Source organism: Ochlerotatus camptorhynchus, unplaced genomic scaffold (assembly GCF_037179485.1).
Source record: "Ochlerotatus camptorhynchus isolate MF236.1 unplaced genomic scaffold, CSIRO-AGI_Acam_v1.1 ptg000135l, whole genome shotgun sequence".
Classification (NCBI taxonomy): Eukaryota; Metazoa; Arthropoda; class Insecta; order Diptera; family Culicidae; genus Ochlerotatus; species Ochlerotatus camptorhynchus.
This window is the reverse complement of record NW_027040625.1, coordinates 791,086-935,264: the sequence shown is the minus strand read 5'-3', so window position 1 is coordinate 935,264 and position 144,179 is coordinate 791,086. Positions and strand designations below refer to the sequence as shown.

At 41.5% G+C, this 144,179-nt stretch overlaps 5 protein-coding genes and 1 non-coding gene across 6 annotated transcripts; 2 read left to right on the top strand and 4 right to left on the bottom strand.

Moving 5' to 3' along the window:
• Nucleotides 1-14,564: 14,564 nt before the first annotated feature.
• LOC135700392 (uncharacterized) lies at nucleotides 14,565-15,297 on the bottom strand. The gene is made up of 2 exons (XM_065220885.1): nucleotides 15,103-15,297; nucleotides 14,565-15,047 (listed from the first exon to the last, which is right to left on the bottom strand). Exons 1-2 carry the CDS (start codon nucleotides 15,295-15,297, stop codon nucleotides 14,565-14,567), a joined length of 678 nt encoding a protein of 225 aa, XP_065076957.1.
• Nucleotides 15,298-42,454: 27,157 nt separating this feature from the next.
• Nucleotides 42,455-43,688, bottom strand: Prosalpha6 (Proteasome alpha6 subunit). Its single transcript, XM_065220848.1, has 3 exons — nucleotides 43,579-43,688; nucleotides 42,806-43,426; nucleotides 42,455-42,747 (listed from the first exon to the last, which is right to left on the bottom strand). The coding sequence occupies exons 1-3, from the start codon at nucleotides 43,579-43,581 to the stop codon at nucleotides 42,544-42,546; spliced, it is 828 nt and encodes a 275-aa protein (XP_065076920.1). The 5' UTR covers nucleotides 43,582-43,688; the 3' UTR covers nucleotides 42,455-42,543.
• A 3,282-nt stretch (nucleotides 43,689-46,970) lies between these two features.
• On the top strand, nucleotides 46,971-49,109 carry LOC135700357 (mitochondrial-processing peptidase subunit alpha). Its single transcript, XM_065220847.1, has 4 exons — nucleotides 46,971-47,147; nucleotides 47,215-47,727; nucleotides 47,801-48,693; nucleotides 48,758-49,109. Exons 1-4 carry the CDS (start codon nucleotides 47,092-47,094, stop codon nucleotides 48,928-48,930), a joined length of 1,635 nt encoding a protein of 544 aa, XP_065076919.1. The 5' UTR covers nucleotides 46,971-47,091; the 3' UTR covers nucleotides 48,931-49,109.
• Nucleotides 49,110-49,275: 166 nt separating this feature from the next.
• TRNAP-CGG (transfer RNA proline (anticodon CGG)) lies at nucleotides 49,276-49,347 on the bottom strand. Its single transcript has one exon. It is a non-coding gene; the product is annotated as a tRNA-Pro (tRNA).
• A 1,911-nt stretch (nucleotides 49,348-51,258) lies between these two features.
• On the bottom strand, nucleotides 51,259-52,415 carry Trf (TBP-related factor). Its single transcript, XM_065220846.1, has 2 exons — nucleotides 52,166-52,415; nucleotides 51,259-52,105 (listed from the first exon to the last, which is right to left on the bottom strand). Exons 1-2 carry the CDS (start codon nucleotides 52,247-52,249, stop codon nucleotides 51,506-51,508), a joined length of 684 nt encoding a protein of 227 aa, XP_065076918.1. The 5' UTR covers nucleotides 52,250-52,415; the 3' UTR covers nucleotides 51,259-51,505.
• Nucleotides 52,416-60,747: 8,332 nt separating this feature from the next.
• Nucleotides 60,748-94,212, top strand: LOC135700371 (endoplasmic reticulum transmembrane helix translocase). Its single transcript, XM_065220859.1, has 6 exons — nucleotides 60,748-61,375; nucleotides 77,274-77,952; nucleotides 78,012-79,859; nucleotides 92,624-92,963; nucleotides 93,037-93,313; nucleotides 93,370-94,212. The coding sequence occupies exons 1-6, from the start codon at nucleotides 61,100-61,102 to the stop codon at nucleotides 93,484-93,486; spliced, it is 3,537 nt and encodes a 1,178-aa protein (XP_065076931.1). The 5' UTR covers nucleotides 60,748-61,099; the 3' UTR covers nucleotides 93,487-94,212.
• The last annotated feature ends 49,967 nt before the right edge of the window (nucleotides 94,213-144,179 follow it).

Genomic DNA, 144,179 nt, shown 5'->3' with positions numbered 1-144,179 from the left:
GTTTTTTTTATTTCGGCCTGGTTTGAATCCCGGTCTTTCCAAGAGTCTTCCTGGATGAAAATTTTCGCGTTTTCCCATGAGTTTTTCTTCAGGTATTCTTGCCTGTCATTGGTTTCAATTGGTATGGACATAGATAGGGTTTCAATTGGTATGGACTTTATAGGGATGTCCAAACAAGTCCCAGTACTGCTAAAGGATGTCGATACGTATTAACCGTAAGTATCCCATCGGATCTGCGTCGATGTACGATTGCCTTAGCGAAACAATTTAAGATTTATAGGAACAAATCAATGCAATCAGAAATGCAATTACATTCTATTCCGTGAGTACACCCCATCATCAACGATCCAATCTGTGCTCTTCTGTTGCAATAGTTTATCTCAAAAGGACCAGGTGTAATGGGTGGCCTACCAATCAGTCAATTATAAGGCCTTGCTCAATCTCAAAAGTTTTAATCGCGGCAGAGGAGGTTTCGCTGGGGTCAGTAGGTGCCGCATGACGACACAAAGTAATTTTTCTATTCAGCAAAATCTCATGGGCATGCAGATGAACAACAACAACTACAGGGTACTGTGTAACTGCAGGTGCGAAGCTTATCTGGATCGCGCATCATTTCCGAAGTATGATAGATATGAAGTGGAGGGACATCTTATGGTTTTCACTGGTGGTACGTTGGCCATTGATTTTGAATAGGGGTACATTGTGGAAGGTATCACAACTGCAAAGGATCGTGAACTTGGTAGGCTTGAACGTATGTAATTGGGTGGTGGTAGGAGACATCGGCCCTTATCACCGATGTCTCTTCGCGGTGAAGTGACAACTTATCAACTCACGGTGAAGTGATTCTCATTTGATTTACACGGCAATCACTTCACCGTGAGTGACAAGTGGTCGTCACTTCATTTCGTTTTCACCGTGAGGTGACACTCGTTGTAAGTGCCATCATTATCAGTGATACGATAGGCTTGGGTGATTTCTTCGAGGTCACGTACTTCTGAGTCGATCAGAACTGTTTTGAGGGGGAGATTGATTTTGTCTGGGAGCATTTTACTGGCAGCTGCTGAAAATTTCGTCCACCGATTAGGCTACACCTTAGTTTCTGCACACGTTTCTTGTGGACGGGTTGGATTGCTTCCCGTTCTTCTTCCATTGCCCACTCCGCTCTCGTTTCTAATGAGAATGAAGCTTACTGTTTGTCATGAACCATGGTCATGAATTAGAGAAATTAAAAATGTAAACACAATCACAAAAGTCTAACTCCAGGGTTGCCAAACAGATGAGATATTGACACCTTGATTGATACACTTCGGCCTACTTCGGAACGATCGGCACAACGCCAAATCTCTTGGCACAGATTAAGGTGTGCAGAGTTGAATCCCCTTGATTCAACCACATGTCATCTTCGTTGACCATTTCTGCTGGTATCGTCTGGCCGATTAACTGATTGGCCACACAGAATTTTTGGTTCGCTTGTATTCATCACTGGACGTAATCACCGAAACTAAGAATAGGCAAACCTATAATCGTGCTCAGTCAACCAATCCTTAATTATGGAGATCACAATGATGAGGATCGATTTGGTGAATGTGTTTCATTTTATTTATTTTTTTAATTATTTTCCTTATATGATAATCCTTATAATAATCGTCGGAGCCTCCGACGACCGGAGGTCTTAGTAATTCGATCTCTTTTGTGATGTTGAAAGATGTCTTAATCCCGAGAGTTCTGAGGCTGCATTCCTTCGTGAAATCACAGATTGATCTATTAGGACGATCCGCGCGTCACGGCGAGTTTTGCACTGATAGTGGTTTTTCATCAAATCACATAAAACACAACTTAATTTTTTTTTGTGTATCTCATGTTAAATACTTAGTGAATTTGCAAGAAATGTTCAGTGGCCTCTCGTTAAGTAAGTACTACATCAACATGTCCTTCCTTATCCCTAGTTACGGTTCAGTCAAGACAATTGTTCCAGGTGTCAGAATCCTAAAATGTTATTTTAGTTTTGTTTAATCTAAGATCATGAAAATAACGCCAAATAAAAAAAAGCTTACAAGAATGTAAAATAGTGGCCTATCTTCAAATTTTCCCAAGATATCTTCAGAAAATTCCTTGTAACAATCTATCACTTTATAACCCAGTAGCGTTCGGCCTAAGTGCCTTTCGAAAAATTTACATATAACTAAATTTCGAGCTGTAACTAAATTTCGGAAAAATTATTTAAATTATGAAACATAATTTGAAAATCTGCTGCTTTCTAAGAGTCTTACATGTTTTCAAAATTCAGATTGTTTTCAATTGAAGTGATTTTCCGGAATTTGGCCTCATAAATAAAAACCTGTAACAGTCTTTTAGCGACATCTATTGCTGAAATCAGTCATGCCGGTATTTATTTATTTTTTGTCATATTTTGCTGTTTATATAAAACCCCGGTAAAATTTGTTGGACACCCGGGAAAAACAGGAAAAAAACGGTAATTTAATTTCTTAATTCCAGTGGCCACCCTGTAAAATATATGAGGTCAGAAAACTTACATGTTTGATCTTTTCAAGTAATTTTCAAAATATACCAACATTTTACATCGATGCGATTTGGTGTAATAGAACAATTTTAAAAACAGGCAATGTTTAAAACTAAAAAAAATGTTTTTTTTTTCTTCTTGTGTAATTATTATGTAAAAGCATCGTAAAAACTTTGGCAACATAAAAAGTTTAAAAACGGGGGTATTTTAAAACATTTGCATTGATAACTTTCAAATGAAAAAAAAATCGCAATGTTGGCAATACTGTAGACAAATTAAAGGGTGTTCACGGTGAAATTGCCACACACAAAATTGATTCGCAAAATTCGAGTTTTCATCCGATTGCCATCAAATTTTCAGGGATTGAGAAATAACTATTAAACTTCATTTTACCATTTTACTCGTATTTTATTTACAGTCCATACGCAAATGCCCGCACCTTGGCCTTAACCCCGGCCATAAGATTCTGCACAACCTGTGAATCAACCGTTTTTTGCATGTAAACCCATACTTTCTTCAGTTCCTCGACTGTCTTCACTACCTTAGGTCGTTTAAGAAGGTGCTGCTTCATAATCGCCCAGTACTTCTCGATGGGGCGGAGCTCCGGAGTGTTGGGAGGGTTGAACATTTTCGGTACGAAATTGACCTTATTGTCCGCATACCACTTCAGCACGTCCTTGGAGTAGTGGCATGAGGCCAAATCCGGCCAGAAGATTGTTGGGACGTTGTGGGTCTTCAGGAGAGGAAGCAGCCGCTTCTGGAGGCACTCTTTTATGTACACCTGTCCGTTCATCGTGTCCTGGGTCACGAAAGGTGCACTCCGCTTCCCGCACGTGCAGATGGCTTGCCAAACCAGGAATTTCTTCGCAAATTTGGACATCTTCTGAGTGCGGACATGCTCCGGAACGCTGAACTTATCCTTGGCCGTGAAAAACAGGTTGCCGGGGATCTGTTTGAAGTCGGCCTTCACATATGTTTCGTCGTCCATGATGCAGCATTCAACTTTCGTCAGCATGTTGAGGTACAACTTCCTGGCACGGGTTTTGGCGGACTTGTTCTGCTTCTCGTCGCGATTAGGGGCCTTTTGTACCTTGAACGTTCGAAGCCCAGCCTTAGTTTTGGCCTTCTGGACAAAACTTTGGCTTAGGTGCAGCTTCTTAGCCACATCCCTAACGGAGGCGTTCGGATTTCGGTTGAAGGCCCCAACTACGCGGTTGTGATTTTTGGTGTTGTACGGAATACTTTTTCCTTCACTTCTGGGCTTCCGATCGGTGGTCAACCGTTCCTCGAACCGCTTAATCACTCGCGACACCGTGGAATTCGCGATTCCCAACGTTTTAGCGATGGAACGATGCGAGAGATCCTTGTTCTCGTGATGAATGCGCAAGATTTTATCACGTACGAGCTGTTCTTTCGACTCCATTTCCGCGAGTTTTGATCACAGGACTTTAAAACTTGCAGGATGTAAATAATGCAATATGAACTAAATCCACCCAAATTTTCATTAAATTCTACCCAACGGTTAAAAAGTTAGAGCAATTTCATAGTGTGGCAATTTCATCGTGGCACCCTTAACTATCACAAAATTTGATTGTACTTTCAAAATCATACAAAAATTGTAATCAATCTCGTTTTTAATTGTATTGGTTCCAGAGACATGTCAAAACTACAATTTATGTTGTTTTTTTTCAGATCCAGGGTAGAACGATTTGCTCAAATTTGATGATTTTTGAGTATTTGTCACCTTTTTATTTTTGAATCACTAAATGCTGGGTTCTGCCAACTCCTTGCCTTTAACATTTCGTGGATAGAGGGTGGGCTCTTCTCCCCATTTATTGGGGTTCCTCCTGTAGGATGACCTGGCTTTTGACCGGATGTATGATCCTGTTGTTGGAAGGAGATTCTCATTTATTCGGTGGATCCTCGTGAGCCGACGGATTCACTCAAATCTTTTTTGACCCTTCATACAATTGATCATTTTGTCAAGCTTCTGCATTCATGTTCCATCAGATGTCACAGCTGTTGTTTGCGGTGACATCTATCGGAAACTATACACAATTTGTTTTCCTACAATTGTTCACAGAGGACACTGCAGTGCAAAACATGTCTGGTACCTCTATATATGCATTTAGATTATTATTCGAAGTCCCTCCTTTTTTACACATTCTGCACACAAAATAGCTCACCCCTCACAGAATTTCCCGACGAATTTTATGTATGAGGCGGGGCATAAAGTATCTTTTGCGCAGAATATGTAAAAAAGGAGGGACTTCAAATGTTAAAGCAAATGCATATATAGTGGTACCAGATATGTTTTGTAATGTCAGGTACTCTATTTTGTAATCTGTGAAAGGGAAATTACAAATCGAGTGTCAACAAAATACATGGCATGTTGAGAGATTGAGCTCGTGAGAGAGAATTTCTCTCTCAAATTTGATTTTTTTTTTTGTTCTCTGGGGACTGGTAGTAAAGCAGGTAAAATTGTATGGAGAAAAATCATGTTTATTTAATAGCTTGTTAAGCATTAAGTTCCGGGAAAAACTGAACGACAAAGCCCCTGACTAATTTCTTTAGGTTGTCGTTCACTTTTTTTGACCTGAATATGCACCGAAAGCGAATTATTCCCACTTCTCTCAATTTCTATATGGGGATTTTTATCCCTTCTACCAGCGGAACAGCGCCATTTTTGTGGAAAATAGTCGAAAAAAATGATTAATTGCAGCTTGATATTTTTTTTGCTGCGTCGTTTTCGTGCTTGTGAAAATGTTAAAAATTGCCTTTTTCTATAAAAAAAAGTGTTAATGTAAAAGTACAGAAGTGGTGTTGAAAAGTGCATTAAGTAAAAATCAAATTCCTCACCGTTGTATGCGGTGCTGTCTGTTCCAACTAACGCGTAGCAATGCTCAACTAAGCAGTTTGTGCCAGGTGTTGTAGCGAAAACGGGAAAGGATAATTAATTAGCGAGGTGTCCCAGGCAGAGATGCAGCCCGAACAGAAGTTTCCTCCTCCACCAGCAACCGGCAAATTTGTGTGAATCACGATCATAATCATCATCATGCCCATGGATTGGAGGATTCAATAAACATGGTGAGACCTGTGCAAATACTTTTTAAAATAAAAAAAATAAATAAATTAATAAACTAAATTCGTACCAGGATTGAAAAGAACGTTTTGAAAGTGGAAGTGTGTGTGTAATACTTATATCTAATTGATGGAGGTAATACAAATATGCGGGCCTTATTGTAAGTGTTGGTAAGGTTGCTAGATCTGCAATAGAGCTATCACCTTTCAATTCCCGGACAGCTGTCTACAATGACCATAATTGTGGTATAGTAGAGAGAGTTCTTCCATAATAACACTGCCGGCCAGTTGAGGTTAGAGGGAATACACACACATACAATTGCAGCTTGAGTACAATTAGAGGTTTTTAAAGTTGATCAAGTCGAACAGCAAGGATAGCCCACAATCTTCCGAAAGTTGTCTTGCTACAGTGAGTGGTACACAGCAAAAAAATAATTTTGATATCACATCAAAGTGGATGCACTACAATCATGTCGAAAATTTCATGTATTTTTTATGACCATATAAATAAGCAAATGCAGTAAAAGCAGCGTAATGTCAGTTCATGCATTGTATTAATGATAATTTTGTCCGTTTTAGCAAGTAATATTACACCATATTTTCGACATGATTGTAGTGCATCCACTTTGACGTGATATCAAAATTATTTTTTTGCTGTGTAGTTCTATATCATCATCATCATTATCATCATCATCATCATCATCATCATCATCATCAAAATCAGTAATCGTACCAATATTGATTCTAACGGTCGATGCATTACATCACCGGTACTTGAGATGGAATGACCCATATTTGAATCTGATTAATCATCCATTAAATTCTCTATTTTAACATGTTGTCGATTTCAATCTTTATTCCTCTCTAACAAATATAAAGTTACAGAAAACCACTACTACAAAGGCTTGTCGGAGCGCGATGTAGAAACCCCTGATATAGTTAGCCATAGCTACAAAAAAAAATCAAATTTAAACCTATTGGAAATACACCACTCTAAAAAAATGCACCAGACATACTCAACATCCAATATCTGCAACATAAATTTGAAATCAAAGCTCTGCATATACGCGTTTTGCTCTCGATCTAACCACACTAAATCTATGCCCCATTTTCCTTCTCTCCATGCGCGTCTGTGTGGCAGCTTTGCCTTTTCTTAACCATAACCTGTAGCAAATTCACAGAATACCTAGGTCAGTTTCTCCGAAACATGCTATCAATTGCATCAGAGAGGCGAACATTCATTTCACGCATTTTATCATCAATTCCAATGTTTTTGCCCACATACATGTTGATGCTGCGCGCCGGCCTGGCTCCGTTCAAATATACGATCAGTTTCATAATTGCTTTCAGTACTCCTTCAGCCGATCAGGTGTCCTAAAATCTCACCCCCTTCGGGCTGTTCGGTAAAGCTATACCGACCTAACCTCGGCTATGACGTAAAGATCAACTCAATCGCAATAAACGGCCATTTGGCTAAACTAAATAAAAAAAAATGTGAGATCTTGCGATTGAGCATAAAATTGGCGCTAAATGACACGCTTTTCGTGCGGGACACATAGCCGCGCCACCCGATCCCGCATCGGATAAACCCGCGGCCACTAAAAGTAGTCCACAACCAAGTAATCCCGCAGGCATTACAGAGATCTTCGCCGGAGCTACCGGGCGGGTGTTACAAAAATAAAAAAAACTTTCACTGAGCACTTGAAAGTAAAGAAACATCTCGTTTGCTTCACATTCCCCTAAGGGGGAAGCAGCCGATTATCGCATACTTGCCCCATTCGACAGACCTGGCCCCCGCACAACGGCATTTCGTTCGTGTGCAGTGCATTGCCGGTAATATCGAATGTTAACGGTGCGCAGCGCGGTATGTGCTCATGACTTTGACTTCGGAGTCGATCTGGTTAATGACATAAAAGTCGATTGTTTTTCTTCTGTTCGACGTCCACCAACCAATCCTAGCAGCATCCGTTTCAACGACATTGTATTGCTTGGTGGGGTGCCTCGTCGTTCAGTGAGTGACTTCAATGTTGCTGCCGCGAGAGCACGAACCTGTCAGGTGCGGCAGAGTTCATCGGGTGTTGGTGGGTTGGGGCGGATTATTTGGCACACAAATACGCGAGGAATGTTTTGATTTTGGCGTGCAGATTGTTTGCTAAACCTAGTTGACGGAGCTGTCTTGCGAGTGTTGCATGTGCTTAGGAACAATTTTGAGATAATGGCCAGATTGGAATTCATTGGGATTTTCTGTAGCGTGATTATGTAAGTTGTGTAAATGCTGCTTGATTGAGTTCAGCCGATTGGAATTCTGTTTTTTTTTCGACTGCGTTTAATGAAAGCTGTTTAAATACACGCACATGGCCAAACATTAATCCTCGTGTCTAAGAAATGTGGAATTACAGGTCGGCCTATATTGTCATACAGTATAATACTCAGTCAATCAAATCTCTGATTGATTTAGGATGATTTTTTATAGTTGATTCTCTTGTCGCAATTTTTAAAGTAGGTATTTGCATTGTGTTTATGGAAAATTAACACACCTAAAACAGATCAGAAATATCGAGCTTGCATGTTTATCCTGAGCACACATAACTTTCATGTTAACCTCGAAGTAATGTCTAGGAACTCAGCTATCAACGAAAATAAAAGTAGAAGAGTCTGTGCCTAGGGCACGAACGGAAGGTTGGCGTAGGACCACGATTGGTCGGTACAATTGTTTTGCCCTTAGTTCTTTTATTTGATTAAAATCCATAAACTTAATGGACATGAACGCTCAGGTAGGACGGGAGGCAATGTATAGACCGGCAATCGGGCCAAACAGCCTGCATGCCGTATCGAACGACAACGACCAACGATGCGTGAACTTTGCAGCCTTTCGGGGTATGGTAGTTCGAAGTATGTACCTTTTTCTCCCGCAAGGATATCCACAAAGCCACCTGAAGATCACCGAATAAATGACTGTGCAAACTGTTGGTAGAAGAGAAGAATGCAGCACGGGCAAGAGGAGAAAAATGCAACACCGCACGAGATTGAATGTGGCGCGATACAGACAAGCGCGGAACAGACAAAACTCGGTTTTCAGAAGGAAGAAGCGTCAGCAGGAAGACCGAGATCGCGAGGCGATGGAAAATCTGTACTGCGTCAACGACTCACGGAAGCTCTACGAGAAGCTAAATAGTTCGCGCAAAGGCTACGTGCCGCAAGCCGATATGTGCAAGGGCTTGGACGGTAACCTTCTCACGAACGAGTGTGAGGTGATTGAGAGGTGGAAGCAGTACTATGACGAGCAAATCAACGGTGATGCAGCAGAAAACGAAGGTGGCACGACAACAGACCTTGGAGCACGCGCAGAAGACGACAGGCTACCGGCCCCTGATCTTTAAGAAGTTGAGGAAGAGATCGGTTGGCTAAAGAACAACAAAGCAACTGGTGTAGATCAACTACCAAGTGAGCTATTAAAATACGGTGGTGAAGCACTGGCTAGCGCGCTGCTCTGGGTAATTTCCTAGATTTGGCAGGAGGAGATATTACCGGAGGAGTGGATGGAAGGTGTCGTATGCCCAATATATAAAAAGGGCGACAAGTTGGATTGCTGCAACTACCGCGCGATCACACTACTGAGCGCCGCCTACAAGGTACTCTCCCAAATTCTATGCCGCCGTCTATCACTATATGCAAGAGAGTTCGTCGGGCAATACCACACACTTAGATTTGTTTGCTGAGATTGGCACCACCGAGCAGGCTCGGCATTTATTTTTACTGAGATCTCAGCAAAATTTATGTTTGTTAGCCAAGACATCAGCAAAATTCCCGTTTGTTTACTGAATCTCGGGAATTTTTTCACTGAGATCCAGCAAAATAGATTGCCAGCTGTTCGGTGGTGCCCATCTCGGCAAAAAAAAATCTAAGTGTGCCGGCGGGATTCATGGGTGCCCGCGCTACCACGGACCAAATTTTCGCGATTCAGCAGGTTCTGCAGAAATGCCGCGAATACAATGTGCCCACACATCATTTGTTCATCGATTTCAAATCCGCATACGACACAATCGATCGAGATCAGCTATGGCAGATTATGCAAGAGTACGGATTTCCGGATAAACTGACGCGATTGGTCAAGGCGACGATGGATCGAGTGATGTGCGTTGTTCGAGTATAGAGGAAATAGAAAGGTGACACAGTAGCAAGAAGTGTTAGTTTGTTTACTAAAATGAACGATGCCCATTTTGTTATGGCAAGTTTTGCTATAAGAAATGCTCTTCGTTTTTATTAGCGAAATTCACATCAAAAGTTGATTAATTACATAGGAAATCAGTTTGACACGGCATTTGTGACCAGCATACACCTTCCGATCGTATGAAACAGGTCAAAAACTGTCCAAATCCACCTATACATTTTTGACGTAGGACTACGTCTGTTATTTCTATATGGGGGTACACTTTATGAAAACCGAAAATGGAACATGTATCAAAATTATGAAAGATTTTGAACGTTAATAACTCTGCTGCCCATGGACCAAATTCAATAATTTTAACACCAATCAATCAGAAATATTTCAACGCATCTTAAATTTAAGACTTTATCATTTTTCAAAATTTCACTATTGAAATTTGCACGAATGTGCAACTGTTGCTATGATAATTAAAATCGCCAATTACCTGCGAAAAGCGATTTCCCTAACACAGATTTCAGAGTTGAATTCCATCCGGTCACACCATACGGTGTTTATTCAATCACCGCGTGGTGAGTGGTGGTTCCAATCACCGTGTGTGGTGTTGTCCGGTCATCGGCATCAGCAGCAGCAGTGCTTTCGGCACGTGGCGTTGACATTGTTCTCCAGTACACAACGAAAGGCTGCCTGCTAGCCGCATTGCTATTGATTGGAATCAGTAGCTCTTCGTGAATCGCTGTGGGCCATCTATGCGCATCATACAAAAGAGTATAAACAGATAGAACACCGCTCAAATTTCTATTTCTACACAGAACACAAGCTCCTGCTGCAGTTAACAAATGATATTTATTATACAAGGCCACGTAGTCCTACGTCGCCATTGCGTACAACCGCATATGGCTATCCCTTGTAGTTTTTTGTTTTGAATTTCTGTATGGCAAAATAGTGAAGTTTTCGTGAACATTAACGGCAAAAAACTCACCAACACTGGGAGACCGTGAGTTTCTGCCCACCTGTCATATTTCCATCTTGATCGGGGACACTTTCGAGCTGTTCGCAAAACAGTCAGGTTCTTTGAGTCATTTTGATATGAATATGAACTGCCATCTGCATCTGCCTCATCATACACTGCCTTGTGAGAGTCTGAATGATTGAGAGGTAAACGAGTCACTGACAGCCAAGCACTCAGTCAACACGTTTATTCTGCCGTGATGGTACCCAATCTTTGTTTTGAATGACTGAGCGTACATTTTCTATGGAAAAATGACTCAATTACATGCTGTGTGAGCGAAGGAAAGCGGTGTGCGTCGCCTGCTCGTGAGTGACTGAATGTTTTTGTTGGCTCTTTCATTGCATCGTCCTTTACCGTTTGGTACAAACGGTCTGCACAGAGCAATGGATTGAATTGTGCAGTGCTTTCACACTTAAGCAAACCCCACACGTTTCAATGTATTGACGCGAAGGAGAATTATTGGCAATAATATTGATGATGTGAATTCAGAAATATTGTCAATCTCGATGTATTGACGTCAATAAATAATGTATTGACAATACGATTATTGTCAATAAAAGCAATCGTGTAGGGTCCACTTTAGCCTAGGCAGTCAATAACAGGGATCCAACTTTTCGTTTTCGCGAAAAGAAAATAAGCTTTTTTCACTTGTCATGAGAAATGAGAATCGCTGAGAAGCACGAGTGGTGAATTTCATACCAACCCGGAAAAAAATAACCATACAATTACCATAAAATAAAATACAGTTACAAGTAAACCTATTGCCAACAATCGATCTTATTGTGTGTATATAGTACACGATGTTTTAGCATATTGTTATTACAATAGATGTACAATACGTCCCATATAGTAAGAGTTTTCAACAATAGAACAACAATACAATTAATGGTAAATGGTTCAAGTTTGTTCGGGAAAAAGTGATTTTTCGTATGGTTAAGATACATAACGACCCCCTTAATCTATTGTATATTCCCCAATTTACCATAGATTCTATTGTAGAAACAATACATTCTATTGTTAATTTATCGTTGTGGAGAATACGATTTATTGTAAATACCATAAACTCTATTGTATGGTTACAATACATTTCATTGTACCTCTACGGTTCTTTTTTTTTTACGGGAACCTTTTCTCACAATCGTTTTCGTTCTCGTTTCTCACTTTTCTTCATTCTGGAGAGGGCATTCATTCTCACTTGTATGACTGCTTGTGAGAGCACAGAGCTTTTCAGTGGGCTACGAGCACTATCGCACAGACTTGGTACAGCAGACACAATTTTCGGTCTCTTTCACTCTGCAGATGTTCAAATGTAACAAGGAGCGTGACGTCGTTCCTTGTTATCTGTGAGGAATGACAGAGTGAAAGAGACGGGTTATTCTATCTGTTGGACCTGGTATATAGGACATTAAGCAATAAACAAGTCCTCGAAATACCTAGCATACTTTTTATAGAAGTCCGATGTTCAGTTCATCAATTAAATTTCAAGTAAATCAAGTATCATACGTTAGCAAAATTGTAAAGTTCCAATCGCTATATAAACAATCGGTTCAATAATAAATCAAAGCTAATTGAATTTGGTTCTTTGATAATTGATTTGATTGTGAAATACGGTTCAAGATTTTCACATGAGACTTTTTGAAAAAATTGTCTATTCTTCTTCCGCAGCAACGGTTTGATGTTTGGTTTCGATTCACTAATAGAGATTGCTAAAGTACAACTATGTTAGTGATTTCGGGAAAATTTTCTGCAACGAAAGAAAAATTCCAACGAAAACATTTACGTATACGTATACCTGACGTAGTGTGCGTACGATAAACGTCAGCAATCTCTATCTCGCTTTCGTTTTTAAAACGGTTCTGCACCGATGAAGCGGCGCCAACAAATGCGATCTATTGTCAACTCAACATAAATGGTTTGTAAACAAACGTAAAGCTGATTGCTGGACTGTCGTTATATTCGGAGTACGGTGAGGTATTTAGTGCTGCTGCAGCTATACCGGCAAATGTCAAAAACGATATAAGACAGCAATCACAGCAATCCATACTATTCTGTTTACTTTTGTGTTTTGGAAGTAGTGTATCAAAAATTTATTCTGTGGCGAATATTTACAACGTAGTTAATAAGGTATAATACAAATAATTTACTCTATTGAATACTTGCTCCCACTATAACATACACACCAAATTTTGAGTTCAAGTTCTAGCAAAATGAATTACTGAAGTGTATCCAGCAAAAGCAAGTTTTGCTGTAAAACCAGTAATCGATATTATTTCGCTGATTGTTCCAGCTAACAGAATTAAATGTCAAAATCAAGATCGGTTCTATCGTTGGCTGCTGCAAGCTATGAGATAATTTTTCAGTCGGTTGAAAAATTAAAAAGTGCACATCATAAATTTATCACTAGAAAATCAATAATGCTGCGCAAGTCATGAAATAAGCGTAAAATTCAAACTTTAAGCAATTTTGTACCAAGGCTCCTTTTTATTTTTACAGTCAGGCGAAATTTCATCGGTAACCCATCAAGAGTGCATACAGCTGCATCGATTTTCGGTATAAATTTGCGCAACCGAAATCCAGCACATAATGTGATGTATTATACACGAACGTATTATCATATAATAAACTGTATTCTGATAAAAATGTGATTTCTTTAAAACAAAACAAACGAAAATTACTGTTCTTCCAGCAAAACGATTGCCAATTCATTTTACTGGATAATCGGTACATTTTGCTGGTTTTTCAGTTAAGTGCTGTCAAATTAGCTCTGGATCAATTTGCTGGCCGTTCAGCAAAAGCATGTTGTTGGAAGGATTGCTGGATTTCCAGCTCGGCAAAATCCAGCAAAATGTTGCTGGTTTCCAGCGAATAAAAATGGGTGTGTAGACTTCATTTTAGCGATTACCAACGTATCGTGTGTATAACGCCGAAAGTAATCCTGGCTCATGAGCTTATACGCTGAGAAAATACGGTGCACAAACGATAAATCGACGGCTTCGGCTAGCTTAAATGTCCTCTATATATACATGGACCCCTCAAGACCGATTCGGATACATCATCGTGAAAACGGAGTTTTGATGGTTGCTGTAAGGACTGCTGCCAATGTGGACAATTTGACAACAATAGTTGGATGCCTAGCTCCATAAGTTAATGTGATGCAATTGTGCAACTTCCAAGATGAGTCTGTTTTTGACTGAAGAATTTAAGCAGCACCCGTAAAAATCGTGCCATTACTCGATAAACTTGTTAATTTCTTCGGAAAAAGTCATCGGAGCTGTTGACGTGCAATATATAACAGTACACGATCTGTCAATGCTCACGAATGAATTGTATTTGTATGAAGAGCTTTGAGTGGGTTGGTTTATTTCCTTTTAATTCCGTTATAATTGCTTATCTTTTGACAGATACGCGTATTTCGTCTACTACTTGCAGACTTCATCAGTGCCAAGTACTCAACACCACTTGGCACTGATGAAGTCTGCAAGCAGTAGACGAAATACGCGTATCTGTCAAAAGATAAGCAATTATAACGGAATTAAAAGGAAATAAACCAACCCACTCAAAGCTCTTCATAAAGGGATTCCGTTAAGAGGTTCGACAAATTTAAAGGATGTATTTGTATATTGAATCATACTAAATGAAGCATTTTTTTTCCATAGCAATTAAAACAATCTCTTGATGTAATAAAATAGTCACATCATTTTTGAACGGTTCATATTTATTATTTCAATTAAACATTTTAAGAGAATCAAATTCCAACTACAAGGAATTCAAGCAACCGATAACAATCATTCTTGCAAAGCTGCACAGAGAGCTTCCTGAATCATACCTTTGTTGGCTCTAATCTTAAGGACGTTCTCGAGATTTTGATCCTTAAGACGGTTTCTTGGTTTTGTCAGTACAATGTTGAATTGGCTGAAATCACGTTCTACAGTACATTGCGTCGCTGCTGCACCGAATACAACCCTGGCCAGTTTCCACATCTCTGAATCTTCAAAGCGTTTTTGAGCCCAGTAATGCACGATACTGAAATCTTGAATATCAGCATCTACCCGTTGTTGGTACTGGAGATTCCTTAGCCTAATTTCTAAGGTGTTGCTTTTTGGAATCGTTGCAGAGCTTTCGCCGAGCCTCGAAGACAAGTAACAATTGAGGCTAAACTTGCCCTGTGATGTAGATGGCACACCCTCATTTGCTGGTAGAGGTGATGGATCTTGATGCGATGTTTGTGATTTGTTGGTAAGCTTATTGTACACTGCTAGCAAATAATCCTAGAATGGAGAATCAATGCTTTAATTTCCTATCAACGCATGTTTGAATATTCACACATAATACTATGCGTTCTTTCTGCGACGATGAGAATAAATTCGAACCATGAAATGAAAACCGGGGATCCATGAACACCGCTGTCTGAAAAGCGTAATTACCGAACAGGGCTTTTTCACGATGTTGCATGGATTCCAGGATCGCAGTTCGGAACATGTTCGATTCTAACGCAGATACTCTGCCAAATGCGGTCATCCAGAGGCCAAAAAAATCACTGAGTGTACCTTTCTTTCTGTATCGCAACCGTGCACTCATATTATGGTGCGAATGCTTCCACAAACGCCTCAATGAAATCCCAATAAGAGGTGAGATCTATAAAAATGAGATGAAATTTATCAACGATTGAAAAAGTTTGTAAAATATGTACTTTACTCAACGATAATTTATGTACTCACCCAGTTCGTTGTAATCCTGGCCAAGTTTATCGAAAATATCTTTATTGTTAAGCACACACTGGAATAGGAGGATACTTTCCACCAGAAACCTCGAAAAAGTTCTTGTACTTGGCATTACGTAAAGACGTGACCAGCTTTGTAAGAAATATGATTTTAACTTGATGACCCCTATCCTTGCACACATCTGAGACAACTAGTTGTGTGGTATGCGCTCCACAACGGATACATACGACTTGGTGTCCATGTATTATGCCATGAAGGTCACTCAGAATACTTTCCAATTTATCATCGTAGTCCTCCAGAAGTTCATCTTCATTGTCACATAGTTCTTCGTGGGATACCTTTTCGGTATCGTCGTAGACGCTGTTATCAGGCAAATGATCGATATCTTCCAGAGTATCTTTCTCCATTAAGTGCACCATTCTCACCATATTGCGGCCATTGTCAACAGTAACACTATATATTTGAGCAATATCAACATCGAAATGGGCCAATATCTGATAGAGTTCCTCTTTCAAATTTACAGCTGTGCGACGTTCGTGCAACTCCACCATACCTAATAATATTTTTTTTATTTACATAAAAGTATGTAAAATGTTTTTATAACTTACCAAGTGTCAACTTTTTGTATTTTCCTTCTTCCGTTATCAGTTGAGCATCAATTCCCAAGACACTGCGGTACATTTTTGAAGCAGCATCAATTTTTAGTGATAGCATTTTTCCACTGACATTGCTCATGATTAGCGTATCAACCGCAGAGGCGACTTTTTGTAAATACTCAATGAGATTTTTATCGTTAATGGAAACGTTCAAGGCATCACAGTAGGGTTGAATAAGATCTCTTATTCCTTCGAGATGAATAAACGAAAATGGGAGCCCATGTACAGAAACACACTTGATTACACCACCAAATAAGCGTTGCTTGGTCATTCGCACAGGAATGTTTGGATCCTGACGTTCCGGGTGAGGATTAGCTAGGCCGGTTCCGAGTTCCCATATCTGAAATTCTCTCGGGTGGAGTTTTTGAATATGGCGTTTAAAGTTTCCAACATTGTACGTTGTCTGTGTGTAACAACAACCATCAACAACTGTACAACGGTATCCACCGCAAGCTAATTTTTTAGTTACGGTATCTGAAGTGTATTTGTCAAATGACAAATGTAACTAAATGAAACGTTCGCTCTGAGATTTGTTATATTACCCACTGAGGTAAACTCTTAATACACGTAACGCATGCAGATGATAAAAGCAAAATAAACCAGTAGATAAGATCATTCTACTCTCGACTTGCAAGCGGAATACAAGTATTTTAAACCTTTATAAATCCGAAAGTTGTCTTACAGTTAAAACATAATAGTTTGGCGACGAGAAAAAGTGATCATAGAAATTAAAGTGAGGTGATATAGGGCAATTTTACTTCGACTAGTGATTGCTGCAACGACCTGTTTTATTTTTTCTTCGCGAGGAGAACGCGAGTGGTTGATTCAGATACCGGATACGGAGTTTTAGCTGGCACAACCGTTTGCAATAACCAGCACTTCAACAGCTTGAAACGAAAAGTTCGTGATTATCGGCACTGGGGATTTTTGACGGATTTGTCAGGATCGTAGTGGTGGATCATTCTTGGATTGGCAACCGTGAAACCAACGGAGATTACGACAGATCACGGATTCTTTCTTCTGGAGAAACATCGGGGACTATTGGTGATAGAACCGTTTGAGTATTTCGGTTGCTGCTTGCTACTTGCTGCTCACCGGTTGGAGGTTGGAGTATCTGCTTACGCATTCGTTTGCTGGTAAATCGGTGAGATTGAATTTTCTGGGGACAACCTCCTGAACGCTCCGACGTTTTCTTTTATTTTTGTCATCCATTTCCATCAGTAGAAACCACAAATGCACACAAATGTCAAACGATACGATGAAAAAGCACCATGAACTTTCCACAGGAAGAATTTTATGATAGAGCCTTCCGCTCAGTGAAGGGCCACGCACATTAGATTCGTTTGCGTTGCGTTGACGTAAATATAACAATAGATTTAGCTGTCACTTTGCCGCAACGCGTCCGATCCGGATCTAATGTGCGTGGGCCTTCAGTGAGAAAGAGAATGAAGCTTTTTGCGTGGTGAGAATCGATGCTATGAGTGAGAAATAAACGTCATCGATTTTCTCAGTATACGAGAGTGAGAGAAAATATTTTTTTCAGTGAGAATTTAGTGAGAGAAAAGTTGAAAAACTATTTTCAGAGAAAAATATGATGAGTGATGAGGATTTAATGCTCACGAAAATGAGTGAGAAGTTGAAACCCTGGTCAATAATTTTACGCTCTGCTCTCGAGTCCCTTGTAATCTCGAAGGGGGCTACGGCAAGGTGATGGAATTTCGTGTCTGCTATTCAACATCGCGTTAGAAGGTGTGCTCAGAAGAGCAGGGATAGACACGAATGGCACGATCTTCAGTAAGTCCATCCAGGAAGAGGTTCTAGGGAAGACAATGTTAGCCTCCCACCCCGAGTTCAGATTGACGGTGACGAAATCGGATTGAGGGTTTTGCGGAACAAACTGGACTCCGTTGTCATTGTACCATTGTTGAACTTCCCGGCAGTAGTGACAACTCGCAAGGTGACTCAAGCTACAGTAGAATCCAAGTGGAATTTATGCGTCACTAGTGGCTGGAAATAGTACTAGTCGAAGGTGATAAATTTATGACAGCCGGTTCAAATTCCAAAGTTTGAATGATAAATTATTAAAAAAAAACAAAAGTTCAAAATAGTGAGATACGATCATTATTATGGACGATGCATGCAGGAAATTTGTTGAATAATGTAATGTTATGTTAATTTTCATTGCAATGTCATTGAAAGATAATGAAAATGCGTTTTTTGATGCACTGATATTATTTAGATTATTTTTTGTATGATTGCAGATTCCCATCCCGAAATCGACGTCCATGTCAGTCTGCTGGATATACTGGATTATGTTGGGGACTTGGTGCTAACGGATTTAGAGACCTAGCATATTGTGTGCTTGGGCGCGCCAGTAGATCAGCAGCAAAGCAAAAATTAAGGAGAATGGGTTTGGGCTGCAAAGCTCCCATCCCGGGGAGCGGCCACATGAAATTAATCTCAAATTACCCCACAAGAACAAACTTTGGGACTTATATGCACCAAAGTCTGCTTCAACAAAATTATGGGAGTATATCCGTTCTGTCTCTGATCCGTAACCAGTGGCAACCTTTCTCCGCTGCACTGCATCCCTGAATCCTGCAACAACTATGGAAATGTTAAGCGGTGAATCTTGTGTCTACGTAGTCTAAAAAATCAACTTTTTTCCTGATTGCAAGCAAAAGGTATCATTGAAGTCATTTGTCATTTTAAAGAAGGCCTCTTTTCTTACAATTTGACAAGCTTTATGATCACCAAAAACGTACAAAACAAGACAAACTTTCTTTTTAAAAAGTGAAAATGCTGATTTCAGTCACGTTTGACAGATGTTTACATTTTTATCACCACTACGACAACAGCGTCACGGGTGGTTGGTTGGATTTCACTAGAAGAACAAATGAATGGAAGGAATCCCAATCAATCGCCTATCAGCCATAGCCATACGGCACCAAGAATCTCCAACCCAGGTACGGCAGTGTAAATAAATTACCTCCCAAATCGGTGTTGGGAAGGGTCCACTAACCTAACACAGAAATGTGTCCGATCTCGTCGAGCTGAGTCGATTGGTAAATGAAACTGGACCCACCGGGCCTCGAATCGACAGTTGGCTTTCCACGCGATATACCCTTCAGATTGCCGGGAGTTCAACCCTTTCGGCTGGTTTATAGCTTCCCTCGAGTGGGTATCAATTAAAACGCGATAAAATTAAACTGCTAACACCAATCAAGCAAAGGGCCCCCAACACCTATATCGGCCTCTGATACCTTCGAACTGAACAATTTAGATTCCAATCTTGGAATCCTACTCCCTTCACCGCCCGCCCGCATATTGACCTACAGCCACCACGTGGTGGCACAAGGTCGCTTATCGAATGTGCGTGGACCTGATTGAAGGCTAATGATTTATTACCGCATAGATCGCAGTCATTAGCTGTATTACAACCGGACGGGTAATTTTTCTGGGGCTCTACATGTCGCGGTTGCACAACCCATGCCTACCTGTGGGGTGTTGATGCTATGAAAATCGTTGGGCTCCTTTCGGCTTGTGCGGATGGTGGTGATGATGATGATGATGGCAGCCATTATCAATCACCATCTCATGAGAAGAAGGTAAAATTGGTAACATTTTTTTCCGCTGTTTTCTTTCTTTTCTTTTTTTTAGATGTGATATAATTGAACCTTTTTGTGCGTTTCGATTGCCGCCAATTTTTTTTTCGTCAACGACATCGACTGAACACAATTACCTGCGAGAAGGAATCGGTAGATTGAGGTTTCACTATAACGATTTGGAAGATTTATTCAATTTTATAGTATAGATGTACCTACGAAGACAAGCTAGTTAGACGTAAGATTCATCCAATTAAACGACCGTAACTAAATTCACACCAACACAAGCCAAACAATCCAATCCTCCGTTTTTCCCCTCCGGGCGATTTGACCACATTTCGGAGAACAGTCGCTCGATGGGTCGACTTTGCGGTGGACCTTATAGTTCACCCGTTTCGTCAAAAATTGGTGTGGAATTGTGCAATGATGATGGTAGTGGCTGGAAACTGGCTAATACCGGCTGATACCTAGCGCTGATGCCGCGTAGAAGTGCGTTTCATAATTTAGCCCAACCTGCCATTCAACCTACCATCAAAATATACATTATTAACGTGTTGTTGTTTTTTTTTTTCATCTTTGGAGTCCAAAACAACGAAAACTAGGTGAAAGATGACTACTGTTTCGAGGTTGCTGTTAATGTTTCGATTCATCAGGGTGAGGTTGTAGTGTGATTGTGTGTTTATTGGTGGTAGATATTTTCAGTGAAGTATTATAGAGAGCATATATGAAACGGGACTGTAGAGTAGAGGAACTACAAGGGAAAGGTGTCACGGTCATATCGCTTGCTTGCAACGAAACCAATGCAACGTAATCCGTCCTGAAAATTTATCAAACATGATATAATTCAGTAAAAGTATCAAACTCTGATGTCATTGTTTTATAGGATTACGGTATCTATTGTCGGCCTATTTTTGCGTAGGCACGGCTGTTAGTGGACATGTGATGTAATAGTAGTGACTTTAGTGACTAAAATAACGAAAATAGTGACCAAATAGTGACTTTTAAACAGTAACAAATGTCGTGACCGGACCGAGGTTTCCAGCCTCGGTCACGGCTACACGAATCTCGGCTGCTACGCCTCCACTGCTGCTGCCGCTGCTTGTCCGTTACCTTCAACGTTCGTCACAATAATGAATTCTGCGAGTAGTAAAATTTACGTTTATTTTCTGGGTTTTTATGTTTCAACATTTGATTTAACATTTCAATTGGTTAGCCTTTGGCTCTTCATCTTTGTTCTAGTTAATTGGTTATTCTAATATGATGATTGCGTTTAGCGCTAATTTACAGGATACCCTTTGTGGGATTGTTTTGGTTTGAATTTAAAAATTTGATAACCTACCTAATTGAGCAAATAACTACTTAAACTAGGTTGCCAAATCACGAATAATCTGTTGGTTTGATCGCAGACAGGCGACTCTGAACCTTTCCAGCGTGGAAGTCTTTCGCTCCTCGAGTGTTTGAAGACTGGCCAGGTGGTGAATCCCAGAACTACGAGTTCACGGTGGACTGTTTAGTATCATTCTGAGGATCCTCTGTAGCTTTAGGGGGTGGCACATAGCACAACTCTCTCAGATTGGCATACCATACTCAATATCCGGCAGAATGATCTGCTTGTGGACAGCAAGCTTGTTTTTGAGGGACAGGGTGGACTTCCTGTTTATCAGAGAGTAGGGCGACCTGATGTTACACTTAGTGGATGTCTTGTCCACATGGGATCGGAATAGCAATTTGCTATCGAGGGTGAGACCAAGTTAGACTACTTCACTTGACCATTCAATGGGAGTGCTATCAAGATGGATCTTGACGTTAGCAGGCGGAACAAGCCGAGATGAATACGAGTGTGGAAACAGAATGGTTTGTGTTTTAGCTGCATTGATACAAATCTTTCAGCTCTTAAAATAGTCGGACAAAACATCCAGGCCTGATTGGGGGCGAACCCGGCGTAGTGGTTAGCATCCATACCTCTCACGCCAAAGTCACGAGTTCAAACCTCACCCTCGGACAAGTCACGAATGACCCAAGAGCGTTAAAGTGACTATAATAAAAAAAAAAAAAAAAAAAAAAAAAAAAATCCAGGCCTGATTGTAGTTTACTCGCCAGAGCACGGATCACTCGACCCTTATAGATGATGGAGGTGTCATCTGCGAACATAGATAGGATACCACCACCCGGCAGGGGAGGAACGTCTGACATGAAAATGTTGAATAGGATAGGCCCAAGCAGGCTACCCTGAGGGACCCCTGCATCAACGTTGAACGTATCAGAGGGGACATTGTTCAAGTAGACCTGGAATGATCTGCCCGACAAGTAGTTTTTGATGATCTTCACGAGGTAGATCGGAAAATTGTATCGATGCAGCTTGTACACTAGGCCATCATGCCAGACATTGTCGAACGCCTTCTCGACATCCAACAATGCCATGGCAGATGGATTGGAAACGGACTTGTTCCGCTTGATGATGTTAGTAGCCCGTGCGAGTTGGTGGATGGTAGAGTGGCCTTTCCTAAACCCGAATTGCTCTTTAAGAAAGATGTTGTTGTCATTTGAAAACACCAGCAGACGGCTGAGTATCAACTTTTCGAATAGCTTCGAGATGGAGGACAAGAGGCTGATGGGGTGATAGCTTTTGGCACTGGTAGGATCTTTGCCAGGCTTGCGTATTGGAATCACTTTGGCTAACTTCCAGCATGCAGGGAAGTAGCCAAGCTCCAAACATTTGCTGAAGATAATGGTAAGATGGTTGAAGAAGTCAATACTCAAGTTTTTCAACTCGAAGTTGGCTACACCATCTATACCCGCAGCCTTCATGTTTTTAGTACTTCTAGTAGCTGCTATCACCTCATCAGCCGATATTCTACTATGATCATGCAAGGGCGTAGCCAGGTTTCGAGCTAGGGAGGGGCGAAAAAAAAATTACCATGGAAAATTTGGCCGAATGCCATTTCACCGAACGCCATTTCCTCGAAAGCCTTTGTGTTGCCGAGTTTAGGGGGGGGGGGCAGTCGCCCCCCCCCCTGCCCCTATCTGGCTACGCCTATGTGATCATGCACTACTACGGGGGTGTCAGCGACTCTAGTCATTGCCTCCTGTACGGCAGGTCCATGGGGGCTCACCATGGTTTGACCAAGATTATGTGAAATTACAAAATGTTGGCCAAGAGCATTGGCCTTTTCAACTGGGGTTATGAGTAGAGATGGGTCTAAGTTCTGGTCAACAGAGGAAAGCGGAGGGATCGGTCTCGACTTATTTTTCAAAATTTTGGTCATCTTCCAAAATGGTTTTGTACAATCTGGGAGAGAGCGAATCTTGTTGGTAAAGTCGTTATTTCTGAGTTCCACCATCCTGGCCTGGATAATTTTGGTTAGGCTATTGACATTGGTCTTCAAGTGGGGCAGCCCAGAACGCTGGAACTGCCTACGAATGGTGTTACGGAGCCTGATAAGATCTTTGGTTGGACTGTCAAGGTTCAGAGTATGACTCACCTGTCTGGATGCTGGTACGTGTTGCTCCCTGGCACGGGATATCGCCTCTTCAATGGCTTGCAGACACTGATCGACTTCTTCGTACGACTCCGGTAGGACGTCGTAATCGATTGCTGTGTCCACACAGTGCTGATACTGCTGCCAGGTGACACGATGGTAATTTCGCCGGGAAACTTGAAACCTATTGGCCGAGAAACCTAATTCGGCCACCACCGGATAGTGGTCCGAGCTCAGTTCCTGATAGCGATAGGTTGGGAGATGTTATCTCCAATGTTGCTGATGAAGATGTCGATGGTGGCATGAGCTCCGGAACGACTCAACCGGGTGGGAGTGTCCGGACACAGAATTATGTAGTGGGCTTGCTGCAGATCGTTGTATAATATTGTGCCGTTCTGATTTCGCCGACTATTGCCCCAGGCTTGGTGCTTGGCGTTCAGATCGCCAGCGATGACGAAATTTTGCCACCGTCGTGTTTGCTTGATGATGTCACTTCGGAGGTCTGCGGCCGAACCGTCCCTAATGTTGGTTTGCTTGGAGCAGTAGACCGCGATGATGGTGATTGGACCAAGCGATGTGCTCACCTCAACTCCGATGGCTTCGATAATTTTCAGCTGGAAGCTTGGTAGTAGCCGGCAGCTGATGTTCCGTCTCGCAGCGATGGCCACTCCCCCTCCCCCGGAGCTGGTGCGGTCAAGCCTTACGAGCCGAAAGTCGGGAAGGAAGACGTTCAGCTCGGGCTTCAAGTGAGTCTCGGTGATGACGGCTATGTCGATGTGCCGTTCGTTGAGAAAGTCAACAAACTCGATGTTTTTGCTCTTCAAGGAGCAAGCATTCCAATTTACGCTCTTGATGGCTTCACGGTCCATACTTAGTGACAAGGGACAGGGCAGCATGTAGCTGATCTGACCTCGGCCACGAGCGTCACAAGTTCCTCCGAGGTGAACGGAGAATCGTCGACAGGTTCACCTGAGACAGCACCAGCGTATGATAAACCAGGGGCGGTGGATGAACCTGGAATTGGCTGGGCCCCAGCAGCAGCGAGACGATGCTGAACTGCCCGACTGTTGGGAACCGTTTGGATACTTGCAGGATTGGCTTGTTGATTGTTGAGCTGAAGCGGGGCTAGGTTCGGAACATGTCGACGGGGCTGGAGAGCTGGGTACTGAACTTCAGTGAGTACAGGAGGCGAACGATGATTACGGAAGCGACCAACCTGGTTGTTCATTGTAGCCTTCCGACGGATATTAATGAACTCCACTCGCTTGGGACATCCGCGATTGGAGGCTTGGTGGTTTCCACCGCAGTTGACACACGTTGGCTCTATGTCATCAACTTGCTCACAGGACGCAGTTGAGTGAGTTCCAGCACACTTACCGCAGTTTGTCTTCATATGGCAGTTTTTGGTGCCATGGCCATAAGAGAGGCAGTCCATACACTGCGTAACATCACGATGTTGGGGTTTGTAATGCTCCCAACTGATGATGACCTGAAACAGGTCCCGGATTTTGGATTCCAGAGCCGCAAGACTGGATCTTTTCGTGAAGTGCACCAGGAACAACTGGTCACGGAAGCTGGTATTGTTGATGGAACGCCGGTTCATCTGGAACACGGCCTCAGGTTGGAGCCCAAGCTGCTCCAGCTCGGACTTCACCGTAGCCGCCTCGAACGACGGTAATCCACGCAAAACCGCCTTCAGTGGCTTGCTCGATGGCAGATCATGCGTGAAGAAGTTCACGTTGTTTTCCTTCAGGAAACATCCTATTTGTTTGTACTCCTCCAGGCTGGAGCACATGATTTTGGTACCGATGCTGCGAAGTTTGAAGCGAGGCAGCAGCTTGTTTTTTGCCAGTTCGGCACCTAGCTTGGAACATCCTTCACCGGCGTGAAAAGCGGGCGAATTCGCTCGTTTCTTGCAATGGGAGCGGCGTCACCATCGCCATTTTCTTCCGGGAGTACTGCATACTGGTTGGCTTGCAGTACTCGTTTTCCGGCGTCATCCTGCGACGCGCTGGGCTTGATTAGCACCTTCTTTGAATGGCCCGCTGCTGACTCATTGGCACGTTTACGCACCATTTGTTTCGTGTTTGCAACTTCAAGTTTAAGCCACCCGCTTAAAAATCAACTTATTGGACATATTTTACAACAAATCTGTTACAGGCTTAATGCTTGAAGCCTACTTCAACTATCCATTTCATTTAAGTCTAAAAAAAAAATACTTTTCTCTAGAGCAAATATTCGAAAAATGTTAGACTAGTTAAAAATATCAAAACTGTTATAAGATTTCAGAATCAGAAAATAAGATCTATCAGTAGTTTATTAACACTTATCGTTGATATTCCTTCAGCAGCTTCATTAATGGTCATTGGTTTCTTATATGACACGATGGTTTTTCATGTTTTTAATAACCATTAAAGATTTTCTTAACCTAATATTACTTAAGTCCATTTGGAGCATTATGAGCACCAGTGATATTTCAACTTAAATTCTTCAATTTTGCATTATTTCTTTCATAAACATGACTGTATCATATGAAATCGCGTTTGTAAACAGCGGCTTTGGTAAAAAATCAGACATTCACAAGACTGAAAAAATATAGCCTCCCCTTCCCGACAGTGCTCTGGGTTTTCGTGGGCGTACTTCGGTTCTCGTGAAAAGGTCCTAGCAAATTATTTACAAAAGTTGATAGGCTATTTTCAAATGTTACGCGAGCATTATTCAAGTGTTCATTTTTAGTAAACAGGGCCCCGCTGTTGTGTCACTTTTTGTCGAGTGAGTGAACTCAAATCCATCCGTGCACTCGTCTATAGAAAAATGCGGAAATGTGTCAAATACCTTAAAATATGGTTATTTTCAGAATAGAGATGAGCCGTAGATGCCAAAAATTGATGTCACATCGTCTTTAAATCCAAGATGATGGCTTTGGTTCATAGAAACTGTAAAATATTGTCAAATACCGATCAATGTGGCTTATTTGGAATCGGGGTGACATGTAGAAGCCAGAAATCGATGTCCGACGCCATCTTGAAATTCAAGATAATGACTTCCGATTCCAGAAGATGATGGCCTGCAAATGGCACCGAATACCGATTTTCAGCATCTACGCGTCGTGCAAATCGGAAAGGTCTCCGTTTCGAAAAATACCCTGATATTAGGGTATTTGACACTTTATATGAAACCTGATGGCCGCCATATTGGATTCCAAAATGGCATCGGATATCGATTTTTGGCATTTACGTGCCGTCCCCGTTCCGAAAATACCCATATTGTAGGGTATTTGAGGCTTTTACTGACCCCGATGGCCGCCATCTTGCAAAAAACGAAGGAAGCAGTTTTCGAGTCATGCATTGCGTCAATTGAAACAAGTCTTTGCTTCAAATGAAATGAACTGAAGCACTTGACGGACGAAACAAGCGATAGTCAAGTCATGTTTGAAAGGAGGAATGTTCATCGTGACTCGATAACAATAAGAAACACAATGACTTATACCCCGTTCACATTACAGCCTATATCACGTAATATAGGCTGTCTTGCAATGAGCACTCATACACAGGATTTCCAGTGAAAACTAGATGTATGAGTGTTCATTGCAAGACAGCTTATATCACGTGATATACGCTGTAATGTGAACGGGGTATTACACGAAAATTATAATGCTCGAAATGAAGCGATTCTGCGGAGAGTTCATTTTCTTTTCTTTGTTTCGAAAATGCATAGCCCTGGTCAGAACCTTACTTTTATTTTGATTTTACGGATACCACGGAACTTTTTTGCGTAAAACGGCAGTATGTTGGTAGTGAAAAAGTTACTTTAGTGGCTATTTTTAGGGAAATAGTGACTTAAGTGACTTTTTGGTGTAAAAGTGAGTTTTTAATGACCGACTTGAAAATAATGACCTAGCCACTAAAAAGTGTCCAGCCCTGAAACTTTTACCGCACAGCGGAGGCCAGGATTAACGTGAATTTTATCGTATTGATTATTCATTAATCGTATTGATTAATCATTGTAAATTTGGGTTCATTCATTAATCATAGAAATAAATATTTTATTCATCAATCATAATCATTAACCATTGCGAAAATAGGTTTATTCATTAATATCATATCAAAATTTAATTATAAAAAATAATCATTCCTTTGGAGTCTTTAATCCTTAGCGCTCTGGAGACGACCCGGCCAAGGGCTGAAAGTCTTCTTAATAAATATATAAAAAAATCCAGAGCTTAGTGATAGTTGATAACTGATTCAGTGTTTTTTTTCTTGACTTGTTTTCCGTCGATCTTGTTTTTCATGCTGAGCACCAATGCCACCGCGACACCAGGGAGGCAGCAGCTCCCACACCTGGACCCTATGGAGACCTATCGACCCATCAAATCAACTCTTGAACCGGGGACCAACGGATTTACTTCCCTTCCGATGTTATGCCTCAGAACATCCCGGCGGGCGCCGACTGGGATTGAACCCAGGCCTGCTGGGGTGAGAGGTAATCACGCTTGCCACTACACCACCGGTGCCGCTATTCATTCAAAGTGTTGTCGTTCAACATATTTCTAGGGCAATATATGCTGATCCTTCCTTATTACTCCACTAGCGCGTTTTGTACAGTTCTCCCCAGTAGACCTACAAATATCCATGCAAATGTGCAAAGCGGGGCCAAAGAAGACACATCGTATTTGATGGGCAATTTTGCACTTGTTTTGAAGATTTGACCGAGATCGAGGATGATGGCAATGTGCACGGGTGGGTTGCAATTTTGACGATCATGGTCTGCAGTTTTTGATTTGTGCTGACTCATGCATAGGCATAGGTCATAGGCTCATTTTGCTTCGCATGCTTCATCATGCATCTGACGCAGCATCGTGTGGTTAGTTTTCTTTTCTTACCCCTTTCATGTCCTACTTTTTATTGGCAAGCAACTTTCATTGTGGTAGGTTATTAATACAGTTGAAATCCGGAATAACCCACTAGCGACAATAGATTCTACTCTCGTTCTGTACGTTGAACATCATTGTGCGGGAGCGATATCAAAATCGAAAGAAAAAAAAATAGTGGACAATATACATATTTAGATCCCCTAGTAAGCATATCGTTACGATTTACTTTGTTATCCTGGTGTATATCTTGAAGTTGCATTATGTTACTCTCATATCGCTAAATTGACGGGTTGGTTGAAAATGGCCAACTAATTAGTACATTTATAATTCGAAATTTCCGAAGTCTATTATTTCGGAAATGTTTGACCATATCGTAAATAACTTTCTTAAACACACCGTCGTTTATTGGCAATATGGTTGAAAATTTTAAAACTATAACACTTCGGAAATTACGAAATGTGCTAATTAGTTGACCATTTTCATCCAACCCGTCAATTTCCGGCAAGCGCTTCCAATAATTTGATATTACGTACACGCGAAATTCAGCATATGTGTGGTTCTGGACGAGGTTCTGGATCAAAATTTCAGCTCAATTGATCATAACAAAACATAGTTGCAACATGCCAAAGTTGGCTAGTTTGTATGAAAATCGGCCTATTGTGCTAATTTAAATAATGCCTCATATCGTCAAAATAATGCATGTAATCCAATTAGCATTACTTGAAGTTACAAAATAACGAGCTCACATAATGAGCTGATCATTGAATGATTTATCTTGTCGTTATTGAAACTGTAATAGAAGTTGTATAGTTTAACACCGATGAAAACACCGATTAATTTTGACGTAGTACTACGTCTTTGTCGACTATACTGGGGTGCAAAACAAAAAAATATGGGTGGTGAAGGAGTGTTAGGTTTTGAACGCTTGTAACTTTGTCATTTATAGATGAAATTAAAATCCAAATACGCCAATCGATAGGCTATTACATAACAAACCTGCTGAAATAAATATTTTTCAAATTTTTCTCTAATTAAACTTTTAAAAAAGAACAAATGATATTTTATCACTGTTTTCATGAAATAAGCCTTTTTCCCAAACCCAGTCATCATAAACGAATACCGCTTGGTTGAACATCATTCTGCTTGAAGCTGAAAAGATATAAATCAGCGCTGCTCTCCTGTCTCTGCTGATTCACTCTTTGCTCGACTGTTGAGCTGTTCAGTTCGTTTTCTTTTTCGCTCGAGTTCTCGCTTCGATTCGGTTTGTGCTGTCGCGTTGCGCCGTGGAAGCGTCGCCACCTTCGCGCGTTCTGGCAAGTTTACTGCAACTTGCCAACACGAAACAAATGGTGCGTAAACGTACCAATGATTCAGCAGCGGGCCCTTCAAAGAAGGTGGTAATCCAGCACAGCGCGTCGCAGGATGACGCCGGAAAACGGGTACTGCAAGCCAACCAGTTTGCGGTGCTCCCCGAAGAAAATAGCGATGGTGACGTCGTTCCCATCGCTGCAAGAGAGCGGATTCCCCCGCTTTTCACGCCGGAGAAGGATGTTGCCAAGCTGCGTGCCGAGCTGGCAAAACACAAGCTGCTGCCTCGCTTCAAGCTTTGCAGCATCGGCACCAAAATCATGTGCTCCAGCCTGGAGGAGTACAATCAAACAGGATGTTTCCTAAAGGAAAACAACGTTGACTTCTTCACGCACGATCTGCCATCGAGCAAGCCACTGAAGCTGGTATTGCGTGGATTACCGTCGTTCGAGGCGGCTGTGGTTAAATCCGAGCTGGAGCGGCTTGGGCTCAAACCTGAGGCGGTGTTCCCAATAAACCGGCGTTCCAACCACAACATCAGCTTCCGTGACCAGTTGTTCCTGGTGCACTTCACGAAGGGATCCACCAGTCTAGCGGCTCTGAGATCCAAAATCCGGGACCTGTTTCAGGTCATCATCAGTTGGGAACATTACAAATCCCAACATCGTGATGTTACGCAGTGTATGAACTGCCTCTCCTACGGCCATGGCACCAAAAACTGCCATATGAAGACTATCTGCGGCAAGTGTGCTGGAACTCACTCCACTGCGTCCTGTGAGCAAGATGATGACATCGAGCCAACGTGTGTCAACTGCGGTGGAAACCACCAAGCCTCCAATCGCGGATGTCCCAAGCGAGTGGAGTTCATCAATATCCGTCGGAAGGCTACGATCAATAATCAGCCCGGTCGCCTCCGTAATCATCGTTCGCCTCCTGCACGCACGGAAGTCCAGTACCCAGCTCTCCAGCCCCGTCGACATGTTCCGAACTTAGAACCACTTCCGCTCAACGACCAACAAGTCAAGCATGTGAGTATTCCTAACAATCGAACAGTCCAGCATCGTCTCGCTGCTGCCCAGCCAATGCCAGGTCCCTCCACCGCCCCTGGATTATCATACGCTGGTGTTGTCTCAGGTGAGCCTGTCGACGATTCTCCGTTCACCTCGGAGGAACTTGTGACGCTCGTGGCCGAGGTCATCATCATCTTGCGCACCTGCAAGACTCGATCTGAACAGCTTCATGCTGCCCTGTCCCTTGTCACTAAGTATGGACCGTGAAGCCATCAAGATCGTAAATTGGAACGCTTGCTCCTTGAAGAGCAAAAACATCGAGTTTGTTGAGTTTCTCAATGAACGAAACATCGACATTGCCATCATAACTGAAACCCACCTGAAGCCTGAAACAAACGTCTACCTTCCCGATTTCCGGCTCGTGAGGCTAGATCGAACCAACTCTGGAGGAGGAGGAGTGGCTATTGCAATAAGGAGAAACATCTGCTGTCGACTCATGCCCAGCTTTCAGCTGAAGATCATCGAAGCCGTAGGGGTGGAAGTTTCTACTCCTATCGGCCCCATCACCATCGTCGCGGCTTACTGCCCCAAACAAGTCAACATCAGGGACGGATCGGCAGCAGATCTGCGACGAGATATTATCAAGCTAACACGACGACGGGAAAACTTTATCATCGCTGGCGACCTGAACGCCAAACATCAAGCTTGGGGCAACAATCGGCGCAATCAAAACGGCACCATCCTGAACAACGACCTGCAGGAAGCGCAGTACAACATCTTGAGTCCGGAAACTCCCACCCGGTTGAGTCGGTCCGGTGTTCACGCTACCATCGATATCTTCATCAGCAACATGGGCAACAACATCGCTCAACCTATCACCTATCAGGAACTCAGCTCGGACCACTACCCGGTGGTGACTGAGGTGGGATCCTCCGTAAATCGATTTGAAGCTTTCCGGCGCAACTATCATCGTGTTGACTGGGGTCAGTTCCAACATTGCGTCGACACCGCTGTAGACTACGATGTCCAACCGGAATCGTCCGAAGATGTTGACCGGTGTCTGCGCTCCATCGATCAAGCAATTTCCCGGGCCAGGGAGCTACATGTGCCAGTATCCAGACAGGTGAGTAATACTCTGAACCTTGACAGGCCTACTAAAGACCTCATTAGACTCCGCAACACGATTCGTAGGCAGTACCAGCGTACTGGGCTGCCTAACCTGAAGACCAATTGCAACCGTTTGAACAAAATCATCCAAGCCAGGATGGTGGATCTCAGAAATATCGATTTTGCAAACAAGATTCGCTCTCTCCCAGATTGTGCTAAGCCATTCTGGAAAATGGCAAAGATTTTGAAAAATAAGCCGAGGCCCATTCCTCCCCTTTCCTCTCCTAACCAAAATTCGGACCCATCTTTACTAATAACCCCATTTGAAAAGGCCAATGCTCTTGGACAACACTTTGTAAATTCACATAACCTTGGCCACGCCATGGTGAGTCCCCACGAGCCTGCAGTATCACAGGCAATGGCTAGTGTCGCTGCCACCCCCGTAGTTGTCCCTGACGAAAGTAGAATATCGGCTGATGAGGTGATAGCAGCGATTAAATCAACAAAGAACATGAAGGCCGCTGGTGTCGATGGAGTGGTCAACCTCGAGCTGAAAAACTTGAGTGTTGACTTCTTCAAGCACCTTGCAGTGGTCTTCAACAAGTGCTTAATGCTTGGCTACTTCCCTGCATGCTGGAAGTTAGCCAAAGTTATTCCAATTCACAAACCTGGCAAAGACCCTACCGGTGCCAAAAGCTATCGCCCCATCAGCCTCTTGTCCTCCATCTCGAAGCTATTCGAAAAATTGATACTCAGCCGTCTGCTGGTGTTTTCAAATGATAATAACATCTTTCTCAAAGAGCAATTCGGGTTTAGGAAAGGCCACTCTACCATCCACCAACTCGCACGGGCTACTAACATCATCAAGCGGAACAAGTCCGTTTCCAATACATCTGCCATGGCATTGTTGGACGTCGAGAAGGCGTTCGACAATGTCTGGCATGATGGTCTAGTGTACAAGCTGCATCGATACAACTTTCCGATCTACCTCGTGAAGATCATCAAAAACTACTTGTCGGGCAGATCATTCCAGGTCTACTTTAACAATGTCTCCTCTGATACGTTCAACGTTGATGCAGGGGTCCCTCAAGGTAGCCTGCTTGGGCCTATCCTATTCAACATTTTCACGTCAGACGTTCCTCCCCTGCCGGGTGGTGGTATCCTGTCAATGTTCGCAGATGACACCTCCATCATCTATAAGGGTCGAGTGATCCGTGCTCTGGCGAGTAAACTACAATCAGGCCTGGATGTTTTGTCCGACTATTTTAAGAGCTGGAAGATTTGTATCAATGCAGCTAAAACACAAACCATTCTGTTTCCACATTCGTATTCACCTCGGCTTGTTCCCATTGAATGGTCGAGTGAAGTAGTCTACCTTGGTCTCACCCTCGATAGCAAATTGCTATTCCGATCCCATGTGGACAAGACATCCACCAAGTGTAACATCTTGATCAGGTCGCTCTACCCTCTGATAAACAGGAAGTCCACCCTGTCCCTCAAAAACAAGCTTGCTGTCCACAAGCAAATCATTCTGCCGGCTATTGAGTATGGTATGCCAATCTGGGAGAGTTGTGCTAAGTGCCACCACTTAAAGCTTCAGAGGATCCAAAACAAGATCCTCAGAATGATCCTTAACAGTCCACCGCGAACTCGTAATTCTGAGATTCACCACCTGGCCGGTCTTCAAACACTCGAGGAGCGAAAGACTTCCACGCTGGAAAGGTTCAGAGTCGCCTGTCTGCGATCAAACCAACAGATTATTCGTGATTTGGCAACCTAGTTTAAGTAGTTAGTTGCTCAATTAGGTAGGTTATCAAATTTTTAAATTCAAACCAAAACAATCCCACAAAGGGTATCCTGTAAATTAGCGCTAAACGCAATCATCACATTAGAATAACCAATTAACTAGAACAAAGATGAAGAGCCAAAGGCTAACCAATTGAAATGTTAAATCAAATGTTGAAACATAAAACCCAGAAAATAAACGTAAATTTTACTACTACTACCTGTCTCTGCTCATTACCGCTTCGGACGGCTCATGATCATTCTCTGCTTGTTCGTCAAGCAGTACAGTCCGGTATTTGCTCGCTCTGTCGAGTTGTTCGATAGTTATTCCAAACGTTTATTCGCGTCGTCAGTAGTGTCGGTCGCATCGTGTGATGGGAAGACAGCGCTCCCGGAGCAGGCTCCGTGAGAAAGCGGAAAAGAACAGTGGTGAGTGTAGCACGAGTGTACCTATTTCAAATAGGTACGCTACTCTTCCCACCGACGTTGGAAATACCACCTCCGCCACGGTGAAGCGATCCAAGAAGAGGAAGAAAAACCAGCGACATCGGTGATTTCGGCGACACCATCGACAACGAAAATTCTGCCGGCCCGAGTGCGGCAAAAGTGAAGCTACCTCCATTGGTAGTAAAAAATGCTCATCTTAATGAGCTCATCGCGGATCTAGCGACGCTGGGCGTTAAAGCCGAATACAAGTTGGGCAGAGTCGGCACCAAGGTGGTGCTCCGTACCAAAGCGGAGTATGACTTGGTCGTCGCCCACCTGAGGACTTCCAAGGTGGAATTCTTCACCCACGACATTCCCGGTGAGAAACCATTCAAGGTCGTCATCAGGGGCCTACCAAACTTCGACCCGAAGTTTATCGAAGCTGAAATCAGGGACCGGTACAAGCTGGCCCCAAGTGCCGTCTATCGGATGACAAGAAGAGACGAGAATGTGAAGGCGTATCCGGATTGCCTTTTCCTGGTACACTTCCAGAAGGGAACGGTGACGCTCAACGCGCTGAAAGCCATCCGCTCCATTAATTGCATCATCGTCCGCTGGGAGCCATACCGTGGCGGCCATCGCGATGTGACTCAGTGCCAACGGTGTCTGAACTTTGGACACGGCACCCGCAACTGTAACATTAAGCCACGCTGCGGCAATTGCGCTCAAGACCACGCCACTTCCGACTGCCCTGCGGATGAAGCCGTGGCGTTAAAATGCGCCAACTGTGGTGGTGCTCACCAAGGTTCCGACAGACAGTGCTCCAAACGCGAGGACTTCAAACGCATCCGAAAACAGGCGGCAGTTAACAACCAACCAGGACGCAAGAAGGACAAAGTCCCGGCATTTCGGACGGAGGATTTCCCGCCTCTTCGTGCTCCTCAGCAAAGGCAAGCAAATTCGCGGGTGCATTCCGCTCAAGCAACTTCTGGTGATTCTGCTGGCCAAAGCTCTCCATCCCCCCCTGGATTCTGGAGACAACCACCAGCGCAAAACAACAACCCCGATCTGTTTTCAGCGGATGAACTGGTGGAAATTTTCGTCAACATGACCGGTGCTCTACGTAAGTGCCGCAATAAGCCCGAACAGATCAAAGTGCTCGGTAAGTTCATCATCCAGTATGGCGTCTAAACCGCTAACCATCGCTACTTGGAACGCTTGCTCTGTAAGAGCAAAACAGATTGAGCTTGCCGACTTCCTCCGCAAGCATAGCATCGACGTGGTTCTTCTAACCGAGACCCACCTAAAGTCCGGTGACAGCTTCTGGTTGCCTGACCACAATATTATCCGGCTTGATCGCACCAGCTCCAGGGGGGGTGGTGTAGCGGTCATCGTTAGAAAGGGAATTAAGTTTTGCACTCTGCCCCACATCCGCACTTCTATCATCGAGGCCATTAGTGTGGAGGTGGAATCACCAACTGGAAACATCCGGTTCATCGCTGTTTACTGCCCACGCCAGTGTACCGCAAGCAACGGATTAGGAATCCAATTCAAGAAGGACCTGACCGCCATCACCCGTACTAGCTCCCGATTCATCGTTGGGGGCGACCTGAACGCCCGCCATGAAGCTTGGAGGAACTATCAGAGGAACCGGAACGGATGTCTATTGTTCGACCACGCACAACATGGTCTGTACACTGTGCAATTTCCGGACGAACCAACTTTCATCTCTCCGGCGGGAAATCCCTCCACGCTGGACTTTTTCCTGTCAAACATCGGACTATCCAAGCCGGAGGCGCACAACGATCTCAGCTCCGACCACCAACCGGTGGTGACTGAAGTCGGTGTCAATGTGGTTCCTGCTAGAAGCTGCCTGCGTAAAGACTACCACCATGTCAACTGGGTGCAGTACGGACGAATGGTGGACAGCAACATCGATGAAAATCCACTACTCAACACCGTAGATGACATCGACCGGACGTTGGAAGGGCTCCAACAGGCCATATCCATGGCTGACGAGGCATACGTTCGACAAGTTCCTGTGAGGGGTAAGTTTGTTGCTATTGATTCCCACACCCAATTACTGATTCGGTTGAGAAATGTTCGTAGACGCCAGTTTCAGAGGACTGGAGATCTGGGCAAAAAACGTGAAATGGCCGATCTGAATAGGCAGATTGCTTCCAGAATGGACTCACTCCGAAATGAAAGTTTCGGGCGTGTTGTCCAGAATCTGGATGACCGCTCCAGACCATTCTGGAAGGTAGCCAAGGTCCTGAAAAATCATCCCAAACCCGTTCCACCTCTCAAAGTCGAAAATGATGACGATCGGCTTTTAATTACCCCACAGGAGAAAGCAAATGCGATCGGCAAGCATGTCGCTTCATCGCATTTGCTTGGCTCGACTATCCAAAGTCCGCTCGATGATCAGGTTGCGCAATGCGTTCAAAACCTAGATGCCTCCCCTTGTGTCGTGCCTCCGGCGGATATGATTACAGTACAACAAATTTGCTCAGCGCTGAAATGCACCAAGAACATGAAGGCTCCCGGGTTTGACGGTATATTCAACTTGATCTTGAAGAGACTCAGCATGAAAGTGCAGTCTCTTCTAACCGCTATCTTCAACAGATGTTTGGAACTGCACTACTTTCCAAGCATCTGGAAAGTAGCAAAAATCATACCGATCCGCAAACCCGGTAAGGATCCAACATTGTCTTCAAGCTACAGACCAATCAGCCTCCTTTCAGCGCTGAGCAAATTGTTCGAGAAACTCATTCTCAATCGTTTGCTCAAGTTTGTCGAGGAAAACAACATTCTCCTTCCGGAACAGTTTGGATTCAGAAAGGGGCACTCCACCAATCATCAGCTAGTACGGGTGCTGAATAACATCCGAAGTAACAAAGCTGTATCCAAGTCCACAGCCATGGCCTTGTTAGACGTTGAAAAGGCGTTTGACAATGTTTGGCATGATGGACTTGTGTACAAGCTTTGTAACTTCAACTTTCCTTTACATCTTATTAAAATCACCCGTAAGTACCTCCAGCAAAGGTCGTTTAAGGTATCGTTGAATGGTTGTCTCTCAGACACGTTTTCGATCCCAGCAGGAGTCCCGCAAGGTAGTCTGCTGGGCCCCTTGCTTTACAGCATTTACACTTCCGACATTCCTCCCCTCGGTGACGGTTGCGTGTTTTTTCTGTTCGCAGATGATACCGCAATAGCCGTCAAAGGAAGGATGCCTCGCGAAATAACGAACAAACTTCAACGATGCCTTAACGCCTTTGCTGATTATGCCACCACGTGGAAAATCAAAATCAATGCCACCAAAACACAAGCGATCATGTTCCTCCATCGGCAATCGCCCAAACTGAAACCGGCTCCATCTTGTACTGTAATCATGGATGGCACAAGGGTTGAGTGGTCCGCCGAAGTAACCTATCTCGGGATGTTGTTCGATGAAAAGCTCCTCTTCCGTTCACATGTAGAGAAAACAGTAGTCAAGTGTTCTGCCTTGGTTAGGTGTCTGTTTCCGCTGATTTGCCGCAGATCCCGCCTCTCAAGGGTGAACAAACTGGCCGTCTACAAACAAATCGTAGCACCTGCGATCCTCTACGCAGCTCCGGTGTGGGAATCATGTGCACAGACTCACAGGAACAAAATCCAGGTCGCTCAGAATAGAGTACTGAGGATGGTACTTGATCGTCCTTTTGACACTAGAATAACAAATTTACACGAAGAGGCAGGCATTGCCAATATAGATTCCAAAATTAACGAAATTAAGACTAAATTTGCACAAAAATGTAATTTATCAGAACATGCTTTGATAAGCAATTTGTATATAGTAGATTAGGTGTATATAGTAGTTGTAGGTTAGTTGTAGTTGTAAATAGTAGTTATAAGTAGTCTCCTTTTTCAAATTTTCAAACAAACCAATCCCACCAAGGTGGTCATTCTCTAAAACAGGCCTGATAGGACTAGGAACTGTAATTAATAATAATTGAAATTTCACAGGAACTAAAGTTGAAAAGACGCATCTGTGTCACTTGATAAGCTATACATGTAAACCACACAAATTCAAGAAATATAGATCATTTAAGTCAAAAAAGTCAAACCGCTTCGGACGGCGTGGTACTAGGTCCTGCAGCAAGCCACACCAAAGCGGACTACAACAAAATCATACTCCACACCAAAGCGGACTACAACAAAGCTTTGGCTTCGCTGAAGAATTCCAAAGTGGAATTTTTCACACACGACATCCCGGGCGACAAGCCATTTAAGGTAGTTTCCGATGCCTTCCGAATTTCGAAACGAAGGTGATCGAAGCTGAAATTAAAGACCGGTACAAGCTGGCCCCCATCGCCGTTTTTCGGATCAAGAGGAGGAACGAAAGCCAGAGGAAGTACCAGGATTGCCTTTTCCTGGTACACTTCAAGAAGGGGACGGTGACGCTTAATGCGTTGGGAGTCCTATCGTGGTGGCCGCCGCGATGTAACGCAGTGTCAGCGCTGCCTGAATTCGGACACGGCACCCGACATTGCAACATCAACCCACGTTGCAGCTTCTGCACCAAGGACCATGCCTCCTCCAACTGCCCAGATGACAGTCCTGAGGTTATCAAGTGTGTCAACTGTGGCGGTGCTCATCAGGGCTCTGACAGGCAGTGCCCCAAACGCGAGGAGTTCAAGCGTATCCGAAAGGATGCATCGACCTCCAACCAACCAGAACGTAAGCAAAATAAGTCCCCGACTTTTGGGTCAGGTGATTTTCCGCCTCTTCGAACCAACCAGGCACCGCGAGTGCAACCCACTCCCCCTCAACCAACGCCCGGTGAACAAATTCCACTCCCCCTGGATCCTGGAGAACACCGCCAACGCTAAAAGGTATGTACTCCGTGGACGAGTGTTGGAACATGTTCGTCCATGTTTCAAGCGCTTTCCGCAAGTGCACCAACAAGAACGAACAGTTCGAAACTATCGTGAAACTGGCTATGCATTATGGCGTCTAAACCACTATGCATAGTCATATGGAACGCTTGCTCCTTAAGAGCAAAAACCATCATACCATCGACGTGGGCCTTCTCACCGAGACCCACCTCAAGTCCGGCGACAGTTGCTGGTTATCGGACCACAACATCATTCGGCTTGATCGTACCAGCTCCAAGGGGGGTGGTGTTGCGATCATCATCAGAAAAGGGATACAATACCGCAGTCTGTCCGATATCCGCACCTCTATCATCGAGGCCCTGTGTGGAGGTGGAGTCGGCGACTGGATAAGTCCAGTTCATCGCCGTCTACTGCCCTCGACAGTGTGCCGCCAGCAGCGGACTAGCGGCTAAATTCAAGAAGGACCGGGCCACCATCACCCGAATCGGTTCCCGCTTCGTTGTTGGAGGAGATCTGAATGCTCGCCATGAGGCCTGTTTGAACTACCAACAGAACGAGAACGGTCGTCTGCTGTTCGACTATTCGCAGCATGGGCTGTACTCCGTTTGATTCTCGGACGAGCCAACATTCATCTCACCGGCAGGCCACCCATCGACGCTAGACCTGTTTCGTACAAATACTGGCTTGTCCAAGCCGGTAGTCTTGAACGAACTATGCTCCGACCATCAACCGGTGGTGGCTGAACTGGGATACAACGTAGCTCCTGCTCCAAGCCTGCGCAAGGACTACCATCGCATAAACTGGGCCCAGTTTGGACGCGTGGTAGACAGGCACATCATCGACAAACCGCCGCTTGACTCCGTGGAGGACATCGACCGAGCGTTGGGGGGACTTCACCAAGCCATAACCGTGGCTGACGAGGCGTGCGTCCGACGAGTTCCTGTGAGGGGTAAGTTTATTGCCATTGATTCCCACACCCAACTATTGATTCGACTCAGAAATGTTCGTAGACGCCAATTCCAAAGAACCGGAGATCTAGCGTGGAAACGTGAAATGGCCGATCTGAACAAGGAGATTGCTTCCAGAATGGTTTCACTCCGGAACGAAAGTTTCGGGCGGCTCATCCAGAATCTGGACGACCGCTCCAGATCATTCTGGAAGGTTGCCAAGTTCCTAAAGACGCACCCCAAACTTATTCCTCCACTCAAAGATGAAAATGGTGACGATCGGTTCATAATCACTCCTCAGGAGAAAGCAAATGCGATTGGTGAGCATATTGCCAAATCGCGCTTGCTTGGCTTCAACATGCAAAGTCCGCTCGAAGTTCAGGTTGAGCAATGCGTACTCAACCTTGATTCCTTCCCTTGTGCCATCCCTCCGGAGGATAGAATCACAGTGGATTAGATTTGCTCATCGCTGAAATGCACCAAAAACATGAAGGCCCCCGGGTTTGACGGAATATTCAACCTAGTATTGAAAAATCTCAGCATGAAGGTTCACTCTCTGCTGGCTGCTGTCTTCAACAGATGCTTGGAACTGCACTACTTTCCAAGTATCTGGAAGACAGCGAAAATCATACCTATCCGCAAACCCGGGAAGGACCCAACGCTAGCTTCAAGCTACAGACCAATCAGCCTCCTTTCAGCGCTGAGCAAATTGTTCGAGAAACTCATTCTCAATCGTTTGCTCAAGTTTGTAGAGGAAAATAACATTCTCCTTCCGGAACAGTTTGGGTTCAGAAAGGGGCACTCCACCAATCACCAGCTAGTGCGAGTGATGAATAATATCCGAAGTAACAAAGCTGTATCCAAGTCCACAGCCATGGCATTGTTAGACGTTGAGAAAGCGTTTGATAATGTCTGGCACAATGGGCTTGTATACAAGCTCTGTAACTTCAACTTTCCATTACATCTGGTTAAAATCACCCGTAGCTACCTCCAGCAAAGGTCGTTTAAGGTATCGTTGAATGGTTGTCTTTCCGACACGTTTTCCATCCCAGCAGGAGTCCCGCAAGGCAGTCTGCTGGGACCCTTGCTTTACAGCATTTACACTTCCGACATTCCTCCCCTTGGAGACGGTTGCGTGTTTTTCCTGTTCGCAGATGATACCGCAATAGCCGTCAAAGGAAGGATGCCTCGCGAAATAACGAACAAACTTCAACGATGCCTTAACGCCTTTGCTGATTATGCCACCACGTGGAAAATCAAAATCAATGCTTCCAAAACACAAACAATCATGTTCCTCCATCGACAATCACCCAAACTAAAACCGGCTCCCTCTTGTACTGTAATCATGGATGGCACAAGGGTTGAGTGGTCCGCCGAAGTAACCTATCTCGGGATGTTGTTTGACGAAAAGCTTCTATTCCGCTCGCATGTGGAGAAAACCGTAGTCAAGTGTTCCGCCTTGGTTAGGAGTCTGTATCCGCTGATTTGCCGCAGATCCCGCCTCTCAAGGGTGAACAAACTGGCCGTCTACAAACAAATCGTAGCACCTGCGATCCTCTACGCAGCTCCGGTGTGGGAATCATGTGCACAGACTCACAGGAACAAAATTCAGGTAGCTCAGAATAGAGTGCTGAGGATGGTTCTTGATCGTCCTTTCGACACTAGAATAACAAATTTACATGAAGAGGCAGGCATTGCCAAAATAGATTCCAAAATTAACGAAATTAAGACTAAATTTACACAAAAATGTAATTTATCAGAACATGCTTTGATAAGCAATTTGTATATAGTAGGTTAGGTGTATATAGTAGTTGTAGGTTAGTTGTAGTTGTAAATAGTAGTTATAAGTAGTCTCCTTTTTCCAATTCAAATCAAACCAATCCCACCAAGGTGGTCATACTTTAAAATAGGCCTGATAGGACTAGGAACTGTAAATAATAATTAAAATCTCAAATGTACCAAAAGTTGAAAAGACGCATCTGTGTCACTTAACAAATTCATACATGTAAACCACACAATCACAAGAAATAAAGATCATTTAAATGGCAAAAGATAGATAGATAGGTTCTACGTCATACTGCGGTCGTGTCTAGGACACAACCCTTATTTTTTTTTTTAACGTATGAGACGATATTTGAAAAATAGTTCTGGCAACACTTATTGACGCTTACGTAAAATGCATGACATTTTCTTACCATCAGAAATATTTGTTTACTGGCACTAATGCTGAAATTAATGTTTTCTCGATAAAATTCATGCAGCCCACATTGCGGCAGGTAGTTGGCAATACGTTTTGTTAAAATACTTTGCAATAATAATAGTAGAAACATTCATAATAAAGTCCTAGACCTGCCGCATAGCGTACTTATATTTCACTCAACGTAAGTGCAATTAGTGTACTAATGTATATGTGACTCATAAACATTGTAAAAGTATTCATTCTTTTTTTTTCAGAAAATGGACCGCAAAAACATGTTAAAGCTGCTCCTTGGAACTGTGGTAACGCTGCACTTGGGTTTCTACTTTGTAAAACCGCTCGTTCTGCCAGCGACTGAAACCAGCCGGACCCAATCGCTACCGGATCAAAGACCTTCATACCGATAAAAAAAAAATCAATCCACATTCAAAGGAAATCAAAGGTGCTGTGATATCTAAGATTGTAAAACTAAGGCGCTGGTTATCATTTTCAAGATTGATTGGATAATATAATTATATTGAATGAATTATGCAAAATTTGCAATTCCGAAACACACCAAGATCAAACGAACTCTTCTCGAACTGCTTTGGGTGGGAGTTTGAAACAGGATCGGCCTCTTCAAACTCCCACCCACGAAAATTTCCACCAACCAAACACCGAAGAGGGACAGCAGCCACCGGCGGCGTGCTCCGGAAACGTCTTCGCCGAGTCGCAATACGCCCAAAACGTCACATAGGACTCACCGGTCAACGTTTCCCCGGAAGCACTCCACTTTAGCTTTCCATCGCCACGGCTGGGATCGGCTCGTTTGGGGGCTGCGGCTGGTCATCATCAGCCGGCGGTTGACCACCACTGGAAGCAGCCTGGCCAATTCCACCTCCACCGCGACGAACGATGTTGGTCAAGTATTGAGCATTCTCTTGCTCCTCCAAAATGCGGAACTTTTCATCCTTGCCGACGATGGCAATGGAAATGTTCTAAAAAGAAAGTACATGTTGGGTATTTTCATTTTCTACATAATCTTAATCGCCGTACCTTATTGTTCAGCTCCACTTCGTTGGGCAAAGTGTCCTGCAGAGCCTGCACTCCGTGTCGGATCAGTTCCTCCCTGCTGCAATCCGGGAACTCGTTCAAGTGCTTTTCCAGATAGGTCCTGGCACTCTGCGATCTGGAACCAATGGACATGGCCTTGCAATCGAAGAAGTTGGCACTCGGGCAGGTCTGATAGATATGAGGTCCCTGATCGTCGAAGCCGGCCACCAGCAGCCCAACGCCATAAGGGCGTCGATCGTAGCGCTGGGTGCAGACTTGCATCTTATTGCCCACATTGGCAATCAATCGTCCAACCGGGTAGTTATCATCGTACGAGTACTTGTAGTTCAGACATTCCTGGCGCATGTACCGGCTTAGGATTCGCGCATCGGCTGTGATTCCGGCGATCGAGATTCCGAGATGGTCATCGATGGAGATGATTTTCTTCTGGTACGAGGACAGTTCCGAGGAAGCTCGCTTCAGGGCGATCAACACGGCGTATTCTTTGTTCTTGAGACCGACGGTGGCCGAACCCAGCTTGACCGCTTCCATGGCATATTCCACCTGATGAAGGCGGCCCTGAGGGCTCCATACCGTGACATCGCTGTCGTACTGGTTGCGGAACTGTAACAAGGTTAGATTTTTTTTAGTTAACAAATCAGTGCAAATAGAACCAATATTGCGGAAATAGTGACGCTTAAACGCTGAACGACGATTATAGATTGAATTGATTCGTAGTGCATCGAAATGAAGCACGGAAATCACACTTAATTTACCATTTTAAATTTCGGGATACAGTTGCTGTGTCACTTTTGGCTGTGAAATTTGTTTTACCGATGACTTGCGAGAGACCGAGGCACCGTTCACAAACACTCAAACGTCAAACGGTTTGACCATCCTCCTGCAACGAGACCAAAGTTGTTGCAAAGATGACGTATAAACAACGTTGTACTAAAATATGTACTCAAACAAGATTAGGCTCCGGTCATGTAACTCAAAATGCGTAAAATGCGGCAAGAATGCAAAATACTCGGATGGCCAGTGGGGCCAAGTATCACTGAACCAAATCACCCTCCATTTATAGAATGAAACATCATTCAGTTGCATCCAATTTAAATTTTTCTGAAAACCGTATGACAAAATCAGTCGGATGATTTTCTATTCGGAAACGTGTGATGCTCTTTTGATTGGTGAATGAATATTGTCATGTTTTTTTGTATGTATTTCGTTAGCAATACATATATTAGATATAATGAATAACATTCAGTATGGTAACGAATGAAATATCTCTTGAGATAGTTTACGTTTATATTTACCTCAAATAATTTTGTTTCGACGGTAAATTTTTCTGCGTGTAGGATCGATAGGATGGATTGAAATTTTGTGCACGTTGAAAATTTGAAGAGTGATTTGGGTAAAAATGGGATAATCCTGAAGTGTCGTTCCCCCTGGTGAGGATAAACAATTTTCACGAACACGGCGGCAGATGTCAGTTTTGTGCTTTGATCATAAATTTGATGATACTTTGTATGATCATTCATGTCGGTTTGTCGGTGCTTAAAATTCCAATAATGTCCAACGTTGATGGCCTTTAATAATTAAAGTAGCAAGTTTGGCTTTTTATTTTTTATTAGAGGGTAAATCAATAGGCCTTTTTAATGCACCACCAACGTAGAGTGCGCCACGCGAGAATTTTTAATTCAATATATTGCCAATTTCCATCGGTAATTGTCTTATTGTACGATTTTCCACAGATCTGAATTGATTTGTACCTTAACTATTCGCACACAAGAAATCAGGAAGATCATAACCACTAAGGCACTTTTCTAATTTTCTATTTTTCTCAACAAAAATATTCCTGAATACCAGCAGGATTTTTGCTAAAACAATACAGAATTAAATTTTTCAACTGTAGATCAAGTTTTGTACCATCTCTGATAAATCAATTTATCAGTAAAAGTAAAAAAGGGTTCCGTTTCCTGTCTCACGGTAGAAATTTCTGCTCACAACACTCTTTTTGACGTTTTCCTATTCATCACCAGAGGTTGAATCGATCGTTTAGTTTCAATTAAAAAGGCGTATTGCAATGATATTTTTAAAGCAACATGTTTAAAAATCTGGAACATATTTTAAAAAAAAATCTGGAAGTATACGTGGTCTGTCTGTGTATCTGGCAAGACGACTAAAAATCTGGAAAATCCAGATAAATCTGGAATACTGGCAACGCTGCTTCTGATAAACAAACGGTTTGGTTGACGTTTCTTCTCGAACTCGCGTGGCGCACTCTACACAGAGAAAAAAAATTACCCCTAATTTAAGTTCTTTTTACTTAATTTTGGGTAATTTTGAGTTTTGCATCCCACTCTCACTTTTTGTTGTTGTCAAAAAAGGGACGAGAGATTCGACTTTCTCATGACTATCGTTTAATCAGCTACTAGTGAGTATATGAGATCCCGCATAAACAATAACCATAAGAAGCGCCTAACCACCAATTCGGGATATCATCCCAACTTTATGTGGGATGCTCGCACCATCTATGATATCGTTATATATGGTACCCGTTTATTAGGGATATTCTCAAATTTGAGCCAATTTAACTTAATTTTGGGTAGAAAATACACACGAGTAAGTAATTATTTTTGCCGTAGCCAAATGCAAACTACTATAAGCGGTTTACTGAAAATTAGCTTATTGAACGGAACATGGGAGATGAGTGAAAAGAACTTAATTTTGGGTAATTTTTCGGTTCCGTGTACACACTTAGAAAATATTACCGAACTCGGTTTGATTTCAACCGAGTTTTATCTCGGGTTTTTAGGTCGGTAGTCTGTTCGGTTCAAAGAGGAATAACCGAGCTGTCGTTAGTTCTTTTTGTTACCCACAATCTGTCAGTCACCGAAAATCTCGGTAGACGAAAAATAAATTTAAGCGGAAATAACCGAACATCGGTTTACTCAAGAATTACCGAACGCTGTCAAACAAACCGACCCACCTGTTGTTATTATGGAATACGGTTCTCTTGGGCAGCGCTTTGTTTTTTCAATTCAAATCCTGCTTTAAATTTTGATTAAGGATGCGTTGCTTCAAATTTTCATAAAAATAAAACCAGGTTTGTCAAAGAAATGCATAAAATATATTTATTTAATTTAATTTGGCGAATAAAATCTTCCGTAACGTGAGTTACAGCGTGAAAAAGTACAGTCAAAACATATAACTGACTTTGAAGTCAATCTTATCAAATAGTTTTTAAAATGCCTTTGCAAGTCAGAGACATAACCTTGTATATTTTCCGATCACGGAAGTGGAAACAGATGCCTGAAAAAAATCATACCGTTAGTTTCAAATACTTACAAAAGATTTCATTCAAACGTGCATCCTCCTGTTGCAGCTGCAGAACTTTTTCCATTTTACCAAAGTTTTGCACACGTCCGACGAGCACACGCGAGAAAAAATGGCTGACTAATTTTAGATTCAGCTTAGAGAACCGAGTTTTCGGTTAAAATTTCGTCGTGAAGTTGAGCGAAAGTTGAACGTTTGGCGTTTAAGCGTTTGACGTTTAACACGAGTTTCTCGGTTTTCACGTAGCAAATTCGTAAATGTCGATACTGTACCGTACTTTTCGGTGCAGTCTCCATTTCTATACGTCAAATTTCTACTATTTGCACCGAAATTCGGGTCTGCTTCGATGAATACTAATGAAAAAATGTTTTTAAACCATTTATTCGGTTTCTCGTTGGTAACCGAAGAGGTCCGGTAGAAAATTAAACCGAGTTCGGTATTATTTTCTAAGTGTGTACGTTAGTGGTGCATTTAAAAGGCCTATTGACGATTGAATAAGGGGTGCTCAAATTAAAGAGTGTTCGAAAACTTTTTGGACATGATTTAATATCATGTTCAGTTTTTAAATTATCTTCCTCAAAATAAGTTGATCGTTTCATGCTGCCAGTAATTTTATTGATTTGTGTCTTTGTGTTTGTCTTTTCAGGTTATTTTCCATTTGCTGTGCATTTCAATAATAAAGAACTCAGTTTGGTTTACTTTTGTCCATTTCGCCTTTCTGAAATGTTGGTACCGATTTCTCTTCGTTCTGAGTTCATCTAGTTCATCTGGATTCATCAACACTGATGCATGTATTCATTTATCTGTCAAACGAAATATTCGTCTTGTTTCTTGTTCGGCGACACTTCTGTTGCTGATTCGTGATTCAAGGTCCTGCAAACTTTTCATCAGGATATTGTAGAAAAAAATCTCTTTCCCGTCGCAAAACCGTACTGCTAACAGCCAGAACAATGGCTCTGCCATTCAACACGAAAGCCCTCACCAACCGATTGTTCCTGCGCAAGTGGTGAGCGAAAATCCGAGGCTATCCTGTTTAACCTCGAAATCTGACATTTTGTTCTATTTCGTTGTAGTTGCACCATTTGGCGACCTTACGTCAGCAGCAGCAGCTCAAATGAGGGCGGCCGTGCCAGCATTCCGGACGGTCCAACCGTAAATATACCTTCCAAGGAAGTTGTAACTCCAATGCCACCGCTTTCGCAACCGGTTCCAGATCTGGCCCCAGTGCAGTATGCCCGGCCCGGAGATCAGAGCAACGTTACGCAGGTCACGCAGCTGTCGAATGGCTTACGGGTCGCCTCGGAGAACCGTTTCGGACAGTTTTGCACGGTCGGAGTGGTGATCGATTCCGGGCCACGCTATGAGCTTCCCTATCCCAGCGGGGTGTCGCACTTCCTGGAGAAGTTGGCCTTCCAGTCGACGCAATCGTTTGGCGAAAAGGATATCATTTTTAAGGAACTCGAAAAGCACGGTGGCATTTGCGATTGCCAGAGCTCGAGGGACACGTTCGTGTACGCGGCCAGCGCCGACAGCCGTGGGTTGGAATCGGTTTCGCAAATCTTGGCCGATGTGGTACTGCGACCGAGGTGAGTGAGATGTTTGCTTGTTTGTAGGAATTTGTTTAGGTGATTTTATTTCATCGTTTTTCAACTTCAATAGACTGGCTGCCGAGGAGATTGAGTTGGCTCGGCAAGCGGTTAAGTTTGAGCTGGAAACGCTGGGGATGCGTCCCGAGCAGGAACCGATTTTGATGGACATGATTCACGCAGCGGCATTTAGAGATAATACTTTAGGACTTCCGAAGCTGTGCCCACCGGAGAATGCGGATAAAATTGATAGGGACATGTTGTTGAACTATTTGAGACATCATCACACTCCGGAGCGGATGGTGCTGGCTGGAGTCGGCGTGCCGCATGACGATTTGGTGCGTTTGGCAGAGAAGTTCTTCGCTGAAGGATCTGCAACATGGGAAACGGAAAAGGTTGCTGCCAAGGAGCCATCCGGCGTGGACAGTTCGATTGCACAGTACACCGGTGGGGCAAAGTTGGAAGAATGTGCCATTCCTGTCTATGCGGCGGTTGGTCTTCCGGAGTTGGCTCACGTTGTGATTGGTCTCAAGGGATGCTCTCATCAGGATAAAGATTTCATAGCCGCTTGCGTACTGAACATTATGATGGGTGGCGGAGGCTCGTTCTCCGCTGGAGGTCCAGGGAAAGGAATGTACACTCGGCTCTACACGAACGTGCTCAATCGTTACCATTGGATGTACAGTGCCACTGCTTACAATCACGCTTACGGTGACTCCGGTCTGTTCTGCATTCATGCCACAGCACCACCCACCCACGTCCGGAGCCTTGTGGAGGTCATTACCAGAGAACTGTACACAATGCAAGCCAAGCCAGGCGACCAGGAACTGCGACGCGCCAAAACACAGCTGCAGAGTATGCTGCTGATGAACCTGGAAGCGCGACCGGTTGTGTTCGAAGACATCGGACGGCAAGTTCTGGCCACCGGCGAACGAAGACGCCCGGAGCATTTCATTCAAGAAATTGGTAAGACGCTGTAATGTTTTGGGGGAAATTCATATCGATTAAAATCTATATTTTTTTCCCACAGAAAAAATAACCGCCGAGGATATTCAGAATGTCGCCCGGAGATTCCTGTCGTCGCCGCCGGCTCTGGCTGCTCGGGGCGAGATCAAGGGCATTCCCGATGTAAAGGACATCCAGACGGCTTTGGGCGGCGAAGGACGACTGCCCGGTAATCGGCGGTTGTCGTTGTTTAGGTAAGCGAAAAAAAAATGCTACATGTTTGGCGGCGTGGGCGCCTTCGTCAGCTCGTCAGCGGCGGCTGCAGGCTGTATCTCAGCGCGAGACAAGTGTTATTGAAACTGTGAGTAACTACGTTAGATTTAGATATGATTGTCGCTTTATTTGCCTGCGGGAACTGATTCAAGTTTATTTTAAATACAAACACCCTAAAGGAAACTACTGCCGGTTGACCCCCGTTCGTGAAAGAAAGCCTTAAAGTCGAGGAATTTGTGTGGTAGTGAATGCTGCAGCAACAGGCGCTTGAGAAGGGGGCTTTTGAGCATGTGGGAAAGAGCTCTGATGAATAGAAAAAAAAATCAACTTGGGCTCGTCCGGGAATTGAACCCGGGACCTCTCGCACCCGAAGCGAAAATCATACCCCTAGACCAACGAGCCACTTGTCTGTTAGGGGTGTATGTTGGGTATTTTATACGTGATGTTGTTATGTTTATGGACATGTTAATTTGTCTTCTTGAATTTGATTCGATCTTCGATCCCTATTCAAATGGATCCACAGTTGCGTGAAAAAGCACGGCATTTTTAAGGTGACAATTTTTAATAATTTTACGATTGTAAAATTAACTTTCTGTGATCACTAGATTAAACATGAAGTTCGCAAAATTCGGAGAAGTTCTCAGACATTGTTGACGTTCGAAGAATTTCTCTGTAGATCATAAAACAACTCTGAAGTGCGCTGAAGTTCTTTAGAGCTTACAATACTTCTTCGAAGATCGCAGAACTACTTCGAAGGACCTATAAAGAGTTCCTATGTAGTTTATAATTGATCTGACAACTTCAAGGAAAGTTCTCTGATCTTAAAAGTAGGTTCTCTGAACTTCAAACGAACACCTCTGAAGTGCAAAATTATCTAAACTTTATGCGAAATTCTTTGAACTTCAGGCGAAATTATCTGAACTTCTCGGAACATCCAACAAATATTCACAGAACGCTTAATTTCCTAACAAACTCGCATAACTTTCGACGAAATGTTTACAGAACTTTCTTGAAGTTCAGAGTACCTAAAAAATTCCTAATGTTTCCAAAGTTCTCTAAAGCTCGACGAAAAGCTCAGAGAACTTCCGACAAGAAGTTAGGAGAATTTTCGATGAGACGTTCAGAGAACTTCTGATGAGAGGTTCAGAGATCTTTCGACGAGAAGTTCAGAGATTTTCTGAAGTTCCAACGAGTTCAAATAGCTTAAGACGAGAAGTTTAGAGACCTTCAGACGAGAGGTTCTGATGTTCAGAAGATGTTCATCGTACATCCGACGAGAAGTTCCGAGAACTTCCGAGGAGAAGTTCACAAAACTTCAGATCATCAGTTCACAGAACTACCGACAAGAAGTCCAGAGGACATCCGAGGAGAAGTTCAGAGAACTGTCAAGGAGAAGTTCAGAGAAATTCCGAGTAGAAGATCAGAGTACTTCAGGCGAGAAGTTCAAAGATCTTCCGAGGAGAAGTTCAAGGCTTTCGGAAAGAAATTCAGCGTACATCCGACGAACAATTCAGAGAACATCCGATGAGCACTTCACAAAATTTCTGACGCAAAGTTCAGAGAACATCGGAAGACAAATTCACAGATTCTCCGAAGAGAAATCCAGAGAGCTTCCGAGGAGAAGTACAGAGAACGACGAGGAATTCTGAGAACTACTAACAGAAGTTCCTACTAGAAATTCACAGTACGGCCGACGAGAAGTTCATCCAGAAGCACAGCATAATCCATCCCGAATCGGCAACGCGTTTCTTGGCAAACATGGAACATAATTTAGGGAAAATAGAATGTTGCGGCAAGCTCCGTTGGGGCATTTTATATTATTGCCGACCCTTTCAATCACTTAACCAAATACGATGCGTATAACTTTTGCGAATTCATTTGCTGCAGCCGATCGGATGATGAATAGTGCACCCGCAGAAGAACGTTCCGATTGGGACCAAGCCCATAACAAACTGTCAGGTAGCTGCGGTCGGAACAAACATAAACAGAAAAATTACATAAATCCTCGTGCATGGTGTGTGTGTGTGTATGAGAGAGCAGATTTAGATGACTGCGTTCGCTTGGAAAATCCGAGATTTTCTCTAATACGCCGAAATCGTTACAGTTACAGTTACTGTACAGAAAGTTGTTCCTGTTTTCCGCTTTTATTTCTACTCTACATAAGAAGATGCTAAAGAATCTGTACACATAATTGTCTGTATGGGAATCGATCTAAGAGCTAGGTAGTCAATTTCTTTGATGTCATTTCAAAGCGATAAAATCAAAGTAAAAACGTGTTTTAGGTAGGTAGTTGTTCCACATATTTATTACGTGTATACTTAATCTTTACTCTAATAACATAAATCTAATTCTATGTACAATGCAGAGCCCAAACCAACATGGGAAAAGAACCGCCCGAGCCAAACCGAAACATTGAGTTTACTGGTTTTTCCCGCCTTTTACTCATGCTGATCTAGACGAGGAAATTTTCCTCAAAGTCGGTCCCAAAAGAGCGCCTTACCACTGGCTTACTTCTAAAGTAAGCCTTTTTAAAAACCATGCAGCTCCAAGCTGACCAAGCTTAGTTTTTCCGAAAGCTCTGCAAAATTGGATAGATATTCTCCAGGCCGTCGACGACTTCCCGTTCCGATTTGGCTCCGGTGAAGACGATCTTCCCGTTGACGAAGATGAGCAGCACGACCCGTGGCTTCACCATCCGATAGATCAGCCCTGGGAACAGTTCCGGTTCGTACGAGCTGAACTGGCCGTGCACTTGGTTCAGATTCTCCAACCGAATGGGAAACCGCAGATCTACGGTGGCGACCAAATTCTGTACCTTAAACTCCAGGAACCGTACGTTGTAGCCCAGCTTCTGGATGATTCGTGCAAATTTCCGCGCCGCCAGGTAGGCATCGGCTTCGTTGCGGGCCCCGGTGCAGACGATTTTCCCCGACCGGAACACCAGCGCCGTACAGCGGGGCTCGCGTATCCTCATCACGACGCCGTGAAACCGAGCTGGATTGTATTCGGAGTTTCGCAGGCGGAAGTTGATGGCCTGAAGATTCAGTTCGCAGCCTAAACTGACTGTGGCTACACAGTTCCTTACCAGCATGGAATTTATGGCTTCCTGTGGCCCGGTTGGCATGGGTATTTGCATTACCATGCTGCTTTGTGGTTGTAGCTGCGGAGCAGATTATAATTAATTCTTCAGAGCTAGCTAGCTAGCGTAAACGAAGCTTACCTTCATAGTGCTGGTACCTGGTGGTCTCGGCAATGGACTGGCCAGCAGTGATCTGAGCTGACTTTCTGGAGTCGGTTTCTCCATTTTGATGGAATTTGCAAACTATATTGCAATTTATTAAACTTTTTTCCTTGATCTGATTAAAGGTACAACCAGCAGGGTATTGTAAACTAAATAAATAACAATTATTACAGTTTTACGGAAAGCGCACGAATCACAACAATGCCGCTGCGAGGATGCACTCCACACTCCGTGCGCTCGTCAGCGAAGAAAATGAAAGTGCACCGCGATCTGTCAAATAGAATGCAGCTCTGAAAAATGAACTCGAAATGTTCATTCGGTGGCGTGTGGAAAAGAGAGCAGAGGAGAGTGAAGTGCCTCATCTCGATCCTCACGGAGATGAAAAACTACCCAAAATTGAGTACTTTTCCCTTAATTGATCATTTTATCAAACTTCTGCATTCATGTTCCATCAGATGTCATCTATCGGAAACTAGACACAATCTGTTTTCATATAATTGTTCACAGAGGACACTGCAGTGCAAAACATGTCTGGTACCCCTATATATGCATTTAGATTATTATTCGAAGTCCCTCCTTTTTTACACTTCTGCACACAAAATAGCTCACCCCTCACAGAGTTTCCCGCCGAATTTTATGTATGGGGCGGGGCATAAAGTATCTTTTGCGCAGAATATGTAAAAAAGGAGGGACTTCAAATGTTAAAGCAAATGCATATATACACAGCAAAAAAAGTTGTTGAATATTACATCGAAACTGCTGCAACCAGGTCAATCCATCGGTTGTATAATATCACATTGTACGATGTACATCGATTTTGCGAACAAAATTACATCCATTGATGTAATATTGTATCTGCTTTTTGCTATTACATCATTATTCCATACATCAGCTTGAATTACGTTGATCGATATTACATTTTTTTTTGCTGTGTAGAGGTACCAGACATGTTTTGTAGTGTCAGGTACTCTATTTTGTAATCTGTGAAAGGGAAATCACAAATCGAGTGTCAACAAAATACATGGCATGTTGAGAGATTGAGCTCGTGAGAGAGAATTTCTCTCTCAAATTTAAATTTTTTGGCTCTCTGGGACTGGTAGTAAAGCAGGTAAAACTGTATGGGGAAAAATCATTTTTATTTAATTGTAGCTTGTTTAGCATTAATTTCCGGGAAAAAACTGAACGACAAAGCCCCTGACTAATTTCTTAAGGTTGTCGTTCACTTTTTTTGACCTGAATATACACCGGAAGCGAATTATTCGCACTTCTCTCAATTTCTAAATGGGGATTTTTATCACTTCCTACCAGCGGAACAGCGCCATCTCTATGGAAAATGGTCGAACAAAATGATTAATTCCCGGCAACAGCCCATTTACCTAATTTTGAGTAAATTGCATACACGGTAACCGCAAAATACCCAATAATGACTACAAAGTAAGCATTTTCGAGGGAAACTGGGACTACCCATTAAATGAGTAACATTTTACCCATTTATGAGTAATTACAACTACAAAAATAAATAGTAAGTATTCATTTTTGAGTAACAAATACTCATAATTGGGTAATGATGGGCCTTTTTAATGCACCACCAACGTAGAGTGCGCCACGCGAGTCCGAGAAGAAACGTCAACCAAACCGTTTGTTTACATCAGAATAAGTATTTTCCCCATCGCAAATAACAGCATTTTTAAAATCTTGCCAATTTCCATCGGTTATTGTCTTATAGTACGATTTTCCACAAATCTGAACTGATTTGCACCTTAACGATTCACACACAAGAAATCCGGAAGATCATAACCACTAAGGCACTTTTCTAATTTTCCATTTTTCTCAACAAAAATATTCCTAATCACCAGCAGGATCTTTTCAAAAACGTTACAGAATTAAATTTTTCAACTGTAGATTAAGTTGTGGAGCACCTCAGATGAATCAATTTATCAGGAAAAGTAAAAAAAAGTTCCGCTTCCGACACTTAAAGATAAATTAAATCAAAAAAGCTTAAAAAGCATGCAGATTCCCGCTTCACCTTATTGAGTCCGAGTCATGATTACTTCGGCAGTAGTCATGCATGATTAAATTCGAAATAATCTTTCGAGTATTAAATTTTATTATTTTTCAATACTGATATATAATCAAAAAAGATTGAAATTCAATCAAAAATTATTAAAAAAGAATCAAAAATGATTAATATTTACTCAAAAGAAAATAATCTACAATCTTATGAACCATGATTAAACTGGGATTAATATCAGATGCTTATTTTTTAGTACGAGAGGATTACTTTTTAATCATTCGATATGATTAAACTGAGTTTAATGTCAAATTGATTAAATTTCAAGCAAAATGGGAATAGTTCAATTTATCAGTGTATGTGTCAAGGCGAAAATTTCTGCTCACAACACTCTTTTTGACGTTCTCCTATTCACCACCAGAGGTTGAATCGATCGTTTAGTTTCTATTAAACAGGCCTATTGGCTTACTACTTGACTAGCCTATTGATCATTTTGTCAAGCTTCTGCATTCATGTTCCATCAGATGTCACAGCTGTTGTTTGCGGTGACATCTATCGGAAACTAGACACAATCTGTTTTCCTATAATTGTTCACAGAGGACACTGAAGTGCAAAACATGTCTGGTACCTCTATATATGCATTTAGATTATTATTCGAAGTCCCTCCTTTTTTACACATTCTGCACACAAAATAGCTCACCCCTCACAGAATTTCCCGCCGAATTTTATGTATGGGGTGGGGCATAAAGTATCTTTTGCGCAGAATATGTAAAAAAGGAGGGGCTTAAAATGTTAAAGCAAATGCATATATAGAGGTACCAGACATGTTTTGTAGCGTCAGGTACTCTATTTTGTAATCTGTGAAAGGGAAATCACAAATCGAGTGTTAACAAAATACATGGCATGTTGAGAGATTGAGCTCGTGAGAGAGGATTTCTCTCTCAAATTTGAATTTTTTTGGCTCTCTGGAGACTGGTAGTAAAGCAGGTAAAATTGTATGGGGAAAAATCATTTTTATTTAATTGTAGCTTGTTTAGCATTAATTTCCGGGAAAAAACTGAACGACAAAGCTCCTGACTTAGTTTTTTAGGTTGTCGCTCACTTTTTTGGACCTGAATATGCACCGAAAGCGAATTATTCCCACTTCTCTCAATTTCTATATGGAGATTTTTATCACTTCCTACCAGCGGAACAGCGCCATCTCTGTGGAAAATGGTCGAACAAAATGATTAATTGGCAAATCAAAGTTGGCACTCGTGGAGAATAGAAGAACTATGAAAGTAATGGTGGTTTCAAAATTTTCCACGGGGAAGTATACGAGTGCAATTTTAAAATGCTTTTATTTTGCAAATGGAGCATTTTATTTAAATCTGGTTGCTGCTACAGTGGTAGAAAAGCTCAAATCTATGTGTACACAGCAAAAAAAAATGTATTATCTGAGCTGATGTATGAAATAATGATGTAATAGCAAAAAGCAGATACAATATTACAACAATGGATGTAATTTTGTTCGCAAAATCGATGTACATCGTACAACGTTATATTACACAACAACACAACCGATGGATTGACCTGGTTGCAGCAGGTTGGATGTAATATCACAAACGAAGTGACAGACGGAGCGGCTCGAAAACTTTGGTGAGTAACCTGCTATTGCAATTTTTCAGTGTACCACATGGCAACACCACTACTACTGGACAAGGTTGCAAAGACTCATTTCAGCTAAAATAATGTTTTTCGGAATAATAAAACCAAACGATGGTATGATGGCATGTTTTACTTGTAACTTACAAGAAGAGGTTACAAAGTATGCGTTGGAAACATAAAACCTGTAAATTTTGCTTTCTATGAGTCACAATCAGCGATTTGCTGATCGCTGAGTGAGTGAGTGAGTGAGTGAGTGAGTTTGTGAAAAATCGCTGACTGTGACTCTCATGAAGTGAAATAAACAGGTTTAATATGTCAAACACATTCTTTGCAACCTCTTCTTGTATCCTACCAATTCGAAATTTGATCATGGCATCTAATTATTTCATAATTTAGAAAAACATTGTTTTAGCTGAAATGAGTCTTTGCAACCTTGCTACTGGATTGTACCACATGGCAACTGACAGTCCAGGAATCAATTTAGACAAACACTTTCTCGAAAATGGAACGATCAACAACAGAAGGATTTTCGAACATTCTAATTTATTTGTCAAATTTAAGTGAAAATTCACCAAATAGAACGCAGCCTTAGGCTGTGGTCCATTTGGTGAATTTTCACTTAAATTTGACACTTCGAAACTAAATTATAATGTTCGAAAATCCCTCTGTTGTTGATCGGCCAATTTTCGAGAAGGTGTGTGTCAAAATTGATTCCTTGTCTGTCAGATATAAGTCTGCTGGAATAGCAGGTTAATTTGGAAATTTTCCATCTGTCAAGTTTAAGTGAAAATTCGCCAAATGGAACACAGCCTTAATACCAGCAAAAAAAAAATACTTACTCTCAGTATATTCTACTCAAAATTAAGTTTAATTCGCGTAAATGTGAGAGTTTGTAATTTACTCAAAAATAACTTATTGGGCTGAATTATATCGTTGGGTCGATTCTCTTGTTCCTTTTATTGACAACAAAAACGAGTGCAAGTTATTTTTTTTGGGAAAGGAATGATATTGGAACCATTATATTTATCATTTGGGAACTTTAATGGTAATGGTTATGATAATCGGTAAGGTTCATAGATGGTTTTGTAACATCCATCTAACAACTTTATGTGGAATATATCGCGAATTGGTTGCCTTTAAATTACTGATTACCAATTCGCGATATATTCCACGTAAAGTTGACCGATAATACAAAACCGTTAATGAACCTTACTGGTTACCATAATCATTACCATTAAACTTCTCAGTAAGTAAAAAAGTTCTAATATAGTCCTCTCTCCGAAAATGTATAGAGAAAAGAACTATTTTGAATGGTGATGATTCTTAACAACCCATTATTTGTAAGGTTCACTTCCAAAGAACCATAATATATAAGGTTAAAACTTTATCACACAAACGTTCATGTAAAGTTCCATAACCATTTCAGTTAAAGTTTATCAGGGATTATAAACAATTTTTAACCATTTTCGGAAAGGTTAAGTTATGGTTCACGTTTATGCGGGATGTTTTCTGAGCAACCTGGTATCATTCGAGAACATCTAATAAATGTGATTTGAATTTTTAGAAAGTTGAAGATCTTAAGAATAATAAGGCTGTCCACGAGACAGTTGCGATCGGCTGACTTTTTTGTTTACCAAGAACTTTTGACAGATCACAGTAGAACCTGCAGTAGAACCAACAATCAATACGAAACTAACGATTATAAATTGGCTCACTACTTGACTAGCCTATTAGTCCCAAGCAAATCGATTAACGTACCCCATTCTAGTCAAAATTCTAGTATAACACTATGTTTGTTTTGATTCGCCATGAAAGTTTGACAGATAAAATGAGGGGTTCGCAGATTTTCCTATGTTTCGAGGGGTGCATCGATTTGCTTGGGACCGAAGAGAGTACCAGAGCTGAGCCAAAAAGTTGAGCAAGTTTCTTCGGGACCTTCTGGTCTTAGAGTTATAACTCTAAGACCAGAAGGTCCCAAAAAAAACGAGCTCAACTTATTGGCTCAGCTCTGGTACGATCTTCGGTCCCAAGCTAATCGATTCACCCCTTTGTTTTGATTCACTATGAAAGTTTGTCAGATAAAATCAGGGGTTATTTAATCGTTTGCATGGGACGAATCCAGTATTTTACGATCGCGCTTATGGCCGCCACAATCTGGTTGAGTTTCTGGTAAGGTACATAAGATTTGAAGTTTGGCTTGTGTTGTTTGACGTGTACACGTTCAAATTTGAACGTTTACACGTCAAACGACACAACCCAAACGTCAAATCATATGTTCCCTACCAAAAACGCAGTCAGATTGTGGCGGCCATACGCGCTCCTAAAATACTGGATACACGCTAACTTAAAAGTACCCATTAAAGAGTAAAAAAAGACCCATTTTGAAGAAAAGTGGCTTAAGTCATGAAATGAGTAAAACAGACTTTACTCATTAATGAGTATTCGATGAATACGTCAAAAAAAATACCCTTCTTGTTTCTGTAGATGAGTCAAAAGTACCCATTTTGTTGATTTGTGTTTTGCTGCATGGGGCTACCTGGCATTTAACCAATTAAATGCTAAATATTTGAAACACGTCATACTCTTTATTGTATAAAATCAAAATAATTCTAATGTATCCGAGTTCCGAGGCATAAAGTTGTCCTTGCGAACGAACACTTTTAGAACTCGATCCAGTTCACTGCTGGTTGGTCCGCAAGAGATGCTCCTCATCGGTCGGCTCATCTCACAGGCCCGCTTTTCCCTTTTTAGTCTGAAACGGACCACATTTTCATAATACGTGTCATAATTTTCATCATGATTGCACTTCTAATTCTTACCTCGTAACAATCGGTTCCAAATTCCTAAAACGACGATTTTTTAAATGGTTTCGGTGAGTTTTGTCTCGAATGAAACAGATAATACTCGTTTCGTGAATGATCACAACGCTCACTTATTAAAAAAAGTTAAACACTTTGGGTCTTCACTTCGTCAGAGATGTGTTGGCGTTGATTGAAAGCCTGTTTGTACCCATTCTTTTTTGCAGAAGACATTTCAGTGCCAACATTTCAAAGGGGCGCAATTGCATTTGTAAACAATGGTTTTAGTCGTCGATTTCTCGCGAATGAAAGCTCACTAATAAAAATGAATGACACCAGCAGGTAGAGAAATGTTTCCTGTACCAGCTAGCATTGGTAATTTGGAAGGGTGGGCTTTTATTTGCAAGAAATCGACGGCTAAAGCCATTGTTTACAAAAGCAATTACGCCCCTTTGAAATGTTGGCACTGATTTACTCAAATGGGGAAAAAGTTCCCGCTTTTCGTGTTTTGAGAATACTCATTTTTTGACAGATTTGAATAACTTCAAAAAATGAGTACAAGATACTCATTTAATGGATACTTTCGAGTTAGCGTGTAGGCTAATTTTTGCAATATGATAAACAAATGATATCTATGTGTCGGACACATACTTAATATGTGTACCAGGGCTCTACAATTTCGAAGCTCTAAAATGAACTCGTGTTTTGTTTCTCTCATACATACGTGTTCGACGCTTCATTTCTATAACGCCTAGCTAGACTATCAGCATGAAACGAAAATAAAAAAGAAGGACGCTTGGAAGGAAAGGCTGGCTATGGAACTTCTCGTCGTTGCTTTGCTCATCGCTTTCAATGTAAATAACGTCGATTTTCTAGTTAAACGAACTTCATTATGGCTTTCAATCCCCTTTCACGAACACTCTATCGCCGCTCTTTCAATTTGTTTAAAATGCGTTATGTCCCGTTTTCGATCATTTTTTTAGATAAATATATGGATGGAAGATAAATTAGAAATATGAAGTGTAATCTTCAAGTGTTTTGACGTGAGAAATGCTTGAAATGTGTTATTTCATTTTCCGTCATATACGTCATGAAACCTCTGTTGATGTGTTTCATGAAAGAGAAAACTATCAAAGTCGAGCGCTCTTTCGCTCATCCATTTCGACGAAGCTTGAAAGGAAGACCAATGGAGCGACGGGAGAAAGAGAGACAAGCGATTGAACATTTGTTTGTGCACGCCGACTGAGGTTCTAGAATGCTGCGAAGCTGTTCGACTTTAACAGAAAAAGAAAGCCAGCAGTCTCTTCGTCGCATCGATTTGGTCGATTGAAGCTGATATTGTGACGCCCTGATGTGTACACATAAACGCCATGAGTAACCACACATCTCGCCACACATACTATTCATTTGACTCATAAATTTCATGTGTGCTTCTGGGCGAGCTTCTGGGTGGATTCTGTTTATGTGTGCTCGCATGAAAATCATGTGGAATTTAACATGGAAATTCGTCAATAAAAATGTGTGGAATTCTTTTAGTGTAGTCAAGTACACAGTAAAAAAAAAGTAATATCGATCAACGTAATTCAAGCTGATGTATGAAATAATGATGTAATAGCAAAAAGCAGATACAATATTACATCAATGGATGTAATTTTGTTCGCAAAATCGATGTACATCGTACAACGTAATATTACACAACCGACGGAATGATCTCTGAGCAGCTGTTTGGATGTAATATTCAACAACTTTTTTTTCTGTGTAGTGAGCCAATTTAAAATCGTTAGTTTCGTATTGATTGTTGATAAACCAGTTTTCCCGAGGTTGAAACCGATTTACTTCAGGGGTCAAATTGCGCGTCTTGAAACGAAAAACTTTTTCATACAAGCATTCTCTTTCGTTTCGAGATTCGCAATGTGACCCCAGACTTTTCTTGCAAAATTTTCAAAAAAAAGCTCTAAGTCGAAGATGTGGAAAAAAAAAACAGACAAAAATTGGCAACACTGCCTCTGAGGCACTGATTTTTAGTACAAAATTTTACACGTCACATCGATGACAGCAGAAAGTTCTCCGCGGAGCAACGACGAGCTGTCAAGTGTTTTTTTTTCGCACCTCCATATCATCATCGGGTCCCGAAAAAAAAAAACGGCACCAGAAAATTTTTCACTCCACCAGTTATCGACCACGGAAAATTGCTGGAAAATTTTCACCGGAAATGTGTCATTTCTAGTGCCGTGTCAGTGTGAACGGAGTGGCCGGATCGGGGGCAGAAAAGTGCTTTCATTCATTGGCAAATCTGTCGGCACTCGGCGCTGTCGGCTGGTCGGGAAAGAGAAGAAACTGTGCGGTTGTTTGCTTTGGAGGAGCATCCGTGCGGATCACGAATCGGTTCGTGGGTTTGTGTGGGGGTGAAAAAAGTGCGACTGTAGGCTGGGCCCGGGGTAGGAAAGGAGGAAGAAGATGGCTGAAGGGAAGCGCCGGAGAGACGGCTCCCTGGATGAGTTGGTGCAATATGTTACGTTGCACATTCCGAGCCACGTCCTGCTGAGTGGAAGTACGCTGCCGTTCATGCTGGTGTACGCCCTCTGGGGCTATCTGTGGCTATGCGTGTACGGAGTGGAGGAGTACTGGGAGGCGGGACTGTTGACACTGGCCGGGATCGGATTCGTGCAGATTCTCGTGTGCCTCTGCTGCTTTTGGAGTGTGCACGTCCAGGTTTTTCTCAACTGCCGGAAGGTAAGTGTGTGTCTGTGTGTGTGGGGGGGGGGGGGGATTATGTTCTTGGAATGGAAATAGTCTTTGAACAGTGCCAGAAAAAAATGCTGATAGATAGTAAGGTTTTAAACATGAAAGAAAAACATAGCCAATGAGAGTCCTGTAAAAATGAAACAATATAAGACTATGACTATGGCTTTAGAGTCCTCCTTCCCTATTTTGTTTCCCATTTCCTAAGTCTAAGGACAGAGGTTCCCTGCACACTATGGGGGTTAATCAGAGAGTCGAAGTGACTTGATTTTCACAGAGAGTCACGTCACGTCACGTCACCACAACGTGACTTTCCCCACTTCACTAGTGACTAAACTGCATGAAAACTAAATGAAAATTCAGAATATTCTGGGAAAGAGAGGGCTCACGTCCAACCGATGTTAATTATTGTTTTGTCAAATCAACTTAAATAGCACTCGACAAAGTTAAACCGTTAAACCGTCTTATTCAACCGGATTACTACGCAAATGTATCTACGCACACACGTCACAGCATTTTGACGTATACTACGTCTAACGGGAAGGTACTGGGGGTAAATCGAAAATTGCGACCGTCACGAAAAGATGTAAGGTTTTGAACGCTTATAACTTTGTCATTTATTGATGAAATTTAAATCCAAATACACCAATCGAAGGGAATTACTCCCATAATCTGCTACAATATTTTAAATGGGTATTATCCATAAAAAAAAACTGTTGAAAAATGTTCACAGTCACCCGCGGACTAGAAATTCTGAGATCCACTTCCTGGCTGGAATTCAAACATTAAAAGAACGGAGAGTATTCATCCTGGAAAGGTTCAGAGACACCTGTCTGAGATCAAATCATCAGATCATACGTGATCTAGCACGTTAGGTTAAGTTATACTCGTAGTTAGGTAGGTTATCACTTTTTTCAATTCAAATAAAACACATCTCCAAAGGGATATTCTGTAAACTAGTTGAAAAACGCCAATATTAAATTAGAATATCAAATTAAACAAAGATGAAGAGCCAGGTAGGCCAATCAATTAAAATGATAAATCAATGTACTACCATAATCAACAGAAATAAGGTGATGGCATTTTGTGCAACTCTCCCAGATTGGTATACCGTACTTGATTACAGGAAGGATGATTTGATTGTAAACAGCATGTTTATTTTTCAGGGACAGGGTTGACTTCCTGTTTATAAGTGGATACAACGATCTTATCAAGATGTTGCACTTGGTTTTCGTTTTGTCAACGTGCTCCCTGAAAAGAAGCTTGCTGTCTAGTGTTAGCCCGAGGTACACGACCTCTTTGGATCATTCCACCACTGTGCCGTTCAGGCAGATCTTGTTATTCTCTGACGGAACCAGTCTAGGAGATTTAGAGTGTGGAAAGATAATGACCTGGGTCTTTGCCGCGTTGAAACGGATCTTCCAGCTGTTGAAATATTCAGACAGGACGTTCAGGCCTCTCTGAAGTTTGGCAGTCAGAGCTCCGATGACCCTACCCTTGTAGACGATGGATGTGTCATCTGCGAACAGAGACAACGATCCACCATCAGGGAGAGCCGGCATATCGGAGGTGAACAGGTTGAATAGGATGGGGCCAAGAATGCTTCCTTGTGGAACCCCGGCACCGATGTTGAAAGCATCCGATGAGATGCCATTCAGAGAGACTCGGAACGTCCTGTCTGATAGATAGTTGTTTATGATCTTCACTAGGAAGATTGGAAGACCGTACTGCTGCAATTTGAACACCAGGCCATCATGCCAGACATTGTCGAATGCTTTTTCAACGTCCAACAACGCCATGGCAGATGTTTTCGAAACAGACTTGTTCCGTCTGAGAATGTTTGTTACTCGAGTCAGCTGGTGGACGGTCGAACGACCTTTCCGAAAACCAAACTGTTCCTCGAGTAAGATGTTGTTTTGTTCGGCAGATGTTAGGAGCCGGTGGTAGACTGCTCTTTCGAACAGTTTTGATAATCCTGAGAGAAGGCTGATTGGTCGATAACTTGAAGGAGAGGACGGATCCTTCCCAGGTTTCCGGATGGGTACCTGAGATCCAGATTCAGGATGTTGTCGAAACCTGGGGCCTTCATGTTTTTAGATGATTTGATATAGGCCAACAGTTCGTCAGCCGTAATCTCGGATTCCTCTGGAAAAATGTTAGGAATCTGAAGAAGATTGGTTGCATTTTCAGCAACCTCAGATTCATGAGGGCTGACGATGTTTTGTCCGAGATTATGGGAGCTAACGAAGCGTTGACCTATCGCGGCAGCCTTCTCTTCAAGAGTTATCAGATGAACCACTGGGTCGTCGGGACGATCCAGTGGGATCAGTGGTGGAATGAGCCTAGGCTTGTTTTTAAGAATTTTTGTACGTTTTCAGAAGGGCTTAGCACTGGTAGAGAGCGGATCTTACTAGCAAAATCATTATTTCTGAGATCCACCATCCTGGCCTGAATGATCTTTGTTAATCTATTACAAATGGTCTTCAAGTTGCGAGATGTTGTGTCCCATGTTGGTCGATGGTCGCATGGACCCCAGACCGACTCAACCGGGTGGGAGAGTCCGGCATCAAAATATACCATGTGGCCCTCTTGCAGGTCTTCATTGAGGATGATGCCGTTTCTATTGCTCCGACCGTTGCCTCAAGCTTGATGTTTTGCGTTCAGATCGCCAGCGATGATAAAGTTCCCGCTCCTCCGGGTGAGTTTGATGATGTCTTTCCGGAGGGCCACTGACGACCCGTCCCTAATTTTGGTTTGCTTGGGGCAAGTGATGTGCTCACCTCCACTCCGATGGCTTCAATTGTTTTCAGCTGGAAGTTTGGTAGCAGCCGAAAGTCGTTTGACGAGCCGAAAGTCGGGAAGGAATATGTTCAGTTCGGGCTTCAAATGCGTCTCGGTGATGATAGCAATGTCGACCTCCTTGGTGTTGAGAAAATTGAGTAGCTCTCTATGCTTGTTCTCTAGTGAGCAAGCGTTCCAATTTGCAATTTTTATAGCTTCACGGTCCATACTTGGTGACGAGTGACAAGGCAGCATGAAGCTGTTAAGATCTTGTCTTGCAGGTACGCATGATGATGATGACCTCGGCCACAAGCGTCACAAGTTCCTCCGAGGTGAACGGAGAATCGTCGACAGATTCACCTGAGACAGCACCAGCGTATAATAAACCAGGGGCGGTGGATGAACCTGGAATTGGCTGGGCCGCAGCAACAGCGAGACGATGCTGATGCATTTGGATACTCGCGGGATTGGCTTGTTGGTTGTTGAGCGGAAGTGGGGCTAGGTTCGGAACATGTCGACGGGGCTGGAGAGCTGGGTACTGGACTTCCGGCGAACGATGATTACGGAGGCGACCGAGCTGGTTGTTGATTGTGGCCTTCCGACGGATATTAATGAACTCCACTCGCTTGGGATATCCGCGATTGGAGGCTTGGTGGCTTCCACCGCAGTTGACACACGTTGGCTCGATGTCATCGACTTGCTCACAGGACGCAGTTGAGTGAGTTCCAGCACACTTGCCGCAGTTTGTCTTCATGTGGCAGTTTTTGGTGCCATGGCCATATGAGAGGCAGTTCATACACTGCGTTACATCACGATGTTGGGGTTTGTAATGCTCCCAACTGATGATGACCTGAAACAGGTCCCGGATGTTGGATCTTAGAGCCGCAAGACTGGTGGATCCCTTCGTGAAATGCACCAGGAACAACTGATCACGGAAGCTGGGGTTTTGGTTCGGACGCCGGTTCATCGGGTACACTGCTTGAGCCAGAACCGCTCCAGCTCGGATTTTACCGCAGTCGCCTCTAACGACGGTAATCCACGCAAAACCACCTTCAGTGGCTTGCTCGATGGCAGATCATGCTTAAAGTAGTCCACGTTGTTGTCCTTCAGGAAACTTCCTATTTGTTTGTACTCCTCCAGGCTGGAGCACATTATTTTGGTACCGATGCTGCAAAGCTTGAAGCGAGGCAGCAGCTTGTGTTTTGCCAGTTCGGCACCCAGCTTGGCAACATCCTTCACCGGCGTGAAAAGCGGGGGAATCCGCTCTCGTCTTGCAATGGGAACGGCGTCACCATCACCATTTTCTTCCGGGAGTACTGCATACTGGTTGGCTTGCAGTACTCGTTTTCCGGCGTCATCCTGCGACGCGCTGGGCTTGCTGGCTCATTGGCACGTTTACGCACCATTTGTTTCGTGTTTGCAAATTCAAGTAAACTTGCCAGAACGCGAGAAGGTGGCGACACTTCCACGGCGCAACGCGACAGCCCAAAACGAAACAAAATCGAATCGAGAACTCGAGCGAAAATACGGACTGAACAGCTCGACAGTCGAGCAAAGAATGAGCACTGAAATTTGCCATTTAAATGATCTTTATTTCTTGTGATTGTGTGGTTTACATGTATGAATTTGTTAAGTGACACAGATGCGTCTTTTCAACTTTGGTACATTTGAGATTTTAATTATTATTTACAGTTCCTAGTCCTATCAGGCCTATTTTAAAGTATGACCACCTTGGTGGGATTGGTTTGATTTGAATTGGAAAAGGGAGACTACTTATAACTACTATTTACAACTACAACTAACCTACAACTACTATGTACACCTAACCTACTATATACAAATTGCTTATCAAAGCATGTTCTGATAAATTACATTTTTGTGTAAATTTAGTCTTAATTTCGTTAATTTTGGAATCTATTTTGGCAATGCCTGCCTCTTCATGTAAATTTGTTATTCTAGTGTCGAAAGGACGATCAAGAACCATCCTCAGCACTCTATTCTGAGCGACCTGAATTTTGTTCCTGTGAGTCTGTGCACATGATTCCCACACCGGAGCTGCGTAGAGGATCGCAGGTGCTACGATTTGTTTGTAGACGGCCAGTTTGTTCACCCTTGAGAGGCGGGATCTGCGGCAAATCAGCGGATACAGACACCTAACCAAGGCGGAACACTTGACTACGGTTTTCTCCACATGCGAGCGGAATAGAAGCTTTTCGTCAAACAACATCCCGAGATAGGTTACTTCGGCGGACCACTCAACCCTTGTGCCATCCATGATTACAGTACAAGAGGGAGCCGGTTTTAGTTTGGGTGATTGTCGATGGAGGAACATGATTGTTTGTGTTTTGGAAGCATTGATTTTGATTTTCCACGTGGTGGCATAATCAGCAAAGGCGTTAAGGCATCGTTGAAGTTTGTTCGTTATTTCGCGAGGCATCCTTCCTTTGACGGCTATTGCGGTATCATCTGCGAACAGGAAAAACACGCAACCGTCTCCAAGGGGAGGAATGTCAGAAGTGTAAATGCTGTAGAGCAAGGGGCCCAGCAGACTGCCTTGCGGGACTCCTGCAGGGATGGAAAACGTGTCTGAAAGACAACCATTCAACGATACCTTAAACGACCTTTGCTGGAGGTAGCTACGGGTGATTTTAACCAGATGTAATGGAAAGTTGAAGTTACAGAGCTTGTATACAAGCCCATTGTGCCAGACATTATCAAACGCTTTCTCAACGTCTAACAAGGCCATGGCTGTGGACTTGGATACAGCTTTGTTACTTCGGATGTTATTCATCACCCGCACTAGCTGGTGATTGGTGGAGTGCCCCTTTCTGAACCCAAACTGTTCCGGAAGGAGAATGTTATTTTCCTCGACAAACTTGAGCAAACGATTGAGAATGAGTTTCTCGAACAATTTGCTCAGCGCTGAAAGGAGGCTGATTGGTCTGTAGCTTGAAGCTAGCGTTGGGTCCTTCCCGGGTTTGCGGATAGGTATGATTTTCGCTGTCTTCCAGATGCTTGGAAAGTAGTGCAGTTCCAAGCATCTGTTGAAGACAGCAGCCAGCAGAGAGTGAACCTTCATGCTGAGATTTTTCAACACTAGGTTGAATATTCCGTCAAACCCGGGGGCCTTCATGTTTTTGGTGCATTTCAGCGCTGAGCAAATCTGTTCCACTGTGATTCTATCCTCCGGAGGGATGGCACAAGGGGAGGAATCAAAGTTGAGTACGCATTGCTCAACCTGAACTTCGAGCGGACTTTGGATGTTGGAGCCAAGCAAGTGCGATTTGGCAATATGCTCACCAATCGCATTTGCTTTCTCCTGAGGGGTGATTATGAGCCGATCGTCATCATTTTCATCTTTTAGTGGCGGAATGGGTTTAGGGTGCGTCTTTAAGACCTTGGCAACTTTCCAGAATGGTCTGGAGCGGTCGTCCAGATTCTGGACAAGCCGCCCGAAGCTTTCGTTCCGGAGTGAGACCATTCTGGAAGCAATCTCCTTGTTCAGATCGGCCATTTCACGTTTCATCGCTTGATCTCCAGTCCTCTGAAACTGGCGTCTACGAACATTTCTCAGGCGAATTAAGAGTTGGGTGTGGGAATCAATAGCAATAAACTTACCCCTCACAGGAACTCGTCGGACGCACGCCTCGTCAGCCACGGTTATGGCTTGGTGGAGTCCCTCCAACGCTCGGTCGATGTGTCAAGCGGCGGGTTGTCGATGATGTGCCTGTCTACCACGCGTCCAAACTGGGCCCAGTTTACGCGATGGTAGTCCTTGCGCAGGCTTGAAGCAGGAGCCACGTTGCAGCCCAGCTCAGACACCACCGGTTGGTGGTCGGAACTGAGTTCGTTCAAGGCTACCGGCTTGGACAAGCCGATATTTGTCAGGAACAGGTCTAGTGTCGATGGGTTGCCCGCCGGTGAGATAAATGTTGGCTCATCCGAAAACCAAACGGAGTACAGCCCATGTTGTGAGTGGTCGAACAGGAGACGACCGTTCTGGTTCTGCTGGTAGTTCCGCCAGGCCTCATGGCGAGCATTCAGATCTCCTCCAACTACGAAGCGGGAACCGGTACGGGTGATGGTGGACAGGTCCTTCTTGAATTTAGCCGCTAGTCCACTGCTGGCGGCACACTGTCGAGGGCAGTAGACGGCGATGAACTGGACGTATCCAGTCGACGACTCCACCTCCACACCAAGGGCCTCGATGATAGTGGTGCGGATATGGGACAGAGTGTGGTATTTTATTCCTTTCTTGACGACGACCGCAACACCACCCCCCCTGGAGCTGGTGCGATCAAGCCGGATAATGTTGTGGTCAGGCAACCAGAAGCTGTCACCGGACTTTAGATGGGTCTCGGTTAGAAGGCCCACGTCGATGCTGTGCTTGCGGAGGAAGTCGGCAAGCTCAATCTCTTTTGCTCTTACAGAGCAAGCATTCCAGGTGACGATACTTAGCGGTTTAGACGCCATACTGTATGATGAACTTACCGAGCACTTGGATCTGTTCGGGCTTATTGCGGCACTTACGAAGAGCACCGGACATGTTGACGAAGATTTCCATCAGTTCATCCGCTGAGAACAGATCGGGGTTGTTGTTTTGCGCTGTTGCTTGTCTCCAGAATCCAGGGGGGGATGGAGAGCTTTGGCCAGCAGAATCACCGGAAGTTGCTTGAGCGGAATGCACCCGCGAATTCACTTGCCTTTGCTGAGGAGCACGAAGGGGCGGGAAATCCTCCGTCCGAAATGCCGGGACTTTGTCCTTCTTGCGTCCTGGTTGGTTGTTAGTTGCCGCCTGTTTTCGGATGCGTTTGAAGTCCTCGCGTTTGGAGCACTGTCTGTCGGAACCTTGATGAGCACCACCACAGTTGGCGCATTTTAACGCCACGGCTCCATCCGCAGGGCAGTTGGAAGTGGCGTGTTCTTGAGCGCAGTTGCTACAGCGTGGCTTGATGTTGCAGTTGCGAGTGCCGTGTCCAAAGTTTAGACATCGTTGGCACTGGGTCACATCGCGATGGCCTCCACGGTATGGCTCCCATCGTACGATTATGGAGTAGATTGAGCGGATAGCCTGCAGCGCATTCAGCGTCACCGTTCCCTTCTGGAAGTGCACCAGGAAAAGACAATCCGGGTACGTCTTCACGTTTTCGTCTCGCCTCGTCATCCGAAAGACAGCGATTGGGGCCAGCTTGTACCGGTCCTTGAGTTCTTCTTCGATCGCCTTGGGATCAACATCCGGTAGACCCCTGATGACTACCTTGAAGGGCTTTTCACCGGGGATGTCGTGCGTGAAGTATTCCGCATTGGAATCCTTCAGGAATTTGACTGCGATTTCGTATTCCGCTTTCGTCCGGAGCATCACCTTAGTGCCGATCCTGCTGATCTTGTACTCAGCTGCGATGCCCAGCGATGCGAAATCGCCAATGAGCGTCTTGAGTGGCACTACCTTCACCACCAGTGGAGGAAGCTTGATTTTCGCCGCACTCGGGCCGGCAGAATTCTCGGTTTCGACGGCGTCTCCGAAATCACCGATGTCGCTGGCGTTCGTCGCGGTAACATCGTCGCGTCCGCTCGTACCATCGGACTGACCTTGGTTCTTCTTCCTCTTTTTCGTCCGCTTCACAGGGACTGGGTTGGTATTTCCAACATCGGTGGGCAGAGTAGCGTACCTATTTGAGGTAGGTACCGAGCTACCCTCACCACTGTTCTTCTTCACCGCTTGTTCACGAAGTCGGCTCCGAGAGCGCTGTCTTCCCATCACGCGATGCGACCGACACTACTGACGACGCGACGTGCAGTATATCTGCAAACGTTTGTAACAAACTATAGATTTATCGAACAACTCGACAAAGCGAGCAAAGACCGAACTGAGCACTGAAATTATCAGACGTTACATTTATATATGATTTTAGATTAGCTATGTAAGTCCATCCTACTTGGAATATTATGCTTTAGAACGGTTTATAAAATCCATGATTTTTTGCTGATGGGGGCGAGGCATAGCAAGCCGTTCGATTGCATAATTCTCCAAGTAGGAGGGACTTACCATGCTATTCTCTTAGCATAAATAACGATACCGTCGTGTTTTTTTTGCAGTTCTAGGTATTGAAATTCGACAGTGACTGTCCCATATGAATAGGAAATCAAGCAAAGATGGGACAATTATGCGAGTATCGGCAGAACAGCTAAGCGAAACAATTCAAGCTGAACATTGCATTATGTCCTAAGTAACATTGATCGATTCTCTTCGTCGACATTTTCCTTGTATCCCCTCGGCCATGTAAAGACATTCCCAGGTATTTTCAGTCAGGGGGGCCTCATAGTCTAGTCAGTAAAGGCACGGTATTACCAAGCCGGAGGCGGCGGGTTCGATTCCCGGTATGGTCGAGGGGGAAGGAGCCTATTGCTCCCAAGCAAACGATTAACGTACACCATTCTAGTTGAAATTCTACTACTACACAATGTTTGTTTTGATTTGCTATGAAAGTTTGACAGATAAAATGAGGGGTTAGTGGATTTTCCTATGCTTCGAGGGGTGAATCGACTAGCTTGGGACCGAAGAGAGTACCAGAGATGAGCCAAAAAGTTGAGCTCGTTTCTTCGGGACCTTCTGGTCTTAGAGTTACCTCTATGGTATCATTCTCGATGAACATTTCAAATGGTCCTATCTGCTTTGATCGATTCTCTTCATCGACTTTCTCTTTTCATAACCACTGCTATGCAAACAGATTTCGCGCTAATTCTACCACATAGTTTGATAAAGGAGGTTCTTATCTAGCGTCCGAAACGTCAAATACAACAGGGAAAGGTTTTGCAGCTGAGTTATTAACGAAAGAGAAAGTCGATGAAGAGAATCGATCAAAGCAGATAGGACCATTTGAAATGTTCATCGAGCATTGTGCTTGCCACACAATATACATATTCATGCATCGGTTTTGGCATCGAAAGCTCTCAATTAATAACTGTGGAAGTGCATTAGTGATTTCTTAGTAAACATATGTTGGTTTTTCGTTTCGAGATGCGCAATGTGGCCCCTGGTGCAAGCAACGGCAGAAGCGAAGCAGAAGATGAAAAAATAGAAGATGAACAATGAAGCACTCAATCTAATCTATCTACAGGGTGCGTGACGAATTTTTGCAGTAAATTTCAAATAGTAATTTCTCATGCTTGTGCATCATGATTTAGATATATTTGGCAGCACTGGATAGCTTATACTGTTAGGTGTAAGATTTAAACAAACAATGTTGAGTAAACGTAAAGATGTCGAAACAAGAGAGCAATCTGTCAGCCGTTGTCGCTTTGTTGCGCGCCGGAGTATGCATAAAGAAATAATTGGGTTCTTTAAGGGTATTGAGGTAAATTCAAATTCGTAATATGTATTAGAAATGCAACCCAAACCCAAAATTTCATCAATTTCGGTACACTGGAACTATTTCAAATAAGAACGATTACATTTGCCCTTATTAGCGCCCCTCGATGTCACTTTGTATGGGAGCGAGCTGTCAGCTTGTCAGTTTAGTGTCAAACAGTGAAGTTATTATTTTGCTTTAAATCTTGATTTAAAAATCGAGATGAAAGTGTGTGGGTTCGAAAAAAATATCGCTGTGCTCAGAAAATGAAGCTCTTTCAGATGATATATAAAAACCGATATATTTTTCAAAATTAAAGAACCCAATTCGGTCGGTAAATGTGTCTGAAAGAACAGTGTATAATATTAAAAAAGGCTTGGGAAAGTGATAAGACGGAGCACCTGCTCATACTGCTAATAAAGCACAGAAATGGCTTACGGAAAATATTTCGTAAATTTGGGAGGAAGAAATTTGGCCCCCAAGCAGTCCCGATATCAATCCGCTGGATTATTTTGTATAGGGCGTCGTTCAACGGGATACCAATAGAACCCCTCACACCACACTTAAGTCGCTAAAAGCTAAAATCAAGGCAGTGATGACATCTATGGATCGAAACATTTTAAAACGTGCATACTGCAGTTTCCGGAAGCGTCTAACTACAGTCGTCGAAAGGGAAGGCAATTTTTTTGAATAAATTTACTTACAACTTCCATATGTTGCGAAAGAAAATAAATCGCACAAAATTCATTGCTAGAATAACTAACTGGTGTATTTTTTCTCAAATATGCCATTTACTGCAAAAATTCGTCACGCACCCTGTAATATAATCTAATCTAATCTAATACAAACGCAGCCAGTACGAGAAAGCATCCTGGAAAATGATTAGTTTAGATGAGGTTTAATAATTTTTCTTGCCTAATTGATGTTTACAGCATATCTGAGATATGATATAAACATCAATACGGCCAGGCCTACTGCGTTGTATTTGCCGCAAAGATGATTCTTGGAAATGTGTGGGAACATTTCTTGAATCTACAGGGGTGGAAGGATGCGTGGACATACCGTTCCAAACGCTCCGAGTTACTATGTGTAGTTGTGTGTAATGTGTAAATATTTGTACAATATTGAAGAATCATAAAATAATGCAATGGAAGGATCTTACCGAATTTTCTCCTATGTTGGTAATGATTCTATTGCGCTTAAAAGTTTCGTTGGATGCATCCGCTCCTCCGGATACTTTTGCAGGATAATCTTCCTTCGACTGTCGTGTGGTTCCTCGGTGTAACACCACTCGAAATCCGTCCTGGACACGTGCTGGCCCATTGCGGTCACTTCTTGATTGCTTGGGAAATACTCCCAAAATGAAAAAAAAAATCCGCATTTCACAACACTGCTTCACGTAGAATAGTGAAGACGTTCAAAAGTAAAAGTACACCGCCCGGCTGCAGTATCGATGATACCAACCTGGAATTATCCTTAGCTCGGACATAAAAGCAACAATCAATACGAAACTAACGATTTTAAATTGGCTCACTACTTGACTAGCCTATTGGTCCCAAGCAAACGATTAACGTACCTCATTCTAGTCGAAATTCTAGTACTACGCAATGTTTTTTTTGATTCGCTATGAAGGTTTGACAGATAAAATGAGGGGTTAATGGATTTTACTATGTTTCGAGGGGTGAATCGATTAGCTTGGGACCGAAAGAGTACCACACGGTAAGAAAAAAGTACCCAAAATTGAGTTCCTTTCACTCAACACGTGGCTTCCGTGGGGCTAGGTAAAATTAAGTTAAAGAAGAAAACTCAATTTTGAGTAATCCTAATCATGAATCCACGTTGACCAAGTTGACAAAAAAATAATAAAAAGGAGCACACTGGAACCGAACCATGGATGTTGAGAATACGGGGCCCGTGTGTTGACCACTCGTCTATCAACGCTTGTGAAAATGAAATGGTTAAAGGCGCATAAGAGCAACCCCAATGAAAATAAACTTATATTTGAGTTCATTTATTATTACTCAATAGTTGAGTAAATTTTAACCAACGCCGCTTTTCTGATTCACTCAACGGCGGACCTCAAATGATAGAACCCAACGTTGAGTTTTTTTGAACTTAATTTTGAGTATTTTTTTTTCTTGCCGTGCAGAGCTGAGCCAAAAAGTTGAGCACGTTATTTCGGGACCTTCTAGTCTTAGAGTTACCTCTATGATAAAAGTCTGCACTCGGGAACTCTAGAAAAAACGAGACGAAAAAACATAGACGAACAATTTGACAAACGGAAAATTTTCACGCCGTGTAGAAGCAGGGCACAACTTCGATCGATGAACAATGAAGCACTCAATCCCTCTAAATTAACATAACAAAAAATATTAGTCCCTTGGCTCCGTTTAGCTCTTAGTGACAATGCTAGATAAACATTTCAAAAGGTCCTATCTGACATTTGTAAACAAATCGAGTTTAATGCTTTTCTGTACTGCAGAGCTCACCATCTCTAAGTATTGTTCTAGAAATTTTAATTATTAATATTCAGAAAATTATAAAAATATGTGAAAAAAAACGTCCAATTTGAAAGTTTTTATAATATCGCACAGCTCTCTGATTGGACCTTAAACATGTTTACAGTCCAATCTGTCATTCAACCAAAAAAAATTACAACTGCTATTAGGACCAGGACGTGTTTCACGTGGAATAGAAAAACTAAAACTCATAATAGTTAGTTGGAAATGCTATACTAATATCAACATGAAGCTTTAGAAATTCCTATGGATCCAACATCTAACTGGGAAGTGGGATATGAGAAAGTTTCATTTACGATGCCTGTAATCAATCACTCTGCTTCTGGTATGGAGTTGACGAATTAATTGCGATTCCAGGAGTACACCAAAGCAAAAGCTTATTCAAGATTCTGTCAAATCCGACATGTGATATTACAAGCGTTAAATTGGACGATTTACGCAAACTGATGCCATATGTCAAGCAACATTCCTCAAATACTTAGTTCCAGAAAAAACAGGAATCAGAGCAATAATACCGTTGTAGACCACTTTGATGTGGATCCCGCTCGGTCCACTGGAGGACAGCGATGTAGATTTGATCGAATAACATGAATGAATGTAAATTATTGATGAACAGCTTGAGCTAATAAATGTAAAACGAATCATGTAGAATGAAAAAAAAGAGTTTGTTTATAAAAATATACCGAATATTAAAAAAATATGGAAATTTTCCATACACTTACATTTTTCCTGCATACAACAGAAAAAAATAATGGACAAGTTCTTATTATAAACGTTATTTACTTAATAAATTGGCAGAATAGTAGTTTTAAGCCCATCAACAATTACAAATAATGATGTAGTTGTAATTATCTGACCTCTAAACCGTATTCTTACCAAGGTCCAAAGTAACATTAACTTTGCAATCAGACCAATTTGACAGGTCCTAACTGATACTGAAAAAAGCCAAAGGTCCTATGTAACAAAATCACTAATTAAACGTGAAAATTATGAATCAAACGAAAAAACATACACTTCAGTCGAATTCTATGTGTTTCCTACACACAAAAAATTATCGTTAGTAAAATTGAAAAATCCATTGGTAGAATTAAAAGTTTTCGTTGGTTCTTTTTGGTAGAAAGTCTTTAGCTTTCAAAACAAAAGTCAGCTAACTGTCAATTCAAAAGTAACTCTTTTTTTACTTTTAAAAGTTGAAACTTTCAAATCGAATTGTAGAAATGGCAATATAAAAACCTATTTTGTTAAATAGACTCATGAAAGGATTTAATTTAAAAGATGGGCAGTTTTATCGCAATGATTTATGTTTTCATCTAAAATAAGAATTCTTTTTAATTCAATTGCTTTTTACTTTGAAAGAAATAAAGCATAGAAATATTTAATTTAATATATTTTAGTTTATTTATATGATGCTGACTGAAAGGGCATGGCATTATGGAACTTGAAGCATGGGAAGCGATTTACGCAAATATACAGTTGGCTCAACAGCTGGTGATGGTGATGGTGGGAGTAGCCTTCCTTTCCGGCAAGTCTGGTGAGGCTGCTGAAAATCAAAACACATCAATTAGGAAAATCGGAACCAAGCAAACTCTTCGAAAATTTCATCATCTTACCTCCAAATCCCGCAGCTGGAGGATCCTTCCGATCCTTCCACTTCATAGCATCACCACGGATGTCTCCATCTTATTATTTGTATCTTACAGAAGAGAAACAAGTGCACCGGTGGATGAAAATGTGGGAAAGTTCAAGAAACTGCTGCTGCTCATGCTAATTCTCACAGCTGCTTTTGTTTTGTTTGTTTGTTTCGCATGTCCAATTTGGCGGGAAACACAGGTCCAGTACTGTCAAAAACTTCGCAAGGAAGAGATTTTTTTTGACAATTTTACAACTTTTATTCTAAAAAATAGACTTTTAAAATTACAAGCCGAAAGTGAAAGAAACACTTTTAAATCAAAAAAATTATTTTACATTTGAAAAATTTCATAGTTGAAACTACGTAATTTGGGAAACTTTTAATTTGATCATGCATTATTCTTAAAGCAACAATTTTTGTTTTTTGTGTGTATGCATTTGAGAATACAAAAGATTATCGTTTTATGGCATTTAAAAATATATTGCTAAAATTCAAATCAATTTTTCTCCAATCAGCTTCAATGACAGATAGGACCTTTTGAAATGTTTTTCTAGAATGAGCATTTAAAATAAACACAAAAATAAAAACAACCGGAAAATTAATTAAATATGAATCGGAAAAACCCGAACCTTCTCCGGTATGCTTGAAACTTAAGACGCCATTTTGAAAATTTTGCAAGATCCAAAATGGCCGAATTTTAGTAAACATGTGAATCATTGCCCACAACAAACAATTACGAAAAGTTCCATACAAATCGAAGAAGTTAGATTCATAAACTAATTTACCATAAATAGTCAGAACTTATTTAAGCTTCTCCGTGTGCTCATTATTATCGTCCATATGGACTCTTGAGAATTCAACTTATCAACTATTGAAAACAATTAAAATACTATTGATTTTAAACCAAACGTTTTTTTAATGGTTTCGATCATTTTTATCTGTATTGTTTTAGCACTTTTTGCTAAAACACATAGGGGAAATGTTGGTTTCGGCACCCATTGACTGTTTTCGGCAACCAAAATTTAAACGTTAATTTCACTATGTTTTCCCATCAACGCACTTCCCTGAATGTGTCCAAACGATGTTTTAGCCTTTCAGCTTCAATCTGATTATATTTGAACGATCGAGCAATCCAGTAATGCTACATTTTTCTTCAAATAAAGCATACGCACTACAAAATGGGGCTGATTTCGAGTTGCCGATAATAGAACAGCTGGTTAACACGCAGTTCTAATGGGAAGGTTGCCGAAGAAAAAGAGGCTGCCGACAATAGTCACACTCACCTGAGAAGTTTGGAGCCTTGTAAAAACGCTTTCAAAACGTTTTGAAAAATTCTGTCGATTGGAATGGATAGAGAAGCAAGCAGCAGATGAATGTAAACAAACAGACACATCATATATGTGCGTGACGCTGAGAAAATGCTAAGAAATGCAGACGCTGCTTAGATTGACAAGAATACGTAAATTCCCCTATTTGCATCTCAAAACAAGGAAAAACCTTCTGGGAAGAAAAGGCTTAAGCTCAGAGAATAGAATTGTGGCTGCGCTAATTTTTCGTTTAATTTACACTGAGATCTTACTTCACCGACCACTTTTCGTTTCTCGTTGCAGGCCAAAAGTCCCGAAAAAGCTAAAGTAGTCAAGGTGGTCCCCACGGAGAACAACGGTTCGTCGGAGCTAGTCAAGCTGCACTGTACGAAGGTAGAGGAGTTGAGCGATGGTAGCCAACCACCGCCGGTTTACTGGTTCCTGTTCCAAAAGACCAAATATGTGTGGGACGCAGACAAGAAACAGTTTCGCAGCGTCGAATTTCCCATCCACAACACGTACGAGCAGTACTTTGAATCCAAGGGGCACCAGGAGGACGCGGACGTACTGCTGGCGGAGAAGACCTACGGAAACAACAACATGGAGATGGTGGTGCCGGAGTTCTTCGAGCTGTTCATCGAACGGGCCACTGCTCCGTTCTTCGTGTTTCAGATCTTCTCGGTGCTGCTGTGGTGTTTGGATGAGTACATGTACTATTCCCTGTTCACGCTGGGGATGTTGATTTCGTTCGAGTGCATTCTGGTGCAGCAACAGCTGAGGAATATGTCCGAAATCAGGAAGATGGGTAACAGACCGTACATGATCAATGTGTTCCGGAATAGGAAGTGGAGACCGATCAAGTCGAATCTGTTGGTTCCGGGCGATTTGGTGTCGATTACGCGATCGCAGGATGAGAACTTGGTGCCGTGCGACCTGCTGTTGATCCGAGGAACCTGTATCGTCGACGAAAGCATGCTTACAGGTAGGTTCGATATTTGGAGTTGGTCGTTTGAATGCGCCTAATCCGTCTCTTAATTTCAGGTGAATCCGTTCCTCAAATGAAAGAATCGCTGGAAAACACCGATGAACACAAGAAGGAACTGGACATCGAGGCGGATGGCAAGCTGTATGTCCTGTTCGGTGGTACCAAGGTAGTGCAACATTCCTCCCCGAGTAAAGGCGCCATGCGAGCACCGGATAGCGGTTGCATTGGATACGTTCTTCGCACCGGGTTCAACACATCCCAGGGTAAACTGCTGCGAACGATCCTGTTCGGCGTGAAGCGGGTAACGGAGAACAATTTGGAAACATTTGCATTTATACTGTTCCTGTTGGTGTTCGCGGTTGCAGCAGCGGTGTACGTTTGGATCAAGGGGTCGGAGGATCCCGAACGAAATCGGTACAAGTTGTTCCTGGAGTGCACGTTGATTCTGACTTCGATCATTCCACCGGATCTACCGATCGAACTGTCGTTAGCTGTGAATACATCCTTGCTGCAGCTGTCGAAGCTGTACGTGTTCTGTACGGAACCATTCCGGATACCGTTCGCGGGAAAGGTACAAATCTGCTGCTTTGATAAGACTGGAACACTGACTAGTGATAATCTGGTTGTGGAAGGTGTGGCGGGATTGAAGAAGGACACAGGCATAACTGCAATCAACGAAATTCCGGAAGCTACGGCGCACGTTCTAGGGTCTTGCCATTCGTTGGTGCAGTTGGATGATGGTTTGGTAGGAGATCCACTCGAAAAAGCCACACTGACAGCCATCGATTGGAACCTGACGAAGGGTGACTCGGTAGTTCCAAAGCGCGGCAAGTTCAAGCCTTTAAGAATCTATCAGCGATTCCATTTTTCATCCTCGTTGAAGAGGATGTCCGTTCTTGCTGGGCACCTTGTCCCATTCAGCAATGAAACGTGCTACATCGGAACGGTCAAGGGAGCTCCAGAAGTGATCATGAAAATGCTGAAAACAGTGCCCTCAAACTACGAAGAGACTTATCTGGAATATTCTCGCCGAGGAGCTCGCGTTCTCGCCCTTGGATACAAGTCTTTCGGCGCTCTGGACAATGCTACGGTTCGTGAACTGAAACGTGCCGATGTCGAGAAGGATCTCGAGTTTGCTGGATTTATAATTATCTCCTGTCCATTGAAGCCGGACTCCAAGTACGCTATCAAGGAAATTATTCAGGCTTCGCACAAAGTGATGATGATCACCGGAGACAACCCGCTGACGGCTTGCCACGTGGCTAAGGAATTACGCTTCACCAAGCGCACCATTGTGGTTTTGACTAGGGACGATTCGGATGATTCCTGGCACTGGGAATCAATCAATCGGGAAATTCGAATTCCTCTAGCCGAAAACCGATCGGTCAAAGAGCTGTACAAAGAACATGATTTCTGCATCACCGGCGAAGGTCTCCAGTATCTGGACAGCGAAAATCATTCCTACTTGCTACAGCTGGTTCAGTATGTCACTGTGTTTGCAAGGTTTGCACCGAAACAGAAGGAATTCGTCATAACCACTTTGAAGCAGCTGGGATTCCACACGCTGATGTGCGGTGACGGAACGAACGATGTAGGAGCGCTGAAGCATGCCAACGTGGGAGTTTCGCTGTTGAGTCATCAACCGTCGAGGGCCGAGAAACGTCAGATGCGGGCTGTGGTGCCGGACGGGGAAGCGGATAAGAAGAAGGAGAAACAGGACGATCGCAAGGCGCTTTCGCCGAGGGAGCGAGCTATTATGAAGCACCGAGAGAATCTGAATTCCACCCAGGAACGGCTCCAGAAGGTGCTGAAGGAGATGGACGACGAGCAGGTGCAGATCGTTAAGCTGGGTGATGCCAGCATTGCGGCACCGTTCACCAGCCGGTCGTCGTCGATCAATTGTGGTAAGTGATTTATTGTTCTTCTTTCTGTATGTCAATTGACGTAATCAGATTGCTTGACTTGATCATAATTTGAGTCTTGAGCAGGTTTTAGTAAACTTCGTCATTAAGGTCACTCATAGACTGAGTTCAATTTTACTCATTTGAGTGACATTTACTCAAATTTGCGTTAGCGTTGTTATGATATACTTCGTAGATTGGATACTAGCGACACTCACGTCTCTTCTGAAAATCTCAGTTAGGATACTTTCAGGAATAATGCTGGGGCGTAAACATTGGTTCCAATCTAAACAAGAGTAACAGAAGCATGACTGTCGCTATTCCCGGCCACGCCCATCTTTACCATAACTAGGGATAGGAAAGGACATGTTGATGTAGTACTTACTTTACGAGAGGCCACCGACTTAGCGACACCCTCATAAGTGCTACGTAGTTGTTGGGTAGGGTATTCGGTTAGGATTCACCTCAAGTTGGCGATACAACCAAAAGTATGTATTGTTTATTTGTTGTTTATTTAATCTCTCGATAGCCGGCTATCGAAAGAACAAAGTAAGCAAAAACGATCCCTCCAGGGTCATCGAGCATCTCATAACCATAACGCTTCGCGACAATAAAGGGGGATACGGTCAAAATTTGGTCAATATCAACTTGACGTATTTCTTTCAATTTTGCATTTAAAAAACCTGAACACCCCTCATTTTGAAGGTGTGTGTGTGTAGAATGTTGCTCCTATTTTGATTTTGGAATTCACTCTTCAGTTGTCAAAATGCCGTCCAAGCAAGAAGAGCAGCGTATCAAAATTTTGCTCGCGCATCGCGAAAATCCGAGCTACTCGCACGCAAAGTTGGCAAAATCGCTAAAAGTTGCCAAATCAACCGTTACAAATGTAATTAAAGTGTTTGGGGAACGTTTGTCGACAGCCAGGAAGTCTGGATCGGGGGGAAATCGAAAACCGGAAGCCGCTGAGACGACAAAGAGAGTTGCCGGTAGTTTCAAGCGAAACCCTAACCTCTCTCTCCGAGATGCCGCAAATAAGCTGGGTGTATCGTCTACAACCGTGCATCGAGCCAAAAAACGAGCCGGACTATCGACTTACAAGAAGGTAGTGACTCCAAATCGCGATGATAAACAAAATACGACGGCCAAAGCGCGATCCCGGAGGCTGTACACGACGATGCTGACGAAGTTTGACTGCGTGGTAATGGACGACGAAACCTACGTCAAAGCTGACTACAAGCAGCTTCCGGGACAGGAGTTTTATACGGCAAAAGGAAGGGGAAAGGTAGCAGATGTTTTCAAGCACATGAAACTGTCAAAGTTCGCAAAGAAATATCTGGTTTGGCAAGCCATCTGTACCTGTGGCTTGAAAAGCAGCATTTTCATAGCTTCCGGGACTGTCAACCAAGAAATTTACGTGAAAGAGTGTTTGAATAAACGTCTGCTGCCTTTCCTGAAAAAACACGGTTGTTCCGTACTGTTTTGGCCGGATTTGGCATCTTGCCATTACGGTAAAAAGGCCATGGAGTGGTACGCCGCCAACAACGTGCAGTTGGTTCCCAAGGACAAGAACCCTCCCAACACGCCAGAGCTCCGCCCAATTGAGAAATACTGGGCTATTGTCAAGCGGAACCTAAAGAAGACCAAAAAAACTGCTAAGGGCGAGCAGCAGTTCAAGGCAAACTGGCTTTCTGCGGCGAAGAAGGTGGACAAGGTGGCTGTACAAAATCTGATGGCAGGGGTCAAGCGTAAGGCCCGGCAATTCGGATTTGGAAAAGCGGAAGCCTAACTGAATATTTTTCCTGAATTTTATACTAATTGAACTTGAAAAAGAAATTTAATTTGATTTTTTAAATAAACGATTTCACCGATTTACACGCGTAAATTTTTGACCAAATTTTGACCGTATCACCCTTTACAGGACTACGTTTCCGTTTGATATGCGAATAGTTTCCGAGGTTAGTGTTCAATATCAAATATACAAATGATGGTGGCGATTAATTGTGCTGTGGAAGAGCTTGGGGTTAAATCCATGATTTTCTGCTCAGTAAGCAAAATCGATCCCTCCAGGGTCATCGAGCATCTTATAATCCACAGCGCTTCACGTCAAAGTACGATTAAGTTCTCTTTAGGTATGTTACGAACGATTAAGATATGCAGGATTCATATGCCTTTTGCGGCCGGTAATCAATTTAAAATATACAAATAGTACTGCCAACGGCGACGACGATTATAGCGAATTTAGAGCTTACCCCTTGCCTAGGATAAGGATCGCAGTAGGCCGCGCTTGAAAGCTGACGTGTTTTTCTATTGCTACGTATTTGTCGTCAGCGAATTAAATATTTTTTGCTTTAAATTTGCTAATTTGTGTTTTAGTTTCAAGTGTTCATAAAGTTATCATTTAGTGGTATATCGTGTTTTGACTGTGTTTGCCTTGAGTGACTCGGTTGACCTTGAACCTAACCTACAAAATCTACGACGCAGCTTCAGTTTCATTGTTCGGTGTTGAAAATTGCCTCCCGGGAGCCCGGTTCTTCGAGTCCAGATGCCACATTTTAGACGTGTAGATCTGTTCTATTGAGAGATTCGTCACCGTGAGCGAGTTTGAACCCGGTCCGAGATTAGCCCGGGAACGTGCTGATAATGTGTCCGTCGCGAGTTTTGGTGGTGATTCGGTGGTCGACGATGCCGTGAATCAGCAAATTTTCCGCTGTCGGTGTCGGAGATTGAGAGCAATATGAAAGATGCCTCGCTGGATACGCCCAAGCCTGGACGGTAGCTGGTGGCCGCGAAAGGTTCCTGGGGAAAGCACTAGACGCGAACCTCCTCCCAGATGACCATGGCAATGCAAGACAATTTGTGTTCGTTGAAGGAAGTATTACGACAAAGGTGAATCACGAAATGAGATGCAAAACGTAGAGAAAAACAAAACTACGGAACCCATGAATTTGCAGGATCAAATTAACATGGTTAGACCAGTCCAAATACTTTTTGCAATTAAAATAACACATAAACTACATATGTGCCAGGATTCAAAAGAACATTTTGAAACTGGAAGTGGTAATAATAATATCCAATTGATATAGGTAATACATACATGCGGGGCTTATTGTAAGTGAAAGTAACCTCGGAATGGGCGTGACTCTCCAGACATTCTGAGGTGGGTTGCTGGGTCTGCAATAGAGTTATCCAGTGGCGTCGCGTAACCTCACTTTTTACCTGTTCAACAACTTTGAAAACGTTATTTAGGGTCATGTTAAATCAGTTTCAAAAGGCATAGGGTCTTCTAGTTTCACTGAATTTTATCCATTTAAACCAATATTGTTTTGTTTGTTTACGTTTTTAGAGTTGTTGAACAGGTAGATTGAGGTTAGGGCGACGCCACTGGAGTTATCACTTTCTAACTCCCGGACTAAAGCTGTCTACAATGACCATAAATGCGACATTGTAGAGAGAGTTCTTCCATAATAACACTGCCGGCCAGTGGGAGTTAGAGGGAATGCACACGAACAAACGCACACACACACACACACACACACACACACACACACACACACACACACACACACACACACACACACATACACACACACGCATACACAGACACACACACACACACACACACACACACACACACACACACACACATACACACACACACACACACACACACACACACACACACACACACACTTACACACACACACACACACACACACACACACACTTACACACACACACACACACACACACACACACACACACACACACACACACACACACACACACACACACACACACACACACACACACACACACACACACACACACACACACACACACACACATACATACATACACACACATACACACACACACACACACACACACACACACACACACACACACACCTCTTGCCTAGGTTAAAGACACCTTGGCACCTCCACATGATCCTCATGTGCATCTATCACGGTTTGCAAACATATTAAAAGTGTATTAGAATAATGACATTAACTCATATTTGAGTAAAAATTTACTCAGTCTATGAGTGACCTTACTCTTTGCAAATTTGAGTAAACGGAACTTAAATATAGCAAATGTCTACGGTCCATACACATTTCCAAAACATTGTATGGACAAATGTCTACGTGGGGGAAGGGACCTCTAAATTTCGATCTACGTAGTTTATTTGCCCGGCCTTGCTCGGGATTCAATATTAGCCCTCTTATCTAAGGGGCTACCCCCTATGACCTCCACATGCCAAATTTGGTTCCATTTGCTTGATTATGTCTCGATTTATGCAGTAATAGCAACAATCAATACGAAACTAACGATTTTAAATTGGCTCACCACTTTAGTAGCCTATTGGTCCCAAGCAAACGATTAACGTACCCTATTCTAGTTGAAATTCTATTACTACACTATGTTTGTTTTGATTCGCTATGAAAGTTTGACAGATAACATCAGGGGTGTGTGGATTCATGCAGAACATGCAGGGGTGAGTGAAATAGCTTGGGACTGCTTGGGACCGTTGTTCTGGTACTGAGTGAGCCAAAAATAATAATGATTTTCTTCGGGACCCAGTGGTCTTAGAGTTACCTCTATGGTAATAGCATAAAGGTAACTCTAAGACTAGTAGGTCCCAAGGAAACGTGCTCAACCTTTTGGCTCAGCTCTGGTACTATCTTCGGTCCCAAGCTAATCGATGCACCCCTCGAAACATGGGAAAATCCACGAACCCCTCATTTTATCTGTCAAACTTTCATAGAGAATCAAAACAAACATAGTGTAGTACTAGAATTCCGACTAGAATGGGATACGTTAATCGTTTGCTTGAGACCAATAGGCTAGTCAAGTAGTGAGCCAATTTCAAATCGATAGTTTCGTATTGATTGTTGGTAATAGTACGTTCAGACTACAGAGTTATAACATGTTATAGCGCTATCTTGATGGTGGTTTCTGTGTTGCAATTATTTGACAACCGTTATAACATGTTATAACTCTCCAGTCTGGACAGCGATTAATTTCTGTTTCATTTGTATGGCAGCCCCCCCCCCCCCCCCCCTTACAGAGGGGAGAAGGGTTTCGAACCATCATACGAACCTTTCCTTGCCTCAAAAACCGCTGCATACATATTTTCACGTCGATCGGTTCAGTAGTTTCCGAGTTCATAAGGGTCAGACAGACAGACAGACCGACAGAAATTCATTGTGTGCCCGGCCTTGCTCGCGATTCAATATTAGCTTGAGTTTATGCGCCGATTTAAAAAATCTTACTATATTGTATGTAGCCCCCCTCTTATCTAAGTGGCTACCCCCTATTACTATCTCCTTATACCTCCAGATGCCAAATTTGGTTCCATTTGCTTGATTAGTTCTCGAGTTATGATAAAATTTCTGTTTCATTTGTATGGGAGCCGCCCCTTACAGAAGGGGGAGGGGTCTCAAACCATCATAAGAACCTTTCCCGGCCCCAAAAACCCCTGCATACAAATTTTGCCGCCGATCGGTTCAGTAGTTTCCGAGCCTATAAGGGTCAGACAGACAGACAGACAGAAATTCATTTTTATATAGGAGAAATGGCTCTAATGTTGGCCTATGGATATAAGATTGGACCCATCTAAAAAAAATCTGCTATTTATCTATTTTATCTAGATGAACGCGTCATTTGGACGGTACTAATGGATATTTTTGATCTCTATTGAAAATTTAGTCGATTGCTGAATTTATGTATGGGTCCAAATTAGGGGCATTTCCCCTATATAAAAATGAATTTCTGTCTGTCTGTCTGACCCTTATAGACTCGGAAACTACTGAACCGATCGGCGGGAAAATTTGTATGCACTTCGTAATTTCGACTGCCATTTTCTCAATGTCTACTTTTTCCGTATGGGACTGATATGAGATTATGGCAAGGGGTAGATCACTCGGCACACCAATCTTGGGTCATCTTTTTTTTCTTCAGTGTGCCGCAGTTGTGCCGATTGTGCCAGTCATAGAGCAAGCTGCGATTGTTTGTAAAATACCCATCCCGGCAACCCGGCTTTTCTGACATCTTGAATGTTTTGGCTTGAAATCGCAAGGATAAATCGGTCTAGCGGCATTTCAGATTTAAATCTATAAGTGAACCGAGAAGTTCCTTAATATACAGACAAACAGCACGTAATGTTGTGAACAACTTCATTGACCAGCATTTTATTTACAACAATCCAATACCTACGAGATTGTGCCGATAGATGTGCCCAAGCTGTGCCGAATCTAATTTCGGCAAAATGTGCTGAGTGACTTACCTCAAGGAATAGATCACTCCGTACACCGATCTTGGGTCATCTTTTTTGTCAGTGTGCCTCAAGTGAGCCGATTGTGCCGGCCATAGATTATCATTCAATTTGAGCAAGCTGCCATTGTTTGTAACAAACCCATCCCGGTAACCCGGTATTTCTGACACTTAGAATGTTTTGGTTTGAAATCGAAAGGATAAATCGGATTGAGGATGACGCGGAAAGTGGTGCCTGTTGGTTTTTGATGTTCATAGGATGATAAAAGGCCTATGTTTTAGGGTTTTATAATGCCCTCGAAGGCAGACCAGAAACCTAGCCTATCGTGCTGTGAAAAACAACGGTCTATTAGCGGCCGGCAAGAGATAGAACCGGTGGGGAACATTGTTGGAAACCGACTATAGAGGATGATGAATAGACTTCCCAAGTAACAATTCAAGCTGAATTGTAAGAACAAAGGTTGATTATTGGTTGATTTAAGGTGTACGACGCTGATTAACACCAGGCTGAATATACAGTTGATTAATATCTGGAGATGAACTAGCCAAAAGGCTAAAAATCCCCTTAATAAAGAAAAAAAAAGTTGATTAGTAGTGCATGAAGCGAATTGTATCCCCATAATTCAACCTCAGTAAGTTAGCTGATATAAAGACTGAACAAGAATTATTTAAGCTTAATATTACTCCACAAACCAGCAATACGCTACAAATATTCTGATAGCTTGATAGAATAATATGAATTTATTGCACAATATTGTTAAATGTCGTCAGTTGCATTTCCGACATTTTAGTTATTCTAAATTCACTGCCTACCTTTCTAATCCCAAGCAGCACCAGCAGTAGAGACAATTGACAAGGAAGAGGAGCTTTTTAAGAATAGTTCCACCTAGAAGTGGACTGCGACGACGTCGGAAGTATTAACATTAGTATTCCTGTGTTTTGTCTGTTCACCACTTTATATTGCACTTAATTTTCATACCGCATTTCAAAAATAGAATTCAATAATAGCACTAAAATAGCATCGAAATACATCGCGCACTTGTGTCCACATTGTGTTTACTGCACTTGAAATGAGAGGAATGTTTTGCTGTCACAATTTATTGTTTATAATTCGGCATTGCTGTATAATACTCTTCCGGTTGCTATTATTCAACTTAATTTTGACGTGCTTCATGTTAATGATCCTTCTGCCTCAAATATGCTTATGTGGTCGAGCGGGTATAGTTGACGCCTGTGAATCAGCGACTGCCGGTTCGAATCCCGAAATGTAAATGTAATTTTTAGACATATAAGACCAATATAAATATGTAAATCCAATTAGTCAGCAACATTCTAAAGCAGTCTCATAAAAAAATATAAGATATGAAGCGGTCTTCCATTATATTTTTTTTAAATAAAAAATTAAGGCTGTACAAGGGTTGGAAAAGACTGTTGGTTAATGCATTGAAAAGCTTATAATTTAGATTGTTGTTAAGCTTTGGGCTGATTAAAATCACCAGATTTAGATGTTTAAAAGCTGAACAAAGGTTAAAGTGGTCTATGTACAACAATTATTAAAACTAAGCCTGAATTAAAATCGTTGAAAGAACACTTGTTAAGCATCAATTTGTTACCTGTGTTCTATAGTTTGCTTTCTGTGAGTTGCGTCATTAATTGAATTAAGGGTGCTAATGGGGTCTGAATAACTGCCTCTTTCTCTTGAGCCCACCCTAGAATCTGCATTTCGTATTTAGATCTATAAGTGAACTGCTGGTCTGAATTCCTACTAATTATATTCAATAAGAGGATGTTCCTGAATATACAGTCAAACAGCACGTAATGTTGCGAATAACTTCAATTACAGTTATTGGCACAATATGCTAAAGTAACTTAGGGGTTAACTACCCCATTTCCGGCCTATTAAGCACAACCCGCTCTTAGTATTTCTTAATCTAGCGCAGTTTAGCACCAAATGGAATGTAATTATTACTGATGGCTTCCAAGTTTATTTAGCTTTCCGTATGTACCGTAAGATTTGTTAAAGATAAACCAATCGTTGAGATATTATCAAAAGTCTAACACTGCTTCTTGACGCCAAACTCGGCCTACGGATTCTTAACTCGGCCTAACGCATTGAAACACCATTGAAACGACAATGAATTCACTTCGGCCTATCGGATGAAGATAAAAATTGATTCGGTCCGAGCGCTTCTTTTGTTTTTAAGAATAATGGATGCAAACCTTCATATCACGCGTTCACATTGACTTCGTTCCGTAGCGTATTAACTAAAGTATCGTACCAAACGCATAATTGACTTGACTTGACCCAAAATGGGTGATTAGGCCGAAGTAGTTCTCTACCCTGCCCCCCTTTTTTATACAGGGTGAATCTGCTCCAAGACACCTGAGAAGATAACTCAGGGTGTGGGGATGGGAGAAGTAGCAATCCCGACCCACTAAACCTTACCCTGTGCTCTAGGCCCTTGCCCTCCCCGGAACCGCCCGAAAGCATTACATCATGGGAGGGGGCCGGTTGCGCTATGGCGCATCACTAGTGGTGTATCAGATGTGACACTCGCTACTGCACAGTGAGCAACTGTGCAGGGCCTTCCTCTTGTTGATCGCTGTTAATTGTTCGCCTGAGTTCTAGAGCAGACGTGATAGCCAGCCAACTGTCCAGGGCCAAACAGGACAGATAGATGTGTACCAGCTGCGTATGCTAAGCACTCTAAGAACCCGGCGTCACTCCTGCCTTTGCACAACGAGGGTTTGTGCAGGGCTTATCGACCTCCTGGGACGAGCTGGATGGGGCTCCAGCGTCCTTACTCTGCTGTAGTTCGTTTGGCCGCAATATCTCTCCCTTGGGTTCGATAATTAACGTTTCCAGGGCACACCACGAGGAGGCGAACTACTTCATGCCCCATGAATATCAGTGGTTCCTTTACGATGTCAATGTTATGTTATTTGAATACTGACATTAAGGCGAATGACATTGAAATTCTAACTGTGTGACCTGATACTGACATCAGGTGGCTAGAGAAATTCAGCATTTTCTAGGTATTGATATTGATATTTTGCAACACTGATCATAAGCGAAGACTACAAATCAAGAAGACTGGCAACTGTTCCCTTCTCCCATACAAATGTCAAACGTTACTGATAACAGCGCTTCTTTCAATCAAAGGTGGAACTTTGAAGCACAAGTTTTAGTGAGACTGCTCATAAACAGTAACTGTGTGTGTGTGACCTAATGTCACCGAAACAAATAATCATAACACGGCAGTCGTTGTTGTTTTTGTTTTGCTCTACAAAATTTCACGGCAATTTGTATTCTAATCCCAGCAAGCCGGTGGTTATCCAAACTCTAAACCGAAAAACTTGTCATAGTGGATCAAGTAGAGGATTGAAACTCGGATCGATACCTAGTGAAAGTAACTTTTACTTGTGAACGAGGAACCGAAATATTACTTATTTGACCTGTTGTAAACAATCAATTATAAGGAATTGTCAGCTCCCACCACCATTGAGTGAACTACCGTCATTCGGAAGCTGCTAAAAAATCAAGGGTTCAAAAAGAAGAAGGATCCTGTACCTACATCACGGTCCAACGGAAGGCGTAGCAGGATCTAATGTTGAAGAAAATGAAAATGAAAGGACTATAATCCCAAATATGATAAAGAATATATTTCCATTTTAGATGTTGTCAGAACCAGGGTTCTGCATTTTCGAAACAAATAAAAGAAAATTAACTCTCCGCAGAATCGCTTCACTTCGAGCAATATCATTTTCGTGTAAGTCATTGTGTTTCTTGTTGTCGAGTCACGGTGAACATTCCTCCTGTCAAACATGTCTTGACTATCGCTTGTTTCGTTCGTCAAGTGCGTCAGTTCATTTCATTTGAAGCAAAGACTTGTTTCAATTGACGCAAATGAATGACTCAAAAACTACTTCCTTCGTTTTTTCCACTTTCACTTCAATTCGGGGTTAAGCGAAAATTAAATTAACGAAATTAAGTAAAGTCCGGAAAAGTCTCAAATGCCCTACAATATGGGTATTTTCAGAATAAAGACGACGCGAAGGTTCCAAAAATCGATGTCAGTCGCCATTTTGGAATCCAATATGGCGGACATTGGGCTCAGTCAAATGCCCTGAGATATGGGTATTTTCGGAACGTGGATGACGCGTAGATGCCGTAAATTGATATTCGACGCCATTTTGGAATCCAAGATGGCAGTGACGAGGCTCGGTAGCTCAGTGGTTACCGTTTCTGCTTACTGAGCAGAAGGTCGGGAGTTCAATCCCAGGCCCGTCCCCTTCCTTGCAATTTTTCACTTTGCCTTATTCTATACCCACTAGATTTTAATGAAAACAAATTCTTCTTTAACACCGATCGCATCACTTACCACAGTGTTGGTCCTGATCTAAAAATAGAAATTGGATGAGTGCGCGCGCGTGTGTGTGTGTGTGTGTGTTTGTGTATTATATTCGCTCTACCAAAAACGATCCCTGCGTGTGCGTGTGCAACCTTTCCCCACATCCAACATCCCAGTGATTTCTCGTGGAAGCGCAGAGGATTTCTCGGTTTCCTTCACAGCGAGTACCACGTCAACACATTCCTTTCCATTCCCTAGTTGACCTGCATTCGGACACGGCCGGCGCTGGTATTGCTAAATATTAGATCTCCAGTTCTTACACATTGAAGATGAATGTTAGTCCCAAACATCATCTGTTGGTTCTCTGTGTAATTGCAGCTGATCTGGTAATAACAGAGCAGCAACCGTGGGCGGTCAATCATGCATGCTTGGAATCCAAGATGGCAGCCATCGGGTTTGATAAAAAGTTTCAAATATCCTCCAGTATGGGTATTTATCGAACAGGGATAACACGTAGATGCTGAAAAACGATATCCAACATCAATTTGCAATCCAATATGTTGGCCATCGGGTTTCAGAAAAAGTGTCAAACACCCTAAGATCTGGTTATTTTCGGATTGAAGACGACGTGGGATGCTGAAAATGGACATTCGACGCTATCTTGAATTTCATCGGCATCGGACATCGATTTTCATTCTCTAGACGTCATCGCGATTCCAGAAATACCCATATTGAGGGTATTTTACAGTATTTTCCACTTTTCTGAAATGGAGACCACCATCTTGGATTTAAGAATGGCGTCGCATATTTATTTCCTATCTCTAGACGTCACCCCGATTCCATGTTGATGGGTCGGCATTAGTGTTTGCCGCCTTTTCTCGGAAATCGGAAGCTGCCATCATGGATTTTTAAAATGTCGTCGGATATCAATTTCCGGCCTCTAGACGTCACCCCGATTCCCAAAATACCCATATTGATGGGTAAACAAACCATGTCATGTGTGATAAATTTGACATTCACGTGCACAGATTTATGCGCATGTGCTTAAATTAACCGAGTGAACATTCACAAAAGTCGAATTTGGATTGAACATCTTCGCTTCAATGCGAAAGTAAGTTCATTTGACAATAAAAGACGAAATGAACACGAGTCTAGCCAAAACAAACAGGACGAAAACTGATCGAAAGTGGTTCTGTTGATGTTGAAGGGGATCTGCTCGAAGAGAAGACAGAATGACTTTCAATTGAAAGTGATGGTTGCCAGTCTCGTCGTCGCTTAACGATTTTCGATTGAAAATGACTTTGTTGGGCCCTGGTCAGAACATGAAACCACCGGATAGTGATCCTCTGTATGCTTTAACAATTCTTGGAATCGACCGACCCCTTCCAGATAATGATAACAACAGTGTCGGATTGGCCAGTGACATTCAAATGGTCAGCGAGTACTGTGCCTAGTTGCCGAGCGTCACAACTTAAACCACCCACCGTGGCCAGGTGTCAGAGCCGTGCGGAACGGACATGCATTTTACTAATGCACCATACGAATGCCCATAAATGCATCACTAAAGGGCTTAGGAAAAGTGGAAGATAATTCTGAGATAGCAAACTAATGATCGAGGAAGGTCCCACCATCATTGTGAATGGCATCATTGCCATAGTTTTTATATTTAAAACAGATTTAATTACCCATCTGTTCAATTTCAGCTGGAATTTTACTCGTTGTCAGCATAAAGCAAAGAAAAAAACGTTTCATTTTTAACGACAATCCATAACAAAACCAACAATTGACAGTTATTTATTTCTACCTATGTGTGTGAATGCACTAGTGAATTAACACACACCATCATACACAGGTTCCACTTTTGCTCAGAAGAGGCGTTGCCGTTACTGTCTCCTGATTTTTGGCAGAGTTGCCAGTCTTCTTGATTTGTAGTCTTCGTCATAAGGCAAATTCAATTGTTTAATGAAAACATGATTTGCAAATCCAGGGAAAACCGGGAAAAACCTGGAATTTAAATGGAAATTCAGTTGCCACCCTGCTTATCAAATGACGATCAAAACGCAATCTGCTACCTACCTATTATATACTGTTAACAACTCTTATTTAATGTGTTGATAATCCATTTCAATAATCCCCCTCCAGTTTGCCACATCATCAAGCAGGGCCGCTGCACGCTGGTAACGACGCTCCAAATGTTCAAGATTCTGGCCCTGAATGCCTTGATCTCTGCCTACTGCCAGTCGGTGCTGTACATCGACGGCGTGAAGAACAGCGACACCCAGCTGACGTTGCACGGTTTGCTGACGGCGGCCTGTTTCCTCTTCATCACCCGCTCGAAACCGCTCAAAGTGCTGTCGAAACAAGCGCCACTGCCGAACATCTTCAATCTGTACTCGGTGACGACGATATTGGCGCAGTTTGCGGTGCACTTTACGGCACTGATCTACCTGGTGCACGAAGCCAATGCGCGATCGCCTCCTAGGTGAGTCTTCAGAGAGTTCAGTAACACACATGGGGAACAGGGATTTTCAACCACGTGTCCTTTTCTCTTCCAGGGAAGGCAAAATTAAGCTCAATCTGGACATGGAACCGGACGAAAAGGAGGAGTTCGTCCCGAACATTGTCAACAGTACGGTCTACATCATAAGCGTGACGATGCAGATCGCAACGGTGGCCGTCAACTACAAGGGTCATCCGTTCATGGAGAGCATGCGGGAGAATCGATTGCTGTCGTATGCAATCTTTACGTCCAGTACCATTGTCCTCTGTCTGGCGTTGGGCATCGTGCCGGATCTGCTGTCGACCTTTGAAGTGATAGACTTCGAACCGGATGTAAGTATTGCCTTGTACGCAGGCTGACCAATATACTTACCCTCATGTTTATACAGTTCCGAAAGATTCTTGTCGGTGTTCTGGTGGCGGACATGCTGCTTGCCTACCTGATCGATCGAACCTGTTCGTTCCTGTTTGGCGAGATGCGAAAAAAGTCCGACATCATTGCCTAGAGCGGAGGACCCAGGGGAGACACCCACGGCGACACAACTAAGGTATCCTTAGCGGCACACATTCAGCTAGATAAATAAGCACGAAATGCATCGTAGAATTGATTCTCGAGGGATTGATTCTGGTAGGTATTGGTTTAGATAAAAGAAAAACACGGCCGTCACAGTACGATAAGTATGACTGCTAGGGAAGGAATATTAGACGCCGTGTCCGTGTGATAGAGTATTTTTTATTAATTCGATTTGAGAACCTTCTGATGAAAACGAACGCGAAACGGCGACCCGTCTTGCTGATGGAAGCTGGGAAACATCAAGAATTAGCAAATGTTTCTTCTACTTACGGCGGTTTGTATATTAGCGAGGTTGATGTTGATGTTGGTAATAGTAAAGAAGTGAACTAGCAAAGGGCAGCAGACTAATAGCAAGTCATTAGAGGAGGGAATTTCTTCTTTATGCGAAGAACACACAGTGGAACTGAGTTTGTGTTAGGGTGTCTAAGATACTGAGAAGTGAATCGAGTAAAAGGAGCTAACCTAGATGAAATAATTCAATAATGTAATGAATAAGCAGGGAACGAACTGGAAAGCAAAAAAAAATCTGTTCATAGAAATCGTTTACTCGACTTATACACTTTATATAACTGTCTTACGAGTTTTTTTAGTTGAAGTAATGTTGTATGGCTCGTCGTATGGAAGAAAATCTTTAAAATATAAAATACTATATTTGAAACTGTTGGTTTTGGCTAACTGATGACCGTCTTTCCCTCCAACGAAGGTTGTCCTTCAGTACACGTACGAGCGCCGGACTGCATCTACCATACGTTGATAATTGAATTTAATGCATTTATCCTGTATGCCCAGGACAAAAGCTTTTAAATGGAAATTAAATTAACTGTAACTTTTCGCCAATGCAACTCAGCCGCAATGCGAACCTACGGTTGGACGCATCGAAGTTCTTCGCAGATATTGGGTTGGTGGTGTGGCTTTAATAGATTAAAGGCAAGGGAAACCTAATTTGACGGTTGGATAATACATTTGGCTAGATATAGGTTTTAAATTGCTCCATTTCTATCCCGTGTTGATTGTATGAGTGTTTGTGTGTGCGTGTGGGTGAATTCACTATTAATGCGTGATATTAATTAGATCCGTGGTTTTCGCTCAACGGAACGAAGCTTCGATAAGGCAAATAAAATTCAATTATAGATGGGCTTGTATAGTTCATTAATGACCTGTATTGTGCTGTTGCTGTTGGTGATCCCGGTACATGCGATAATGGGCGTAATTAATTGAATTTGCTATCCTGATTTTATAATGTCATCTTTCAATGGGGGAAAAAATGTGTTTGGAAGACTGCAAAGTGTGTTGACAATGATGGTAAATCAATTGTATAGCTCTGGCAAGAGAATGTTCACAATTCACGTAGTCCAAAATGTTATGCTTTTTAACAACTCGCTCCCCCCTCGTTGACTACAGTAGACTTTTCTGGAACTTTCATAATTATTAATTAATTGAAATTAATTATAATTTCACCATTTTAAATCGACTTTTACAGGTTACATACGAAGGGCTTATATGGAAAGGGGTGTAAGTGACTTTGATCGATTTTCTTCATCGACTTTCTCTTTCGTTAATAATTCAGCTGCGAACACATTCCGGTTCATGAGTTGATGGGTCGATAGGTAGGGTCCAGGTGTGGGAGCTGCCTCCCTGGCGTCGGTAGCATTGGTGCTCAGCACGGAAAACAAGATCGACGGAAAACAAATCAAGGAAAAAATGCATTGTTTGCAGTTTTTTTGTTTGTTTATTAATTTATTTGATAAGGCTCAACCGAATTAACTTTACAGAGCCGGATTCCTGTTCACTATACAATACATCTTAAGACTATAGTCAAAAGGTACAACACAATAAACATTTTATCTTCCGCTATCCAGTAAGCCTCCTCCACCAGAACGGGAGCCGCTTCCAGTGGTTTCATTGTATGGCAGATTCGCCAACGGGGGTCAGGGCGCTTCCATTGCAGCAATGGACTCAAAACGTGGTCAGCAGTCACACATTCATCATGGAACGGTTGCTTTCCAAAGTCGACGACGCATCGACCGAAAGAACTGCTGATGAAGAACAATGAGGAGGACCACACAATGGTTGCTGCCTAGTAAACAGATGATCGCGTGACGCACATTAAGAGCAGAGGTATGGTATAATAAGAGTCGCGCCAAGAGTGAAGCCAGAAGTACCAATCGAACTGTCAAGCGCGGTACCAAACAAGCAAAGTGAATAAACATTGTTCCCACAGCCAGTGAACTACAAGTATTGCATTCATTACTGACAATATTTTAGAAATTTTAGATTAAAAACATTACTTTGCTTAATTTAGAACATTGTGGTATTTATAAGTTATACCAAGCATTTGTTCGAACATTTTTCAGGTTCTACAATTGTTTTTGTCTCCCAGAAGCTCCGTTATCGACATGAAATTTTTCGCTTCTGAATGAAAGTCATCCGATGCTAACCCAAAAAATCTGGTTGCCGTTTACTCTGACGAAATAAATAAATCACAAACAGTTCGCAACATTTTCTCTTCGCGGGACTCTTATTATAACATCGATTAAGGCTGTGAACCATTTGCTGAGTTAAATTTAACTCGTGGTTAAAAGTGACACTTCGAAAGTTATTTTCCATGTTCGAAAATCCCCGTGCTATCGATCGACCGGTTTTCGAGCCACGGTTGCCAAAATTTAACTTCTTGTCTGTCAGAACTAACCATGCTCGGAGAGCAGGGTTAATCGATAACTTTTCATCTGTCAAATTTTAACCAAAAGTTAAAAAAATCGCCAAATGGTTCAGAGCCTAATAGCGAATTCGTTTATTATCGGGGTTGGAACCAGTTCCAACCCAGTGCGAAACCGAACTATTTTTCAGTGCGAACCTCAACCTGAGCTAGGTTTTAAAAACAAACGAGCAAACTGACGTTTGTCAGAAAACAAGCAGACCCAATCTTGATACCCGATCCAGGTTGGAACTGAATAATAAACGAATTCGCTCTAAGGGTGTGAACCATTTGCCGAGTTAAATTTAACTCGTGGTTAAAAGTGACATTTCGAAAGTTATTTTCTATGTTCGAAAATCCCCGTGCTGTCGATCGACCGGTTTTTGAGCCATGGGCGTCAAAATTTAACTTCTTGTCTGTCAGAAATAACCATGCTCGGAGAGCAGGGTTAATCGATAACTTTCCATCTGTCAAATTTTAACCAAAAGTTAAAATAATCCACCAAATGGTTCAGAGCCTAAGAGTGTTCTGCTTCCAACACTCAAAAAATTCCACACGTTTGATCGAAGTGTTTAAACACTTGATTTTTTATATGCACAATCACATTTCCTTTAAGTGTATTTCACCTTGGTTCAATGTGTTATACACGTTAATTTATAATGTTTCAAATTTTGAAATGTTGAAAATCTTTCACTATCTATTCAAGTGTATTTCACATTGAATCACACTACTGTTCAAAATAGATGGATTTAATGTGTTTTGCATTTCAATGCGATGTGAATTGCTTGCTCAGAAAGGTAAACATCGAAAACAAGAGTTGTGACTTTATCCTATCATCCGCCTCATATATGAGAACAACCGTGGCACAGTGAGATCGAACGAAGACTCCAGCAGCAGCACACCCCAACAGTCCATGATTGAATCCCAAATCAGACCCATTAAGAAGATATGTGAAAGCTCTGGCCTCTGGCAGTTTTGTTTATATATTTGTCGATTCATTTTTAGAGTCGATAAAGCAGAATATTGTAGAATATTGAACTATTATGTGTTAAGCTATTGATATCACCAAATGAGGCACATAGAATCCAAGTGTGTCACAATTCAAATCCCTAGTGTTCAGGCATGATTCATAGCATAAGATTCACGCATGAAATGGATGTGTTTCACAATAAGCGCAAAATTAAGTGTGAGACACATGATGATGACGTGTGGAATTTTTTGAGTGAATGAGCTTGAGCTTGAGTAGTTACTTGGCACTGATGAAGTCTGCAAGTAGTACACGGCCAATTGGCAAATCAAAGTTGGCACTCGTGGAGAATAGATGAACTATGAAAGTGATGATGGTTTCAAAATTTTACACGGTGAGGTATACGAGTTCAATCTTAAAATGCCTTTATTTTGCAAATGGAGCATTTTATTTAAATCTGGTTAGTGCTACGTTAGTAGAAAACTTAAGGACTACTCAGTAGATATATAATATAGAAAAAATAATTTCTTTTCAGATTTTTAGGTGTATGCATAGATTTCAGCTTTTCTACAACTGTAGCAACAACCAGATTTAAATTCAATGCTCAGTTTTCAAAATAAAAGCATTTTAAGATTGCACTCGTATACCTGTCCGTGGAAAATTTTGAAACCATCATCACTTTCATAGTTCGTCTATTCTCCACGAGTGGCAACTTTGATTTACCAATGACAGTAACCCAAATTTGCGTTTCGTTCACTCAGATTGGGCAAAAGTGCAGGAACGCATTGAGTGAGTAAACTGATTTTACTCAGCTGTGAGTAAGTGAGGAAAAATTGTGACGTGGAGGTTATTTTAACCCAGCTGCTCGACTGAACGACGAGTAGCCTTTATTCATTGCGTAGAATATTAATATTCTTACTCTTGAATGAGTTTAAATCATAGGCCTAACCTATATTGATGCAATGGGATGGATTTAATTCGAATTTCTTAAGGTAATGGGTGTTCAATAAAAAAAGAGAATGATTTCAGTGCCGTCCAGCGCTCTTGTGAGAGCATCGCGACTAACGACAGCTGATCAGGGCCTCTTCTCCAATATTCATTGACGTTTTTTTTTAAGAATAAACATTATGTTTTTAATAAAAACAATACTGAATTCGTCGAAAATTTTTTTTTTTCTGCTGGCTATATGACTGAAAAAATTCTCATTTTTTATTGAACACCTGTTAGTAAAAAATTAGAAAGAGATTTGTTGTTGTTGTTGTTTTTTGCCTTTAGCGATACTTCGTTGTTTTCTGCTTGCGGCGTTTGAATTAAACAGAACTTCAGCTGGTGAGGGGCTGAGATGCTCGATAACTCCGAGGGATCATTTTTGCTTACTGAGCATAAAATCACAGACAAACAGACGTAAGTCTTTGAATAAAATTATCTTCAAAACATAGTTTCGCCAAACATAGGACTTCAGTAACGACATCTCGCGGGCTTCTCTCGGAAAACAAGCTGGCTCGCTGATTCGCAAACAATGTTGCGTGCAAGAAAAACCGAATATGTAGAAACGTCAAAGTGATCCGATGCCAGCGCTGCGACGAGTAGTTCGCGGAAACGATAACATTCAGACTAATCGTTAAATGCGCAAACGATGATCCAGAATGAAGAGTTACGTCTATTTGTCTGTGATAAAATCATGGGTTTATTCCCAAGCTCTTCCAAATCTTAATCGCCGTGTTTCGAGAGCATAAAGCACCGTGATAACCGTAAATGTTTAAATCATAATGGCATTGAAACTATTCCTTAATACCACATTCAGACTACAGAAATATAACATGTTATAACCATAGAGGTAATAGTACGTTCAGACTACAGAGTTATAACATGTTATAGCGCTATCTTGATGGTGGTTTCTGTGTTGCAATTAGTTGACAACCGTTATAACATGTTATAACTCTCCAGTCTGGACAGCGTTTAACTCTAAGACTAGAAGGTCCCAAAATAACGTGCTCAACTTTTTGGCTCAGCTCTGGTACTCTCTTCGGTACCAAGCTAATCGATTCACCCCTCGAAACATAAGAAAAACCAATAACCCCTCATTTTATCTGTCAAACTTTCATAGAGAATCAAAACAAACATTGCGTAGTAAAGGGTGATACGGTCAAAATTTGGTCAAGGGAAAACGCGTGTAAATCGGTGAAATCGTTTATTTAAAAAATCAAATTAAATTTCTTTTTCAAGTTCAATTAGTATAAAATTCAGGAAAAATATTCAGTTAGGCTTCCGCTTTTCCAAATCCGAATTGCCGGGCCTTACGCTTGACCCCTGCCATCAGATTTTGTACAGCCACCTTGTCCACCTTCTTCGCCGCAGAAAGCCAGTTTGCCTTGAACTGCTGCTCGCCCTTAGCAGTTTTTTTTTGGTCTTCTTTAGGTTCAGCTTGACAATAGCCCAGTATTTCTCAATTGGGCGGAGCTCTGGCGTGTTGGGAGGGTTCTTGTCCTTGGGAACCACCTGCACGTTGTTGGCGGCGTACCACTCCATGGCCTTTTTACCGTAATGGCAAGATGCCAAATCCGGCCAAAACAGTACGGAACAACCGTGTTTCTTCAGGAAAGGCAGCAGACGTTTATTCAAACACTCTTTCACGTAAATTTCTTGGTTGACAGTCCCGGAAGCTATGAAAATGCTGCTTTTCAAGCCACAGGTACAGATGGCTTGCCAAACCAGATATTTCTTTGCGAACTTTGACAGTTTCATGTGCTTGAAAACATCTGCTACCTTTCCCCTTCCTTTTGCCGTATAAAACTCCTGTCCCGAAAGCTGCTTGTAGTCGGCTTTGACGTAGGTTTCGTCGTCCATTACCACGCAGTCAAACTTCGTCAGCATCGTCGTGTACAGCCTCCGGGATCGCGCTTTGGCCGTCGTATTTTGTTTATCATCGCGATTTGGAGTCACTACCTTCTTGTAAGTCGATAGTCCGGCTCGTTTTTTGGCTCGATGCACGGTTGTAGACGATACACCCAGCGTATTTGCGGCATCTCGGAGAGAGAGGTTAGGGTTTCGCTTGAAACTACCGGCAACTCTCTTTGTCGTCTCAGCGGCTTCCGGTTTTCGATTTCCCCCCGATCCAGACTTCCTGGCTGTCGACAAACGTTCCCCAAACACTTTAATTACATTTGTAACGGTTGATTTGGCAACTTTTAGCGATTTTGCCAACTTTGCGTGCGACTAGCTCGGATTTTCGCGATGCGCGAGCAAAATTTTGATACGCTGCTCTTCTTGCTTGGACGGCATTTTGACAACTGAAGAGTGAATTCCAAAATCAAAATAGGAGCAACATTCTACACACACCTTCAAAATGAGGGGTGTTCAGGTTTTTTAAATGCAAAATTGAAAGAAATACGTCAAGTTGATATTGACCAAATTTTGACCGTATAACCCTTTACTAGATTTTCGACTAGAATGGGGTACGTTAATCGTTTGCTTGGGACCAATAAGCTAGTCAAGTAGTGAGCCAATTTAAAATCGTTAGTTTCGTATTGATTGTTTGATTATGTGAAATCTATGAACATAAACAGTATTTTTGATTTGAAATATACAATATAGAAATGCATAACAGCAGTGGTCACTACCCGAGTCTTGTCACTATTATCAAGTCATAAAAAGTAACAAGGAATAAAATGTTATCTTTTGATAATTGGAAAACTCACCAAGTTTAGCTGCTTGACATGTGTTGATGTAGAAGTCCAAATTGTAGATGAAGCTTGACGAATATCAACATGAATTTATTAAATTTCATATATAAAAATGAAATTTATACATTGATATTGAAGGGATCATAGAGTTATGGAGAGTTGACTGTAGCAGAGCAACCGAAAGAAGTTTAATATCATCATCATCATCATCAATGGAGTTTAGATCCTGCTTCATGACAAAAAACCGATCAAACGGATGACGAAGTTTGACGTCAAAGTCCATCTTCCATCCAAACAACGGGGGAACAAAAAGGACCTCTCACACCACGGCGCATTGCGAAGAGTTCTTCTACCACTACCGCGAATCATCATTTTGGTGCTCACACTCTAATTCAATTGTCGTTGACGGCACCTTCGAAAAACCGTGTCTTCTAACAATTTTAAATAGAGCTATTACATTCGTAAAAATCACTATCTTAGCGCCCCTCGGTGGGACTTTGTATGGGAGCGAGCTGTCAATTTGATAGTTGAGTGTCAAACAGTGAAGTTATTATCTTGCATTAAATCTTGATAAAAGTCTGTGGGATCGAAAAAATATCGTTGTGCTCAGATAACAAAGCTCTTTCAGATGATGTATAAAAACAGATATTTTTTTCTTCCAATTTGGCATTGTCTAAAGGAATTAATATACAAAATCACATCCCTGTTTCGGAAACTTTCGAAAGTTAGTGCAAAATTATGTTTTTTTGATATCAAGTCTAATGGAAAAAAAATGATTCGACGCAAATACAGGCGTGGCATCGAAGTAGGCTATGACCATCGGTAATTAAATTGTAATCAAATAACACTCACTTATGTTTTTACGCTATTTTATATTTTTATTTTGCCCTTATGCAGGATGCGTACACATTTTTTAATTCCATCATATTATTCTTGGTTTAAAAAAAAAAAAATCGCGCTACAGAATTGAGTGTAATACAATAAAAATGTCTCATGCTGAATTTTATTTCAAAACACATTTTGATCATTTCCTTGAGAGTAACCGTTCTCGAATTTGGCCAAGTTGGTTGAAAATGGTTCTAAGCCTACACAGTTGAAAAAATTAATGTGAATTTCTATCACTATGATGCATATAAAAGGAGCGTCATGCATCATACAAGTTAACATTCAAAATATTGTTTGCAACATTTCTTGCAAGTGGCATTATCATATTCGAGATAACTGAAAGCAGCTTTAGTCCGGGAATTAGAAGGTGCTAGCTTTACCAACCGGTGAACACTCGTGTTTATTTCAGTCACCCTGGGGACGTAGCTTGTGATTAGCCCCGGTCCCTTTCAAATTGTTTCATTATTTATGTACGGTCCTTATATTTGAAATGACGTTTCACATTCATCTAGTGATGGCCGATTTTCATTCGAATAATCGATTAATCGATTAACGAACCGAACAGTAAAATATTTGTAATCGGTTATATCATGCCGAAATAAGCATTAACTTCTTCAGAGGATCATCACCGATCGTTTCAAACAAGTTTTGCACTCTCATTGGTGGAAAAATGACAGGACAGCGAACAAAAAATATTCGATTAGTTGTTAATCGAGTAATTAAAAAATGGGACATCTCTGATTTTGGTGTGATTGTTTTGATAAAAAAAGCGCGCAAAATTTCATCCCTGCCTAGGGGGCAGCTAAACCACTAAATTACCTTGCATACTGGGGGTATTCATTGGATGAAAGGGACCGTGAAAGAGGACACTAAAATTGACAGTTTTTCTTCCGACAGTTTCATCTTAGTATTCATCTTTGGCTTTACTGTTGATCCAGAAACCCATTTTAAAATGTTTAATAAATCATACCAATTCCGAAGTCACTTTCAGAAGCCATAAGCTCCACATGTCTACAGTTCCGATATCTCATGGCTAATGGAAATGCAAGCACACCTTCAGATTCAGATCAATGCTTTGAATCCAGCGCGTATTTAATAAAGCATGATGTAAAACACGATTGGGAATATCCATTGTCAGTAAAATAATATCAAAAGATCTCACCAAATTATGTGTCTATAGATCCTGTCTTAAGACATTATTTTCGCCATCGTCCTCCTCCGCTTGCTTGTAGATGCTTTTTTCGCAGCAGCACACATCAAATGTTCTATTCAAAGGCACTCATTTCTTACTGTATAGCTTTAGATATATATAAAAAAATGCAAAAATATTTGAAAAAAGTGACAGAAGTCAACGAAAAAAACACAATTCCATCTGCGAGCACAGCACACTGCGATCATCCCTCGATATCTCCAAACTTTTCCGCAAAAAAAAAAAACTTGCCAAAATTTCACAAATAACAAAAATTCTGTTCCTTTGAACTTGCTAACTCGCAATGCAAACTATTTTTGATATCTTCTATGACAGTTTAGAGAACGAGAATAAGACGATTCTAAACATTAGTGAATTGTACTCAGTTTTGTGTATGTATAGTTTACTCACGAGGGAAGCCAGAATAACTCATCAAAACGTGGAAATCCACATTTTCCTCATCGTTTTGACAACGGAGTGCAAAAAACTCTCTCACTGAGCTACTGTCATTGGCCGTGTAGACGAAATACGCGTATCTGTCAAAAGATAAGCAATTATAACGGGATTAAAGCGCTATCAAATAAAATATTTTGCTCTGCCCTGAGGAACAAAACTTTTGAAAATAATGTGTCGAAATTAGACCCGAGTTGCAAACCCTTTTGAAAACTTACATACATTTTGAAAAAAAAAACTCAAAGGCCTATTCCAGGGCATAATGAAGCTGGTACAATGTTGATTACAAATTCGAAAAAGCTCTGAAACTTGAGAGTTCCCATAATTTCTGTTTGGGTCTTACTACAGAATCAGGTGGCTAGGGATTATTTGAATATTTTCTCTCGGGAAAATATGTTTGATGATTCCTTGGGGACTGATTTGGACGAAGTAGGATCAATAACTAAAAAAAAACTACAAGGGACAGGCCTATGGGTTTGTACGCAATGGTGACGTAGGACAACATGGTCTTATATATTAAATCTTATTTGTAAACTGCAGCAGGAGCTTGTGTTTTGTGGAATAGGAATTTGAGCGGGGTTCTCTCTGTTTATACTCTTTAGTATGACGCGCTTGGAATAGATGGCCCACAGCGACTCACGAAGAGCTACTAATTCCGATTAATTGCGGTGCGGCTTCTACATCCTTCTATGGATGCTCAAGTGAGCTGCAGCTCACTGCTTGCAGGCAGCTTTTCGTTGTGTAATGGAGAACACCACCACTCACCACGCGATTCATGAATAAACACCGTTTGGTGAGACCGGCCCAACAAACAATTGAGAGCTCTTATAAAACACCTGAGTTGATCAAACGTTGAATAATAGCTTCCAGACTTGAACAAGAATGTAGTTGTATTGCCATTTGATTAAAAGTTTTAAAAGCTGTTGGAGCACTTTTAAATGATTGTTTACGTTCGGTTTAACTATATGCTTTATAAGACCTACGATAACTTTTATAGCACCTTTGTTAAACTGATTGACAAGAGCTATATAGAACGTGAAATAAACGCATCAAAACAAACCATTGGAAGCTCTTATAAAACACCAGAGTTGATCAAACATTGAATAATAGCTTCCAGAGTTGTACAAGAATGTAGTTGTATTGCCATTTGGTTAAAAGCTTCAAAAGCTGCTTGGAGCACTCTTAAATGCTTGTTTACGTTCGATCAACCACCAACCACAATTTTGTTGCTAAAAATAGCACAAGTGATAGGCACGTTTATATGACCATAAGGCAATGATTATTCGACTGCAAGAGAAGTCACTCAAGATGAGCTTCATATACTTCTCTCATATGATCACAATATGTATTCAAGAATAGAGCAGATGGAAACAGAAGCGGCTGGCAATCCGGAATCATGAGTTCGAATCTTGCTTCGAGAAACCCTCGGTGAAGTAGAGGTAAATCATATATAGGTGTTATTAATAAATGCAAACATTAATTTAAGACCATATATCATATAATCAACGATAACATTTCTAGATAAATTCTCTCAATTAATGATTAGAGAGATTAATTGAAAGAATATCAATCAAAGATTAAAAAGATGCTTGTTACTACTTCGTCCATGATAACAGAATGTGAATTATGGCATAATTACATATTTTTTCAATGTGCACAAATAAATTAAATTAATAAAAACTGTACAAGCAATTATTTTGGCGTACCACGACAATTGTTAAACTAATTTTAATCTGTGAATATTGTGAGTACTTACACAACGGTTATTAAGGAGTCATTAAAAAGTGCTATAAACGCTTTTCACCGCTTGCTGTATAGTGATTATTTAGGAGTCATAAAAGAGTGTAACAAACGCCTCTCTAATAAATTTCGAAGCAGCTGTTAGGAGGTGTCTTCAAACGTTGTATTAGAGCTTTCACCAAAACAATAAAGCTTGAGTTTAAATATGTATCTATAAACGTTGTATAAAAGTTGCTTCCATCCGGTTGTTAAGGAGTCATTGAAAAGTTCTATACACGCTTTTCACCGCTTGCTGTACAATGATTTTTTTTTTTTTTTTAATTATAGTCATTTTAACGCTCTTGGGTTATTCGTGACTTGCCCGGGGGTGAGATTTGAACTCATGACTTTGGCGTGAGAGATATGGATGCTAATCACTACGCCTGGGTCGCCCCCTACGCTGTACAATGATTATTTAGGAGTCATAAAAGAGTGCAACAAACGCCTCTCCGGTTTACTCTCTACTAAATTTCAAAGCAGCTGTCAAGAAGTGTCTACAAACGTTGTATAAGAGCTTTCACCAAAATAATAAAGCTTGAGTTTAAATATGTATCTATAAACGTTGTATAAAAGTTGCTTCTACTCCTATACCGCGTATACATATAATGCTGTAGTTGAACAGGTTCTCCAAACCAGTGTAAACAAGAGTTTTACAGAAGTTGTAATAAACAAATTGTACAGTTATTATTCAACATGCAGCTGAACAAAATCAGAACGAAAGCGTTTCTTCAACTGGAAATTGTTACTTGGGGGATGTGATTCAACTTTGAAATCTGTGTTAGGGAAATCGCTTTTCGCAGGAAATCGGTGATAATTTTAATTATCATAGCAACAGTTGCACATTCGTGTAATTTTCAATAGCGACATTTTGAAAAATGATAAAGTCTGAAATTCATTCGTAGAAATATTTCTAATCGATTGGTGATAAAATTATTGAAATTGGTCCGGAGGCAGCTGAGTTATTAACGTTCAAAATCTTTCATAAATTTGTTACATGTTCCATTTTTGGTTTTCACAAAGTGTACCCCCATATAAAATCACAAACGTAGTCCTACGTCAAAATTCAAAATATGAAAGCTCCAGGTGATGGTTGATTTTTTTATATCCTCTTAAAAAAACTCCTTGTCTTTCTTGGTAAAACTATTTAACAGATGTTTCCATTTTGCATACGTTCCTGATAAATCGAAAAATACATAAGTTGTTCCAATTTTTAAGCTGGATGAAAATCCAGTTGAAGCTTCCAAAAAGTTTGCTTTGATCAATAAGTAAACTTTTTGAAAAGATAACTTTGAATCGAATGCTGGTTTACATCAATACGAACTCAATTTTTGCAGATTAGTAGTTTGGATTTCGCCATGGGCATTCAACTACTCATCAAGTTCCTCAGGGAGGCATTTTTGGGCCTATCTTGTATAACATTTTCACTTTGGGACTCCTTGATTTGCCTCAAGGTTGCCACAAATCTTTGTTCGCCGATGACAGAGTAATTTCCGCTAAATGAAGTATTTGCAGCAGACCGCAGAAAAAGTTAGATATTTTCTTTTCTTATTTTCAGAAATGGAAGATTTCTCGAAACGCTTCCAAAACTCATATTCTCATATAAGCCTACAGCTTCCTTTTTGAAACCTAGTAGTAGTCACATAGTCACTTTGAACGGAGTTCCAATTGCTTGGTCAACTCAAGTGAAATATCTTGGATTATATAGTACTTGACCAAACATTAACTTTTTAAGATCAATTGAGGGCATTCAAGCCAGTTTTTTTAGACCAGCCAAGCTTTACGCTGTGCCAATATGGTCTAGTTGTTGCACTACCAGGAAAAAAGTACTTCAAAAGATTTAATAAAAATTTCTGAAAATGATTACTACAGTACATACTACCAAAATACATAGAATTTCGAGAACTTTAGAACAAATGTCCAACAAAATAATTGACAATTTCAGGCAAAAATCGTTGCAATCCTCAATTGCAAACATAACTACACACTTAGAAATACCTAATTTTACACGTGACGGAATCCATGTTTGACATAAAGGAAGAGACGTAAACAAACATGTCATGTAAAATTAAGTGCTCCGAGACTCGAATGTTCGTTACTCGACGAAAAGTACGTTTGATTGAGCTGAATCTCGCGTCTATTATGACACAATTTTATGTCAACTTTGACGCTCGTATATGTCAGTCTCAGAGCACCTAAATTTACATAAATTTTTCTAAGTGTGTTGTTTCAATTGATTAACAGTTTATTGTCTCGTTTAATGCACATTGAAGTGCTGTTTATTCCTGGACCAAATAAAATAAAAGCACATAAAGTATATATGACACCCCATTACAATAATTGCTCACATAATTATCCTGAATTCAAAAGTATGTAACTCTTCTTCTCCAAACATAAAGCCAGTTACCTACAGTGTAGAACAGAAGAACAAAATCATCCTACTGCAACGAGAATGGTGATGATGACATGTCCGTTCCAAAAATAGAAACCCCCTAAAGAAGAAATGTGCAGTTATTCTCATCTCGACGACAGCCTCATCCAGTGCTGTTTCCCGTGCAGAATCTCAGACTCGGCCAAGTCCTATCTACACGCACATATGTACGTAAGTATGGCATGCAACTATCAGAGCACATCCCATGTTCCGAGGGATGGAGAATACCCGAAAGGCTGCGGCGATGACACAAAACTTTAGCGTAATAACATCATCATCTGTTCAGACTTGCCGGAGCCTTCATTATAATACATGTGTGTCGCTTTTCTTCATACCAACAACCCTCCTGGCTCCTGGGCCGCCGTGTCCTACCTACCAACATTGTAAACGAAGCACGAGTTTGTTGCTTCGAACATTCTTTCCTCTAGTGCTAAAGGATTTTCCATTCTGTAGGATTTTCCATTCGTAGGATATTTTTTGCTTCCCGCCCATATCTATGCATATGTATCGCTGCTTGATCTGAAGCCGGTGGCAGCTCGATTTCATTCATTCATGAGATATTCAGATGGTCCATTGAGAAGGAATGCTCACCACGCTGCCTCTGTGGAACGTTTTGAGTCTAGAGGAAGTTTATTACGTCATCGGATAAGCGCCAAATCGTCACGGCCGGACCGACGTCGTGTTAGATAACTGTTTTCGTTTTATGAATCAGAATAGTAGCAAGTAGGACTGGCATGATTCGTCAGTTTAATTAGATGAGAATGGTAGAAGGTACATGTACCTTGACATGTACTCAGATGTATTACCATAGAGGTAACTCTAAGACCAGTAAGTCCCGAAGAAACGTGCTCAACTTTTTGGCTCAGCTCTGGTACTCTCTTCGGTCCCAAGCTAATCGATGCACCTCTCGAAACATAGGAAAATCCACGAACCCCTCAAACCCCTGTCAAACTTTCAAGCGAATCAAAACAAACATAGTGTAGTACTAGAATTTCAACTAGAATGGGGTACGTTAATCGATTTGCTTGGGACCAATAGGCTGGTCAAGTAGTGAGCCAGCTCAACATCTTTTGATGCTGTAATTTCTAGTTATTTTAAATTAACATGACTTGAATCCGTTGACCTGGAACCATTGTAGAGCAATAAATGTTGTAAAGACCAGTGCTGATAAAATCATTCCTTCTACACTCAATTTAGCTGAAAATGAAGACAACCTTAACAGATAGACCAACTACCTGTAAGAATTTGAATTTTGACATAAACCCATTCTCTTGACCAAGGCAACCTGTGAGTATCGAAGTCAACATTTGTTTTTGTTCATTCGTGGCCTGATGTTCATTATTGCCTGTGTTGTTGTCAATATCAATATTCATTTTCATATTTTTTTGATTTTGAGGATCAAATGCAAAATTATTATTATCATATTACACAAATATAAGGGAAATGGCTCTAATGTTGGCCTATGGATCTAAGATTGGGCCCATCGCTAGAAATCTGCTATTTATCAATTTTATCTAGATGAACGCGTCATTGGGATGGTACTTATTGATATTTTTGGTCGCTATTGAATATTTAGTCGATTGCTGAATTTATGTATGGGCCCAAATTAGGGGCATTTAGGCCGACTTTACATTCAGTTCCCCTAGTAGATGTTTTAAGGGGCCAAACCTATCTGCAATGTTTCAAAAAATGTTTTATCGAAAGGTATATATTTAAGTTTTTTTTTATTTCATGTTGTTGGTTCTCGCAACGCGCTCCACAGCTGGTGCTAGCTAGAAATACTCAAAGGGAGAGATAGGCGGAGAGAACAAAATACAATTCGGCAGCAGGGATTTGTTCCTAAATTATCTTGCAACCCTTGCTAGAGGCTAACATTTCAAATGACTTGTATTTTTTATTCGATTTAGGTGCAAAATAATAGTTGATTGCATCGCAATATTTTGCACATTTCTTGGTGCCATTCGTTAACCGGCGAAGATCAATTAAACAATAGAGTTAGAATATTGTTTTTGATTCCAAAAACTAGTTGAATTTGAGGAGCACACAAAACATAAAGGTGATTGGATTTCTGTTCGATTGCATTACTCTCAAATTTATTCTAGTAAGAATAAGAAAAAAATCTAATTGGAATGTTCGATTGGCTCAGATTATGACAGTTCATTTGGCTCAAAACATTATCTCCGCCCATCTCTCCCTCTGAGTATTTCTAGTGCTAGCGGGTACACTTTTAGACCAGTTTTTCTAGCCCTTCTGGCAACCGCGTCCGCTCAGCTTAACTGACAGAAACGTGATTTTCAATGCCCCACTAGCCACTACATATTAGCCTGTATTAGAAAATTTTGTTGTTGTTCGATCACAAGTAAATCAGCCTGCAAAAGGGAAAGTTGTAAAAAACGAAATGCAGTTTTTTTTGGTTTTTGCCGTAAATTAATTCCCCTGAAAAGCCGTAATATCGTTGCTCCCCATCGCTGAGCCCTTAGTGCGACGGATGAAGAAAAAATTAAACACAACGTAGGGTAAGCGCACCAACATAATTTTGGTGCCGTGACCAGGATACCTTTCAGACCATCTTAAAGGCCGGCACAAAACGGTATTCAACGGAGGAGAATAGTTCGTGATCCTGTTTGCTGCTTGTAAAATACAAGGCTTGATTTATCAGGCACAAGCTTTTCTTTCCCTTCTGCTTACATGCGCTGATTGATCCCGATTGTTCCTGCTCGACAATTGCTACTATTCACACCGGAGTGTGGCATTGTTGCTGACCTGGAGAGCCATTTTCATCATCAATCGGCGCACAATTGTACCTTTGTGCACCTTGGGGTTCCTAGCCATTGTGAAGTACAATTTATACAATTTCCTGTTGTATCATCGCATCGTGGCATCACCTGTTGTCACGGTTAGTACCTGAGTACCTGATGGGCGACGACTCGTTGAATTCAAATCTGCGCCGAACGAAGTAACCGTCTCCATTGGTCTTGGTCCTGAGCCAATCGCTTCCAGTCGCCTGCAAAAGCCAACGCGTACGTGGCCTACCCCGAAGTCCTCTTCCGGTTTCCCTGCTGAATATTGACTTCGCTTGACACTCTTCTGGCATTCGTGCCACATGCCCAGCCCACTGTAGCCTGCCGTGTTTTATAAACTTCACAATATCCATGCCGTTATATACTTGGCACAACTCGTGATTCATGCGACGCCGCCAGATGCCATTTTCCAGTTTACCGCCGAGTATTGTTCGCAGCACTTTACGCTCGAAGACACCGAAAGCTCTCCGATCGGCCTCTTTCAATGCCCACGATTCGTGGTCATAAAGGGCTACCGGCAGAATCAACGTCTTGTACAGTGCGAATTTCGTTTTCGTACGCAAGCTGCGGGACTTCAGCTGGCTACGCAACCCGTAGAAAGCCCTGTTCGCGGATGCAATACGCCTTTTTACCTCGCGGGTAACATCAATATCGCACGTCACTATAGTACCAAGATAAACAAATTCGTCCACAACTTCAAATTTTTCGCCATCTAGCACCACTTCACTACTAACACCACTATTGCTCCGACGCTTTCTACCGGCGACCATGTACTTCGTTTTGGTAGAATTTATCGTGAGACCAATCCTCGCTGTCTCCCTCTTAAAAGGCGCCAACGCCTCTTCCGCTGCTCTACGGTCGATTCCGATGATGTCGATGTCGTCCGCAAAACCAAGGAGCATGTGCGACTTTGTGATGATGGTACCGTTCCTGTACACGCCAGCTCTCCTAATCGCCCCTTCGAGGGCGATGTTGAATAGCAAGTTCGAAAGAGCATCTCACTGCTTCAACCCATCTAAGGTCACGAACGATGCCGAAATCTCGTCTGCAACCCGTACACATGATTTCGTACCATCCAGCGTTGCACGAATCAGCCTAATTAGTTTCGTCGGAAAACCGTTTTCTTGCATTATCTGACATAGCTCGTTTCTCTTTACTGAATCGTACGCTGCCTTGAAATCTATGAACAGATGATGAGTCATCAAGTTGTTTTCCCGGAACTTCTCAAGGGTTTGACGCAGGGTAAACATTTGATCCGTCGTTGATCGACCCTCACGAAAACCAGCCTGGTATTCGCCGACGAAGGATTCCTCAAGCGGTCTCAATCTGTTGAACAGAACACGTGATAATATTTTGTACGCCGAATTCAGAAGGGTGATTCCTCTGTAATTGGCGCACTCCAGTCTGTGTCCTTTTTGTAGAGGGGACAAACGAGACCATCCAACCAACTAGCGGGCAATTCTTCCTCCTCCCATATCTTGAGCAGTATACGGTGGATCATCTGGTGCAGCTGCTCACTTCCGTGTTTGAGAAGTTCGGCCGGGAGCTCGTCCTTCCCCGCAGCCTTACTGTTTTTCAGCTCTCGTATCGCATTTTTCACCTCTTCTAGCGTTGATGGTTCCACAGCTTGACCATCGTCGTCGATGTGTGTTCTGTTTGTAGATGCTCTCTCGTTCTCTCCGTTCAGCAACGTCTCGAAGTACTCCTTCCACCTGGCAGCCACCATCGTTTTATCTGTCAGCAGATTACCTTCACGGTCTTAGCACATGGCGGGAGACGGCGCTGTCTTACTCCTCACGCCATTGACAGTTGCGTAAAACCTTCGCATATCATTCTGCTCCATACTTTCTACCGCCTCAGCAATAACGCGTTCCTCCCCAATTGGGTTCTTTAAGGGTATTGAGGTAAATGCATATTCGTAATCTGCCTTAAAAATAGAACCCAAACCCTAAATTTCATCAATTTTGGTACACTGGAACTATTTTGAATAAGAACGATTACATTCGCAAAAATCACCTTATTAGCGCCCCTCGGTGTCAATTTGTATGGGAGCGAGCTGTCAGTTTGTCAGTTTAGTGTCAAACAGTGAAGTTATTATTTTGCTTTAAATCTTGATTTAAAAATCGAGATGAAAGAGTGTAGGTTCGAAAAAATATCGCTGTGCTCAGAAAACGAAGCTCTTTCAGATGATATATAAAAACCGATATATTTTTCTAAATTAAAGAACTCAATTAACAATTTGGGTTTTATGAGGGTTCTGTAGACTATATGATTTAAACTTTTAGAATGCTTTAAAACCTCGATAAAACTTGCAATGCTACTTGGGTCGTACTGCTTTTTTTTCCTGCGATGGGTTCGTTTCTCGGTTGACCTTGCTACCCTGTACCGCTCTCTGTTCTGACGGGTACCAGACACCAACATCCGGCTTCTGGCGACGTTCTTCTCCTCTGTCACTCGCTGGCACTACTCGTCAAACCACCCGTTCCGGGGGCGCCTCTGAGCTGTACCTATCACCTCTCGTGCTGTTGTGCTCACCGCTCCGTGGACAGCTTCCCACAGATTGTTGAGATTCTCGTTCACGTTGATTTCCGCTATCCGCTCATTCAGTTTCTGGTGGTACTCTGCAGCAACATCATCTACTGTCAAACGCTGGATGTTGAAACGCATCGATCTCCGGTTTCTCGAACTCGTAACGGTCGATAGACGCGCTCGAATTTTCGCGACAACGAAGTAGTGATCCGAGTCGATATTAGGACCTCTGAAGGTCCTGACATCTACGACATCCGAAAATGCCGACCATCCACCAACACGTGGTCGATCTGGGAGCAAGTTTCGCCATTAGGGTGTCTCCAGGTGCGCTTTCGAATATAATTGCGTGCAAAGTGGGTGCTACTGATGACCATATCACGAGCAGCACCGAAGTTTATCAGCTTCAGGCCATTATCATTCGTTGCAGAGTGAAGGCTCTCTGTTCCAATGATTGGTCGAAAGAATTCCTCTCTTCCGACCTGCGCATTTGCATCTCCGATGACAATCTTCACGTCGTGTTGAGGGCACTCATCATAGGTTTTATCCAGGCTTTCATAAAACGCGTCCTTCACGTCATCGGATTTATCGTTAGTCGGTGCGTAGATGTTGATCAGGCTGTAATTGAAGAATTTATCACGAATCCTCAAAACGCACATGCGCTCGCTAACCGGTTTCCACCGCATAACCCGCTTCATCTGTTTCCCAATCACTACGAAACCAACTCCGTGTTCTGCTCTATCGCCACCGCTGTAGTAGATATGGTATTTGAACGATGTGTTGGCGATAGGATCTACCACCCTGAATTCACGTTCTCCAGATCTAAGCCACCGTACTTCTTGAATACCAGCCACACTCACATTCACCTTTTGCAGTTCACGGGCCAGAAGGCCCACTCGTCCAGGTTCATTTAACGTTCTGACATTTCAAGAACCGAGTTTCCATTCATTGTCCTTATTTCGTTGCCGTTGGGTCAGTTGCCGAAAATTCCGTTCGTTTTTTCTTCTTCTTACTTCATTTTTCTGAGTATTTTTATAATTCAGTATGCTACCATACCAGGGTCACGATACCTACATCGTGTTGATGGGGCTGCCATCTTGGATTTAGCTGACACAATACAGCATTTCTTTTTCAGCCGCTGGATGCCAGACAGACGCTGTTCGAGCCGCACCTCCTGGTGGACAGACGCTCGACGATTCGCACCTCCTCAGCCTTGCTATCATCACGATATGGGTTAATCGTGATGACATTGGCCACACCTCGCTACCAGCACATATATGGGCATATACTGGCTGTCATCATCCGACACGTGGAAGCGTGAGGTAGGAGCTTGTGAAGACCAGAGCTATGTTGGACGCTCTTTCCCCTGTGGTCCTCACCATTTTGGGGTGTCACGGTTAGTGTTAACGACAATTTCTGCCTGTGGTCATCCGCTGTGCTGCTTCTACGATTCACCTCTCCGTGATATTCGGATTCCAAAAACATCGTTGAAGATTTTCGTCGATTTTACTGGTGTGGCTTGACAACTTTCAGTACAGTCGGTACTGCACCGTGTTCCTGTTTGCAGAATTTAAATACAAGGCACCGTACCTGCCTTGGACACGGTGAGTACCTATCGTACCCTCCGTGGGTCTACTTGTGGTTCTTTTGTGCGCAGGTTATTCATCTTACCTTTTAACTATAGTTTTAAGATGTATTGTATAGTGTCCAAGAATCCTCGGCTCTGTAAAGTCAATTCGGTTGAGCCTTATCAAATAAATTAATAATAAACAAGGTTATTCATCGAGTGCGTGTTCTTGATTCATCGATCCGCTGCACAATATGGCGGAAGTGCAGACGAGTGCCCAGCTGCTATCGAGACGTGATACGTTGCTTTCATCGTTGGGTCGGGCAGAAGCTTTCGTCTGTGGATATGAAGCACAACGGGACCAACTGCAAGTTCCGTTGAGAATCCAGTACTTGGACGGCGTATGGAACAACCTGGAAGCGGTTCAGGCGCAGCTTGAGGACAGCGAGACGATGGATGAAGGAAGGACATGAGCATGCAACCATTTGTGCAGGGTTTGAATCAAGGCATTTCGAAATTGCCTCCCATTGTTCAAGAGCGCATCCCTCCTCCCCCTCAAGTTTCCTCCACTCTCTCTGGGATCAAGCTGCAGATGATTTCTCTAGCCAAGTTCGATGGAGATGATATGCAATGGCTTGCATTCCACGATACCTTTATGGCGCTCATCCACTCGAATCCAGATCTGCCAGCCATCCAGAAGTTCCACTATCTACGAGCAGCAGTCAAGGGTGAAGCTGCTCAACTGATCGAATCGATTGGCATCAGTTCCGCTAACTACGCTTTGGCTTGCAGACTCTGGAGAACCGGTATTCCAACGATTATTTGTTGAAGAAGCGACACCTGCAGGCACTCTTTGACATCCCGCGCATGAAGAAGGAGTCCGCTGCAGCATAACATGGATTGGTGGACGAGTTTGAGCGGCACACGAAGATTCTACATCAATTGGGAGAGCCTACCAACACCTGGAGTGCTATTTTGGAACATCTTCTGTGCACGCGACTGCACGATGACACTCTACAGGCGTGGGAGGACCATGCGTCGACGGTAGCGAATCCGGATTACACCTGGCTCATCGATTTCCTGCAACGGAGGACACGAGTACTAGAATCCATCTCCGTGAATCACCACACAGCCGAATCTGCTTCTGGTTCCAGTGGTCATTCTCATCCATCGAGGAAAAATCAGGTCCACACACAGCTTCGCCTTGCTTCTTGTGCTTCAACAACTAGTTCTGGGGAAAAGTGCATCGCATGCAGCCAGTCACATTCTGTGCCGAAATGTGTCAAATTCAACCGACTTTCGCCGATCGAACGACAGCAGCTTGTAAGCTCAAAACGTCTGTGTCACTACTGCTTGAGGGGAGATCATTTCGTTCGAAATTGCCCTTCCAGTTTCAACTGCCGTAAATGTAATCGACGTCACCATACTCTTCTTCATCTTGGACAAACCGAGGGTTCTCGCAGGACTAGCAACGAAGGTACTTCTCCTAGTGTCGAAGGCGCTCCGAGTTCGCTTTCTCATGCACCATCTGCAATTGAGTCGTCCACACAATCGATGGTACTGCCTCCGAGAATGTTCCGCCAGTTGAAGTCAGCACAGCTCTGCAGCATCCTCGTGAAAACGTTTTTCTCCTCACCGTCGTTGTGAGCCCGCGTGCTTCTTGACAGTGCCTCGCAACCAAATCTCATCACGGATCGGTTGGCGAAGATCCTGCGGCTGCGGAGACAGCCCGCGAACAGTACAAGGAGCAGGTCAGCTTTCCAAACCTGTCAATGAATCCGTTTTCGCTCAGGGTGCAGTCCAGGAAGGGAAACTTCTCGTGTGGTGCAAACTTTCTGGTGATGGATAAAGTGACGGCTGTTCTTCATTCTCAAAACACATGTTGATCCGATAAAAATTGACGAAGTTATGCAACTTTGAAGAGAATCATGCCCATGATACCGGGAATATAACTTAAAACTTTAAACGCGTTTATCTCGAAAAATCATTTGAAAAGTCGAGTTGTTTTTTTTTGTTCAGTTGTTTTTGTGTATTGTTTAGAGCTGTTTGTTTAAGGCCTTGAACGTTCGGATTTCGCATATTATTAAAATTTGACTATTTAGAGCCGATTAAAGACAGTTTTCTGTCTGTTTTGTTTTTTTATTATTAAATTTGAAAGGCCGATGATTTGTATTTTTTAAACCCCGTTAAGAAATCGCGTTGCGCGAATCACCGGGACGGAGTTTCATTTTCATTTTGATCACCTGGACTGACTTAACTTCAAGTAATTTTGTCAATTCATCTTTGATCTGATCCAGAGATTCACCACTGAGCAGACCTTTCAAGACAACCTTACACAAACGTTCAGTTTTTGTATCACTTACACAATTGTGTTGTTTCTCAGTAAGATACTTGAGAAGCCGTTTGAATCCATCCAAGGTTTCAGCCAATGCACGGCAGTCACCGCGACGACCATTTTGAAGTGAAAACTTGAACTTAACGAAGTTCAAAAGTTCCGTGTGAAGAGCATGGAAATCGGAAGTGGTTATCACAATAGACGGGACCTTTTCCTTCTTGGTATTAAGCTGGGAATGTTTAATGGAATTTTGCCTGGATGATGGATCTTTCTCATCATTCGTGAGCATATAAAATTGATTGCTATAATACATTTCATCAGAAGGGGGGTCAAGAGATTGCCCTTTTCTTTTACGTTTAGTCGCCATTGCGGAAGAAGAATGTTTCTCCAAATCAACTTCCAAGCAGATTATTATAAGAATCGGAAGGATCGAAGAGCTATTTTCCAAATCGATATCCAAGCAGGATTACGGTCCAAACTATGATCAAAGAGGAATAAGGATCGAACAAGGTAGATTGCAGGTGATATTTAGCTGTTTAAATTTGATGTAGCGTTAGGTGGCAGTATCTCTTGCTTCAGCAAATGGAGCACGATGCGTAAAAGATGCTCCATTCACCTCTACAAACTTCGAAAGATACCCTCATAGTAATTGATTGAAAGACATCACTATGTAATGCTTTTTAAAACCATACCTTTCCATTATAAAGCTCTCCATGTTTTTTTTTTGTAGTGGGCGCCAATATCAATAAACGCTCATTCAAATGCCATCAGTAACAATCAATTGAAAAGTTACACCACAGTGACAAAGCGAGACCCGGATCCTTAATTCCGGTTATAAAGAATTCATCGTATTCGATCCTACTTCACACAATGTAACAGAAACCTTCCCCGTGCCACCGTTGGTACTGGAGCCCGGGAACGGAAACAGCTGCATTCTGGGTTACCTCTCCTCGTGCAAAAGTCAGACCTGTTTACAACTGCGGCTGCTGCTTCACCGGGTTCTATATGCTTATGGAGCTGCAATCGTGGCGCAGGAAGGATGCACAAAAGTAGGACACTTCCTATGTGTCTATATGGCTTTCGCTAAGAGAGCTCGAGCTAGAGCGAGTGGTGGTTGTGGAGTTATGCAAGCGTGCATTCACCTTTTCCCTGGTTTAGCTCATAGACTGGGGAAAAAAGAATTTTTCCTTCACCGGGAGAATGGCCCGGTTGCCAACCATTATCGGGAAAAGGTAGAAAACGGAACGGTTGTGTGGGTGGCAAGTCGGTAGCATTTACCTACCGTCACGTGGGATAGCGAAATGTGTCCGCAGAGGGGGCCCTATGTATCGGCAAAAAGATATTTTGAGGTCAATTGCATTGTTTAAGTACGAACCTGTACGAACCAACGGCGCAAATGGGCCAAATTTCTTGCATATAGCAATCAAAGCCTACTATGGGAAAAGCTAAAAGTTCCAAAATTTAGCAAATTTAGCATTTTTTTTTAGCAGAGCGATAAAGATCTATATTTCTCTTTGGTGCATACGACCTTTCTAGCGCTAATGTACACGTGGGAGGAATGGCTGACAATAACATCCCCGGAGAGACAGTTTGGCGTTTTGTTTTCCTTTTATTTGCTTCGGGGGATTCAATAAAGAGTGGCAATTGTCCTTATCTCAATCCAGGAATTATGTGGATTTTGGATGGATATTTATGTTTTATTATTCTGTGGATTCAATTTCAGTCTGATTGTCATCTGCCATTTGAAGTGGAACCAGTCAGGTTCATCGGCTGAATGGAATTTAAAGAACTAATGAACTTCCGCAAGTTATTGTTCTAGAGGGCATGGCAACTTACAGTGGATAATTTCATGAACCTTTTACCCCATTTTATTGGTCTCGATGTTATTTATAGAAATGGCGGGAAGTCTCCATCACTTAACCCACTCCACCCGAAGAGTGGAAAAGCAAAGGCAAAACTAATAATAATCATAAAATCATTCGTTTCTTATAAATAGTAGCACTCATCTTTCCATAGCTCCTGATGCCAAAAAGCAGAGTTGGCTATGGTACAATTCCAGGGTGATTTCCTACGGTGGGCTCCTAGGATCGGAGCATTTTATTGGATTTGAGCACGAGCAAAAAAAAAATCATCTTTCAGTCTTCGCTGTGAGGGTGCGGATGATTTGCGAGAAAAGTATTAATATTTATTACTACTTACACCGAGCAAGTACCACGGACCGACCACCCTTCCTCGTCAGTCGCCTGGTTGTCAAATGGGCTGCGTTGGGACGCATCGCATCGGCCATCTCGGATTGCGATATTTGCCGAGCAGAAATGGTCCATTAAATTATTGCGGGTGGGATAGTAGTACCTATATTTTTACTGCCGTTCTTGTACTAACTGAAGTGGCAGAAATCACTACCGGTTATGGGGTTGCATTGCACGGGATATAAATATGAAAATAGCTGGCGCCAGCAGTTGCGTCAGGGACACGACGAATCAACTACGGAGCGGAGCTGATCAATCATGATGGCATTTAATATTCGGACAAAAGATGACAGAATCAAATAAGCAATAATTTAATTGACTCAGTGATAGGATTCTGCGTTAACTGTCACCACAAGCAATCGGAACATGGGCCTCCCGCTACCTGTATTTTGCTGGGTGCTATGCGTTATAAAATCGGAAGCGACAGGGCAGTTAATTAAATTTACGTCACATCAAAAGCGAAAAGCATTTGCATTCTTTTTCATACGACCAATAAACTACAAAAGTGGATGGTTATTTTCGGTATAATTTATAGTCTGAAGAGGTAGACGTGGCTAAAAAAAGAATTAATGAGAACGAGGTTTGTGTTCGGGGGTCACGAACAGTTGACGGTTTGCTGGTAGGGTATATTTTTATCACAATGTACTTATTGGGAATACATGAAAGGCTTGTTTTTAGTACCACCAACCTGCATCATAAAAGGTTACATTCATTAGGTTCAAACTTTGTATGATGGTATGCTCAAAGAAAATTCTCCGAACAAGATCACAAGAGTTATTCTAATGATTGTACCATCAGAAAATAATGAAAGCATCAAAATGATTGAACGGAAACATAAATTCGATTGTTAATTTTATATTTAAAATATCCTCTCTCAAAAATAACAATTTCTTCCTTCGTACAGAACAACTCAACGTTGAGTATATATATTTATTGAGCGCAAAGATCTTAATTTTAGGATTACGATAAATGTACCATTTAGTCCAGGCTATTTTTCACAGCTAAGGCGCTGTTCCATTGGTAGGAAGTAATAAAAATCCCGATATATATAACTTGTTTGGAGATGTTTCGATACTCAGGGCATTGTATCAGTTATTATTTATATGGTGTATTATTTGAACTGAACTCCAAGGTGATTTGGAGAACTTTGAGCATCTTATATACATCAAAATATATTATAAGTGATGCGCAAAAACTCAATGTTTGATGATTGGGTAGGTGTCGTCACTGAGGACATCGCGCAGGCCTTGGTTGATCCAGTAGATCGAAAAGTGTGAACTCCATGATAATTGGGAGAACTTAGAAACTTGTTGCAACCATGCAAATTTAGAACTGCCAAATTGGGTTTTGTTAATTAAGCAATTCATGATCCATTGCTAAAGATTTCGTCGCCGTCCAGATTAAAGTCTGTGTTCGTTAACAAAATAACTTCATAAGGTTTTGGAGATCTAGGCCTTTGAATTTGGCTATAATCTGGTGCTTTCATATTTTTCCTGCGCATTTAACACCCACAGCTGCAACTTTGCTGACGAAAGTATGTTGCTACCTATTACTTTTGATTTTATGCAACCAATCATAGAGCGTGGTCAAATATGACCACGCGGGCTCGAAAGGGCTAAACGAATCCAGAGAAGATTCTGTTGAACGGTAAGAATTTGGTTTAAGTAGTTCTTTTGTTTCAAAATCAAGACAATACTACTTTGACTATATGTTTAGTATTACTTCTGCGTGAAGTCAACGATTTACATAGTTGAAGATGCTAATTTCAAATAACAGACTAAAGTGGTAATTTTTATACGATAGATGGAGGAGATGAAAGTCTAGTGTTGATAGTTCCGTTAGAGTACGGCAGTGTGAAAATTGCATATAGAAAGTAGATAGCGAGCTAGGACAACTTTTAAGGAAGGTACAAATCGGTTTTTTCATCTCTCTTTACCAAACTCCCCCTTTGGAGAGGAATGGTGAGGGGTGTCCCCGCCTGCCACCACTGGCAAAAAGGCATTGGTCCAAAGGTACAGTAGCAGCACCTACCCCAACCGTGTCCCCTCGAGATCGTCAAGTCGACGATGACAGGGAATTCCCGGGAATTGGGAAATATTTTTAGCAAGTGGACCAGTTATAATTTACGGTAGCGAAATTTTCTGGAAGTTTCTTCAAACTTCCCCTTGAAAATTTCGACTAGCTTCTTTGGAAGGATTCTTATGATTTCTTTAGGAGGTTTCGTCCGACTTTGTATGGAAGTTTCTTCCAACTTGCCCTCGAAGAATCATCCACCCTTACCCGCAAATTTCTTCCATCGTTCAACAGAAGCTTCATCAACTGTCCGTTCCAACAGTATCTTCAGATTACCCTCAGAAGTCCTACTAGCTACCGCTGCAAGTGGAAATTCTTTCCCATTTCACCCGGACTTCCCACGGAAAACTTTTCTGAATTTTTCTGGTGCCTAAATTTGCATGAGCCTTCTGACTCCCAGAAATTTCTTTCAAGACAGGAAATATCTTCTAACTTCGACCGGGATTTTCTCACAGATTGTCTCAGAAGCGTCTACCGATTTCGTTTGGAAGATTCTTCGCCAGGAATTTCTATCAATTTTCCCCAAAAGTTTTTCCAACTTTTCCGGAAGTTTCTTCCAGCTTTTCTGACGATGGTGAATTTCCTGACATCCCACGGAAGACACTTCCGATATTACCTGGAAGTTTCTTCCTACCTCCCAAAAAGTCTTTCAATTAACACGGGAAGTATTTTCAGAGTTCCCCTGCAAGTTGCTTTCAACTTTTCCCGGCAGTTTCTTCGAACATCCCCTAGACGTGTCTACTGGCTCCTCTGGATAGGCTCTTATATTTTCTCCAAGGAAATCCTGCGTTGTGTGGTTATTTTTAATAAAATTGTGTTTAGCATGGTCTTTGAACAAAAAAAAATGTTTCCCGGGATGTCAAACTGGTTTCCTGGGAATCTGGAAATGGGAATTCTGGTAAATTTCCCTGGTAGGAAACACTAGGAAGCTGGAATATGGTCAACGGGATTAGCAAAATTTTATTAACAAGCATTCATAACGGAAGAGGGATATAAATCTCTGAGAATATTTAGCTAGAAAAAGTCAGAGTCAACTCTCTGCAGTAATGTCCGTTGTTTCCCCTGATACTCCTGCAAATAGACACGAGTTGAAAAAATTGAACAGGAACGGAATGAATTTTCATCGTCTGGTGTTGCTGTGATTATCCACATTTAGCACAAAAGGAACATTGTTGAATGTAATCTTTTATTTAGCTGTTCATCTCAGGTCAAAATAGGTTAGTTCTGGCCAACTCCATAGTTGATTCTATTCAGAAACTTATATGAAGTTTATCAATGAGCGATCGTCGAAGCGATGCAGGAACCACCACATCTCATTTTTTTATACTGGCACTGTCCAGAATCTCCCTTTGAATTGACTGGATTGTTTGGAATCCCCCCTGGACTGTCATGAATCGCCCTCAATATTGAGTGAAATCCTCCCTGGGATAGTCCATATTCTCTCTTTGGATTGTCCGAAGTCCCCTTTGATATTGCTGAGAAGCTGCACTGGGATTTTAATGCGGTTGCTAATGTTTGCAGTACTCGAACGTCATCGACATGACAGTAAAGGAAAACATCTCTGACTGTTCCGTAAGGTCACCATAAAAATCTTCCATCGATTTTGAGGGGCTGTTTGTACTTCCATTCGTACACGTACAATACGAAAGTGCAATTGCCCTTCCATTGCCGAAGGATCTTCCCGGTTAAGCATTGCAAGCGCACCATTTAAAATGTTGTTGAAATACGTAAAATTTGCATTGCTTGACAGTATCGGCTGCTATGCGTATATGATGTTGAGCAACGCGAGTTACTCAGAGTTACTCAAAATTAACTCAGATTTTACTCATGAACAAAAGCTGTCTTGCCCCAAGGTTGTAATACTTCCTGCATTGCCATGGTTATCTGGGAGGAGGTTCGCGGCTAGTGCTTTCCTCAGGAACCGTTCACGGCCACCAGCTACCGCCCGTCCAGTCTTGGGCGTATCCAGCGAGGCATCCTTCAGTTTGCTCACAATCTCCGACACTTGCGAGAGACCAGTAGACGAGCACTTTTGCAAGCCGTAAACTTGATGATTCACGGCAACGTTGGCTACCGAGTCACCACCAAACCTCGCGACGGACACATTACCAGCATTTTCCATGCCGAAAGCGTGACATCTGAACATGGTGAACCAGCCTCCCGGGAGGCAATGAAAATCACAAGCACACTTACACACCGCTGGTTACAAAAAACACACCCATGTAAAGAAACGGATCCGAAAGCAAACCTGTCGTCGTCGAACGGCAAAAAAAAAGGAACACGGGGGGGAATTTTGTTATACGGAATTTCCACAGAAAATCAACCGGGAATACACAAATTTCGCCAGGGGGCGACCCCGGCGTAGTGGTTAACATCCTCTCACGCCAAAGTCACGAGTTCAAATCTCACCCCCGGACAAGTCACGAATGACCCAAGAGTGTTAAAGTGACTATAATAAAAAAAAAACGAATTTCGCCACACCCAACTGCGAAACACGTTCAGAAGCATTTTTGGTACACTTTCAATATAAATTTCGGTCGAAAACATTTATTTTTTTGCAAAATAGTTGCGAACCAACCAACATCAACACCGACCGTGCCGAGCTCTTTTACGCACCACGTGATGCCACAAACTTCTGGTCCGGGAGATAAAATCAAACAACGCAGATAGCGATATCTCTTCTGATGCTTACAAAGCTGATGAATCACGTTTTCTTTCTCGATTGTAAAACATCCCGAAAAGCGAGAAATCCAATCAAACTTATATAAGCGTCCGGGAGTCAGAGTGCCAGCGCTAGTCAGGCAAATGCAGTCGAAAACTTTGAAAGCGAACGCACGCACAAAACAGAAAGCATTTTTAAAACACAACCGTATCCGAAGGGGTTCGAAACTGCACTCCTGGCCTTAAGATTTTACACTCAAAAAATTCCTCACGTTTGATCGAACTGTTTAAACATTTGATTTTTTAAATGCACAATCACATTTACTTTAAGGGGGGAAATACAAGTAACACGTCAAAAACTCGACGATTTTCGGAATTTTTTTGTGAGCAAATGAAACAACGCAAACTTATGGGGGTTTTTTTTTGCATGAATTTGCTTAAATCTTCCTCTACATTTGAGATTTTTTTCATTGGTGTGTGACCTCTGTGGCTCCTTTGGGTCACATCGGAAGGAGGTCGCCTCCGGTGGAGATTGGTAATAGGCGGGCGTTCTAGAGACCTGAAAAATGGTAAAACTTACTTTTATCAATTGGACCTTATTAAGAAAACAATTTTTTTCTATGCGAACCTCTGAAAAAAAACATTTATCTAAAAATCTCTATCTCTAAATCTAAATCTAAAAAAAAAAGTTGATTTTTCACTGTTTTTTTCACATAAGGCAGACCTGAAAATTATTTATTGTAATTCAGTGGTTCACATAGAGTAAAAATCTATTTCCTTTAAGATGCGCCAGGTTTCAAGTCATTTGGATGAGAACTTTTTGAGTTATCTTTCCCGCCAATTTGGAAAACACCATTTCGAGAAAAACGCGTTTAAAGTTTTGGGTTGTGTAAAAATATGATTTCTTGAGCTTACGGTTAATCGGCGATACCAGGGAAATAGATCACTCCTTCCTCGTGCCCGTAGCATTTTTTTTTAAAAACTTTAAAGTAAAATATAAAAAATCGATAAAAACAATTTACTTGTATTTCCCCCCTTAAGTGTATTTCACCTTGGTTCAATGTGTAAAGCTCTGGCCTCTGGAAGTTTTGTTTATATATTTGTTGATTCATTTTTAGAGTCGGTAAAGTAGAAGTCGATAAAGTAAAATATTGAAATATGATGTGCAAAGCTATTGATATCACCATATGAGGTACATAGAATCCAAGTATGTCACAATTCAAATCAATAGTGTTCAGGCATGATTCATAGCATACACTGTAACTGGCGAGTACCCATTAATGGGTGAAAAAGTACCCATTTTTTGGTAGTGTATGAAGCTGTCAAAAAATGCGTAAATGAAAATTTCAAATAGTGGGTATTTTTTCACCCATTTTTGAAAATTGTTCAGGGAACAATAATGGGTAAATTTTTACCCATTATTGGGTGAAAAATATCTTTGTTGCACCGTTAGTTTGCTGACATACTTGGAGTGCTTTTGTCTCGTTGAAAAATAAAATAAAAGTTGGTGCCCCATGTGATTTTCAATGGCAACAATTAATCCATCTTCGTTGACGCATCCACGGTGGAATTGACTCCATCTGCGCGCTGGACACTCTATTCAAAGTGTTAACTGTTTTTAACATTCGTCCGCCAGCAGCAGTGCAGAATATTATTGATTTTGTGTTCATGTGCTACGGAATCAAAACTACCAGCACCCGGCAGATGGTCAATCGTTTAGTTTTATCGTTTATGGAATCCATCAATGCTGACGAAAACGATTCTGATGATTATTGTATTTCTAAATTCATTGTTTACTTTCAATAAAAACCAAGTTTAGTAATCAGTAATTTTTATTTTCTTTTCTTTCGAACCGTATTTTCCATACAACAAACAAATTTTCAAATATCAGATTATATCAAATATCAGATTATCCCATTGAAATATTATTTAAAATGGGTACTTTTTACCCAGTTACCAAATACAATAAATTTTGGAAATGGGTAAAAAGTACTCCATGATTTGACGTACAAGCTCTTTACCCATTAGTGGGTAATGATGTTTTACCCATTTTATGAGTTTACCTACTTTACCGCGAAATAGGCACTTTTTCACCCATTAATGGGTACTTTCCAGTTACAGTGTAAGATTCACACATGAAATGGATGTGTTTCACAATAAGCGCGATGCCCGAGCAAAGTCCAGCATCAAAATGACAGCAAATTGAAATCAAGTTTTGATATCAACATCAAACTGAAATCATAATTTGATATCAGTTTGCACATTGACAAATGTGATACCAAATTTTGTTTTCATTTTGCTGTACATTTGCACTTTAACAATATGTTGTTATGGGTTTGTTTTCATTGCCTTAGCATAACATCAAATTAAATACTTGTTTTGTTATCAACAGGAAAAAATGATATCAAATTGATTTTTCAGTTTGCTTTGCTCTCAATTTTGATATTTTAACCGTTAAAACGACCAAAACGACAGCAACCTGAGCAATCATTATCAGCGAAATCACAACATCAAATTTAGATTTCAATTTGATCTCAGACTTTGCTCGGGTGATGACTTGTGGAATTTTTTGAGTGTTGGTGAATATAGAGATTGCTGACGTTTATCGTACGCACACTACGTCACGTATACGTATACGCAAAATGTTTTCATCGGGAAAAAAAAACTTCATAGCGGAAAATTTTCCCGATGAAAACAAATCACTGACACAATCATACTTTAGCAATCTATATAGAAAATAAACTATAAGGATAAGTTGGAAGAATCTTCCGGAGATAGTTAAAGAACTTCCGAGGGATGTCAGAAAAATCTTTCAAAGGAAATCATAAGAAACTTCCGGAAGGTACTTAGAAGAAACTCCTGAAGAAAGAAATGCTGGAGAAGTCAGATGACACGTCCTGGAGTAGTTGGATTTAACACCTGGAACAAGCTGACTTCCAGAGATGTCGGAAGAAACTTTTGGGGGGAATTCAATAGGTCTTCCAGGGTAAATCAAAATATTAAAATAAAATGGTTAAATTTATTTAATACTTTAGGTCATTTTGCTGTACAGAAGTTCATTATTGATTATCCTTTGGCTTAAATCATCCCATAGGGTGCTGGTAATTAGTTAAATACTAGAAATTTAAATTCAACAGAAAATGCTTTTCCCAGCATTTTGACACTTCTACACAATAGGCGAATCCAATAGAAACTAAGCGATTGTTTCAGTCTCTGGCGGTGAATAGAGGAACCCTCAAAAGAGTGATGAGGGTGGAAATTTTCACCGTGAAGTATAGGAAGAGGGCAATCTTCTCACCATTTCTGATTAATTTATTCACCGCAGGTGCTTGAAATCATCATCCACGTGGAATATTTTGTTTTCTATATCGGGTCTGCAGTGATCCGGCTGGTGCTTCCATATTCTTTTGATGAGATAAATTAAGACTTATAAAATTGTGTGGTTATGATCTTCCGGATTTTAAATGTGTGGTTATTTCAGCTGAAAATCAGTTCAAATCTGTAGATAACTGAAAAATAAGACTACTGTTAATTTGGAAATTTGCATGTTTTGCAATAAAATGTACATTATTTTCAGTTTTGAAATTGTCATTATGATGTAAACAAATGGATTGAATGACATTTCCTCTCAAAATCGGCTAGCGCACTCTACATTGATGGTGCATGAAAAGAGCCTATATTTTCATCTGAAGATCATAACTCCTAGGACAATTTTAAAAACCTTAATTTTTCTCTTCAAAAGTATATGGAATCACCAGGATCACGGCAAACCCGATACAAACAACAAAATATTTCACATGGATGTTGATTTCAAGCACCTGCGATGGATACATTAATCAGGAAAGGTGAAAATATTTTCCTCTTCCTATGCTTCACGGTGAAAATTTCCATGCTCATCACTCTTTTGAGGGTTCCCCTATTCGCCGCCAGAGGCTGAAACAATCGCTTATTTTCTACTGGATTTGCCTATTTTTAATGTGTGGTTATTTCAGCTGTAAATCAGTTCAGATCTGTAGATAATCGAAAAATAGAACCACTCCCGATGGAAATTTGCAAGTTGTAAAATAAAATGTACATTATTTTGAGTTTTGAAAATCGTCGTTATGATGTAAACAATTGGATTGGATGATATTTCCTCTCAAAATCGGCTAGCGCACTCTACATTGATGGTGCATGTAAAGAGCCTATTAGCATGTTGAACACTGTTTTTCGGTGCTGATTAACATTGGCGCATTTCTGGCACAAACTTGATCGGATTACAACAATTTTGGTTTTGAATCAGCACATATGTAAGCAGGCTATGAGCATCCTTCTTGACGATGAATCTAAGAAAGATTAAAAAATACGGTTATGTGAAATTATTCAAAGATAAAAGTCTGATGCACGGAAGGCTGACAAAACTGTAGTTGGAGTGGTGTTGTGGTAAGCGTGATTACCTCTCACCCCTGCAGGCCTGGGTTCAATCCCAGTCGGCGCCGTCGGGATGTTCTGAGGCATAACATCTCTGATCACGCCTTCCTTCGGAAGAGAAGTAAAGCCGTTGGTCTCCGGTTCATGAGTTTGATGGGTCAATAGGTGGGATCCAGGTGAGGGAGATGCATTCCTGGCATCGACGGAAAACAAACCAAGGAAAAAAAGACGCTCATTATTTTTTCCAGCATGTTTCAGCATGTTCTACACATTCAATCAATTCGGACAGAACCGGTCGAACACGTGGCTACGACTCTATTATTTTCCGTTGTCTGCCGGGTAATCATCAATATTTCCAAGCAAAACCCAAACACATAAGCTGCGACAATTGAGCGCAAGCCCAAAGCCCGGGTTGCAGATGCTTCAGCTAGGCCCAGCACACAGTCGACCTTTGACATTTAACCACACCATGGGAAGGATGGGCAGAATCGTTGGAAAAACAGCAACGACAGCAGCACGGAATGGGCCACGTTTAGTGGGTGTGCTTCGGTTGGGCTGGTCGTGGCAAGCTGTGGAAAATTTCCCAAAGTGCATCGTTTTCCAGGAACCATATGTCGAGTGGATTATTTTTTATGTTTTAATGAACAACATTTTATCATCACTAAGAGTCGGCTGATGCTAATCGTTCGGAAACAGCAACTAAACGCACCAGCTGGGGATCTAATATTCCGGAGCACGGGGGCGTTTTGCTCAACAAGTTTCCTCGGCAGGCCAATGTTGAGATGGTTTGCTTGTTGGGCTGTCCTACTCACTGTGATGTACGACTTGGATGGATACCGCTGGGGAGATATATATGTATAAAAAACGAAAAATGCTCCTTCCAATGTGCTTTGCGGGAATTTTGAGTAGGGGTAGTAAATTAGTTAACAAGTTTGAAAAGAAGCACACCCGTACAAGATAGGGCTCAGCAGTTGGAATTCTGAAAGGAAAAATTGAAGAAAGCAATTTCTGTGGGCTCAGTCTATGCCGTTTACAATAGACGCATTATTGTGACGAGTGCCGGCAATTTGGGTCGTTCCAGAAAAGGGAGTTTTTCGCTCAATTTGACGATTCTACGACTTCAATACATTAATTTGAGGCATTTGTATACGCGCGGTATACAGACGATGACGGGGGCAATGTAATTGATACCATTGATGGTCCTATTAGGAATATATAGAATCAATTCGGAAAAGCTCGTTTAGTAACAAAAGAAAACAATGGTCGCATGGGTTTTCCTATGTGTTTTCAAAAATCTTGCGCCGTAAATAACATAGACTACCTGGAAACTCATCATGTTTCATGCACCTTTGGGGTTACTCAGTGAGTGAGTAAAGTTTTCCTCAATTTTCCTCGAAAATTGGCACGAATATAATGGAAATAGATGCAAATTTTACTCAGTCCAAGACTATACAGTAGGGTGTCCCAAAATTGCACTATGTCTGGAAATCTGGGGGCTCACCCTCCAAATGATAGCTAAGGGTGTTACAAACAAACTTTTGTATGGCTGCAACTCTGGGAAATGTTGTTTAGAGGTCGCCTCGACGAGATTTTTGAAAAAAGTCCATTTTTCATAGCTATTATCCAATAATTATTTTTAGTTCTTTAAATTTCAGCCTCACCCTTTTATATTTTTCGCAGATTCCCAAGGGTCAAAACTATAAGAGAATAAATTGCTACGGCATGTTCTGTGTCCAATTTGTTTGTTACAATTTTTCAAATTCTCTAAAATGAGGTTTTTTGTTGAACATCACTGCATTAAATCATCAAAAGTGGGTATCAAAAATAGCGCTATTATCAATCAAATGCAGCAAAAATATGGGAAATTTAACAGGCAAAAACTATGCCGAAGGCATTTTTACCTCAGTGGCCACAACTTGAATGCTTTGTCCGATTGAAAGTTGTTGGGTTTCATGCTTGAATCGAAAGTACCTGATGATGTCCAACTCCGACGACAAACGGTTTCTGGGCAAATGCTTCCTCGCAATACCGGTGATGAGATCCGACTTGAGCTTGGTTTTTGGTGACATGATTTTCTTTTTTGGTTCAGCTTGCTATGGCAATCAAATGGAAACTAATAAATTGTGTGATCCCTCTCCGCTCATATACCCAAGTAACAATTTCGGTTTTATAAGGGTTCTGTAAACCATGATTTAGACTTGTATTATGCTTTAAAACCTCCATAAAACTTGCAATGTTACTTGGGTATCCTCCTATTGAATTCTAGAAACTTCAAAACAAATGTTATCAAGTGATTTGCAACAAAGTAGGTGATTTGTATTAAGAGATTTCAATGATAGTTTGATTTGCTGGTGGGGACATACTGCAAGTATTGCAATTCTGAACTTTTCTTTCCACAGTAAATCACGAATAACTTTTCAACGATTAAAAATGAGGTTAAAGTGTCTTAGGCAAAGTTTTTTCTTATAAAATTTCCCATATATCTGCTGCATTTGATTGATAATAGCGCTATGTTTGATACCCACTTTTGATGATTGAATGCAGTGATGTACAACAAAAATTATCATTCTAGAGAATTTGAAAAATTGTAACTAACAAACTGGACACAGAACATGTCGTAGCAATTTTTTCTCTCATAGTTTTTTTTGACCCTTGGGAATCTGCGAAAAATATAAAAGGGTGAGATTTAACTGAAATTTAAAGAACTAAAAATATTTATTGGATAATAGCTATAAAAAATGGACTTTTTTTCAAAAATACCGTCGGGGCGACCTCTAAACAACATTTCCCAGAGTTGCCGCCATACAAAAGTTTGTTTGTAACACCCTTAGCTATCATTTGGAGGGTGAGCCCCCAGATTTCCAGACATAGTGCAATTTTGGGACACCTACTATACAGTAATGACCAGATTTTGTCAGCTCTCTGTTTGAAAATATGTTCTAATGCTCTACGAAACCCAATCGCCTTTTCAGTAGTTATATTGCAGATAATAGCAGATTCCAGTTCCAATAGCAACATTGATGTATGATGTCAACAAGAACCCGGTGCAGAACGGTCCTGTCATTATGTAGATGCGTCTACAACCGCAGCAGTTTCTCCCGGGGAACCACTCGGTACGATTGATGGTCCACCAATCAGTGAGCCGTACAGATCATTCTATGGACTGAACCGTCTCGGAGTTTTGATTGACTGTGGAGGCTCTTGGAGCTAGTGGATTTCGTATTATTTATTTATTTATTTATTTATCACCGTCTTCGACTAGTCGTACAGACTGAACTATTTTACTTATAAACTAGAAATTACTACTAATCCTACTTCTAAAAACATTTTTAGTCAAGTTTAAATCGAATTCGTCACAGACAACATTGAACAAGCGAAGACACGAATCAAAAGGGTTGTTGTAGCCGTAGTTTGTTCTGTGGTATGGGACTGCTAAGGCTTGTACTCGAAAAAAATGCACCATTTTTATCCGTGGGTAAAAATTGATGAAAATCTGGGTATAACTAGTTTGGAGTGAATTGTTTACATGAGCAAAATTTCATAGCAATCGGTTCAGTGGTTATTAAGATGTCATCGAAACAAGAAGAAAATTGCCGGAGAATTTTGCGCGCCTTCATGGAAAATCCGACTGCGACCATGAGATCGATCGGAAGACAACTGGGATCACCCATACAACTGTGTCTCGGGTGGTAAAATCGTTTAAGGAGTCCCATACGACTAGGGTTACTAAATGGTATCCTAAAGGAGGAGATGTCCTCCTTTTTCAATAATTTTTTTACATCCTCCTTTTGCCCGAAAATGTCCCTTTTTTTAATCCTTGCATTTTTTTCCCGTAACATATTCATAAAATTGTTTTCAAAGAGCGTTGTTTGCAGAGCTTATTTGTTTAATTATGTCGCAACCTCAGCTTATCTAGCAAATGCCATACGATGTTGGTACTAGGAGTATACTACAGCTGTTAACCCCCCTGCATTTTGGCTGCGGTCCATTTGGTGAATTTTAACTTATATTCGACAGATGGAAAATTTTCAAATAAACCACAATTATTTCAGACAAACCAGGAATCAATTTTGCCAAACAATTCCTCGACAATCGGACGATCAACATCAGAGGGATTTTCGAACATTATAATTTATTTTCGAAGTTCAGTGAAAATTCATCATTTTTACTTAAATTTGACATGTTGAAAATAAATTACAATGTTCGAAAATCTCTCTGTTGTTGATCGTGTGATTTTCGAGGTGTTTGTCAAAATTGATTCCTGGTCTTCCAGAAATAAGTCTGGTACAAGAGCAAGTTTATTTGAAAATTTTCTATCTGTCAAGTTTAAGTTAAAATTCACAAATGGAACAGAGCCACACAGATTGAATCCAACATGTGTTCGATTTTGACGTTCTGGTTCTATGGGATTTTAACTATTTAACTATTCCAATCCACACTGGGTCAGAAATGCAATCTAGCGGAGCAAAATTAATAACTCCGAAACGAAGAATTTCCGCGACTTGATGTCTTGGGCAAAGTTTCTCATCATAATAAGAACCATCTATTGACATAAACAAATAGTTCAAAACTCTTCCGCAAAGATGGCGCCACAATCTAACTTCTTTCTCTGACGATTTGGAGACTTGATGTCTTCGGCAAAGTTGTTTGCCTTGACAAAATAAACAACTCTTTTGAAGACGTAAAATTGCCACAGCCTACTGATTCCGTGTTTGTGTTTTTTTGCTGACAACCATATAGTGTTATATTTTTCTCTTGCGCAAATGCATTAAATAAATAGCTTTTGTGAAGACAAATACTGGTTTAAGCTTCAAATATTAAAGATATTGTTGAAAAACCGAAAAAAAAACAACAATTTTTGAACTTTAATATCTCCCAAAGCGCAAAAAATCGCAACCTGACATTTTCAGCAAAAAATAAGCAATACTCGATAAACAAAATATCAAAATTTGAGAGTGGTATATTCTGTTGTTTTTGAGATTTCATCATTTTAGTGGAGCATGTATTGCGGATTTCACACCTGATTAGACTCCTGCGCTAAAAATAAGTACACAGTAATATTTTCGCACTGGTCATAAAAGTTAAATATGGAGCTTCTTAATGCTTTCTAGAGCTTTAATTCAACAGTGCAACTGCAGTGTAGCTTGCTAGTAATGTTCTAAAGCTGTTACTGCTTTCAAATAAGTCGATTTTTAAATTTTCTGGCCTGTGAGAAAATATTACTGTGCAATTATTTTTTGCACAGGAGTCTAATTTGGTGCAAAATGCGCAATATTTTTTTCTATAACTTTTTTTAATGCATTAAAATTGCGTTTTGAAGACTTGACGACATAGGAAAAGTTGTTTATCTTGATAAAATAAACAACTCTTCTAAATAAGTCAAAACTCCACAGCCTACTGTTTTCGAGTTATATGGAATTACAGAAACTTTGCCGAAGACACCAAGTGGCGGAAGCTCTTCGTTTCGGAGTTATTAATTTTGCTCCGCTAGATTGCATTTCTGGTCCAGTGTGCAATCGACGTATCTGATTTTGTAAACAATCACTTCAATCGACGATTTCTGACAACTGCAAGCTGACTCACAGAAACACCATGTAGTAGGCGAAAGTTTCCCCTACCTGATGATGGTGTTTGTTTGCGTTGGTGAGTTAGCAGTTAAGACAAATCATCGATTGAAGAGATTGTTTACAAAAGCAGATACATTGATTTACTACATACTGAGAGCGAAGAGGCACACGAGGCGTGAAATCGAATGTAAGGAATAATATCAATAATATGAATTCTTTTGTATATAACGCTAAGCGCGCCTGTTTGCTCCCAGTATGGCAGCGGTCTTAGAGTCCAATGCTAAATCAATGGTTAAATTAACAGGTTGCTTAGATGTTCCATGTTGGTTTCAATCAGCGATAACATGTATCCTGATTTTTGTACATGATAAAATTTGTGATGGTTTTAAGGCTGTAAAGCTGTAGTTTTCAAATCAGCTTGACTAGATCATTTCCAAGTATTAAAAATTAATTATCAAGGCTAGTTTTTCAGAAGTATAACGAAAAGGTGAATTGAATTGGTAACGACTACAAGTTAAGAACAATCTCAGTTGAACCTTTGCAAATCATGAATTTTGTGATAGCGCACATATTATTGAAAAGTTTGATAAAAACTCATTGTCATCATTTAATGTTAATTGGAATCATTGTCCTCCTTAATCTCCAAACCTCAAATGAAATGTCCTCCCTTTCAAGTTTTTGATATGGCAACCCTACATACGACCGAGCGGCGGACTGGAAGTGGAAGAAAATCGAAAGCAGCTGACCCTGTGAAGGCCCGGAAGGTGTTGGATTATTTCAAGCGTAATCCGAACCTTTCGATTCGCGACGCGGCTCTGAAGGCAAAGTGTTCCGCCTGGTTCGTTCAGCAAACCATGAAACAAGCTGGGCTTCGTGTATACAAGGTCCGGAAGGCACCGAACCGGCGTGATCAACAAAACACGGCGGTCAAATCCCGCGCAAGGAAGCTGTATCGAGAGTGGTTAACGAAACCGATGTGTGTGGTTATGGATGACGAAACCTACATCAAGGCAGTGGCAAAGCAGATACCGGGGCTGCAGTTCTACGTTGCCAAATCACGGTTTGATGTTCCGGAAGACATAAGGAAGAAGAAAGTGGACAAATTCGCAAAAAAATACTTGCTCTGGCAGACCATATGCCAATGCGGTAAATTAAGTAAACCGTACATCACAATGGGTACCATCAACAGCAAAATTTACCGCACCGAGTGCCTCAAGAAGCGTCTGTTGCCCTTCCTGCGGTCCCACGGAGGTGAGACATTATTTTTGCCGGACCTGGCATCATGCCATTATGCGTGATCGACGTTGGATTGGTACAGAGACAATAACGTTGTTTTTGTACCAAAAACCGCCAACCCCCCAAATTCACCAGAGATTCGTCCAGTGGAAAGATTTTTGGGCCATAATGAAGGCCAAAGTTCGAAAATCATCCAAGGTGTTCAAGAACGATCTGGAGTTGAAGAAAGAATGGATGAAAGTGACCAAAGAGGTCGGCTCCACCATTGCACAAAATGTAATGAGGGGTCTTAAGGGAAAGGAGCCGGCTTTCAGCGATGGAAAGGAAATTGAATAAAGTAATTATGCCGAAACATAATCCATATGTATTAGTTCATTCCCTGAAAGTTTCAAGAAAATCCGACTTAAAATAAATTTTTGGCGAACACTTTTGCTTGGTGCATTTTTTTTTCGAGTATAGGCCTTATTAAAGCTGAGCTCCGAAACCGTCGCGGAGGAATGTTGAGCGGGATCTGTGCGAGAAGTTCAGGGCAATCGATAGATCCACCAATGACATCGAAAATAAATAGCCGCTGCATCGTTACTCGTCTGACAGATAGTGGTTCCAATCCTATGAGCTTGCATCGGTCAGAACAAGGAGGAAGATTGGTCGGATCGTTCCAAGGAAGTTGTCTCAGTGCAAACCGTAAGAACTTTTTCTGCACCCGTTCAATCGTGAGAACATGAGCTACATAATAAGGAGACCAAATCGGAGCAGCGTACTCCAGAATGCTACGAACCAACGAGCAATAGAGAGTTTTTAAAGCGTGGATGTCGGTGAACCCGGAAGCGTGGCGACGGATAAAGCCCAGCACAGAAAAAGCTTTGGCAGTGGTAATGCTCACGTGTTCGTTGAATCTGAGCCTCGAATCGATGGTAACGCCAAGGTCACAGATGGACGACACACGTTCCAATGATGCAGTTTCCATTCTGTATTGATGAAGAATGGGGTTATTGTAGCGACCGAAGGTAATAGCTTTGCACTTCATGTTATTGATCCGCATGCCGTTATCGCTACACCATACCAGTATAGTATCAATATCTTCTTGTAGGGCAATATAATCCGGAAGAGAAGCTATGACACGATACAATTTTAGGTCATCTGCGAATGAAAGCTTAATTTAGCAACATTAAGAAAGATTTTGCTTGCAGAATTGTAAAGGAAACCACAACGGAGGTAACGAAGCCAATCTGAACAGCAGTATGAATAATCGCAATCGGAACCGCCAGCAATTTCAGGGCTATAAATATGCAATTCCGGCAAGACCAAGCAAGGATAAAAAATATGGATGAATAACAAGCAAAGACAAAGCAGATCAAACGTTGACAACCGGCATCAAGATCCTGGACCAGCATTGGGATACTGTTGGATATTAGTCGATGGAAGATGTGGATGAACGGATTGAAAGTAAGAAGTTCAGAGCTATTAGATAGACGAATAAGAGAAACACCACCCAACTAACAATTTCGACTGCAGACTAGCTTATACAGCAAAAAATTGCCTTATGCAGCTAATTTATGTCTGTAGAGGCTGGTCTGCAGCTAAAATTGTTTGTTAGGCAGTTCGTTTGTAGTTTAGGCCTTCTGTTTATTTATAAGGGTGTTTAAAAGTTCAAAGCAGTCATTTTATTATCTTACCAAAAAAAAAATGTATAACTCAGTTAGACGAATTCAAAACCCAACAGTGACTGCTGACATTAGGAAGTTACTGAAGATCTATTTTGGGTCGAATCTTTCCTGATTGCCCGAGTAGCATGATGATAATGTAATGTACATCTTTCATTTGCCGGTTGAGTACTTATGATACAGGATTCGGTGAACAACTGACACCCGGTTCAGAGCTTTCTTTCTCATTGGTGGACAACTTCTGCCCCTCCACTTCTTCTTCTCGTGGAGGGGTAGAACTTGGAGGTTGGCAACGGTCAGCGTATACTGGCTCACAATTCCAGCAGTGACCGACGATCTAGCGCTTGTCAATCTTTTCATTCATTTGGTATCATTGAACCAAGAGAAGGAATGAATGTTCTTCATAAAAGACTCACATGCGTGTTATTTGATGCTCGTATTACTTATAAACAGGACAGGCACAGTGATTATCCTCGTATAAACTATGTAATATGCACACAAGAGGCTGTTCATTAACTACGTAGACAGATTTTTGGGATTCTAGAAACCCCCCACCTCCCCATGCGTAGAAAATTGTCTATATATATATTTTTTTAAATATGTATGGGCCGTGGATAATTGCAAACCCCCCCTAAACTGTCAACGTAGTTTATGAACAGCGCCCAAATAGCTCGTTTAATCATCCGTGAGAACTTGACAAGGTAAACAAATAATCTCAAAAGTCATAACTGCAAGGTTGCCAAACTCGTATGGCACTCACTGCATATTCGGCACAATGCTGGGCATAGCTTTCGGCACAGATAAAATATTCGGCACAGATTGAGGTGTGCAGAGTTGAGTACCCCTTGGATATTGCTGTTATATTTTTATTTAAAATTTTTGGTCAATGCTGTCTCCAAATAACTTTTAGAAATTCTGAATACGCAAGTTTTACCGTGCAGAACTTGTCGATATCTTTTGTTGATCAAAAAATTTGTAGAAGAACTAGCTAGTGGCTAAAGATCTCCTTAGTAAAATTAAAAAAGAATAATAGCTATCCGCAGTTTTGTTTTATTTATTGTAATCCATCTGATAGTAGTTGTCTTAATGAATAAAACATAGATTATACACCAAAAACGCAACAGATAAACAGATTACAAAAATAATCACAATCTTCTCAATCGGTTTCGAAATTGGTTTTATGTTTCTCCGAATTCAAATGCTTCTTCCACAGCGGAAAATGCTCGAATCATCGCAGACATTGGCTCATGGTATCCATATGCAGTCCGATGGAATCTTGGTTGTAGTAAGGATGATTTCCGCAACATCCTTTGAGGAACACGAAAGTTTAATTGTGAGGGCAGTCCACATCGCCATTTAAAAGTTTCGCTACAAATAAGGCTTGTTGCATTTTTCTTCTGTGTTCCAATGTGTCTAGGTCCAATAGCATGCATCGATCTGCATAAGGTGGTAAAAAATACGTCTTTTTTAAATGTTATATAAAAGAAAATATCTTTGAACAGCATTTGAATGGTATTTTTTTATATAATATATAAACATGTGAAATATTGTATTTACATAATTTCAATAAAATTAATTGAACCTTAACCATTTAAAAAAAAAAATAATTGGATATAACTTCTTTATGAAAATAGGTACAGACATTTTTTTCACGAAAAACCAGCAACTTATGATGCTTTAAAAGTCTCTGCAACATGACTTTCATGGGACCTCCCTTAGTTCTGTCGGTAAAAGCACAGCTACAAAGCAAGACCTTGCTGGAGGTGGCTGGGTTCGATTCCCGGTCCGGTCTAGGAATTTTTCGGGTTGGAAAACTTGTAACCGTTCTTCCACTGTTCTTTGAGAATGCTTAAAACGCAGTGGCTTATGCGCCACTCTCGAGTTTGAGAGACCACTGGTCGTGTTTATTTAAGGTTGCCCGACTTAGCTATTGTTGCAGGAGAGCAAATCTCTAGGGTTTTCCGAACGGTTTCGAGGTGAATTCAAACGCAAAGTGAACTAAAAATGATTGCAACCGAAAACGAATGCAAAGCGGAACGGAACGCAGAAGTCACCCGGTAGACTGATTTACCACAGGGATCTTGAACGTAAATGAATGTAAAAAGGTAAGCTATGTTGAACTCATTTTATGTATACCCGAAAAAAAAATTACAGTGAAATTTTCAGTGGAAACAATGCTCTAACATTAATATTTATTGTCGACAATAAAAATGATTGTTATAATGTTGTACTCTTCCGAAAACGGCAAAACTGCTACCTAGCTGTACAATGAATGTACATAATAAAATGTTGTTACAATGATTTTTATCGTATTTTTCATTTATTTTATTGTTAACATGATTCGATCATGAACAATAATGAACAACTCTATTACAATAAAAATTGTTGTTACATTAAATATTGGTGTATTTTCATTGTGGGTTACTTCACGAACAATAAAAATAAATCTGATTGTCAGCAACACTGCCAATGTAATAGTCCATTTTATGAAATGACAGGAGCTGGTTTGCCTGCCAGAATTTGATGATATTGATATTGCTTCTCACAGCCGTTAGGTAACCGCCTCCTGCAGTTCATTCATGAGTTGAACCAGAAACGTCTCATAAAATGCTCTATTAAGATAGGCGCTGCTCGTATGGCTCTGGCTTTGACAGTTCGTTTGGCTCAAAACCAGGCAGTCCACGTCCGCTCATATCTTATCCTAGACCCTCTCTAAAGCTTAATGGAGACCTTTTCCGTGCAGTCAATAATCATCAATAATAATAAAAAATTCCACCACTTGAAGATGTCAAGAAGGAACTCTCATGTGGAAGCATATTTCATGGGTGATTCTCTCCAGTCGAATGCATTAACTTATCAACGACGCTCAACCACCAAGGAGACGTGACCTAGGGATATCGAGCGCAGGGGAGTTGGCCTGCATTTCTCACAAGTTCCGGATCGAATCTCGATCCATAACCAGTAAAAAAAGGACCACCCGTAACAGACATACCACCCCCTTCCCTTCCCGGGGCAAGGTTTTATTATTTCGATTTATTTTTAAAGTCGATAAAGTAGATCTGTCAAACCAACACATACACTCTAAAGTACACTGTTATTTTTTTAATCAATAAATTCGCCAACCAACAGTAAAATAACAATAATATATAATGTTATTGAAAAAAAATTATATGGGAAAATCACGAAAATTTCATTGTTAAGATACTTAACAACCCCCCTTTTTTATTGTAAATTTTCCATTTACCATGAAATTTATTGTTTTGTACAACATAAATCAAGGTAAATTTATTGTAGACGTAACAATATAAATCATTGTTAAGACAATAATTTTCGTCTTATTGTTACATTGTTTTTTAATGTATTTTTGTTGTTATTTTTTTTCGGGTATTGTCCTTCTTTTCTTAATCATTGTGTGTGAGTGTGTGTGTTGTATTGAGTGTTCATGGCCATGAATGGAACATACCTGCGCAGGGTTTTACTGATGGGCTGGCAGCTGACAGTGCGGCAAGCGGGGGGCGCACGGATACTATGCGATGATTTGACGGTGTAGCGATGGTTTCGTTCGTAACGAAAGGGATGCCATGCAGCAGGGATGTAGCGTCGACGGTGGATGCTCACGAAAACGAGGGCCGAACTAAAGGTGCGGGGGAGGTTGTCGGTGGATGTCGGTACTCTACCAGATCATCCGTTCAAGGTAGCCAACGTGCTCCTAGTGGCCTTCACGTACTCTGATTCCGTTACGCAACCACTATGGAACGGAATGAAACTACCCCGTCAGGAATCGCAAGGCAGGCCAACGGAGAACCCTTTCGCCCCGTTTGACTGCCAGAAACTGGCGGGCCACAGAGCAGTCACACCGGAAGTACACCACGTGTACAGAAGCCAGGTAAATGGCCAAGGGATTGCCTACGGGTTTCTAGCCCGTATAAAAAGCGACCGATGGACGCTCGCTGTCCAACGGGAATTAAGTTTTAGAAAAAGAATATAATAAAATGGAATTCAATAATTTTTACCTTTTGTAATAAATGTACAATGCACAAGGGCAGAGTTTTCGCCTTTGTGATTGTAACACGTCAAAACTATTGTTATAAAACAAAAAAGGAAACAATTAAATTTAGTTCACTTCACCACATTTGAATTAAATTAACTAAATCACTGTATAATTTAGTGCAAAGGAATTTAATTTAAACATCTGATTAATTTTAAACGCACCTTTAATTAGAAAAAAAACTTGGAAAAATCACTTGACTAACTTCTGCTCTCTAGCCGACAATGATTGAAAGAGAACGATAAATTAATTTTAAAGACCTCTCGACCCCTCAAATTCTCCGAATCATCATGTTTGACACATACCACGATTCATTGAATCATTTTGGACAAGTTGACCTATTGGCCATCTATTGATTCAACCATGAACTAAAAAAAACCTATTGCATTGGAAACGGTAATTATATTCAAATTTTTAAAATGCTATAACATTATAGCATGCGATGGATTGGATTTTTAGAATCGAAAAGGGATTTTTGAATGTTTATCTTTAATTGGGAAAAGTTCTAAACAAAAGAAATGCTTTATTTACAAAATAATATAAAAATATATTACGAACTAACGGAGAACGTTACAAACTTCTCGACTTCCCTGGGCATAGAGTATGATTGTACTTGCCACACAATTAATAGCTGTGGAAGTGCATCTTAGAACACTAAGTTGAGAGCACGCAATAAGCTAATAAGCCATACGCATTAAGCTTGAAATGCGAGGAAGAAGAAGAAGAACATGACTTCCATGAGAAATTTAGATTAAAAAGGATAGTGCTACAAAACTAAATTATACAGGTACACCCTAATTTATGTAATTCTTAAAAATAACTATACACTAAGAACTTTATATGATGATAGTGGATTACCACCCATAATAGTACGAAAACTAAGTCCGACAGTAGTGAGCTCTCTTCTCGGTTTGTCTTGATCAAGCTTAATAACCTCTGATTGTCCTCAACATGTCGCTGTATGAAGGGCCAAAAACGAATTGGGTAGATCGATAGGCAAAGTCGCCTATACGCATCTACGGAACAATAATGAATCTCCTTCCAGCAACTTGATCAGCCAATTGGTCAAAAAGACAAGCCCACAAACAGGAAGATGCCCCAATGAGTGGGGAGAAGAGCCCACCCTTTATCCATGACATTCCCACTCTCCCCGAGAGTGGGAAATCCAAATCGATTCAATCAGGTGCCCTGTTCGACCGTCCCTTACCTTTTATTTATGTATTTCAATGTATATACGAGTTGATTGCTATTATTAGTGCCAATAATACTTACATTTAGATGAAGGTCGTGATACTATACACTAAGACTTTTAAGACATAAAATGAAAAGATGCTTGAAATCGACTCTGCTACAACTTTATCAATGATCATAGTTTTAATTTTTATTAAATAAATAAGTTTGTTATTGAATATCAATTAAATTAAGAACCACCCTACTGTTAACCACTACCAGAAGGAGGGATTTCATAGGCCAAACACTCCATGGACAGAACCAACCATCTTAATATTAAAACAAAAGTAACAGCAAACTTTTTTTTAACTTTGTCTTTTGGGTAGCCCTCTGAAAATCATCTTTTGTATGTTATTAGAGTTTCTAATGAAAGTCATCCAAGAGAGACTTTTGAAACATTATGAGACGCATTTTGTATTTTGATAGACCTTGGCTCCGTAAAGTTAAATGGAATTTGAGCCTAACATATAAACAAATTGGTGAAAAAAAATCACAGCCAGTTCTCTAATTCTTGAAAATATTCTATATTCCTATAAGTAATTTACCAGTTTTTTCCCTGAATTTTTAATATTTTTTCGGTTGTGCAATATACATTTATAAAAACCCTACTGATTGTGCCAAACGGATCACTAGGTTAAATGTATCATTCAAAAGACAGCACAATTTGTCTATGCTTTATCTATCTTGGAAATTTGGATAGAACGCTTCACATTCTCATGAGATTTCTTTAAAATAATTTTCCACATCCAAAATTAATATTTGGATCTTTCTGTGATTTGCATGAAATTTTCTTTTGAAAGAATTTTGAAATTCCATGCAGATGACTACCAACAAAATTAATCATGGAGTTATAACTAAGATTTACATATTTTTTCCTGATTCTTTCAAGAACTCACTGCAGCTTCCTTTCATTAATGTCCTTTAAAATCTTTCATCGGTAATCCCTTTAAAATCTTCTCAACATTTCTTTGAAATTATAAATACACCTCGATTCTCTTGGCATACAGCTCAGAATTCCCTTGGAACTTCACAATTCACTTGAAATATGTTTAAGAAATGTTTTGAAATTTTCCTTAGAACTATTTTGAAACTATTCTCGAAGTCAATTTATATTGTAATCAGAACTTGCTAGCAATTCTTCTTAGAAAGTATTTGGAATTTTAATTATAAATGATGATGATAGACTACCACCTATTGTAGCAAGGTGCCTGCACATAACAATGAACTGTTCCTGCTACGTGACTTGATCAAAATTTGATTTCTTATCATACTCATCATACTCCTGTGTGAAGGGCCAAGACCCGTGGGACGGACCCGTAAGCAGAGACACTTACGTGAAACCCACTGGAGTGATAGAGAATCTCCTTTCAGAAGTTAGTTCATACTACGAGAAACCAAATCAAGCCATCGTGTGGTACAACATCCCAATAGATGGGGAGAAGAGTCCGGCCTCTATCCACGAAATTTTAGCAACAGAGAGTTGGCAATCTTATTCTCCCCATCCAAATCGCTTCAATTATGTCCCTCCTGTAACCCCTAAAAAGTTTTTTATTGATTGAGCAAGAAGCACCCAGCTGCAGATTTTGCAATATTTGTAACAAGTGCAGAATTAACAAAAATCCCAAAACTTCTCAAAAGTGCTTCTCAAGCCATTAATCATGTTATTTGGAATATTCATTAAAAATGAACCAGAAGTCTTTCTTCTCTTTTCTTTGCTTTTTTATAGAGACTTTCAGCCCTTAGCTGGTTCGTCTCTTAAAGACCAGAAGTCCTTTTCAAAATCGTCACGGAATTTTCCTCAGATCATCCAAAATTTTTAACAGAATTTATTCTTAAAATCTTCTGAAAATTTCTTTGGAATTTTCATCGACATTCCATTAATGGATTGTGCCAAGTTAATTTCTTTAAAAATGAGATCAAATGTTGGGAAACTAAACTGATTTGAAACTGTCTGAGCACTGTGCAGCGTATATTTCAAATGTTGGCATGTAATGAAAAAGAAAACTTAAGAAAGTTTTGTTATTTTTTGAGTTGATAATTTTCGTTTCAAATCACCTTTTACAATATTGTATGTTGTATCCATACAAATTTAAATTTGGATACTTAGAGAATATTTAACGATAACTTACTACTTAATCACTTGCTGGCACCGGTTGTGCTTTCTCACCCCAATGGGTCT

What these genes read in the sequence shown, in the direction of transcription:
- Prosalpha6 (XM_065220848.1), bottom strand. An exon ending in AAGTGGAGCTGAACAATAAG is followed by an intron (nt 42,748 to 42,805) that starts GTACGGCGATTA and finishes CTTTCTTTTTAG; the next exon opens with AACATTTCCATTGCCATCGT.
- LOC135700371 (XM_065220859.1), top strand. Translation starts at nt 61,100, where the DNA reads ATGGCTGAAGGGAAGCGCCGGAGAGACGGCTCCCTGGATGAGTTGGTG. An exon ending in TTTTTCTCAACTGCCGGAAG is followed by an intron (nt 61,376 to 77,273) that starts GTAAGTGTGTGT and finishes TTCTCGTTGCAG; the next exon opens with GCCAAAAGTCCCGAAAAAGC. An exon ending in GTCGTCGTCGATCAATTGTG is followed by an intron (nt 79,860 to 92,623) that starts GTAAGTGATTTA and finishes ATCCCCCTCCAG; the next exon opens with TTTGCCACATCATCAAGCAG.
- LOC135700357 (XM_065220847.1), top strand. Translation starts at nt 47,092, where the DNA reads ATGGCTCTGCCATTCAACACGAAAGCCCTCACCAACCGATTGTTCCTG. An exon ending in CGATTGTTCCTGCGCAAGTG is followed by an intron (nt 47,148 to 47,214) that starts GTGAGCGAAAAT and finishes ATTTCGTTGTAG; the next exon opens with TTGCACCATTTGGCGACCTT. An exon ending in GCATTTCATTCAAGAAATTG is followed by an intron (nt 48,694 to 48,757) that starts GTAAGACGCTGT and finishes TTTTTCCCACAG; the next exon opens with AAAAAATAACCGCCGAGGAT.
- Trf (XM_065220846.1), bottom strand. Translation starts at nt 52,249, where the DNA reads ATGGAGAAACCGACTCCAGAAAGTCAGCTCAGATCACTGCTGGCCAGT. An exon ending in CAGGTACCAGCACTATGAAG is followed by an intron (nt 52,106 to 52,165) that starts GTAAGCTTCGTT and finishes TCTGCTCCGCAG; the next exon opens with CTACAACCACAAAGCAGCAT.
- LOC135700392 (XM_065220885.1), bottom strand. Translation starts at nt 15,297, where the DNA reads ATGACCGCATTTGGCAGAGTATCTGCGTTAGAATCGAACATGTTCCGA. An exon ending in AAGAACGCATAGTATTATGT is followed by an intron (nt 15,048 to 15,102) that starts GTGAATATTCAA and finishes TCTCCATTCTAG; the next exon opens with GATTATTTGCTAGCAGTGTA.